Raw genomic sequence first — 141,206 nt, 5'->3', positions numbered from 1 at the left:
GAGGTTGTGATTTGGCAAAGGTCACACAAAGGTCACACACCTGGTGGGTGTGAACTCAGAGCTGCCTGCCTCTTCTGCTGTGCTCCTTGCTTTCTGACTGTCCTGGGCTCTGAGGTTGGGGGTCGAAGATTGATGTACAGCCTTGGAACAGTCTAGGAAGCTCTGCCTGGAATGCTGGGTAAGCTCTGAGATGTCATGTCTTGTGGTCGTAGCCCTTGCTCACAATTGTTCATGGCTGTTCGAAGTCTACAGCTAAAGAGTGCTGCCTTTGAGAAGCCGAGCCCTTGTTTTTGCTAGGATTTCTCCTTACCTACAAATTTGTTTGTTTCATTTTGATTTTATAGAAAGTCCTCTAAAAGCTAGTAAATACTGAGCTACATTAATGAATGTGCAAATATAAAAAAGGATACAGTTTGTTAATTTAGTGACTGTGAGGTGCGTTCTTAGAAAGATCACAGAGCCAACACCTTGTGCCTCTGTTCTTCCATCTGAAGGTCCGAAATGAATTTTACAAGGACACGCAAGGTGTGATACTGGTGTATGATGTTGGGCAGAAAGACTCGTTTGACGCCCTGGATTCATGGCTGGCAGAAATGAAGCAGGAACTTGGGCCTCACGGGAACATGGACAATATTGTCTTTGTTGTATGTGCCAACAAGGTAACTTCTTTTAATTGGTTTGCTAACGCGGCTGTGAGTTTGAGGACACAAAAAAGAAAGAGCTGGGTGTGTGACTTAGCCTGAAATCCCAGGACTCAGGAGCTGAAAGACTATGAGCTTGAGGCCACCTGAGCTGTGTGGCGTTTCCAGGCCAGAATGGGTAGTTTAGTTAGACCCTGTCTTCAGTCTTTAGACATAGGCATGTATACATGCACGCATATACACGCACATTCGCACCATGCTCATGGACATACATGCAATGGGGGAGGTGCTATTTTTTAACACATAATCAGTAGCTTTAGCCCTGTGTAGTGGCACACGTCCTCAATCTCCAGCACTAGGGAGGCACAGTCAGGCAGCTCTTTGTGAGTTCAAGGCCAGCCTGCTCTACAGGGCAAGTTCCCGGATAGCCAGGGCTACATAGTAAGACCCTGTCTCAAAGAAACAACAATAAAAATATCAGTAACCTTTGAAAACATGTGTCTGAGACAAAACCCACAAAACCTGCTCTAACTGGATGTTTATTCATATTTTTCCCTTGGTGTCAAGCTTGAGGAAGCAGTCTGGGATTATACAGGAAAGGCCAATATTCATAGTTTGACCTGGTGGGAGGAGTTGTTCATGGCAGACAGCAGACGGTGGCCCCTTGGGTAGGACAGATATTGATGCAACTTTCACAGAAGTACATAGCAGCTGCCTTCCCATGGGAGGAAGTGGGAAGCATAGTCTGAATTAGACAGAAAACCCGGTCACTGGGTTTTTGTTGTTTGGTCTTATTTAGCCTGGTAATTTTGTATGTAACTCTGAGGCTCAGTGATAAAGACCTCACTGCGCCTGACGTAGTGGGACAAAGGTGGACCTTCCCTCCGCCCCTCCTGACTTTCTGTTTCAGGTGGACTGCGCCAAACACCGCTGCATTGACGAAAGTGAGGGGCGTCTTTGGGCCGAAAGCAAAGGGTTCCTGTACTTTGAAACATCAGCACAAACCGGAGAGGGAATCAATGAGATGTTCCAGGTAACCAGGCATCCTGCCCCAGGGTTTGTGTCCAAGCCAGCCATGCCAACTGATAGTTAAGATTCTGAGAAGCAAAACAGTAATGAGACAAAGAAGGGGGTCTGTGGAGAGAGAATAGAGGGAGAGGGAGAAGAAGGAGAGGGAGGAGGGGGGGAAGAGAGAGAAGGAGAAGAAGGAGGGGGAAGAGAGAGAGGGAGATAAGGAGAGAGAGGGAGAGAGAATATGATTGATCTGTTTGCTTTTGTAGGTCAGACCTGGCTCATCATCATAGTCCCCTAGTGTCTTAGTTACTGTTCTCACTGCTGTGAGAAAATACCTGACCAAAGCAACTTAAGGAAGGCAAGGGGTTTATTTTAGATCCTGGGTCAAGGGTACAGGCCACTGTGGCAGGGAAGTTAAGGTGACAGGAGGTTGAAGCATCTGCTCTCATCGCATCCACACTCAGGAAGCAGAGGAGGGTGGCTGCTGGCTGGAGCTGTGCTCGCTTGCTTCTTGTTCGGCCCAGCACTCCATCCCGTGGATGGTGCTGTCATATTTAGGGTGAGTCTTCCTCACCCAATCTAAAAAGTTCTCACAGACATTCTACAGTGGTTCTAAATCCCATCAAGTACACACGCAAAAGCACCATCACACCTGGGGAAACTCTTCAACATGCAAATGTCTGCCTCAGACCTCATGTTGCTGTGGAGCCTAGGGATATTTTACTTGTATTTTGTTTGACGCAGGGCCTCACTATGTAGCCTTGGCTGTCCAAGAACTCATTAGGTAGACCAGGTTGTCCTCAAACTCAGAGAGCTTTGCCTGCCTCTGTCTTCTGAGTACTGGGCCCAAAGGCGTGTGGCACCACACCCAGCTAGAGACTAGGCGTGTGTGTCTTGATGAAACACTCCAATGTTGTGCTTCTTCACTGAGATGAAGATTTCTCTTCAGAAGCATCATTGGATGTGGTGTTACATTCCTATGAAGCCTTGCTGTGACAAAACTTCCTTGTCATACACAGGCTATCTAACCCTATGCTCACAGAGGACACAGTTAGCCTAGAGAATAGACCATCGTTCCAGAATCCAGCTGGTCACACATAAAAATCCAAAAGGTAGTAGAAGGATGTGCTCACATGGCAGCCTGAGTAGATGCTCATTCCTTGTGTGTATGTGTGTGTGCGTGTGTGTGTAGGTGTGCATTCAGGAGTGTAAAGGCAAATGTCAAGTGTCTTTCTTGCTCTCCAGCATCTGAGCTGAGGTCTTTGTGTCTGGTAGCCAGAGATCTGCCAGAATCTGCTTGTCTCATTGGCCACAGCTCCTGGTTCCCTAGCCCCAGATGTCACTTTTTAGAGCCATCCATTTTGAATAATATTTAGGTAAGGAGACGACTTAAAACAGTAATAAAGTCAGAGTTTGAGTATCGAGCCATCTGAAAGTGGTGGTATGAATCAACTATTTTTCTCTTTGTGACTATGGCTGTCATTTGTCTAGCCTTTCAGATAGTGTAGCTATCCAGCACAGAGTCTGTCTTAATGGTTGGGTGGGGTTGTAGTGATTCTTTCTCTGCACTTCTTTCTCACAAGAGGCCGCTCCTCCTGGAAGACAGGTGCCGTCCTTCGCTGGCCCCGCGGCCTTGCTATGTGTCCTCCTCACTGGAGCACATTGCTCTGCATGTTCTCCGTATCTGTGGTGCACAGCCCCCTGAACATTGACAGTTCTGGCTGTTCACACATCTCTTATTTGAGACGGGTGCCAGTGTGTGCTGGGTATTTTTGATTGACGTATGAGAGCATCTCGGGAGTTTGTGTAGTAAGTGTGAGAGACTACACTTTTCTTTTCTAATTCAGTACTTACTTTGTGATCATTGATACATACATACAGTGCTTCACTATGCAAATCAGGATAGTAGCCATCTCCAGAGAGTCTCTATTCTCTCCTGGCCTCTGTTGTGTCTCATAAAGTGGGAGCCATGTTCATTCTCTAATTTCTCTGTCCATATTGCACCTTTTTCCAGTTTTGGCTGCTTTTGGGAGTCAGTCTTTGTCTTTGGTTTGCAGCAAGCTATGCTGAGGTGCCCCTCTCTCTACATGTATCTTACCTGGCACTTGTTCATTTTCTGAGATTGTCTGGTGCCCAGGGAAGCCAGAAGAGGGTTTTAGATCCTTTGGAGCTAGAGTCCCAGGTTATGTGGGTTCAGGGAATCAAACTGAAGTCCTTTGCAAGGGCAGCACATGCACTTAACTACTCCAGCCCAACATTTAAAAAAATAAAAAATTAAACAGTATTTTTCATCAAATACGGGAAGTCTTGCTGTGTTGTTTCTCTTTAGTTTTGTGTGTGTGTGTGTGTGTGTGTGTGTGTGTGTGTGCGCGCGCGCGCGTGTGTGCACATGCACACACATGGAAGCCAGAGGACAGTCATTCCTCAGGTGCTGTCTCCTTGTTTTTTTGAAATAGTTTGTTGCTGGCCTGGGGCCCATCAATTCACGTAGGCTGGCTGGCCAGTGAGCTCCTAGTCACCAGCCATCTCTGCCTCCCTAGTGCTGAGTTGCGAGGACACACTACCGTGCCCAGCATCTTTAAAAGGGAACAAACTGAGGACCTCCTGCTTGTTCAACAAGTCCTACAACTAAGCCATCTCCCCAGCCCACTGAAAAATAAATTTATTTATTTATTATTGTATGTGTGAGTGTTCGCTTTCTGTCTGTGCACCATGTGTTTATCTGATGCCCTCAGAGGCCCTAGGGTGTTGAATACCCCGGAGCTGGGATTTCAGAGTGTTGTTAGCTACCATGTGGGTGCTGGGAACTGAACCCAGGTCCACTCAAGAGCAATGAGTGCTTTTTAAGATATATTTTCTTTTAATTTTTTTTAGTGTATTTTTCTTTATCTTCTATCAGTATTTCTTAGCTGCTTTGAAATCTATTAAGTCCAGCATGGGTTCAGTTACTACTGACTACTGACTGCTTTCCCCTGACATTGGTCATGTTTTCTTGTTTCTTTATGTGGTAGTCATGTTTTGATTGGGTACCACATCCGTAGAGGGTACATTGTAGAGACCCTGCAAGTTTCTGTCTTTCTCAGAAGAATATCACTCCTTGTCGCAGGAGACAGATTGCAATGAACTCATGTAAGCTTGCATTTTTGCTTTAATGTCAGGGATCTGAAGGAGACCCAGAGTGTTTCCTAACCTTCTAATTTGGCAGAATTCATTTTCCAAATTCTGTCTCTTGCCAATCGTGTTGGTTCTTGGCTTTGACTTTAGTTAGGATACATAAAACTCCTCAGGTACAGCCTTTCTGTGGTGCCTCAGGGGGATTTGGGGAGTTTTGATTAGGTGTTCTGGGAAGGCCTAGCTCAGGTGTCTTGGGCTAGCTCTTGCCTAGAAAACATGGATTGTATTCTCAGTTCCTGTCTGGTAAGCCTCAGGTGGCCTCAATTTTCATAGGCATAGCCTAGTTTTTAGTTACAAATCCACGAGGGACCCTACCCCCCCCCCCCCCCCGGAATGGGCCCAGGTCTGGCCAGCTCCTTTCTGCCCAGTGCCTTGCTCTGCTGCCTCAGACCTCTGGTCTCTGCCTCTGCCTCCTTCTCTTAGTGGGTCTGTGCCTGCATGATGCAGTTATGGCCTCCAGGAAGGGAGTTAGTGCCTCACCTCTCAGTGCTTTGCTGTCATCCACTGCCTGAAAGTAGCTGCCTTGTGCACCTGTTCAGTGTGGCAGTTGACAGGTCTGGTCTAGTACCCATTATTCTGCATCAGGTGGAACTCAGACATGAGATTTACAGTCTTTGACCTTGCTCCTAGTGTGCAGAGAACAGCTGTTCTTCTGTAACCGTGTGTTATAATAACTACCTGTGCCCGTATATCTTTATATTTCTACTTCAAGTTAGTTGCAGGCTAACCAGAAAATGTTACTGATACATACCCTAGCTACATTTGTGAACTGTGAGCTCTTCTTGGTGCTTTTCTCCTTCTGGCTGGTTCTTGGTGGGAATGATGCATAAATGAGTCTTTTTTCTTGATAGACTGACATGGAGAGCACAGTGACTCTGTTGTGTAGGTAGGCCAAAGCTGTGCTTTCCTGGCGATTCATTTTGATTCCCCCCCTGCCTACTAGACACTTTGCGCCAGGAAGAATGTAGCTTTATCTAACAAAGGGTACTTTTAAGGTCAGCTACACGGGAACCAGCACTGCCCTGGTCTCCCTCTGGTGGCTTTTCCCTTGATGTTCTTTCTTTCCAGATGCCAAGGCTTTTTGTTAGCCTCCTAGCTGGTTTGCAGTTACTGGAAATGAGAAAGAGGAGCTTAAGGGAAAGATCTTTAGAAGATTTATTTTATTTTTAATTGTGTGTATGTGTTTTTGTATGTGATGTGAGGAGGCCAGAGGTATGATGCATAGGTGGAACCCCCTGGAGCTGGAATTGTAGGCAGTTATAAGTCAGCTAGCTTAGATGCTGGGTACCAAACTCTGGTTCTCTAGAATAGTAGTGCACACGATTAACTACTGAGCGATGGAAATGTTTTATTTTCTCAGAGGAGAGAATGAGATGAGAGCTGTACCCAAGCTGTACGAATAAGAGGAATGGGCTGAGCCTAGGGTGTTTCTTTCTCTGTTCTAGCTATCTCTAGGCCTAGGCCTGAAAGCCTCTCATCTCTGTACAATCTAATCTTCTGTAAACTCAAACCTTGAAGGCTTCAGCTCCAGCCTCCCTCTGATAACCTAGGCCTAGAATACTTGATCCTCTGAGACTTACTGTTGAATAAACTCATCTTCTCTAGTTTTTTTCTGAGCTCTGGCTGGTTCAACTCAGCTGTTCTGGCCCAGACTTCTCTCTAATATGATTGATTCAAACTGGCTTCTGACTGAATTGCTCTGCTTGGCCTCAGACTAACTCTGGCAATATCTAATATCTAACCTTCTGGCTCCCTCTCAGTCTTTGGCTTAATCTCTCTGCAGCCTGTGTTGTAAAACTGCCACACACACTACTACCATTCCTCTTGCCTCTACTCTGCCTTTCTCTTCCTGCACCTCTTAAGTCACCTCTCCTTACTGCTGTTCTGGTAAGAGTTGGGGGTGTCCTATCTCTGACTCATTCTGTCAGATCTTCCTCTGATTCGTCACTTTGCCTGCCTCTTAATTAGACATCACTTTCAAACATTGCAGCTTCCTTCTATAAACTAATCTTACTTTCATTGTTTGGGATTAAAGGTATGTATTAAGGGCGTTTCTTTATTCCAGCCAGATCACATAGACCTAGAATGTCTTTAGATGTGGTCTCTTGCCAGAGAAACCATGTTGCTGGATTAAAATTCTCCTACAATGAGCCAGTTCTCCAACCGCAAAGACACATTTATAAAAGGAAATAATAGGTGCTACTGAAGAATCTGAAAAGAGGAAGATATTTTAAGAGAAACCAACGGAAAAGGAGATATATCAATTAAGAGTAGTTATAGGAGCCGGGCGCGGTGGTGCACATAAAAACAAAACAAAATAAGGCAAAACAAAAAAGAGCAGTTATAGGCACTGGGTGGTGGTAGCACACACCTTTAAATCCAGCACGTAGGAGGCAGAGGGGGGCAGATCTCTTGAGTTCGAGGTCAGCCTGGTCTACAGAGTGAGTTCCAGGACAGCCAGGGCTACACAGAGAAACCCTGGCTGTAAAAAAAAAAAAAAAAAAAAAAAAAAAAAAGTAGTTACAGGCACTCGGGATGTATAGTACTTACTTAGCAAGTGGAGAGGTGAGGAAGGAGAGAGAGGGGAGAGAAGGAGTAGATGAGAGAAGAGAGGAGGTGGAGGGGAGATGAGAGTTACCCTCTACTTGTAATTATAGAAATGTGTGCTGGAAAGATGGCTCAGAGGTTAAGAGCACACACTCCAGAGTTGCATGTGCTAAATGGCACACCTGTCATCCTAGCACTAAGAGACAGAGCAGGAGGATCATGAGTTCAGTCTCACCCTCTGCTGTGTAGCTAGTTAGGGCCAGCCGAGGCTATGTGAGACCCTGTCTCAAAAACCAAAACAATTTAGTATTGTTTGTAATGGCTAAAAGACTTAAAACAACTGTCCAGTCCAGGAATGGGGGATGAAATAAATTGTGGTATAATCACGTAATAGGATACTGAAGTCATTAGAAGCCTAAATAGCTGGGATGACAGGCATGCACCACCAGGCCTGGGCAAGAGGTATTATGTGGGAAACTACAAGCTGCTAAGCATTGTGTTGCATCTGAGATCTTTTCTGTAAATGTTTATGTATTTGTATGTGAAATTTGCTGGTAGCAGATGTTTCTGTAAGGATACTAAAATATGATAATGTGGCTATATCAGGGAAAAAGACTCAGGGTAGAGAAAGTTTTTATATTTTACTATTTGAGTTTTTCTAACAGTGTTTATCTGTTACCAACCTCAAATGTGCTTCTCTGAGAGTAGGATTATGAATCATTTTACTTTTTTTTCTTTTTCATTTTTTTAATACAGGGTTTCTCTGTGTAGCCTGGTTGTCCTGTAATCGATTTGTAGAGCAGGCTGGCCTCAAACTCACAGAGACCTGCCTGCCTCTGCTTCCCTGAGTGCTGGGATTCCAGGTCATTTTCCTTTTTTGAAATTAATTAATAAATTTTAAGTTAGCTTATACTTTCCGATTTTGAAAATATGTAGTTAGGGGGTTGGGATTTAACTCAGTAGTAGAGCACTTGCTGAGCAAGTGCAAGACCCTGGGCTCTTACCTCAGCACCAGGGAAATGGATATAAATATGGTTTGATCCTGTGAGGAAAAAAAAAATCCTCCAATTGAAGAGCATTTACTTCATGTGTGACTCTCAAGAGTTACTGAAGTGTGTGAGAGAAACTCAGAATCCCTTCTCTGGGCTGTGTTTTCTTCTTGCAGACTTTTTACATGTCCGTAGTTGACTTGTGTGAAAATGGCGGGAAACGTCCTACTACAAATAACAGTGCTAGTTTCACCAAAGAACAAGCAGACACCATTCGCAGAATCCGAAATAGTAAGGACAGCTGGGACATGCTGGGAGTCAGACCTGGGGCCTCAAGGTAAGCAGCTTGAGGATGCATGGTTCTGGAGGAGCTGGGGGTCTGCTGCCAAAAGTGCTGGGAAATCTTTCTTCTAATTGGCTAGGAACTAGAGGATGTGTGCAAATAAGTATCATAAGGTCTCTATCTCACTAACTTACCACAGAGAAATGAAACAGAAGGTACATTGCCTGCTGAGCTAGCTGTTTCGTGTTTCTTCTTGATGAAATGGCTTACTCCACCTCCAGCTATGTTGAGCAAGAATCTGACACAACTTAAGAAAACTTTGCAAAAAATTATTCTTTTTTTTTTTTTTTAATTATTCTTAAATCATAGAGTTTTAGAAGAAAGAGTTTTCACCCTGCGCCCATTTTACTGGGGAGACTGGTGGTTAGTGAAATGAGTGACCACTGAGGCCTCAGGAGCAGCAGTTTCTCTTGACCCAGAGCACGGTCTGCCCAAAAGCCTTTCTTATAAACCCTGCTTGTTCTTCCCTGTGGTTGGGTCATGTCTGTTACCTGTTTTATTCAAAAGATGTATTTAGGAAGAGCTGGGCATGGCGGTGCACATCTGTAATTCCAGTACTCAGGAATCTGAAGGAGAGTACAAACCCGAAGCCAGCCTTTGTTGGGAGAATATTTTGTGTCTGCATGGAAACATCACCTGTCATTTTCTGATGGCCTTCAAGAAATAGGAGGTGGGCAGGCAGAAAGAATTCTGGGATAGAGCCAGGCAAGGAAAAGTCAACTGGCAAGATGTGAGGAGGATGGATGCATGGTACCTGAGCAGAGGTAACCAGCCACATGGCAAAAAGTAGATTAGAATAAATGGGTTATTTTAAGTTATGAGCTAGTCAGAGAAGAGCCTAGCTATATGTCTTAGGTATTGTATATAATATTTTGAGTCTCATGAGTCATTATTCTGGGAGCTTGGAGACGGAAGGAAAAATCCTTTCAAAAATTGGCACCCAGTACACAGGCTGATTATATAATCATGTGGCTGGTTAACTGTGCTTAGGTTCCATGTGTCCATCCTCCTCACATCTTTCTGGCTGAATTTCCCACACCTGGCTCTCTCCCAGAATCCTTTCTGCCTGCCAGATGTCCCACCTTCTATTTCCTACCTCGGCTGTAGGTCATTAGCTTTATTGGCAGGTGATGATTCCACATAGACACAAAAGATCCCTTCTACAAAGAAAAATAAAGAAATAAAGAGGGCTGAAGCATTTAGTTCAGTGGTAGAGAACTTACACAGATAGCTCTGGGTTCAGTTGCCAACACAGAAGAAAAAGAATATATTCTTTATTGTGCAAAAATTACTCAATACTGAGCATGGTAATGTAATTGCTAATGCTACATAGCTCATGTGTGATTGGTTATGAAGGTTTCGTTTTGTTTATTTTTGTTGTTGGTAGTGTTTTTTTTGGGGGGTGGTTCTTTTCTCTCTGCCTCTCTTTATCTGCCTGGGTTGGAAATCACTGTGTAGACAATGCTGGTCTCTAGCTTACAATGATGATCCCCCTGCCTCTGCCTCCCAAATGATTCTCATTTTAATCAAAGCTATCCTCTCCATGCTTCTCCCATCCTCCTTTGGCACCTTGACTGCCACAGTGGAAACACTTGACCTTCAAATTGCCAGGCCAGCAGAAACTGTCTTTTCCTTCTTAGCCTCATGGCATGTCTTCACATACAAAGCAAAGAGGAGAGAAGTAGGAAGGTTGTGTAGGACCACATGGGCACACCATGTGTAGAGAATGCTTACACTTGTGAAGACACTCAGTTGGGTTCGTATATGTATAGCATTAAGTGTATTGGTGTCCTTTAATTTACCTTTGAGTCCTCTGTAGTCTCATTGTGAATCTTACATGTTATTTGCAAGTAGTATTCACTTCAGTTTTAAGTAATCATTTCTTTACCTCCTTACTAATATATTTTAAGTGGTGTGTATTGAAGAAAAAGAAAATTTTGGCTCTTTGTTGACTCTGGTTAACTAAAATCTACCAGAGTGTCCAGGGCCCCTGTGATTTCTGTTTCCTTAACTCATACAAACACAAGCTTATCTTTTTATAAGCTATCTATCTTTTTATAAGCTGTCTATCAAATGACATTGAGCACATTTGGGACAATTTCTTGAATATTAGAGTGTTAAGTTCTAGAAAATTCTGGTCCTCGTTTCGGGCCAAAATGTACTTGCACTTCTTGAACTTTAAAGAAATCTTACTGTCTCTAGGTAGCATTGGCACACATCTGCCCCAGTCTTGTTGCTCTAGACCGTTCCCCTGAGACAGTCTTTCCTACGCCTATAAATCTTGAAAGGCACTCAGTACAGAGGCCTGGCAAAACGCTGAACCCGCCCAGACGTGCCCCAGCCCCAGGTAGTGACTCCCCTGGCCCTGTCCCAGACTCCATCTTGGAGAAGGAAGGGATCCTTTTATTGCCTCAAGGACACAAGGTCTTTGGATAAGTACAGACTCTAGCTAATCAAATTTCTTCCAAGAAGGGGAATGCCTCTTGATAACTAACAATAAGATTACACTTGTAAGGGCGGAGGACAATGACTCAGTGGATAAAGAGCTTACTACAAACCGGAGGACCTGAGTTTGGACAACTAGCACCCACATAGAAGCCAGGCAGGGCAGTGTGTGTCTGTAATTCTTGTTTTGGGAGGACAGAGACAGTTGAATCCTAGAGCTCATTGGCCAGCCACTCTAGCCAAAGCAGCCATGTGGAGACTTAACAGACCATGTCTTAAAACATACGGTGTAAAGCGATAGAGGAAGGCCCCTGACATTGTCCTCTGGCCTCCATATGTGCACACATATACACACAGGCTTACACCACCCATGCATACCAGATAAAAGATTACATATTTCATAGGTACAAAATAACATGCAGAGTTAGAACAGGAAAATTGAGAAGGACTCAGCAGCAGCAGGAGGAGCTCTGACATGCCTGCCTAAGACACAGGGAGCTCTGCTGTGGCCAGACTGAGGTCACTCTGCAGGTGTTCTGCCCTCTCTAAACAGCAAAGAGCAAGCATTTACTTAACTGGGAACACGGTATGAGAAGTCTTCCCAATAAGAACACAACAGTGAAGGCACCTGACACAGCACCATGCCATGTTGACGGGCTCACAGGGATCCTGGTGACACAAGGAAGCTTGGGCAGTAAAACCATGCGGTGGGGACAGAGCCTGACACCTGAGGGTCAAGCAAAGTGGGGATGATGAAGGAGCCTGTGGTCTCTGGGCCTTCTCCAGCCCGGCCCCGGTCCTCTGTACCATGGTGTCATCTCGGCGTCTCCTCATCTTCTCTGGCTGGGTGCTGAGTGCACCGCTGCTCCCACCAACTTTCATTTTATGTTACATAAGCTCTCTTCCCTGTTGTCCTCGCAGATGCTGCCGTCTGAACCTTCGCTCTCAGGCCTCTGGGTTGCTGTGTTAATCTCCCACCTGCCTCTCAACTTTGAGAAGCAGCTTTCTCTGTGCCCATTGGCGCAAAATGCCTACTATTGTTACTGTCAATCAACTCCAGAGTATTTCCTTGTTTTGCTTTCAAGGCAATAACATCTGCTTCAGGTCTCTGCCAGTTCCCTCCCTGCTGCTCTGAATCCCTACCCCATGCAAACCACAAGTCACTGTTGTTCCCAAAGCTTCTCCCAAGGCTTTCCCCTGGTGCCCAGGCTGTCACTCCTTCCGTTAGCAAAGGCTTGCCCCTAAGTATCCAGAGCTGCCTGGCTGCAGCTGATCCTTCCTGACTGTCTCCTAGACTCACTTGCACTGTATCTTCCTTCTTGTATACGACCTATTGTTTATTTTTTTTCTAGTCCTTTAGGCCTACCTTTGAGAAAAAGAAGTGATTACATGGGAGATGTGTGCTAGATAGCTGGGATGCAGGATTTGGGGCCAGCTCTGTAACTGACAGCTCTGCTGCTCTTTTCAGGGAGGAGGTCAATAAGGCCTACCGGAAGCTGGCTGTGTTGCTTCACCCGGACAAGTGCGTAGCGCCTGGCAGCGAAGATGCCTTCAAAGCAGTTGTGAATGCCCGGACAGCCCTCCTGAAAAACATCAAGTAGGAGGCAGAGGAAAGACAGGCAGGCTTAGCTGCAAACACTCCCATTGAGGTGAAATAACCAACATGGGTTTTCCTTCACAGATGTTCACTGTTCGTTCCCTCATGTGCTGTCATTTGTAAGTTAATAATATGGGTGCCTGTAGCCATGTTGTGGGCGTTTTTCAGCAAGATAGCCTACTTTTGTGTGAGACAGCCCTGCATCTCTTATGCACTTCATTTCTTATTGCCAGACAACTTGATGTTTGAAATTGTAGCGTCGCTTAGGCATTCGCTTGTCCAAGTCCATGAAGCTTCTAGAGAGGGAGGCTGGCAGGACGCTTGGAGTCACTTGACTTCCTCCCAACAACCCACTCATCCATCCATCTGCCCATCATCAGAGGGGAATGAAAACAGGAACAAGAATGACAGAAACAAGCAGACAGCACCCAGCTTTAGGAGCTTAGCATCCTGCCAAGCAGTTTCTTGGTTAATATTTTAACCATCAGCCTGGAGTTAGTAGCCAGGCATGGTGTCATGTGCCTATAATCCAGCACTCAGGAGGATGAGGCAGGATTTTGAGTTTGAGGCCAGTCTGGATTACATGGCAAGACTGTCTCAAACTAAAATAAGCACTCCTGTAGCAGAATGGTGAGGTAGGTTATTCACTCCATTCCTTCTCCAACCACCAGGGGGAGAGATAAGCCAGTGCTAAGGGAGAAACGTAGCGGCAAGCCACACCGGCTAGGGAGCCTGACGCTCATCCTGGATCCTAGGTCTCTGCTCTACCCTAGAAATAGTTGCTAGTAGCAAGCAGAAAGGAGCACAGTGCCCCAGGAATGAGGAACCAGAGACCAGGACAGAAGCCCGTAGAGGCTGTAGATTACTTGGGAGCATGATCTCAGTCACACCCACATAGACAGAAAGGCCAGCTGAGCTCCAGCCTGTTGGGCACCAGGAAGGGCCCTGTGTAAGCCTTGTCCCTGTCCTCACTCCTCACCACAGGTGGTGGGAGGGGCAGGCAGGTACTCTTCCACAAGCAGGTCTCCTCCTCCTGCACCAGGGTTAATCTGTTTCTCTTCTCCCACATCTGCCATTACCTTTCTTGAATCCCTGGCATTACCCTAGGCTTAGCTGACTTGAAATAAGTATGATCCATTTGGGCACAGTGGGACATCATAGACCTGTGTAGGGCAGATTCTTTACAGTTTCTGCATGGACTCCAAATTTCTGAAGAGTATTTTTAATCTGCAAGTATGGAAACTTACTTTGCATAGAAAAGCACCTTCCTGCTGTTGTCTCTGCCTGGTACACGTGGCTAGATGGAGCTGATGGGGCACCAGGACTGCATTTCTTTCAGCGCTTACGGGAGCAGGCTGATGCTTGCTTCCTGTCATTTCTCCTAACTTTGTTACTCATTTAGCTGGAGCTGTGTTAACTGGAGCTTGAAGGATATAAAAGACTGACTTTTAAACACCTATCCCATTATTGTTGCCAGATAATATCTCTTACCTGAGAAGACAAGCTCTTGTCTTATAATCCAAGTCACTGCAGTCTTTGGGATTTTTTCCCCTTCACCTTAGTAACCTCACTTTGTATGGCTGTGCTCCACTGCACTAAGCTTAAAAGTGTTGTTCCTAATGATCTCAGATCTATATAGAAACGATAAAGAGATCTGGCATATGGCACTGTGGTTTCTTCTGGCCCTCGAACTAGCTTCTGAGGTGATTTGAACGCCATGTCAAAGTTTTTGTGGGCCTCAATTCTGCCTGAGGCTGACCAAATGCCGAACACACGCTGTTATCCAGCTGCTCTTGGAGCAGAAGGTGGGTCATGAGGATGAGGGATTGTGTGTGGTGCTGTCATGGAGTGGGGCCCATTCTTCACCTCATTCAGCAGCATGGGCAGAGGAACAGAGCAGGGCACTTTAGTGTTCTTATCAGATCCCTTAGAGCGACTTGCTGAAATGTAGCCTGGGCTTGATTCTCAGATCTTGAGATTCTGTTTCAGACATCGTAATTATTACCATTTTGGGTGGCTGTGCACTATTTTTTTATGTGATAGTAATAAAATGAAAAGGCTAAGCTTCGAGATCCCAGGATTTTTCTGACTTCCATAATCCATCAGCAGAGCATTAAGAAACAACAAAGCATGCCTAGACATGAAAAGTCTTTTGAAGTCTTGCTTCAATCTGTTACTAACCTCTGCATTCATTTACATTCTTGGTGCAGGTGTGTGCTTTGTCCTTTATCCTTTTAAAAACTCTTTGCACAGTTAAGATCTCAGGCTATCAGCAGGAGTCGCCACTCAGTCATTTCAGTGAAAAATTTTTATGAAGGACCTTGTTTCCCAAAAAAGGGATAAAGCTTTTGAACAGCTGTCATTAAAGAAAAGCCATGTCTTCTTCATCTGAGTCATCGACAATTGTCACTTCTTCACCTTGCTGGAACTCCCTGGCGGCGTTTCAGAGTTCCTCTTCCAGCCTTCTCAAGCACTTTCGAGCACCCCGTTCCCCTCGTCTGTGTCCTCCTTTCTGCCTCCCTGAGAGCTGCTGCTCTCCGCGTCATCACCTCCTCCAAAGCACTGCCACTTTATCTCTCCATTACTGTGTCCTTGGTGTTACCAGCCTGTTAAGAGTCCTGTACATCATTCTTTAAGCTTGTATTTACCTCAGGAAACTTATTCTAGTATGTTCTCACATATTGAAATCTCAAGTGATAAATGCTTCTTTATACCTGCAAAATAGTACCTAATTCTGTCTTAGTTGAGTGAGCCATAGGTCAGGTGGCTAGATGATTGAAAGCTCACCAGAGCAAAACAAGGAGCACCTGCCAGCACTGAGTCAGGGACGAGTGGCTGTTCCACCCAGAGTGGCAGCTGTTAGCAGGAGGACGGCAGGATTGCCGGCTGACGCTAGGAAGCAAGGAGGAGCATATTGCATATTGACAGTGCTGCCTTCCAGGTCAGCTCAGTAAGTTCTGGAATGGCACTTCCCTCACACTGCAGCCTGTGGAGCTAAGTCCACACCATTTAAAAAAGAAAAAAAAAGTTTTGAAGATGAATTTAGTTGCAAAATCAAGCTAAGCAATTTCCACAGCAGGTATCAGAAGCAAGGAACTATTGACCCTTCTCGTCCTGGTGCTGGGCACAGTTGCAGACACTGCCCGGGCCCTGCCCCTTGGACACTGGTTGCTCCGTTAACTGTCTCTGGAGAGGGTGCACGTGTCACTTGTCGTGTGGGCAGGCAGTGGCGCTGGGCAGTCTGGTAAAGGCCCTTCGTGGTAGTGGACCGTTGAGCAGTTTGGGTTAGCTCCCTGCACTGATTGTTCCCTGCACATTTTTTTCCCTTGACTGTGAATGCTCTTACAAGGTAATTTACATATTTGCTTTCTGTTGAAATAACTGAAAGTGTTAAATCTACCAGTTGTTTATGTCTTGTATACAGAGTGTCATATGTATTTAAGTTGTGTATTTTTATAGAGTAAAATCAAATAGCAAACACTGGTCTGCTGGCTGCACTCATTTGCTGACACCTGATCTTTGGTGTAAAACTAGACTAAACAGAATCAGTTCCTCATCAGCTGTGACCTTCATTCAGCAAGATACATCGCTTACCATAATCCCAGCACCCGGGAGGCTGAGGCAGGGAGATCATTAGTTTGAAGCCAACCTAGGTCACAAAGAGAGACCCTGCCTCAGAAAACACGAGCCAGCTGTAGTGGCTCATGCCCATAGTCTACTGCAGCACCCGGGAAAGAGGACCATGACATTCCTGGTCTGCATAGTGGTTACAGGCTAGCCAGGCTATTGAGTGAGTCCCTGCCTCAAAAACCAAAGCAAAGAAGGAACTCTTCTTAGTTAAGACTAATGGGGAAAATACAGAAAATTGTATTTGTTGGTCCATTAGGCCAGTCTGACTCTATTAAGTGTGGCTTTGTAGTTCACGCATAACTGTGTTAACTCATTCTGAAATAGTGCAGACAGTGTAGCTCAGTGGGAGAGCGTGTGCTTAGTGCAGACAATGCTCTGAGTTTGATGCCCAATACCCTCCCCCACAAAAAAAAATAGTGCTGACTGACTGACTAATGTAGTTAATTCCACTTACTAAACCCTTAAGCCAAAGGATGCTTGCATCACCGTGGAGTGTGAGTCTTGTAGGACCAATCCACAAGACGCAGCCTCAGAAGGCTCAAACCAGAATTTTACTTTTCATTCTCATGCAGACCTGGCCTGCCTAGCACCCCGAGACCCCAGAGAATGCCCTGCCTCACTTTCAGAACTGCATATCTTGCAGACATGTTCCGAGTGCCTCAGTTCTCCAGGACCCATCTGTCCTCCCCGAGACAGGGATGTAACGCCAGCTCAGCTCTTTGTGTGTGTGCACGCGTATGTGTGTGTTTTTATGGCATGTGGTGCACGTGTGTATGGGTACATGTATGTTGGGGCTAGTGGTCATTGCAGGCATCTCCCTTTATAACTTCCTTCCTTCCGTCCTTGCTTTTTTTTTTTTTCATTTATTTGTTTATTTGGAGGCTTCTCACAGAACCTGGAGTTCACTGATTAGGTTGCACTGGCTGGCCAGCAAGCTCTAGGGATTGCTCCCCCCCTCCCCCCGCCGGGCCAGGACTAAGATTACAGGCATATACTACCATTCCTGACCTTTTTAAAAAATGTGTGTGCTGGGGATTGAACTGGTCTTTTATGGCAAACACTTTACCAACTGAGCCATCTCCTCAGCTCTGCTTCCTGACAGATGAGATAACTGACTCAGAGGTTGATTTTCCCAAGGTCACGCAGAAAGCCATTCAACCCGAAGGCTGCTCAGTTTTTAGAATTCACACTCTAGCTGGGCGGTGTTACACTTTAAACCCTGCACTCAGGAGGCAGAGGCAGGTGGATCTCTATGAATTCAAGGCCAGCCTGGGCTACAGAGTGATTTCCAGGGCAGCCAGGGCTACACAGAGATATCCTGTCTTAAAAATACAAAAGCCAAAAGAAAACAACGACAAAAACAAAGAAACCCCCCCCAAAACCTACACTCTAATCTACACCTACAGACTCAATTTACAAGGTTATATTCTGGTTCTCAAATATACCTGAAGCTGGCTGGGGCATTGGCTCATTTGTAAAGTGTTTGGCGTACAGGCATGCAAGCTGTTGAGGACCCGGGTGTAGTTTGAATAAGAATGGCATGGACTCATATTTGAATACTTGGTTATCAGGGAGTGGCACTACTTGAGAGGGATTAGGAGGTGTGGCTTGCTGGAGGAAGTGTGTCACAATGGGGGTGGACTTTTAGGTTTCAAAAGCTCTAGCCAGGCCCAGTATCTCCCGCTGCCGGCTGCTTATGGACCAAGATGTGGCTCTTCGCTCCTCCTCCAGCACTATGTTTGCCTGCGTGCCGCCATGCCTCCTGCTTTTAGACAATGGACTAGGCCTCTGAAACTGTAAGCCAGCCCCCATTAAATGCTTTCCTTTATAAGAGTTGCCATGGTCATGGTGTCTCTTCACAGCAATAGAACAGTGACTAAGACACCATGTAAAGGCCGGATGCAGTAGCACAAGCATTTAATCCAAGTACTCCTAAAGTGAGGCAGGAGGTGGAGACGAGAGGACCTCAGAAGTTCGTGGGTCAGCTAGTGTGACGTGGCCGCAGACAGGCCCTGCCTCAGCACTGTAGATGGAGGCTGTCACCTGGGGTTGTCACCTGACCCGCACGTGTGCAGCGTGGGTGTGTACACGCCCACACTCACACAACAGGAATGTGCATACATCCAAAACACTCCCAACTCACGGACCACAGCCCCCATCAGGACGGGGCTCTCCGTGACCATAGCTCAGCTGTGGGTCATACTCCCAGCTGCCTCCTGACCTCGTGAGAGGAGCAGGCAGCATGGCTTCCAGCCTTGGATAGGTTCAAAGTCTAAAATTTGATGAAGTGAGGTTTCTATTGAATGTGAGGGTTGGGGTGGCGAGCGACAGCAAACCCTTATAAGCTGAGGACTCTGTGTTTTCTGACTCATCAATAAGTAACACAAGCTGTTTATCCAGGTGACTTTACTGTAGAAAGAGCCTGTATTTAAAAACAAAACAAAAGGCATTGAGACCAACAGTTTGTTTTGTTTTTGTTTTTACTGACAATAGTCTAAGTCCAGATCCTTCATGGATGCAGAACAATGAAATAAACTGGTACCAAACAAGTCTCTTCGGCTTCCACATCATGTGCCTATCACCAAAACCAGTTGTGTAGGAACAACCTTATTCACAAGCCTCCAGGCTTTTGGAGACAGGAGAGCTAGTCTCAACTCACCTCCACTCCCAGAGCAGTGTTTAGGGGTACTTACAGATTGAGGTAAGGGACCAAACTATTACCATGGTAACCCTGGGCTGGAGGGGCTACTTATAGCTAACAGAGTGCAGGTGACAAGAGTAGGTGGCATAGTTAAGTCTGGAGAAGCAGGTGACTCAGCAGAGGAAGTCTTGAGAGGTTAGTTAGGCGCCGGAAGTAAGCAGGGCCATTATAAACGTTTCCTCTCAGCTCAAAGACGTGTGTGGATGTGTGTGGTGAACCCAGCTACAGGGAGTCCATGCGATGATTGTGCTTCTGTTTGTAAATGGAATTTTGAACACGGCCTCCAGTGCTTCCCAGGATGCCTTGAGAGTCACATTCTGGCAGAGGGTCGAGTTCTCTAAAAACAAGCAAGTGATAGAGAGCAAATGGCCTCAAAGACGTTGCTCCTTGGTGATTTTCACATCCCCAGTGTATTCTTTTGTCACAACTGGAACCTAAGCAGCCATAAAAGGGTGGTTTCTCTCCCCCCCCCCCCCCCCAAAACCAGGCCTGGCACTTTGTGTTAGACATGAATGCACTCCGTAAGGAAGGCGTGGCACATGGTTGCCAACCTAAACCTTCAGGAGCGTGATTTAGGGGGTAGGTGGGTTTTGCTTTGCCCTCTATTTGTCTATTCTGTTTGCATTTTCCCTGGGAATGTGGACTCTCTAATCTTCTAAAAAGGCATGAGAAACCAAAAACTAAACAGAACACCAGTTTGGGGTTTTTTAAAGGCTGTCTGTGGGACCTGTGGCCTGCAGAGCCTCCAGGCTGTAATTCAATCTTGCATCTTGAGGAAACTTCAGACTAACGAGGAAGAAGCATTTAGCCACTTAGATTTTTTTTTTTTGAAAAGCCAACAGCAATCAGTGCTCTGTGTCTGGAATTTCAAATCCACTCAATGCAATTAGAATCCACAAACTCAGATAACACAGAAGCAGGAAAGAGAGAAGCAGGTTTGACACTCTTCTCTCCCACTAATTAACAGTGGTTCTGGGCAGGCTGCAGGGAGCTCTCCCTCCTTTACTGACAAGGCTGTCCAGGTCCATAACACTGGAAGTCTTTGTAAAGCTGGGTCTGGTGCTCCAGGCTGATAATCACCCTATTCCAGAGGCAAAGTCAGAGGATCTCAAGTTCAAGGCCTTGCTTGGACAATTTAGTGAGATACGTATTAAAAAAAAAAAATTATGTGGCACAAGACTTTAATCCCAGCACTCAGGAAGCAGAGGCAGGAAGATCTCTGTGAGTGTGAGGCCAGCCTGGTCTATAGAGCAAGTTCCAGGACAGGCAGAATCAAATAGAGTGAGACCCTGTCTCGAAAAACCTTTAAAAAAATTATAATAGAAAAGAAAAATTATTTTGATAAAATAGTGAACTAGACTTCTCTGATATTGTCGATCCCTGTTCTTTATCTTCCTTAAATAAAAGCCCTAAAATCCTCACATGTAATAAAAGCCCTAAAATCCTAACTGTGATTACATCTGGTTTCCTAGGGGCACATGATGAATAGGCACTGAACTTCCAGCAGACTGAGATGTCCGAACCGGGTTCCTGTAAATCAGGAGCTGTCCCCCAGGACGGCAGAGTGAAAATTGCTAAGTTCAGCTTGTTGCTCTGGCCCTGACCACGATGGGTGAAGAAGACTAAGATACAGTCAGGACAAGATGCCCCTGCCTATCCTTCACTCTTTGCCCTTACCCAGGCATACAAGAGTTGTGACTGGTGCTGACCTTCGGACCTGGAGAAGCTTCTTTTGTCCCTTGTTCCCTGCCCTAGACCCTCTGTAGCTCTCTAGCTGTCTGTTAGGTCCAGGCCAACTGACCCCTTCTCTTTAAGGTCATATCAGATCAAGTTCATGCCAGGCTTTCTTTAGAATGGCACCTCCCATGGTCTGTCAGGAAGCCCACATATGTGGTCTGCCCGGCCCTAGGAGTCACTGCATACCATCAAGTCTGAGTGAGTGGGAAGGCAGCCTTTGAGACAGGGTCTCTCACCGACCCTGGAGCTCACTGTTGGGACTGGCTGGTCATCAAACCCCAGGGTTTCTCCTGTCTCCATCTTTTCAGCATTGGGATTGTAGGCGTATCCCACCACCCCGCCTGGCTTTTTCCATGCTTCTGTGGGTCTGAACTCTAGCTTACACAGTATCTAGAGGAACAGGAGAGAGAGACAGAGTGTGTGTGTGTATCAGTGGCTTATGAGCTGTGGTCAGCATTTCTTCCCACTGCCTTCCAACAGACTGCTTCACCCTTGTTCCTCCAGGGGAGCAGTGGCTTGCAGTCTGCCATCCCCAGAGTACTGCATGGGACATGGCCTTTTTCACTCTTGCACATTAGGAAAGTGGCTTCATTTACTTCTCCATAAGCACCTTCTGTTAGGAAGTATTGTGAAGTTGAAGTTCTAGTGTTCCCGGCGCACCTACCGCACACCAGGAGCTTTCTAAGAAACAAAACAGCTTTTTATCAGGCTGGAGATTCAGCTCAGTCAGAGGGACTCTGGGGTTCCAGCCTCAGCATGGGGGAGGGGTTGGAATGACAGTCAATATTAATCCCAGCATGAAACCGAGCCGGGAGAAAGGAGAGGGGGAGGAAGAAGGGTGCTGGTGCTGTGGTGGAGTGCCCTCGGACAGAAAGCAGCTCTGGGGAGAAGGAGTTTACCGTAACCCCACTTCCAGAGGGGCGTAGTCGTGGTGCCGAAGGAGCGTGAGGCTGGTGGCTCCCATTTCACCAGCACACAGAAACCAGAGAGAGAACAGGAGGGGTGGCCAGGCCAAAAAAGCTCAGAGCCCACCCCCAGTGACGCACTTCCTCCAGCCAGGCTCCACCTCCCCACAGGTTCCGGAACCTTTTCCAAAAGCACTGCCAGCTGGGAGCCAAGTGTTCAAATCCTTAAACATGTCGTCGGGGTTGGGGGAGTGAGGCATGTGCTGGTGGCGGTGGTGGTAGGTTGTCCCTAAGTTATGGAAAGACAGGGGGCCTGGCCTTTGTTAGGTAAATCTCCCAGGCACTATAGTGACCTCATGACGCTCCTCCATACATATGACCATGAAGGACCTCAGAGTATGCCCCCATTTGGATTAGGGTCTATACCAGATGAGGTTAGGAACCTGTGGGTTGCAGCCTCTGGAGGGGCTGTCAGATGACCCTGTCACACACATATCAGGGAGCCTGCACATCAGGTATTTACATTACAATTCATAGCAGTAGCGAAATTACAGTTAGGAAGTAGCAGTGAAAATATTATTTTGGTTGGGGGGGTCACCACAACCTGAGGAACTGTATTAAAGGGTCACAGCTTTAGAACATTGAGAACCACTGTACAGATGTCATCCAGGTAGGGAATCTTGACATGAGACCATCCTCGAGGAAGCTAGGTCTTAAATCCAACAAAAAAGTTCAGAAGAGAAGGAGTCCAGGTAAGAGAGCCCCAGAAAAAAAGAAGCCTGGGTAAGAAGAGCAGCAGGGCTTGAAGCTTTCTATGCTTTGAACCCCAATTTTTTTTCTGAGTATTAGTAACGATACTCAAAAAGTTTCCCATTTTACAGCATTTCAACGTGCTGCCGTAGTCTGTCATGGTGACCTAACACACAAGCCCTGGAGCTTTTGGAAGGATGTCACCTGGCCAGAGCCTGCAGCTGGCATCCAGGTCTGGGCATCTCCACAGCATCTTACCGTCAGAGCCTGGAGGAGCCCTCCATTCTCTGGCCTTGATCTGTACATTTCATCTTCCCTTAGTGTTCCTTGGGTAACATGCTTGTTGTTCATGGCCTTGAGCGTCCATGGCCATCCAACAAAGCCACCTCCCTCCCTCCTACTTGGCAAGTCAGTGTAATGATTATTGTTGTTGTTGTTATTCAAGGTAGGATTTCTCTGTGTAGCCCAGGCTGTCCTGTAACTCACTCTGTAGACCAGGCTGTTTTAAACTCAGATCTGCCTGCCTCCGCCTCTTGGATGCAGGGATTAAAGGCGTGTGCCGCCATTGCCCAGCAACTTCGGTGATTTTTACACCTAGCTTACCGATGACGTCGGGACAACTCCTCCCTGTGAAACTTGATAGATTTTGCTTTCCTGCCTGGGCACCTACTTCCTTCTTAGCAGGGCCAGGGCTTCCCTGGTCCAGGAACTTCTTGGCAGAGCATCATCTCATCTGTTTTCCTTGTGACCAAAGTGAGGAAGGAGTGGGTACTGGACGATTGCCTGAGCAGCCCTGCTGCTGAGCTGTGAGATGCTCTGGGGTCCCAATCCAAGAGGAAAGAAGTCACAGAGTACAACTGACTTTGTAAAATGGAGCCCGAGCGGGATGAAATAAATGGGTGGGCACCCTTAGCGATCCAATGCCATGATCATCATCCGGTCAGACTGTGGTATCATGTTCTCCGAGAAGTTTGCTGCAGCCATAAGGTCTCCTAAGGGAGATGGCTGCATCCTGGAGTCCTGCCCAGCCTTTGAGGAGTGCCACGCTGTCTGTCTGTCAGCAGCTCTGTCAGGAACCCTTCCTCCACTTCCTTGCTAGAAGCATCTCTGCTGCACAGTCCAGGAGCCAATCATGAGTGGGGGAAGCTACCCGTGTTGGTACCAGTTTTGTTGTGAGGAGTTTGGAAGTGAGTATCTGGCCCTACCCCTGAAGAAGACTGTGAGTGGATTCTCCCAGGCAGCTCCCCAAGAACTCTGCTCCTGGAAGGAAGGCACAGGAAGAGAGTGTTTCTCCTCTCCTGCTAAATAAAGTCCTATCTTTGTATAACACTGATGTTTCAGCAGCCGCCTTACACCCAGGAAGAGCATAAGCATGAGTTGCTAAAGGCAGTTGTCTGACGGTGGCAGGGTAGAAAATGCAGAGTGCTTGTTTTTTTTTTTTTTTTTTTTTTTTAGTTATTTCTAACTTTTAAATTTTATTATTTTGTCTGCTTGTGTGACGTGTGTGTATGAGTGTACAGGTGTACGTGCAGGTGTGTGTGCGCAGGTGTGCATATGTAGGTCAGATCAGAGGACAAGTTTTGGGAGTCGGTTCTCTCCTTCCATCTTGGGGTTTAGGGATGAAGCCCAGGGTATCAGGTGTTCACGACAAGTGCCTTTACCTGCTGAGCCTTCTTAGGCGCCTGCACGTAAATTTTAAAGATGTTTTGTGGTGTGGCTCAGCAGTAGAGCACATGCAAGGGTTGAGTAATACTACTTTTTTTTTTAAAAAAAAAAAAAAGGGAAAAAAAAGCTACAGGAATAGCTACTCCCCTAGCTTGTCTTACAGGTCACATTTTCTTCTCTACTGTATAAACCACTCACAATTCATAGTGTGTTCATGTCTTCCTTCCTCCATCCCTTACTAAGTCCTTTTTCTGTGCCAGTTACTCTGCTGCATTCTAAGGAAGGAAGGAAGGAGAGAGAGAGAGAGGCATGAGTATGAATTTCTAGCCAGCACAGCATTGGATTTCTCCTTCATAGCATTCTCTCTGAAGTTATTCAGATGTGATTATTTTCAGTTTCAAGGCATATTTGAATTTAGACATGGCTTGTAAAAAATGTAACATTTTCCTCTCAGAGTTCCTTAATGGGAAACTGTGAGTCAGCTGCGTAGCTGTGAGGGAGGCTTTTCTATGAAGAAAGACATGCTCTGAGGGGCTCCTGGAACCCTGTTCTCTACCTGTGCAAGGGATGAACAGGGGGGACAGACCTGTGTCTGCTCAGGGACGGGACGGGGTGGCCCTCTTAACCTCTGAAGATTGGAGCCGATGGTTTCTGCTGCAGAAAACGAGGTTGGGAAGGAGCAGGCAGGGGCTGCCCAGCCAGTGGAAAGACTGACTGAACTTAACAGCTGCTAAAATTAGCAGAGGTTCCCTCTGCCGGCAGCTCCGACACAGGTGGGTAGTGTGGGGGCCAGCGTGGGGGCTGGGAATGAATGGAGGCATCTCGGGGATTGGGGAGCCCTGCACTGGGTGCTGGATCCCCAGCCTGGCTGTGAGCCAGGGCACCCCGCTCTCCACTGGCAGGAGTTGGCTGCCTGTAGAGCTCACAGCATCCGACAGGAGCTGGTGTGAGACAAGATTCCACAGTCTACTCTGAGCTCACCACACGGGGCTGAAACTGAATGGGGATGGGGAAAAAGGAATGCACTTAAAAGCTCTGTCTCTGTTTCCCTTTGTCTCTTTCTCTCTGTCTCTCTCTGATCTGGCTTTGAAACACTAAGCACATATTTCACGGACTCTTAACACTTTTCTGAAGCAGGCTGGCCATGCTGGCCATCCCCTCATGACATAGCGGGACGGGGAGGGAGGGGAGGTGACAGGAGAGGGAGCATGTTGGCCTTCCACTCAGCCCCATGCAGCACACTGGCCTTCTCTCTGCAAAAGCTCAACAAAACCCTGATACATCTCGCATGAGTGTCAGCCCACCCATTGCATGCTGGCTGAAGCCTGAGAACTCTGAGGAAGGAATCCTAGGCCACATTAGCCGTCTCTGGACTCCTTGCTTCCTCTCCTTGTTTCTTCCATGGCCAAAGATCCTGCATCTCTAGTGAGTCCTCTGACGGAATGTAGTGAGCAGGTCAAGTCATTTGCTCAAACAAGTAGGAGTCTTATTTGACCCTGAGGTATCTTGAAAAGTGCCCGGGTCCAGTGTAATCACCTAGAATCTTTGGTCTGCCTGTTTTTTAAGGCCAGGTCTAGTGTAGTGTAGTCCAGGTTGGCCTTCATCTAGATAAATATATAAAGCTGAGGTTGGCCTTGAACTTCTGTTTCTCCTGCTTCTATCCTCAACCCCCAAAGTACTGGTTGACATTACAGGCATGTGACAACAAACTCAGAGTTATATGGGTCCTTTGAACCAGAGACCTCCTTCTGCCATGTCTGGGGGACCGGATTCCTGAAGGCATGTGAGGATTCCGGGGAGCCAGAGAAGGCCAGGGCGTCCCTCTAGCCTCCAGAAGATGGCCCTGCCACCACCTCAGCACTGGCTCAGGTAGGTCTGTTTGGGCACTGACCTCCAGGAGTGAGAGTCCCAGTTCAGGTCCCAGGCCAGTCATGTGTTGAGGCAGCTATAGAAAATGAATTCACTCTGCTCCACACCGGGGAGTTGCAGTCATTTTCCACCCTGGAGAAACCCCCAGTGATGGAGACAGACACGAGGACTCTTCCCGGAAATAGGGGCTCCTCAGGGCCCACACCGACTGGGGACCAGAGAGACACTGAGCAGGTGAGCTCCGGTGTGTCTTTAGAAGAAGTAGGGCATTTGTTTGTTTGTTTGTTTGTTTTTATCAGAAAGGGGGAAAAGGAAACCTCTGCCAAGGGAAAAGTACATGCAAAGACACAGGACACAGAGTAGCAGGAGTGTGATGTGTCTCTACCTGCGAGGACAGTGAGAGTGGAGCCAGGGAATAAGGAGAGGGCTGTGTTGGTGTGTGCGTGTGTGTGTGTCTATGTACTTGCACGCACGCGCGTGCGTGTGTCTCCGTCCGTCCGTTTGCCCTTGCATGTCCCTGCAGTGACTATGAGGTGGACATCCCCAGGCTTTCTGCAGAGAGCAGGCTTTCTTTCCTCAAGGTGTGGATTCTAGTTTCCAGAGGCTCCTACCTGCCTCTCTTCTTGGAATCTTGTGCCTTAGAAATGGACATGAAGGGAATGGGGAATTGATTCAGTTAGTAAAACAACCCACCCCAGGAACCTGGATTCAGAGCCACAGAACCCACAGGGAAGCCAGGCACGGCAGCACACCCCTGCAACAGCCCTGCTCTCCGTGTGTCTCTATGTGTATGCCTGGCCAGAAAGATGTGTATCTGGTTCAGTGAGCGATCCTGTCTCAGAAAATAAAGATGGAGGGGGAGACCCCCTGCTGTTGACCTCTGACCTCTACATGCATACACACACACTGTCTTAGGGTTACTGTTGTTATGAAGAAACACCACAACCAAGGCTTATAAGAAAAAGTGTTCAATTGGAGGCTCGCTTACATCTTCAGAAGGTTAGTCTGTGACCATCATGGTGGGAGGCATGGTGACAGGCAGGCATGGGGCTGGAGCAGTAGCTGAAGCTTATATCATCATCAGCTGGCAGCCGGCAGCAGGCAAAGAGAAGAGCAAGGCTGGGTCTGGTATGAACTTTTGAAGCCTCAAGGCCAACCTCCTAGTAACACACCTCCATCAAGACCACACTTCCTAATCATTCTTAAACACTCCACCAACTGGGAACCAAATATTCAAATGTATGCATCTAAAGGAGCCATTCTTATTTAAACCACTAAACCACACACACACAAATATACCTCACACAGAATTTTAAAGAAATGGACATATGTTTGTGCCTTAGATCTTACAATTAATCCTTGATAGTTTCAGAATAAAAATAGTGATTTAAGGCTGGAGAGATGGCTCAGCCATTAAGATCACTTGCTGCTCTTGCAGAGGACACAGGTTTGGTTCCAAACAACCACAAAGCAACTCACAACCATCTGTACTCCATTCCGGAGGATCTGATTCCATCTTCTGGTCTCCTCAGGCGCTAGACAAACACATGGTGCACAGATATGCATACAGACAAACATTGATACACACAAACTGAAAGTCAGTACATCTTTTATAAAAAGTAATTTGATTACTTAGCAGCTGAACGATTCAACTTCCCTCCAAGATAAAAACAAAAAGAAAACTACTTCCATTATAAGTAATACCTAGGGGGAAAAAAATCATACAAACTTTGTGGGTTTTTTCTTCTTCCAGCATGCACCGGAATAGCCTCCGGGTGTTTGAGACTGAATTGAAAAAGAGGACTGACACAGTTTGCATGTGAATGTGCATGTGTGTGATGTGTATTTGAGGTCAGAGGCTGCCATCCAGTGCCTTCCTCCGTTGCTCTCCATTTTAGTTGTTGAGACAGGGTCTCTCGCTGAATGTGGAACTCCTCGAAAGGCTGGACTGTTTGGCCAACAAGCCAAACAGGATCCACCTGTCTTCACTGTCCTCTCGGTGTTCATTGTGGGCAGGTGCTGCCATGGCTTTTACGTGGGAGCTGGGCATCCAAGCTTGCCTCCTCAGGCTTGCACACCCAGCTATCTTCCCGCCCCTTAATTTAGAAATTATTCTGTGTCTAGGTATGTGTCCGTGTGAATACACCTATGTGTGTGTGAGTGCGTGCCTGCAGACCTGCATGCACGTAGGCGTGGCTAGTTAACTGCCAGGCTCCGGGGATCCACTTGCTCCTGCCCCCCATCTCACCATTACTGGGATTGCAAGTTCTCACGTGCTTGGCTTTTTATTCGGGTTCTGGAGATCCGGACGTGGGTCCCCATGCTTCTGAGGCAGGCTTTACCAGCCTAGTCCCTGAAAGATTTTTTTTTTTTTTTTTTTGACAATGCATTGTTGAGAATCTATCAGGGCTGTCAACCATGTGTAAAAGAATCAAGATCTTGTTCCTGGGCTTGGAGTCTTGGATCAGGGTGATAGCCATTACAATTCTAACAGACTCCAGCATGTGTTAAAATACAGGTGTGAAAAATGTGCAATTGGATCCTGCCTGGGTTCCCTGTGGCTGTCACAACAAGTTAGCACAAACATGGTGGCATTAGGCTGGAATATTTACCTCACATCTCTGGCGGCTAGCAATCTGAACTGTGGGTACCAGCGGAACTGTTGCTATCTAGGGGTCTTGAGTGAGCTTGTTTTCTCTGCCAGTGAAAGAATTAAAAGGCAGGGAAATTCTTGAGGACAACAGATAGCAGCAGAGAAATCGTGGCCACCGCGAACAGGAGCAGACAGAACCAGCAGTTGAGGACAGACAGACATTGGGGGTGAGGAAACACATACTCTAGAGGGTTCCCAGGGAAGAGACCCTCTGTAAAGCAGAGGAGGGCACTTGGGAAGCTGGAAGAACCAGTCTCTTCTCAAGGGCTGGGGATTTTTAAAGCTTCTGAGGTTTAAAACCAACCCTAATTTAGGGTTGGACTGTTTGAAAAGAGATGGGTGGTTGCTTGGCCCACAGCTATTGTGCAAGGTGTCCTGACCCCAAGGCCTGGCTTGCTGAGCCAGTCCATCAGCAGGGGGCCTGCCGGTGGGACAAAACCCGCTTATGACACCTTTGTTTTATCTCAGGTCAGTAGGGTGTGGAAGAAGTTGGCCATCTAGAAGTCCACTACCTTTATTACCTAGCTCTGGCCCCTCTCCCTATCTGTCTGACTACCAGGGAAACTGTCTAACACCTAGTTCCTTGGGACCTGCTAGAGGCTTAAGAGGAAAAAGCCTACTTGTCTCCTCCAGGGTCTGGTGGCTCCTAGAGTCCCTGGCTTGTAGCCATATCCCTCCAATGTCTCATTTCCCCCCCTCCTTTTTAAGGACATCCTTCACTACTTTGGAGCTCTCCCCGGTGATCCAGGGAGATCTTATTTTCAGTTTCTTAATTACATTTGCAAAGACCCTTTCCCCAAAGTAGTTCGGCCACAGGTTCCTGGGGTTTGGATGCGGACATTTTTGGGGTGGGTACCATTCAAACCATCACAGATTTCAAAGTAAAGTGACTAAGGGAGGACAGTGGCAAAGTGAAGGTGATGTGATTGTTCTGTACGACCCCTATAACGACTGGGGAGAAAGCTCGGTCAAAGAGCTCCTTAACTCAACCCCAGAAACCACATTAAAAACAAAAACAAAAAGACCTGGCAGAGTGGCAAGCATCTGTGATCACAGCATCAGGGAGGTGGAGACAGGAGGGCTCCTAGGGCCAGGGCGCCAGGCAGCCTAGTCTCCCTGGTGAGCCTCAGGCCGGTGAGAAATCTTACCTCAAAAAACAAGGAGAGGGGCTGGAGAGATGGCTCAGCGGTTAAGAGCACTGGCTGTTCTTCCACAGGTCCTGAGTTCAGTTCTCAGCAATCACATGGTGGCTCATAACCATCTATAATGAGATCTGGTGCCCTCTTCTGGTGTGCAGGCACACATGCAGGCAGAATGCTGTATAAATAATAAATCTTTAAAAACAAAACAAGGAGAGCCTGCTATAATGGCATATAAGTTTGATCCCAGCCCACAGGAGTCAGAGCCAGGCAGATCTCTATGAGTTCAAGGCTAATCTGGTCTATAGTGAGTTCCAACCCCAACCCTGCCAGGGCTACATAAAGAAGCCCTGCCTAAAACAAAACAGCAAGCACAAAAACACAAACCAAAGTGTGTCAGGCACATGCCTGTAATCCTGAGCTCAGGGAGGCAGAGGCAGGCAGATTTCTGTGAGTTTGAGGCCAGCCTGGTTTACATAGAGAGTCCAGGACAGCCAAGGCTACACAAAGAAACACTGTCTCAAAAAACAAAAACAAAAAAAACCCAAAACAACAACAACAACAAAAAAACCTAACAAACAAAAAAAGCAAAACAAAACAAAAAACACATATGGAGGGCTGGAGAGATATCTCAGTGTTTAAGAGCACCGACTGGTCTTCCAGAGGATCTGGGTTCAATGCCCAGCACCCACATAGCAGCTCACAACTGTCTGTAACTCCCGGATCCAATACCCTCATACAGATATGCATGTAGGCGATACATCATTGCACATAAAATAAAAATAAAGAAGTTATTTTAAAAAAAAAAGACAAATATGGAGGTTGGTGTCTCAGGAACAACACATGAACTTGACACTCCATCCTCCATAGACTCATGTACACCTTGCACCCCCACACATGAACATATGTATATGTTCACATACAAAATAAAATAAGTGAAGTAAGAACATAAAAAGATTATCATAGTACCTAATAAGGTAAGTGGGTTAGCTCACTGGAGGGTTAGCTTACTAGATATTTAAATGAGATCTGCCATAACTTGGAAGGATCATCTTTGTAGGGATGTAGACAATGGGGAGGGAAAAGAGAGATGAACTTCTGGGTTAGTTCTTGGTCCCTGAAATGAGGCAGGTTGGGGTGTGTGTGTGTGTTTATGTGTGTGTGTAAAACCACTAGGACATAAGATTATCATTTTTTATATTATGTGTGTATAATATAATATAAATAATACTTAGTATTTATTTTATATTATGGGAGTTTTGTCTGCATGTATGTCTGTCCTCCACCTATGAACCTGGTGTCCATAGAGGCCAGATGGTTGTGGGCAGCCATGTTGGTGCTGGGAATTGAACCTGGGTCCTCTGGAAGAGCAGTCAGTTTTTGTTTTGTTTTGTTTTTAACCACTGAGTTATCTCTCCGTCCTGTATATTTAGATTCTTGTCACTCTCAGGAGATGCTTGGGATAGCTCTTCTTTAGGTCCCTGTCTGAGCTTCCCCAGCACTTAGCTTTGGACCTGGGAGTGGTGACATTCTACCCACAGATGGCCCCGGGATGACCCTTCATCTGCTCCTGGCCAGGGCATTTCCAGCCACTTTTTGCTAGTTTAGTCTCTTCTTCTGCTCTCCCCTACCCCAGAAGCCTGAGGAGGCTTGTTAGCATGCAGTTCTATGGAGCCTCTTCCCGAGGGCCCTGGCTTGAACACTTTAGAAACGGTGACATTCCCACAGAGGCCTTGGGATGACTAAGCACTCACAGCAGTGCTTCTGGGCCTGTTTCTCCCTCTCTCTGAACTTCACCTCCCTGGTCCCCAGTTGGGCTGCAGCGGGATGCTGTTCGGAGTCTCTTTTGGCTCCCGCACCAGGCGGTCTCCAGCCTTCCTGGCTGTCAGGGAGAAGCCAGGTCTGAGACCTCGGTTACTCAGGGGCGTGCTAACCAGCCAGGGAAGCTTTGCTGTAGCCCCTTCTCTGCTGTGGGGTCTGGAGCAAGTTACCTCAGGTCTCAGAATGGGCTTCCTTATCTGTAAAGCAGGGGCCTCAGCAGTGCCACCCGACTTGAGGGGGAGAACACATCAAATGGGTGCCCAGAAGGCTCAAGCCACTGGTGACTGGACCGGCGAGAGCGCTGACAGCCAGGCAGGAGCTGCTCGGCGGGAAGGCTGAGCCTGAGTGTGGCAGGAGACTTGCTCCTCTCCCCAATCCGGGCCAACCGAGGAAGATGAGCTGTTTGCCCTTCACCAGCCCAGGAGTGTCACGGCTGCGCTTTCCCAGCTCCATTCGCCTCCAGCCTCTGTGGGCCTGGAACAAGCCAGGGTGGGATGAGGACCAGGAGAGAGTGCCAGGAAGATGGCAGCACACATGTGGCTCCTCACACACGTGCTCACACTCAGGCTTCTCACACACGCTCTGCCGCACTCTCTCACACAGTCTGGGTCATACATTCTTAGATGTTCACAGATATGCCCTCCCACACTTGCAGGTACAGGTGCTCATACATACTTCAACGTATGCTCTCTCACACAGACACACACACACTGACTCCCAGTGCTTTCTCACACCTATGGTCTTACATACGCTGACTCACACATGTGTGCTCATCATGTCTGCTCAGATATGTTCTCTCAAACTCTCACATGCCTACAGGTCCTCACATACATTCTCTCACACTTAGTCATATATGGACTCATATACACTGTCCTGCACATGCTCACACATGCTCATAGACACTTTTATTCGTACATGAAAACACACACTCCCTTTTCTCTCCTTCTTCCACATTCATGCACCCACGTGTGTCCATACTCGCCAAGAGTCAACACAGAAACGGAAGTAACAAGACACAGAGGGGGGCAGGGTGATAAGGAAGTGAGAACATCCCGAAGGGGATGCGAGAGACGGCGGTAGAATCAAGAGGACGCTGGCTAATGGTAGCCTAGCCCAGCCTTGCACTGGGGACCAGAGCTTCTCATCTAGCGGTGGGGTGGGCAGGCTTCCACTGACATGTCCTGTGTAGGTTTGCCGGCCATTTTGCACCCCCTCCCCAATACCCCATCATCATTTTGCTATGTTGTCCAGGCTAGCCTCAGTCTCCTGGGCTCAAGCTCTCCTTGGCCTCCATGAGCGGAGGGCATAAGCTACCAAGCATGGCTTGCCAACCACCTCGTTTCACATTTTCCCTGCTACAGCGATGGAGTCTGGGGATCAGCGCTCTGGCTGTGCTGGCTGCTTTTACGCCAGCTTGATACGAACTAGAGTCACTTTGGAAGGGGGCACCTCAGCGGAGGGAATGCCCCCAGAAGACTGGCCTGGGATTCATTTTCTTGGTTGATTACCGAGGTGGATAAGCCCAGCTCCCTGTAGGTGGTACCAGCCCTGGCAAGCGGCCACAGACAGTATATGATGGCAAGCCAGTAAGCATGGTCCCTCCATGGCCTCCGCATCAGCTGCCGCCTCCAGGTTCCTGCCCTGTTTGAGTTCGTGTCCTGACTTCCCTCAGCAATAGAGTAGGCTAAAACACCCCACCGCCTCCATCACTTTTGGTCTTGGTCTATTATCACAGCAACGGAAACCCTAACTAAGACAGACTTTTCACCACAGGAACACTGAGGCCTGGGAGGCAGAGAAGGAGCCCCACGACCCCCAGATAGCCTGAGAGCTAGTGCTTCTTTCCTTTAGGTAACAGGACCCAAATCTCAGAGCTGCTGGCAGCTAAGCAGGGGTGCGAACTCAGCAGAGCACACTCTAGTGTCAGGCCCACTTCTTCCCTACCCACTGCCCTGCTCCTGTCCTCCCAGCATATATATACACACTTGCCAGACACCTGCATTGGGCTCTTTTGGTTCCTGCCTGGGCACCACTGCTCAGCCTCTCACACAAGCATGGGAGAACTACGAAGGCAACTCACCCCCACCACATACATACCCAAATGCATGCACGAGTGCACACACACACCACACCCTATAGGGTAGGGCAGTGGATGGAGGCGCACCCTCTAATGATGTCTGAGGTATCACCAGCAGCATGGAGTCCCTCACTTTTCCCTGTCCCACAAACCCTAGAAGTTACTGTTTCCTAGTGCCCCCAACTCCTTCCCCCGCTGAAATGATTCCTCTAATTAAACCACCGGGCACGCTCTGGCTCTGCGCTGCGTTCAGGGCCCTCCTGGTGCCTGGTCCCAGGGGGACTCATGATCTTCTCCCCTCCCTCCGCCTCCTGCCCATGGGGCCCCAGTGTTCTGCTCTGGCCTATTGTTTGCTGCATTCAGGAGCCACCGTGTCCCCTGGGGGTGCAGGGCAAACTACTCTTGTTTATCCAATAACAATTAATTCTCAGCAATCATGGCAGACTTGAACCGGGCAAACAAGATGGGAGGCTTTCAGCAAAGACTACCCCATAAACCTTCAGCAAGGTCTACCCCATAGGGCTGGGGTTGGCATGGTGTAAGGGTCGGGACTCCCTCCTGGCTTCAGTCCATAACCATAGTTCTGGTTTTCCTCAAGGATAGGTGCGAGGGACAAGTCACCCAGGCATTTTAAAGTCAGATTTACAGCATTTGAATTTAAGCATGTTGCCCAGGTCTTACCGTCACAATGGACTGCTGAAAACACCACCCCAGAAGCCCACTCTTGTCACTTGGCTTGTTTGGTAGTGGGGATAGAACCCATGGCCCCACACATGCCTTGTTTAGGCAAGTGCTCTACTACGGGGCTATCCTGTAGCCTTGAGGGCAGTTATTATTTTATTGAGACAGCATCTCAAGTTGTCCGTGCTGGCCTAGAACTTGATTCATAGCTGAGGACAACTTTGGGCTTCTGATCCCTCTGCCTCTTGAGTGCTAGGACTACAGGCGTGTGCCACCCTATCTGGTGGCACATTTCCCAGCAATGCTGGGAATCAGACTTAGAAGTTCATACATGCCGGGCAAGCACTCTGTCCACTGAATTATACCGCCAGACCCAAGAGTGGTTAGTCTTAAATGTCCTTTGACCTGAGTGCGTATAGCGCCAGCGAAGGAGGCAGGCTGACTTCCGCAAGGGGCAGCTGGCTCCTTTATAAAGTACTGTCTCTTTTTCGGAGTCATGCATTCCTTCTGCTCGAGTATCTGTGAGTTCCAGGGACCCCGGGAGGCATTGTGACTTAGATGGGTGAGTCCCTGACTTCCTTCATGGGTGGGCTGGGGCGGCGAGGAGCTCCTCTGAGATGAGGTATTCACTCCATGCCTCCTCTAACTGCCAGGGAGGCCTCAGCTGACCTAATACCATCTTCCAGCATCCAAGAGCAGGCTTGGGCTGTGCTGCAGTCTTTCCTGTTGTCGGGCATCAGAGAGGTGGCCCCAGACACCTAAAATGTGTGCCTTTCAGGCCCAGTCAAGTCATCCCCTCCCAATCCATCCAATTGCCCAGCTGTGATGTCACCAGCACCTGTGAGCTGTGTGTATCTGAGGGTCCGCCTTGTTGGTAGATGCGGTGCCTGGCAGAGCTGGCAGCAGCCAGAGGATGAGGCCAGCTCTCGTGATTTTCTTCATGTCTACCCAGCTCTTGGAGCACATCAGGTAAACAGGTTCCTGTAGCAGGGAGGACTATAAAAGGACAACGAAGGGGCAGCAAGGCTGAGGTCAGGAGTACCGCTAGGATGGTGCCCTCACCCTTCACAAGACTGGGTGAAAGGGTTGGAAAGATAGCTCAATGGGTAAGAGCACTGGCTGCTCGTACAGATGACCCAGCACCCACATGGTGGCTTACATCTGTCCCCAGCTCCAGTCCCCAGGAATCCAATGCCGCCTTCTGGTTTCTTTGAACACCAGGCATGCACAGAGTGAACAAACAGGAGCAAAAACATTCATATACAGAAAATATAAATAGATCTTTAAGCAAAACAGGGTGGGGAGTGGGCTTGGGATATAGGTAGTTTTGGAAGGCCTCTGGAGGAACCTCAGGACAGGCCCAGGCATGTGGCATGGCCTTGCCACATGAAGGACCAGGATGAAGGACTTATGAACCCCAGGACTGAGGGAACTCAAGAGGTATGATGTGAGTGTACTTGTATCAGAATGAACAGAATGTAAAGTGTGGTAGCACACACCTTTAATCCCAGCGCTTAGAAGGCAAAGGCAGGCAGATCTCTGAGTTCCAGGATAGCTAGGGCTGCATAGAAAAATTATCTAGAAAAAAAACCACAAACAAAATAAATAAGTAAACAAACAAATCCTAACATGATATTTATAGGCCTTTAATTTTTTTTTTTTATTTAAAATTTTTTAAGGGCATGAGTGGTTCTTGTCTGCATGTATGTATGTGAAGTGTGTGGTGTGTGCCTAGTGTCCATGGAGGCCAGAAGAGGGCACCAGATCACACAGAACTGGAGTTACTGAAGGTTGTAGGGCAGCATGTGGGTGCTGGGGACTGAACCCCAGCCTTCCACAAGAACAGTTCACTTAACCACTAGGATACCTCTCCAGCCCCTAGCCTTTTTATTTTTTAAGACATATTTTTATTTTATGTGTACGGGTATTTGGCCTGCCTGTGTGTAAGCACACTTCTGGAGTGTCTGGTGCCGGCAGAGGCCAGGAGAGGAGGCCAGATCCCCTAGAACTAAAATTACAGGCCATGAAGCACTCACTGTGGGTGCTGGGAACCAAGCCGGGGTCCTCTGGAAGAACAGCAAGTGCTCTTAACCACCGTAGGTCCAGGGGACTGAACCTAGGATCTTGTTGGGGGACACTCAGTATGTCCTCCACCACTGAGCCCCACCCCCACAATTCAGGCACATCCCATCTCCATGGTTTTTCTTTTCTGAGACAAGGAAGGTCTCACACAGCCCAGGCTTCAGACTTGACAGGCAGGGATGGGTGATCTTTTGATCCTGCGGGGATCAGAGGCTTTTAATACTTCTGGTCTGTGGTGCTGGGGATTCAATCCCGTGGATGGAATCCCTGGTGCATGCTGGTCAGGAACTCTATCAGCAGATTCATAGCCCGGCAGCTTTTTCCTTCTTTCTCGTCCTCCTCCTATTCTTCTTCTATTTTTATTTTATTTTTCTCAACGCATAACTTTGTTAAAGGTAAAGACCATGCCTTTTACTATCACGTAACAAGTTAAAGGAAATTTCTGGACCGAAAACAACTTAAAATGATGGGGCCATTGCTTTATTTAGATGACCCTTCTATTTTTTTTAAATTTACTTAATTATATATACAAAGTTCTGCCTGTATGTACACTTGAATGCCAGAAGGGGGCACCAAATTTCATTATAGATGGTTGTGAGCCACCATGTGGTTGCTGGGAATTGAACTCTGGAAGAACAAGCAGCGCTCTTAACCTCTGAGCCATCTCTCCAGCCCTATTTGAAGTTATACCCAGCCTTTCTACTCAAAGCCCTGGGAGTGTTAGCTGAGGGGGAGGGGGTGCACGTGGGAGGGAGGGGCGGGGACGAAGACGACCTTTTCAGACAATATGAGGGACTCCCATACACACACAGCAATGGCAGATCAAGTCTCTGATGGACGTATACCCTCGGTATTGCGACTGTGTGCCTGAAGTTCTAAACAGGCATGCACTTAGGCATGACAAGGCATCCCTAGCCAGCTCCCCCTACCCCACCCCCGCGGCTATTTTTTTTCCCTCATCTTCAGCTGCCCTCCAAAACTGATCCCTTAATGGTGAGGGCTGTCCTCGGCCCCCTCGGCACATTTTCTTCCAAAACAACACCCTTCACGCCTAACAAGGTGTTTTGTCAAATTCAAGGAAAATTTAGGGGCTTAGGAGACTGAAAGAGTCAAGAGGGGCATTTGCGTCTTTTAGGAAGAATTCAAACACGTCTCCATCGGTAGGATGTGCCCCGGAGATCTTCGTGACACAAGGCCTCTTCCAGCAACACGTGCGAGCTACTCCAGTCCTCTTTTGTCACCAGGCTAGGCTGAGTGTCCCCTCGAGGAGAGAGCAAGCCCCGCGTTTGACGTCTGGGCTGCAAGGGTGGGCGGAGACACCGGGACGTGGCGCGCCCACTCGGGGAGCGTCCCCCAAACCTCAGCCCGGGCCTCTCCTGTCCCCGGCAAGAAGCCAGGGCAGAAGAAGGGCGGCGAGGTGCCCCGAGCACGCCTCACCTGCAGGGAGGGCACGGCCAGGGCTTTGATCCTCCGTCACACGGCCTGCCCGGGGCAAGGCGTGGGTTCTCTTCGATCCTTTCCGTCCGCCACCCACCGGGCGTTTCCACGCAGCCGTCGCCCGGGGCTGGGAAGCGGCGGACACCGGGGACAGCGAAGAGCCCCTCCACCTCGCGCCTAGGAGGCGGCGACAAGGCGGGGAGGGGCCGCCCGTCCCCCGGGGCCTGCGGCGCGCGTGGCTCGGTGTGCAGAGCGCGGCGCACGGACCCTGCTGGCTCGCCCTGCGTGCGGGGAGGATGCTGGCAGGCTGCCCCGGCCTGGGCCCGCCATCCGCAGCGTGCGCCGCCGCGGTTCCCTGCGCCCGCGGAGGCTGAGCCGCAGCCCCGCGCCTCTCCCGGCCCGAGCCGGGGCCTGACGGCGAGGGGACCAGCGCTCCGGCTCCGGGCGGACCAGCGGGCGCGGTGGCGCGGCGGGAAGCAGCCTGCGGCTCGCTGAAGCCCTCCTGGCCCGGCCCCGCAGCTCCGGTCCGGAGCGCGCGGCTCCCGAGTTCCCGCACAGGTCAGCGCCTGAGCCGGGATCCAGGGCTGGGCTTCCACGAGGCTCCAGAGCCCCAGGTTGGGAAGGGGCTGGATTCTCCCAGGGATGGGTGGGGAGAAGGAAGTAAACAGAAGGAAGATGAGGGAATCCCCAGGACCGCCCCGGCTCCTCCAGGCACGTTTTATTTTCAGCTTGGAGGGATTGGGCCTGGAGGGAATTTAGGTGAGGAAGTCCGGGAGAGAGCGGGGGATGTGAGGGATGGAGAGGTGGCTAGGCCCTTCCAGAAACGAGAGGCAGGAAAGCGGGTGTCTGGGTTGGACGGGGCTGAGGGTGTGTGGGCGTGCTTGGGAGGCTGTGGGGTTGGAGGCTTGTGTGGCGAGGATCTGTGAGGGGTAGGGTGGGTGGCGAGGAAGGAGGCGCTTCTACTTAACCATGTCCTTTTAAGTTGCAGATGATCGGTCCCACCTGTGTCCTGGGAACCCCCTCAGCATTCCCGCCCCGGGTGGACGCCCTTCATCCACAACCAAGAAGGGCCTCCCTGCCTTCCCTAGGTCTTGGGAAGCCCTGCTGAGTGGCTTGACCCGGACTCCTCCCTTCCTCGTCCGAAACAGCCACCAGCCAAGATGCCGAGGAACCAGGGCTTCTCGGATCCCGAGTATTCGGCAGAGTACTCAGCGGAGTACTCGGTCAGCCTGCCCTCTGACCCCGACCGCGGGGTCGGCCGGACCCATGAAATCTCTGTGCGGAACTCGGGGCCCTGCCTGTGCCTGCCTCGCTTCATGCGGCTGACCTTCGTGCCTGAGTCCTTGGAGAACCTCTACCAGACCTACTTCAAAAGGCAGCGCCACGAGACCCTGCTGGTGCTGGTGGTCTTTGCGGCCCTCTTCGACTGCTACGTGGTCGTCATGTGCGCCGTGGTCTTCTCCAGCGACAAGCTGGCGCCCCTCATGGTGGCTGGCGTCGGCCTGGTGGTGGACATCATCCTGTTCGCGCTCTGCAAAAAGGGGCTGCTCCCGGACCGAGTGAGCCGTAGGGTGGTCCCCTACCTGCTGTGGCTGCTCATCTCAGCCCAGATCTTCTCCTACCTGGGCCTGAATTTCTCACGAGCCCACGCAGCCAGCGACACGGTGGGTTGGCAGGCCTTCTTTGTCTTCTCCTTCTTCATAACGCTGCCCCTCAGCCTCAGCCCCATCGTGATCATCTCTGTGGTCTCCTGTGTTGTGCACACGCTCGTCCTGGGGGTCACTGTGGCCCAGCAGCAGCAAGAGGAGCTGCAAGGGATGCAGCTGCTGAGGGAGGTGAGTCCCACCTTCTTCCCCATCCTTCCTGTGCCCTCCCTTCCGCTCGCATCTCTCTCAGGTGGGATTGCTCTCAACGCCTGGAGCCTAATGTGTCCTGAGCGGCCTTGGGGCCCCAGTTGCTAGTGCAGGAAGGACCACCTGTCTCTCATCCCCTCAGGGGTGTGTACTCCCATGACATCTGGTGCTTATCCTAGAGAAAGTATGCAGGACATTGGCCCTCAGGGCTATTCGGCCACCTGTTCCTAGTGGAGTGGGTGACAGCACCTTGGAGTCCCGGTGTGAAGACAGGAACAAGGACAGCCTGCCATTCTGTCAGTGACCCAGGTCTAAAGACTTCTTGAGGCAGATTCTGGTCACTTTGGTTCCCTCCAGATGGGCTTTGATTTGTGTGAGTTCGGTGTTCTCTCGCAAGCGGGGATTCTGTCTGCCCTGCGTGAGGAAACGGCTGTTACTGAGATCCCAGGGAACCGGTGTGAAAGCTCGTTAGGGTATGTGAGGAGCTGTAAGGAGGGGAGCCGTGACTATCAGACACCTTGCTTCTGCCTCAGAATGTCAGCAGCAGATAAGTGATGCCAGGGAGGGTGGTCTCCCCATAGGAGGCAGGGTGTGGCGTGAAGCCTGGTGCTGGGGGCCTAGTGGGCTGATTCTGCCAGAAGGGATGGGAGGTTCAGGGTCAGCTTTACTAATCTGTGTTCCCACCAAGTGCTAAGAGAGACAGCCGGGCACCCAGAGACTGCAGGAGACGGATGGGCTGTGATTCTGGCCCGAGTTTACCTGGTGATACCATGGAGGGGGCCCCAGAGATGGGAGTCAATGAATTCTGTACCTTCCACTTTTTCACATGATGACCTGAGAGGGCGGGAAGTGACTGGTTACAGCCATCATGTACCTTCCAATCTGCTTCCTTCCCCCACTCCCCATACCTCACCGCTTCAGTCTTACCAAAGCCTTTGTCATTGCTTGGGGTTGGAGGCATAGCCTACAGCGGCCCCAGGGGTACGTCTGGTGGCCGGTGAGAGAACTTTGTGGGGCCATTCCATTGTCTCCCAGTTGTTTAGAGGAAAACATGGCTTCTGCTGGGTTTTTAACTTTATTTCTAGGTCTCAGTCCAATGTTCTTTCTGTATTCCCATTCTGGGTCAGTTAGGAACCTATTTCAGAGTTTGTTTGTTTGTTTGTTTGTTTTTTAAGTTATTCCTTATCTTGAGGCAGGGTCTCATGTAGTCCAAAGTGGCCTTGCTGTAGCCGAGGACGACTCTGAACACCGGGTTCCTCTTGCCTCTACCTGCCATGTGACAGGGTCACAGATGTGGGCGACCATGCTAAGTTAAATTAGTTTTCTGCATGGCTCAGCGCTAGACTAGAGCCTGTGGGGGTTTTTTCGAGACTGGGTTTCTCTGTATAGCCCTGGCTGTCCTGGGGACTCATTCTGTAGACCAGGCTGGCCTAGAACTCACAGAGATCACCTGCTCCTGCCCCCCTGGTGCTGGGATTAAAGGTGTATGCCACCACCACCCAGCTTTTTTTTTTTTTTTTTTTTTTTTTTTTTTTGTCTTCCTGATGCTGGTATTGAACACCTGTCATTGCTGTCATGGTTTCCTGGGTTGGTAGCTTCAGCTTATGACCCTGCTTGTGGATGGCTCTGTTGCGGGGGAGGATGTCCATAGTCATTGCTGTTGGGATTGGTCAGGATAGGTAGGTCTGGCAGCATTTGGGGCTTGGAGACATATTCTGAATCATTACCTTCCAATAAACGAGGACTTCTTCCTTTTTCCTCTTGGCCAGGGCCCCCAGCCTTGAGTACATTTCCCCAATGAGTTGTTTAGTGAGGAACTAATCAGAAACAAATCAGAGCAGAGAGCACAGGGCCTCTCCCCCACCCCCGCTTCTGACCACACCTGGAACTGCTTGTTGGCAGGAGACATTTGGGGTACAGAAAGCATCTTCTAGTGAAATTGAGCAATCCTGCCCAGAATGCTGAGATGGGGCACAGCGAGTGAGTGTGTGTGTGTGTGTGACGACAGAGATTCTAGGTTTAGGGAGAGCAGACTTGAGTGACTGGAGATAGTGTGTCTCCAGGGGGTCAGCAAACCAGTGACCAGATTACAGGAGGAGCTGTTTCCTGGGTGTGGTCCAGGAAGGTTTTCCTGCAGGTTCTTTGGTGGAGGGACCTGATTCCTACTTCAGCTCTGTGTGAGGGGGGTGGGGTGGGGCTGGTGTGGTGTTAGCCTATAAATGTGACCAGCCGGGTGTGGGGGGGGGCAGGAGAGACAGGGTATATGAAGTCCATTTAGAAGGAAGCTGCTGCCAGCCGATGGAAACTGGCCAGCATTGAGCCGTGTCTGGGATATTCCACTCTTCTGCCAGATTCTCTACTTACGCCTTCTGATTTGGTCTAGGATCATTTGGAGGGTGTTAGCACAGGTGAGGACCTAGGAGAGCAGATAGTCTGGAGGCCCTCAGGTCATAGGATAAGCAGCTGTTGCTCATTGGCAGCAAAAGTGAGGAGAGAGCCCAGGTGTGCTGCGTCACCGACCAGGACCCCACCATGGCAGTGGGGGCATATTGTCTCCTTATCCTGAGAGCAGGATCCTGGCTTCTCTTCCTTGTCTCTTGGGGACAAGTCCTCTCTCTACCCGTTTGTGGTCGTCATCCATATCTCAGTAGAAGGCAGAGCTTGTAGCGAGTCATCTCCTTCTTTGGGCCTTGACTTAGCTACTCTGAGGCCCCCCGCTCTGAGGTTTGTGTTGGTATTGCAGGCCTGTGTCAGTCTGGGCCTCATCTTTTCCAGTCAGCAAGAAACTTAACCTGGAGGCTCCTGGAGGAAAAGGCTCTAGACAAGGTATAGCCTACAGGGCAAGTCCCTGGAGATCAGTTTTGAACTCAGGATTACTGGTCTTAAAAGAGACCAGGAATGCAAAAAAATAAAATAAAATAAAAAAATAAAGAGCCCCAACTGGAAACTGGAAGAAAGGTAAAAATAGTAACTCCAAGAATAAAAATATTAGAGACTGGGAGTATAACTTAGAGGTAGAGCGTTTGCCTAGCATGCTTGGGGCTCTCTGAATTGGATCCCCAGCCCCCAATAAAATAACATGTACATATATATTTATAAAATAAAATGTACGATAATAAGAATTTTCATGTTCCCAGGAGAATGACCTTGGCATGAAATTGTGCCTGGATCTTGGGATAGAAGGAGGAAAGGAGGCCCAAGGTTAAGTCGGGAGCCTGAGATAGAAAGCTGGAGACCAGCTTTTACAGTACATGTTCCAGAAACTTCTGAGTCACTTGTTTGGGGCCAAAATGACTTTTCTTTCTTTTTTTTTTTTTTTTTTTTTTTTTTTGGGTGTGTGTGTGATTTGTTTATTTTTATTTTACATATTTTGGTATTTTGCCTGCAAGTATGTCTGATCTCCTGGAGTTTCAGACAGCTTTGAGCTGACATGTAGGTGCTGGGAATTGAACCCTGGTCCTCTGGAAGAGCTTAACCATTGAGCCATCTCTCCATATCCGAAATGTGACTTTTCAAAAGGTGCCTAGTTTCCGAGGCCCACTCAGCAAAGTCTTCCTTCACTTACAGCCTTTCTACAGTGCCTCTCTGGGTCCTGTGGGGACCAAGGCCCACAGCGTTGCTGTGGGGACAGGTACCTAGGCCCATCTCCCCTGGGTGTGGAGAAGTGCGTCATTCTTTCACCCTAGTGCTTGCCTGTGGGATAGGAGCTCCCTTGGGAATGAGGGCAGGGGAGTGAGGGCCAGGTGTTCACGTCCTCTGTCAGGCAAACTCCCAAGAATTTCCTCAGACCCCACCTGGGCCCAATTTTCTTCTTTAATTCTTGCCCATGGCTTCCTCCTTCTCTCTCTTCCCCTTGCTTGTTGGCTCTGCCCAGGTCTCTCTCCTGGGTCATGGAGATGGCTCAGTTTCACACAGGACACCTGCGGCTCTGGCTTCGTCTTGTGGTTTTGGTTAAGACTGTAAGTAGCATGAGGCAAGCATTTCCCATGCTGGAGTCTACCAAGGTGCCCACACAGCCATGTCTGTACTTGGCTCTGGTGGGAAGGCCTGAAGGTCGACCTGGGATTTGTGGCAACCTCACATCTTGTCCTTGGCTCTTCTCAAGGGGCCAGCCAATGGGGTTCCAGTGAGGCGCCCATGTGCAGGTAGGCGGGTGGCACCGGGGTGATGTCGGGCTTTGTAGATCAGGTAATGAGAGGATCTTACAGAGGGAAGAGTAGAGCCTTGCAGCCTTTGGGTCTGGGACAAAGAGGCCAGCTAGGGGGTTCTCAGGCTGTGGTTGGGAAGGTCTAGACCTGGGGCAGACTGGGGAGGAGGACGAATCAGGAGGAGCTGCCAGCTCCCTCATCCGGGTTCTGACATCTCTGCCTCTTATAGCACAGCCTGCCCTAATACCCATGGGATGAGGTGAGGAAGCCAAACAGGCAGAACGTGGAGCAGCAGCTGATGGTTGGGAATGAAGGGAGTGAGACAGGGTGGAGGGTGGAAGACGTAGCCAAGGCGGTGATGAGCACGCCTCTGCTTCAGAGGGCCTTGCTCATACAGGCTTATGTGAGCCTCTGCTATGTGTCCGAGGTGAATGAGGGCCCGGCAATCTCTGACAAATAGTTTGTAGACTGACTTCACAGCCGGAAGGCTATTTGGGAGCCAAATGTGTATTGTACACACTGTCCTCTTGCACGCTGGAGGTGACTAGCCCCATCTCACAGATGAGCACACTGAGGCTTAACAAGGTCAGGGGAGGCAGGGAGGGCTAGATTGCTGGAGAGTCACCTGTAAGTGGCATGGAGGGGGTTTGAACCAGGCACCCGGGCCTCCTGCCTGCTGCTTTGATCACCCAAATGCCCTTGTCAAAGAGATGGGAGGCCCTGGAATGTGTCCCCCCTGGGAAGTGCAGGGAGGGGAGAAGCCTGAAACAGAAAGTTCTTTGTGAAGCTGTGGCCAGGTGTATGTGAGAAATGGAGAAGAGTGAGGGCAGCGAGGCCTAGGAGGGTCGGGAGGAGGGCAGTGGACTCAGGCCTGTGCACTTTAGCAAAGAGGAAGCCAGATGTGGGAAGAGGTGCTGGAGACAGACTCGGGAGGAGGCCTACTCCACCTGGGTTTTTGCTTCTGGGCCCAGGGTCCGCCACTGTCCCAGAGTGAGGGAGTGTCTGCTCCCCCCATTTTGAGCAGCATGCTGAGAAGATGAAAGAAAGCCATAGAGCCATGGAACCCAACCGCACTGGCCTGGTTGGAGGATAATGAATTATTGACCACACACATGGTTTGTAGAAACCCCTCCCTCAGTCCCTTGTCCCTGCTCACGTTTCTCTGTGGTCTTTTCCGATACGCATCTCTGTGTAAACAGAGCTTCCCTAGTGTGGCATGATGGTTCCCAGGCAGTTTAGGGAACTTCCCCCACATTATTTTCAATAAAATAATGTGCTTAGCATTTTGTGCTTAGCATTGGGGTTCCCGTGTTTGTGGGGTCTTTGTTTGTTTGTTTGTTTGTTTTTTAAGATCAGCATTTTGTAGACAGCAGGGTTTTTCTGGAAGGGAACCTGAAGCTCAGGGCTGGGCCAGCGGTGAGAACCGAAGCTGCTCTATATGAACACATCTGTGCACACAGCGGCAGGCACACACACATCCATACCCTCTGTCCCGGGCTTGGTAAATTCTCCGTGAGAATCACTAGGGTTCGACGCTTCTTGTTCTTCAGTCTCCCATCCAAGCACTGAACCAGGCCTGACCCTGCTTAGCTTCCACGATTAGATGAGTTTGGCTGTTCAAGGGGGTACAGCCACAGACTTTCCAGTTTGTGTATAACAACAGGTCACACTCAGGTGGTCCGGCCTAGGATAATCGTCCACTCATTCCCTACCCGTCCCCTCACCAGACCAGGCACAGTTGGGACACATGTGCCCCGACAGCGCTCAGGGTGAGACCCTGCCTGTGTGTGCAGGGTGACCAGCTGGTCACGATGACCCAGCTCCTGCTTGGTGCAGCGAGTGAGTATCCTCCACTGGTCTCAGTGCAGAGCTATCAGGACACCCACACCCTTCAGGCCTTGGCCACTGAGGTCCGTAACAGTGACCCTACTCCCCAGGCTCTCATTCCCTTCACTGTAATAGAAAGACATTCTTCAAGAAATAAACATGTTTGGACTAACGTTTCACTTTGAGCTTTCTAAGAATTCACTACAGTGGAATGCCCACTTCTGCACAGCCTGCCTGAAGACAGGGCTGCATGTTAGTGTGTCTCAGCCGCCCGTTGTCGCCCAGCACTTCCAAGAGCTTTGGGGCATCGGTGAACAATAGTTTGCTGTTTCTTGAAGTCCCCTGGGCTGGCTCTGTTCTGATGGCAGTTTTTCTGATGGGCCTGGCACTGTGTGGGGTCACTTCCTTTGGCTGCCGGGCCTGTTTCATTCAGTAGCCTGTGCCTGGCTGATGGTTCTCCTGGCAGGTTCTCAGGATGCTGTGCTTTGTTACTGGAGCCTCGATAGCACTGAGACTTCGGGGCGGGGGGGGGGGGGGGGGGGCGCCCCCCCCCCCCCCCTCCCATCTCCCAAGATTCTCCATGAGGTCCTCTGTGTAGCTGCTCAGTTTTTTTTTGAACAGTTTAAGAAGCCGTTTTAAGGTCTGGCATCTGAGTGTTTTGTTGCCCAAATGTGATTGGTTCCCCTGGAGGCTAGAAGAGAGCCTCAGACCCCCTGGAGCCGGTGTTGTGGTTGTGACCAGCAAGGAGTCGTCTGCAAAAGTAACAAGTGCTCTTAACCACTGAGCTGCCTCCCCAGCCCCCAAGGTCTCTTTAACTCTTAGAGTACTGACATATACTCCTTTGCCACTTGCTGCTAAATATCTTCCCTGGCCCAACTGAGGAGCAGCAACCAAGGAGGGATTTTAGGAGCCTGGGAAATGAGCCGTTCCCGTGTCCACCGGCCTAGCTTTAATCTGGTCCTGGGGCACAAATGATTTGCATAAGATCTCCCAGAAGATCTGCTGAGCAGAGTTGGAGTAGCGGCCATCTCTCCTCCCTTGTTCCTCCAGTGCAGGGAGAAATCTCCACTCCTTTTACCGCTTAACAAATGTTTCACTAGAGCAGCAAACGTTCAGGGTGGAGTGAACTCAAGGCCTGTGCTCTGTGGGACAGATCCTATCTGCAGGAGAATGAATATGAATTTAGTCTTGCCCATGCTGGGAGGTCTTAGACCACCGAGCTGCAGCCTCAGCCTGTGTTTGTTTGTTTTCCCTGAGACAGGGTCTCACTATGTAGCCCTGGCTGTACTGGAACTCTCTCTGTAGACCAGGCTGTCCTCAAACTTAGAGATCCACCTGCTTTTGCCTCCCAAGTGCTGGGATTCCTGGCATGTACCACCATCCTTGGTGCTGGTGCTTCCTCCACGGGAGGCAAACCCTTTACCAGCCAAGCTACATCCCCAGCTAAGCGGGGCCTTTATTCTGATGATGGTGGAATTATACTGGCGGAATTCAAGGAGGTGATGGACAGGACCGGGTCTGCATGTATATGGAGGGTTCAAGCAAGTTCACGGCAGCACAGGAGCCTGCTGCAGTAACGCCAAGTTGGAAGCAGGGAGGGATGGAGAAGATGAACTTTGTGTGGCGTGCCTGTGGGACATCCGCTCAGGTCTATCCACCATCTGTGTAACCATCTTGTGGCCTCAAGATCTGGAGCTTAGAAGAAGCCTTCAGACAATCACCAAACTTTTAAGGGGGCCTAAAAGAGTGGGAAGGGTGAGGGGCCGCTCAGGGAGAGGGTAGAATCGGGGGAGACCACCTTAAGACCCGGTACGGGGGAAGCAGCCATTGTGTGGAGTCCTCAGTGACCAATTATCCGTAAACCATTTCTGTGCCTCCTAGGGGCGGGGCTGTATGGCACAGATGGCCTGTGACAGCCGTTTCTGTCTGATGGCATCCTGTACCCCTGAAAAAGGACAGGGGTGACACTTGGCTGCCTGGTGAAGGCAGGGTCCCTGTGCACCCGTGTAGGAGGTGATCTACACCTTAAAGCTACAGAGCATTGTGTGCATGCCTGCTTCTCCTTCCTCCTCCTCTCCCCCCAGCCCCACACCTTTGGCCTCCAACTCATCAACCGCCTGCCTCACTTGAGAGCTGAGACTACAGGCTTGTGTCACTATGCCTGGCTAAATTATTACTCTATTCCATTTAGTTATGGCAGCCACCCCTCACCTTTGATCTATAAATGAATCAGGCCAAGTTTTTCTCCCCCTCTGGAAGAATTATTAAAAGTTTTTCGAGCTATAAACTTCTGTGTAATGTAGCAGAATATGACAGCAGGGCCTGTGTTTGCTCATTAATTTTATCATTCCTATCTTTTTCCTTATGATTGTCATTTATATAGTCCAGCTGTAGGCTTGTTTCTTCTCTCTCCTCCTGGTCGTTTTCTCTCTGGATGCCTTTTCCTCCCTTGGATCATGTTTTCAGCTTCTCCTCCTTCTCCTTCTTCTCCTCCTTCTTCTAGTGGTTCCTAAGGAAGGCACTTTAATTGGAAATGGCTCTCTCCTGTCTCAGCACTGCCCTGTTGACAGAGAGGTAAAGGCCGCCTTTGAGAAAGAGTCACCTTCACCCCACCCTTTCACTTCTGTTGGATTTCTGTGTTTGTTCAGATGCCGCTTCAGGATCGCTTCTCTACATAGTTCAGTGCCAGCTGAGTCAGACGGCGCAGCAGCTGTGGCAGCCACCACTGGCAGCTTCGTGGCTGGCTCCAGGTGGGCCCCTGGCTTGTCCTGGAGGCCTGACTCTTTTACCCAAGAGAGCCATGCCAAGTTCTTAAGTGACTAGCAAATTGGCTTGGTAACTGTTTTAGTCTGTTTTTCATTCTTATAACAAAACATCAAGATCTGGTAATTTATAAAGAACAGAGGCATTAATAGCTCATGACTCTAGAAACTGGGATGTTTAAGAACATATTGTCTGGTCAACTTATGGTGAGGACCTTGTGTGGCTTTAACTACTGCCAGAAAGCCAAGCACTGGGGCTGGAGAGATGGCTCAAAGGTTAAGAGCACTGGCTGCTATTCCAAAGGTTCTGAGTTCAATTCCCAGCAACTACATGATGGCTCATAACCATCTATAATGAGATTTGGTGCTCTTTTCTAGCATGCAGGTGTACATGCAGGTAGAACACCATATACATAATAAATAATTAAGTCTTTAACAAACAAACAACAACAGAAAAGCCAGGCACTGGGGAGGAAAAATAATAACCTGAGTTTATCATGAGAGAACCAATACTACAAGAAAGACATTGATTTCTTAAGGGCCTAGACACCCCTTAAAGACCATACTATCCTAGTTAGGTTTCTACCGCTGTTGTAAACACCAAGATTAAAGGCAATCTGGGGAGGAAAGTGTTTATTTTGCCTTGCAGATTACAGTTTATCATTGGAGAATTCAGAGCAGGAACCTAGAGACAGGAAAAGGCCATAGGGGAAGAAGGCTGCTTACTAGCTTGAGTCCATGGCTCCCTCAGCTCAGCTGGTTTTCTTATACAAGCCAGGACGCCTGCTCAGTGGTGGCACTACCCACTGGCACACTGGTATTTCCCTATCAGACTTGCCTAATGGAGACATTTTCTTTTTCTTTCTTTCTTTTTTTTTTTCTTTCTCTCTTTCTTTCTTCTTTCTTTGTGTAGCCTTGGCTGTCCTGGACTCACTTTGTAGACGAGGCTGGCCTTAAATTTACAGAGATCCAGCTGCCTCGAGTGCTGGGATTACAGGTATGTGCCACTGCGCCTGGCTTGATTGGAGGCATTTTCTCAGTTGAAGTTTTCTCTTTCCATATGACCCTGGTTTGTATCAGGTTGACAACCAAACAACCCCCCCGGCCACACACACACACACACACACACACACACACACACACACACACACACATAACAACAACAACAAAACCCCAGCCAGCACACCCACCACTTTTCTCCAACAAAATATGTGGAATCAGGGATCAGCATGAATTTTGGAGGAATAAAACTATATTCAAACTATAGCAGCTGTCAACCTGCTCATGGTAGGGGAACCCTCGGTGAAGGCAGTAGGGTAGAGGCAGGTTCCAATAATACTTCTCTGTGTGTCCCTGGATGCTCTGCCAGCCGTTCTCAACCCCCAGCTGTGGTACTGAATCCTCGGTCCATGTTTAATAAATACCCACATGTCCTTTTTCTAGACATCTTGTCTGTTCGGTTTTATTTGAGACCAGGTCTCTTGTAGCCCATGTTGGCCTTGAAGTTGCCATGCAGCCAGTGGATGACCTTGACTTCATGATCTCCCTTCCTCCACTTCCTGAGCGCTGAGATTACAGGTGTACAACAGCATACCTGGCTCCGAATGGCCTTCAAATCCGGATCCCAGCATCCACGTAACAGGCTAGGAGCTGTCTTGAGCGTGGCTCTGTAGGCCGGGGAAGACAGGATGGCTGGCAGCTTGCTGGTTTCCAGCCTAGGTCGAGGTTCAGTTAGAGACCCCCACATCAAGGGAATGAGGTGGCCTGGGATCAAGCAGGACAGCTGGTGCCCTGACCTCAGTGTGCACAGGTGTGTGTACCTGCACACACACACAGAAGCATTGGCCCACACAAAAGTAGAAACAAAGCAAAAGAAGAGCAACAACATAATTCCCTCAGGATGGGCATCTTCACAGTTATTGAACGTTTCAAAGTAGTAATTCAGAACAATCAAATGCTAGCTGGAGTGATTGTGGCTTTGTTTGCTAGGCGTGGCTTCTGAGGATCGCCTCTTAACAGTCAAGGGAAGCCTGTAGTACTCAGTGCAGGCATCGGGCGCAGGAGGTAAAAGACAATGGAGGCAGCTACCATTGTTTTTAATATTTGGACTTATTTTTTTGCTGTTATTATTTTACAGTTTATTCACTTTGTATCCCAGTTGTAGCCCCCTCCCCTGTCTCCTTCCAGGCCTACCCTCCCTCTTGACCCTAGCCTATCAGGTCCCATCAGGACTGCCTGGATCCTCTTCCTTTGTGGGCTGGCTAGGTCGCCCCACCAGGGAGAAGTGATCAAGGAGCAGGCAACCGAGTTTATGTCAGAGACTGTCTCTTCTCCGCTTACTAGAGAACCCACATGGAGGACTGAGCTGCCTATGGGCTACATCTGAGCAGGGGGTCTATGTCCTCTCTATGCATGGTCTTTGGTTGATGCATCAGTCTCTATAGACCCTCCAGGACCCAGCTTTTTTGGTTTTGTTGCTCTCCTTGTGGGGATCATGTCCTCTCCAGGTCCTATCTCCCTGTTCTTCCACAAAACTCTCTATGCTCCATTTTTTTTTTTTTTCCTAGAGAAAGGAGGCTCTTTCCAAACTATCCAGGAGGACAAAGGACAGTGTACTTCTGATGCAGGGGCCCCACTTTCTTTTCACTTTATTTTAGAGCAGGGGGCTAGGAGGAGACTAGGGAAGGCCTCAGGTATGACATGGAGGAAGGCCAAGAGAGCCCTTCTGTTAGGTGAGCTCTCTTGGCTCCTTGATGTATAATAAAAGCAGCCTGGCTGCAGATGGAGAGCACCGTTGGGCATGTAGGCTGGGGACACTCCCATGGGTTCTCAGGGGCCTTGCTTTGTTTCCCTGTGCTCAGTCGTCCTGTCTTACCCCTGGGAATTGTGATATACAGTCCCTGAAGCTTATCGTTGGGCAGCGGTGAAGAGCGAATCCTGGGGCTCACTGTTCAACTTGGTCTCCTCTGCGCGGCCTCTGACATATCTTGTTGTCTTTGCTTCTGTGTTTCTTGGGACTCGCTGGCCGTCCTCACAGCCCACATCTCCGAAGATGCTAAACTCCGGAATAACGCTCCCTCTGTAGACCAGGCTGGACTCGAACTCAGAGATTCACCTGCCTCTGCCTCTCAGATGCTGGGATCAAAGGTGTGCGCCACCATGCCCAGCTGGGAATCACACTCACATAAGTCTTTAAAGCTGTAGGCCTCCCTACAGCGTGTCCCTTAGTCCTCCAGTCTCCTCTGTGAGGTGCTTGTCCCTGTTCATGGTATTTTATAGCCAAGAAAGTGGAGGTGGACAGAGGCAGGGAACACTGTCCCCAGGCTCACTGGGCAGTGGGTGTGGTAGGTCTGGTCTCAAGACCAAGTTTTCTAGGTTCAGATGCAACCCAAAAGGCTTCTTCCCTAAGGGTGCACAAGTTGATGACTGTGAAAGCTTGAATTACGGTAGCAGTGACTGCATAGCTGCGTGTCAGAGCACGTGGTATCATATTTAAGAAAGAAGACGAACACGGGTGGTGTGGATGGTGTCGTGTGGCCTGATGAGAGCTGTGGTGTCTTTGTGGAACCTGGGTGGGGGAGTTGACTGAGGAGGGTGTGGTGGGACTCTTGTGGCCACGGCAGAGTTCTGTATGTGTTTTTGATTGGGAATAAAGATACACAGCATCCCACGGCTGTCGACACCCATCAAAGTGGGTGCATAAAATGGCTGCAGTCTAAGGCTCAGTGAAGGGCATGAAAAGGCAGTAAAATCCAAGGGGCACACACATACACACACACATACATATACATACACACATACACATATACGTGTGGAGGCCAGAGTTACCATCAAGATGCCTTCAATCACTTTCTGTGTTAGGGTTGGATAAGGTCTCTCACAGAACCCAGAACTTGTCGATTCGGCTAGAGTATCTGGCCAGTGAGCCACTGGGACACTCTTGGTTTCTTGATGTATAAAAAACAAAAAACAAAAACAAAACAAAACAAAACAAAAAAAAACCCCAACATGTTCTGGCCACATTCGTCTCCAGCAAGCCCTGTCTCTGCAGTGCTGGATTACAAGCCTGTAAGCCATCTTCTTCCAGCCCCGGTATGCTGTGTGTGAATACTTTGATGGGTGCTGACAGCTCTGGGATGCTATGCGACTCTACTCCCAATCAAAAGCATACAGAGAACTCCGCCATCACCACACATGTCCTACTGTGCCCCCTGCACCTCTGCGTTCTGGCCGTGTGTGCTGGGAATCTGGATTTAGGTCCTCGCTGTAACACTTACCTCGCTGAGTGAGCTATAGCAGGAAGGTAGTCTATTTTGTAAGCTACTTCAACTCATTGCGTGCGTGGAAAGACGTCGCACAGGGTGACATTTTCTATTCGTGTTATCATATGTGACTCAACAGGTGTCAGGTTTGGGGACATTTTGGGCTTCAGATTTTTGGATTAGGGAAACTCAGCCCTGTGCTATGGCTGGTTTTCTTCATGCGAAGATCCTGGCACCCTTTGCATCTAGCATGTGTTGCCTGCAATTTCAAATTCCCATAAAACTAAGTCATGTAGGGCTGGAGAACTGACTCGGTCATTCGAAAGAACAATGTTTCTTTCCCACTGGGTGCTGAGTTCCGTTCCCAGCACCCAGTGTGACAGCTTTCACCAGCCTGGCACTGTCCCAGGAGACCTGGCACCCTCCTCTGGCCTCTCGTGGCACCAGGCACACACGTGGCACTCAGCAGGTGAAACACGCGCACACACAAAATGATAAACCTAAAAACATTGAAAGAATTAATTCAGTTGGAAATAATCAGTACAGAAGCCTCCTAGATATTTGTGATACTCTTTTTTAATTTTTGATCAGTTTTCAGTTGTTTTTTGTTGTTGACCACCAGTTTACTAGCATTCTCTTTCAGCTGCTCGCTTTGGACATTTCCAACACCCTTTTCTCAGAAACAACAACCGCTTGGTGTATTTCGTCCGTTTAGCTTCTATTTTACTGTAAGAATATAATGCCCTGAACAGTTTGCATATACAGACTTGCTACTAAATCCTAAGTGATTCTTAGGAAGCCCTTGAAGAGCTGGAGCGGAAGCGAATGCCTGCGTTCTAGAGAGGCGCCTACAAACTTACGTGTGAAGTCAGGAAGTCGTACGGGGGTGATCTTGACCCGTCTGGTGTATTGGTCCTTTAGACTTGGCAGTGGCCTGGGTTCCTGCCTGTTTTTACTGAACCTTCTCTTCCCATTTAGCTCCCATTCCTGCCCTGGATCAGCCTCAGGAGGTATCAGGTGCCGGCCTCTTGTTTTATATCCAATGTTGAATTCAGGCGTCTTGCTTTGCCCTGGTTTCCTCGCTAACCCAGCCCACCTTAGATGTTACAGTTTCGGAGCTTTACACCTTCCTGGGCCCCTGTGGACTCCAGACCTGGGAACCCCTGTTGTTTGGCTTGCAGTTCCCACTTGCTCTCAGTTTGTCCTACCTGTGACAGGATGTAGTTACTTAGAAGCATCAATTCTAGAGTGCGAGATCTAAGATGGGGGATGCTTGCTGCTCCTGGCTGGCGGGCTTTACTGGAGGAATGATAATCTGTGGAGAAGCTCTGTGATGGTGGCTGTCTTCTGCCTACTGTGTTGTGCTGCATGAGGTGGAGACACTGAGAGACCTCCCAGAGACAGAGACCCCCAAGGCTGCCTGCTGACAGTCCAGGGCCATGTCCCTTTGCAGTCTATGTGCCTCTTATGCCTCCTCCATTCCTGTTGCTTCTCTGTCCCCATCTTCCTGTGGGGACAGCAAAGGTCGGCATAATTGGTGCCCGACATATCCCCTTTCCAGATCCCCACTTCTGTTAGAGAGCTGCCGTGGCTGATGTTAAATTTAGAATGTGTAATTTCATTTGTATGTCTTGTGACGGACATTGATTTTTCTATTTGCTTAAGGATCTTTTTCTTCCGTCAAACTCATGTGCTGCTGGAGCCAGGCTTGCACAAGCCTTCTCGCTGCTGGAAACCTAGAGCCGAGTCTCTGCCTGCAAGGGAAGAAGGCCTGCCTCCTATTATGACTTCCTTAAAGTTTAAAGCTGGGGGTGCAGCTCAGTTAGAAGAGCGCTTGCCTAGCATGCACAAGGTCGTGAGTTCAGTCCCCAGCACCACATAAATCGGATGTGGTAGTGCATGCCTGCAATCCCAGCACACAGGGAGTGGAGGCCAAAAGTTCAGGGTTACCCTCAGCTATATGGTGAGTTGGAGTGCAACCTGGACTGTTTATTATTATCATCTGGATGCTGGCTTGGTTCAGTGAACTCACTCCCTAAATGACTGGTTAAATAGAAAATTGTTAGGCTGACCTACATGAACCTGTCTATAGCCAATCACTTTCAGTTTGTCAAACGTGCAGACTTATTTTATGTGGTTCAGTCTGGTATAGAGAAAACTTGGAAATCCTGGAGAATACTATACCATATTATAGATATTTTATATACCTGTGATATTATCCTTCAAGGTTAGCTACTGTTAGCATTGGGCCCATTACTAATGGGAATACGAATTTTCTTTTAAATTGTGCACATACTTGTGGTAAGAAGCTAATTCAAGGGAGGGTGGGTGGGACTGGGAGGAGACGAGGCGGGGGCTGCAGCAGGGGTGCAGAGTGAATAAATTGTAATAAATTAAAAAGTTTTAAAAAAGAATTCTGCAAGATAAAAAAGCTGATTTAACTTAGGCACAGGTATAAAGGATAAAAATGAAATTCTTCCTTCCCTCCCAGCTCTCTGGAGAAAGGACACTGGCCTGCTGCGACCTCAGTGTCCCCAGGGAAGTGACACAATTTGTTGTACTAAGTGAACAAGAGCAAAGTTTACTCCGTAACCAAAAGCAGGTCCCACCAGGGACTCGGGCTAAGGCCATCCTGTCTTGCACTGGACAGTTTGGCAGTAGCAAGGACTGGGAATCGGGGCTACTGACACTCTCTCTGGCATCAGAAAGTCACTTCTCTTGGTTCTGCTCTCTAGCTCAATGGTGTTGCACAGACCCCTGTTCTCAGGCCGGTCCTCCAGGCAACAGCAGCATAGGCACAAGATCCACTTTGGCAGCTGGAGAGCCCTAGCCCCTCCCATCTCCAAATCCACTCAGACAAAATGCAGTGTAGCCCACTGCAGTGGAAACACATCGTAGAGGTATGAGTTATTGAGTGAGGCTGTCTGGTTCACCAGAAGCCTTTATTCAGTGGCCTTACACAGTCTTTACCACAACCCTCTGAGGCCCGACACTGTCCTCACAGCCCTTGCAGTGACGGAGCTAGCTTTCGAGTCAGATGGTCTAGCCCCAGGTTACTCAGGATGTCCCGTGTTCATCTGCCCTTCACTGTGAAGATGGAGACCCATGCACAGCAAGGTCAAGTGCGGTATCCAGGACCCTGGCACCCACAGAGGCTGAGTGTGAATGCACCTCCCATTTACTGACAAAACAGCTAAGAAACATTAAAAAAAAATGGCCAGGTGTGGTGGCACACACCTTTATAACCAGCCCTCGGGAGGCAGAGGCAGGCAGATCTCTTGAGTTTGAAGCCAGCCTGGTCTACAGAGCGAGTCCAGGACAGCCAAGGCTACACAGAGAAACCCTGTCTTGAAAAACAAAAACAAAAAAATGGACAAAAGTTCTGAGGCCAGTTCTGCTGGAATGCCTTCTCTGAACAATGTCCTTATTCTTTGGACTAGAATTAACTTTTCCTTCCCTAAACTTTGTCTAAAAAATAAAAAACATAGGGGCTGGGGCGATGGCTTAGTGGATAAAGGGTTTGAATCTGCACTCGCATATAAAGCTGGCTATGGCAGTGTGTGATGGTAACCTTAGCATTGTGGGGTGCAGGCAGGAAGGGCCTCTGAGCTCACTGGCCAGGCAGTCTACCTGTAACGGCAGGCTTCGGGTTCGGTGAGAACCTGTCCCCTGTATGCACACGCCTGGCTATGCACACTCAGATGAGTGTGTGCCATGCACATACACGACACATGGGTACGGAACAAAAAAGTGACACAGCCTGATCTAGTTTAGCAAAAACTGATGAAGCTAAAAGAATGGTTGAATCTGTGACTGTATTTGGAGATGTCGGCACTCCTCAGTTACTGGTGGAACACGCTGAAATTAACCTCTGTTTGTTACGCACAGGGAGCACGTGAGCAAACTGAATCGTCAGCTGCGCTGACCCACGGCTCCAGCGCTTGTAGCTAACAACTGCAGCATGCAGGCTTTCCAGAGGCTCTGATATGCTCTCAGGAGAGATGGCTCAGTGGTTAAGAACACTGGCTGCTTTCCCAGAGGACCCGGGTTCAATTCCCAGCACCCACATGGAGGCTCACAACTGTCTGTAACTCCTGTTCCAGGGGATCCAACACTCTCTTCTGGCCTCCGAGAGTATTGCACACACGTGGTACACAGGCAAAACACTCCTGCACATAATAAAAATAAATCTTTTGAAAGACCCATAACACACACATACAAAAAAAACACAGTTATATAAATCATGTCACATGCAAACATGTGGAAGACACAAGTATGTCTGTCCTTCTTGTCACCCATTTGCATATACTATCCTAGATACCACCGTGACGGTGAACTCTGGTCTAGAATTGTGCAAGGTCCAGAACAAACCCCAAATAAACACCCTCATCTGCAGCTAGGCGGGGGTGCACACTGTCCCCAGAGGCCATGCTCTGATCACAGTCAGACTTGTTTAAATTCGGAGAGAAAGTAGGAGAGTTCTCCAAAACATGCACGGCGAAGAGTTTCCTCCTCCTCCTCCCTCAGGGAGCCTCCCTGAACTAGCCAGCCACTCGGTGCTGAAATTGATGGCACCCAAAGAAAGGGAAGATGGGAGAGGTCCTGGATCTTGGCTTGCTTTCCTTCCCCACTCATCAGTGAGCAGAATCTGCGGGGTGTCAGTAGAGTGTGCATGTCAGAGGGAGGCAGAGACGGCCGCACCGTGGAACATCTCCGATGTGTCGCTAAGAAAGAAGTGCGCGTGCATGCGTGTGTATGTGTTTGTGGGGTCTGTGCAGCTGATTGTATCATTTCTGTGGCTCTAAACATGAATTAATGCTAGTACGTATGCATTGAAAACGGGCATTGTGCAATATAAAGACAGATGTTAAGTCTCTGCTAACAGCTAAAAACTGTTTCTTTCTCAGCGTGAGAGTAAGTAGCAGCCCTCCCTGGCATGTTGAAAATCATGGAAGAGAAGACAAAGTTTTAATTTATTTTAATTTTGGTGTGTGAAGTGGTTGTTTTTGTTTTATTTTGCTTTTTTTGAGACAGAGTTTCTCTGTGTAGAGCTGGCTGTCCTGAAACTTGCTCTGTAGATCAGGCTGGCCTCAAATTTGGAGATCCACTGCCCCCCAAGTGCTGGGATTAAGGGTGTATATCACCACCATCCAGCCCCATGTGTGTGTGTTTTAAATAAGCTGAAAAGGTACGTGATTAATGTAAAAGATCCAAATTTATTTTATGTGCTAACAAAATCTATTGGAGAATTTTCTTTAAAAAAAAAATCCATTTAAAGTAACATGCCCAACTATGAAATACTTAAAAGCTATATTTGGCAGAATATAGCTTTTAAGAATTCTATAGCAAAAAGTATAAAATGGCCAGCTGTAGTGGCACAGACCTTTGATCCCAGCGCCGAGGAGGCAGACTCAGGTGGATTTCTGTGCATTCGAAGCCAACCTGGTCCACAAAGGGAGTTCTAGGCAACCAAGGCTATACAGAAAAACCCTGTCTTAAAAAACAAAGCAAAGCAAAACAAACAAACAAACAAACAAACACAGTATAAAATGCTGGTGAAGAGAAGTGATCACAGTAGTGGTCACAGATAAGAGTAGTTCATATTGGCGACACATTAATTTTCAAAGTTGCAGACTGAATTCAATCCAAATCTATTAGATGTATGTGGATACATAGATTACAAAGGACAAAACGTTTCCTAAAGGACTACAGTTCTTCATTTTGAGATTAGTTAATCTCAAATCATATTAATCAAGAGTACAGTATCATCCTGAAAATAAACACATTAAGAACTTTGGAGAAAGTCCAGAAATCACTTCACACATATATGTTCCGTTCATTTTCACTAGAAGTGCATGGTAATTCAATGGGGAAAGAGTTTCTTTAAAAAAAAAAAAGTTAGATTAATCTGTACACACACACCCAACCACACCCACACCCTCATCCAAATAGAAAACGTAGATTGAAGTGAATCCTAGTACAATTAAGATATAACACATCACCAGGAGTGGTGGCACACGCTGTAATCCCAGCACTTGGGAGGCAGAGGCAGGTGCATTTCTGTGAGTTGGAGGCCAGCAAGCGGCGTTCCAGGATAGCCGGGGCTACACAGAGAAACCCTGTCTTGGAAAACTGTAAGACATCTAGAAGAAAACAGGAGATCCTCTGAGACTCTGGCTCCCTCCCTCCCCGTGCTTCATGCCGTGAGGGACCTCAGGGAAGGGGGAAGAGAAGGAGTCTGTGTAGCTCAGAAGCCACTGCTCCTTCCTCAGCATCACGCCACCTCCTTCCTTTTGCAGGCAAGAGGAAGGCCTGCTGAGGGGTGACCTGATGGTTAATTAAGTGCTGCAGGCATCAGGCAGCCACTTCGGGCTGTCGGCCTGGGCATGTGGCTTCAGTAGTTGATGGCCCTGTCATTAGGGGCTTCCTGGTGTAAGGTGGGCGTTGGAGATGGGACAGGAGCAGAGGCAGGAAAGCAGAAATGGGATTGGGAAGCATGGCAGATTCGTCTCAGAAGGATTGCAAGGTGGGGAGGGAGGAAAAGAGGAAAGACATCATAATAATGATGCGAGTGCATGTATGTGTCTGAGTGTGAGTGTGTGGCGCGTGCATGTGAGTGCAAGTGCCCTTGGAAGCCAGAGACCTTGGATCTCCCTGGAGTTGGAGTTGTATATGGTTGTGAACTGCCCAGCATGGATACTGGGAACCAAACTTGGGTCCTCTGCGAGAGCAGTACAGGACTTTAACCACTGAACCCTATCTTAATTTAAAAAACAAAGCAAGACATATGTGTGCCTGGGCCTGTGTGCCATAGCATATGTGTAGCCATCAGAGGACTGACAGAAATCTGTTCTTTCCGCCCACCATGTGGGTTCTAGGAGTCAAACTCAGGTGTTGGGCTTGGTAGCACTGACCACTGAACCATCTCACCAGCATTCTTTTAAAAATTATTAATAATTTATATTATTCTACAACAATAATCCCCATTAAAAGCCACTCAGATATCTAAAACTATACATGTATGTTGACCTATCTTCACATAAGAGGTATTTAGAATTTCCTTAGTTTTTCTCCAATTCTAGAGCTTCTAAAACTACAAAGCAAATTTTGAGTGCGTGATTTTCTTTCTGAGTTTAGATCTGGGTGATTTAAGTAGCCCAGATCTCTCAGTACATAGATGTCTGTCATATCTGCCTGCCTATCTATCTATCTATCTATCTATCTATCTATCTATCTATCTATCTATCTCTATCTTCATTTGAATTTTATTAATTTGCATAATGAAGGGAACGGCAGACTGTCGTAACCCATGAGAGGTCACTGACCTCGTACATGTTTCCTTCCCAGCTTTGGAACTATAGTACCCAGAAATGATAAAACAGCTCCCAGAATTCTAGCATTAATTGCTGGCTGTCATTCTTCATACATGATACTTATATATGAGACAGATTATGTTTTCCTTATTTTGACTTTAAGCAGCCCCACTTCATTCTAATCCTCTGTCAGCTTTGCTTTCTAGTCTCTCCTCTCTCTCTTTCTGTTTTTAGAGACAGGGTTTCTCTGTGTAGCCCTGGCTGTCCTGGACTCACTTTTTAGACCAGGCTGGCCTCCAACTCACAGAGATCCACCTGTTTCTGGCACCGAAGTGCTGAGATTTAAGATGTGGGCCACATGCCTGGCTCAGCTCTGCTTTCTAAAAAAGAAATCCTATGCTGAAATGGGGGACAGTGCTTGGCCTGTCAGTATGGGTAAGGTTTCCCTGGTTTCATAAAGCAGAGCAGAGAGCGACAGGTGGGCTCTGTGCCCAGGCCTTGTCCGAGCATGCTAGCAAGACCTCCATTGCTAGTCTCTTGCATCATGTGGCTGGAGGTAAGGTGTATGCAGTGAAAATGGTGACATAGGTTTTGGCATACCCGATGGACTACAGGTGTAGGCCATGGAGGGAGAAATTTGCTGGGAGCAGTTTAAGGTGATCAGCTCTGAAACCTGGAGGTCCTGGTTGGGGTAGAGGGTAGAGGGTCTCCCCAGTAGGAATAGATTTCTATAGTGGAGTCTCTATTCTGGCAGGGCCTCCGTGTGCTTGCTGGTGATCAGGGGTCCCAGGGAATGGAACTGTGCTATTACAAATAGCACTCACTTTCCTTTATTGTTTCTTCACAGGGGGACTGACTACAGATTCATTCCAGAAAGATTGCAAGGCGGGGAGAGTCCAGGGACGAGGGCAGGAGAAGGGAAAGAGGGGAGGAGGAAAGAAAGGAAGCTGGTCCTGACAGCCTCCCTTTTCTGCACAAGATGGCCCCTGGGGTGTTTCATTTCCCTTGGCCCATTTCATTCCCATGAGTGTGTGGTGAACATGGTTCTGGGTTCAGACCTATGTTCCTCACAGCCATTTCAGTGTGCATGTGTCTCCATATGATAAATGTAGAATCCAGGGAGAGAGTGCTTGCTCAGGGCTGGGGGTGTGGCCCAGAAGGCTCTGGACACAGCAAGCATTTAGCTATATCTGGAGGAAGGGGAGAGCTATGGCCAGCTTGGGGAGCTGCGTGTCTCACATTGGGGTGAGAAGTGTGTTTGCTGAGTGAAAAATGAAGACATGCTTGCTCCTAGCTATGGTCGAAGAGGAAGTTTTAGTGTAGATATGAGGGAAAGAACAGTCAGAGGCATCAGGAAGGGTCTAGACTGAACTTGGCTCATGAGTGGAGGTAGGGGAGAGAGAAAGGAGAAAGGAGAGACAGGACCTAAGAGAGGAGCCATAGACCAAGAGGCTAATAAAGGAACCAGGAGCCAAGACAGGCATAGGCAAAATGGCGGAGATTATATAGGAGAAAAGAGAAGCTAGTGGAAGGGAGGAGAAGCTCAGGGTCTGGAGAGGTTTAAGAAATGGGGGTCGTAGCCCATGGCAGTTCAGTATCCAAGTGGGTACCCTAATAATGGGAACAGGGACTGTGTCTGATATGAACTCAGTGGCTGGCTCTTTGACATGCTCCCCCCGCCCCCAGGAGCAACCTTGCTAGGCCACAGAGGAGGACATTGTAGGCAGTCCTGATGAGACCTGATAAGCTAGGGTCAGATGGAAGGGGAGGAGGACCTCCCCTATCAGTGGACTTAGAGAGGGGCATAGGAGGAGATGAGGAAGGGAGGGTAGGATTAGGAGGGAATGAGGGAGGCTCTACAGCTGGGATACAAAGCAAATAAACTGTAATTAATATAAAAAATTAAAATTTAATTAAAAAGAAAAAAAAAGAAATGGGGTGGGAATGGTGGGTGTGTCAGCCAGGATGACTCTGTAACAGTATCTTGTGAGTAGGGACAGAGGGAACCTAAGACGTTGATATGCTAATTTGGACACCACAGGCATAGGCACAGCCATATGTTCCTTTCGCCAGAGATAATAAGTAGCAACTATCTTCTTAAGTCCATGCGGTGATGCTGGCATTTGTCTAAATGCCAGACTTTGGGAAAAGGAAATTTCTTGAGACCTAATATTTACCTGCTGTTTTATAACTGTGGGGTAGCACGCCCTTCCCTCTTTTCCTCCTGCCCGTGGTGTTTATTCATTGTCTAGTGAGTGGCTGTGTCATTTGTTTGCCTGGCACTGGGTAGCCAGTGAGGACTGTGCAGACGTCCCCTGCCTTAGCGAGCTTATACTGTGAGAGACAGACGTCCATTCAACTAGAAGGCAAACCTTCAGCATTTAAAGATAGTAATACCAGCCTGGGCTTTATGGGGCAGAGTGAAGCCTTCGTGTGTTATGGAGAGACCTGAGAGGATGCCTCCCAGAAACCTTGGTAGAAAAGTCTGAGAGATCTTCAATTATGGATGCTAACATATAGAGATCAAGGGTCCGTCGGGGTGGATCAGCAAGACCAGAGAGAAGCCAGAGAGACCAGTGTTTTCCAAGCCTTATGGGAGGAAAAGGTTTGGGGTAGGTGTTGGCAGGAGGAGTAACAAAGAGACCTGGAGAATATTGACCTGGGAACCCAGATAGTGCGAATGGGCCGCTCACTGCAAGTACGGAGCAGCTCCTGTGAGGCAGCGGCCCACGCTGAACCGCTTCCTGTGGTCAGCCAGGTTTTACCGAGGCTTGTTCCTGCTGGATGCTGTGTTTAGCCAGGTGGGGCAGTCAGGTAGAAGGGTTGGGTCTTCATTCCTCAGATCACAGAAATGGGCCCTCAGGTTGACACTGGGTCAAGACACTGGCCTCAGACACTTGGAGATTCACTTTGGTTTAAAGTACTATTTTCTACCCGTGAGCTTCTGGGTGGCTTTTAAACCATACAATGTCTGGACTTTTGATTTCACTGTTTTGGGGTATTGCCTGGCTCATCGTACCCCCATGGTGCTAAGATGTAGCTAAACTGGGATCTGCTGAGGAAGGGTGAGGTGGGCATATGCAGGTGGCCCTAACTCAAGACAGTGCTGGCTGAAGGATGGAGTATAGGACAGATGGAATGTGTCATGTGACTGAGACTACACATTGAGAAGACTGGTCTGTGACAGAGCAAGGAGAAGATGACTTAACATCTGGATTTAAACCTGGGAACGGAATCACATGCATGAGAAAGTGTGGATCCATGGAATATCTCAGGGACAGCTCTGGATATGTGAAGAAGCAGGGCAGAGAGGAGCTGGTGGTAGGCAGTACCTCAGCTTGAGGTAGGGACCAGCCATGTCACTGTTAGAAAATGACAGCAAAGACTTTAATCCCTGCACTCCAGAGTCAGAAGCAGCAGATCTCTGTAAATCCAAGGCCAGCCTGGTCTACAGAGCAAGTTCCAGGACACCCAGGGCTACAGAGAAACCTTGTCTCAAGTATCCCACCACCACCACAAATAGATAGATAGATAGATAGATAGATAGATAGATAGATAGATAGATAGATAGATAAAATCACTCGAAAATGACAGCTTTGAGCCAGGTGGTGGAGATGCATGTATGCTCAGGAGGCAGAGGCAGGCAGATCTCTGTGAATTTGAGGCCTGCCTGGTCTATAGAGAAGGTTCCAGAACAGCCAGGGCTGTGCAGAGAAAGCCTGTCTTACACAAAACAAAACAAAGCAAAAAACCCAAACAAATAAACAACAAACAGAAAAAAAGAAAAGCAAATGACAGCTAATGAGTGGATATGGGACAGCCTAAAGTATCCATCCCAAGGCTTTTGTTTAGAGTAGCAGGATGGCGGGGTGGCCTTCGCTTTGTTGTAATGTCCTACTCTACCTTGTGCAGAGGTTGTAGGGAGGGCAGTCAGCAGGGAGAGGCAATAATTCAGTTCCTGGGACTCAGCAGGCCTGAGGGGAACCCCTCTTTTTGTTTCCTTGAGTTTTTGAGATGGGCTGTCCCCATGTAGCCTGGCCTCGAACTGGAAATCCTGCTGTCCCTTCCTCTCAAGTGCTCGGGCTACAGGTATGTGCCACCACGCTTGGCTCTGAAACCTCCTGTTCTCAACAACATCCCCTCAGGGTGGTGATATGTTTGCTCCAGAAACTGACCTAGAGCACTTGCCTTGTGTATGTACAAGGCTCTGGAGATGCTCCCCAGGATCACACAAAAGCCGGTGAGGTGGCACATACCTGTGGCCTGTAACATTGATGTTCAGGAGGTAGAGACAGGAGGATTAGGAAGGGGATCCTTGGCTTCATAGTGAGTGTGAAGCCAGGCAAGGTTGGTTGCACGAGAGTCTGGGTCAAAAGGCCAAAGGAAAGAAAAGGAAAAGAAAAATAGGAACTCAGGAGTGAGTCAGAAACAAGAACTGGAAAACATAAGCTCAGATGTCCTCAGGAATACTGGGAGGCTGTGGGGGAGGAGACTGCTGAACCCCAATGGAGGAAGTGGGAATGAATCAAGTCTCAAGGAAGAAAAGAAAGTGTGGTCAGGAGGGTAGATGATGTTGCTCTCTGCGGCTGAGTGGGCAGAATGTGTCACTGCCAAGGACCTGAGTCCCTTTGAACTTCAAGGTGGGCACATTGGATTTCCAGAGTTTTTTCTTTTTTCTGGTCCAAGGATTTAGATACTTCTGGGTCTAGGGTGTCAGGGACCAGCTCCCTTCAAATTTTGACATGCTAAGTTTGTCTGATGATGGTATTTCTGGAGTTTAGACATTTTCTTTTGTCTCTAGACCTCCTTTCTCTTTCTCCTGGTGGTCCAGCAAGCCTCAGGGTGCACCTGTCTTCTCTCTGGCACTAGGATTATAAGTGGCATCACCATGCCTGGCATTTTCACTTGGGTTCTAGGGATTGAACTCAGATCCTTAGGTTTTCTTGCAAAGCACTTTCTCAGCAGATTGTCCCTCCAGCCCCTGGAACAGAGTTTCCAGGTTCCTTCCCTGTCGGTTCTAGAATGTGAGGGGATCTGTGTTATAACTACAGTTGGCATTGTTTAGAGCAACGGTTAGGGCAATGCTTAGGAAGGTTCTCAACCTTCCTAATGCTTCGACCATTTAATACAGTTCCTCACGTTGTGGTGGCCTCCAACCATAAAAGTATTTTGTGGCTACTTCATAGCTGTAATTTTGCTACTGTTATGAAATGTAATATAAATATCTGATGTGCAGGGTACCTGATATGCAACCCAAGCAGTCACAACGTGTAGGCTGAGGATCACCGGCTTAGAAGAACGCTAGACTGTGAGGTAGAAAACCCTGCCATTCAGACCCCTCTCACATATGCTTTGTCTTTCTGCATTTATTTATTTAGTACTGGTCATCAGTTAGAAATCAGATGGGATGTTTTTTTTTTTTTCACCACCCAGAATCCACACATGAAGATTTATTGCACAGATGCCATGTTTTCACCATATGAAAACATACATTTTTGTGTACCTAGCCACAGCGTCTCCTCGGCCTTTTGCTGACTTAGTCTCCTCTCCTCTTGATCACTCTTTCCTGTTTACTGCAGCATCTTTACCCTCCGGAGATTTGAGCCCCCCTGAGGGCTTTCATCTCCAGGACCCTGCATGGGGCTTGCCACCCACTGGAAAAGCTCAATAGGTCTAAATTGACAGCTTTTAAAAGAAAGACCCAAGCCAAACATGATTAAAGCATTTTAAAATAGACTCTGCAAGTGGGATTGGAATTACTTGGCTTGGAGAAAGAGACCAAGGTGACTAAATAAGGAGGTTCTATCAATAAGAAAAAGACAGAAAGTGCTGTGGCCAGCTGTTTTTCTATTTCTTTGCTGAAGAAACAGGAGAAGAGGGCAGCCTTTGATTGGCTTTGTGCTTCTTAGTCATCTGGGATAACAGATCTTTGTGAGAATCTGATAAAAGCAATGGATTTATGCTCTAGAAAACTGCAAAATGGCAGCTTTCTCCTTAATTTTAGGGACTCACTGATTACCCTAAAACTTAGTCCATATTTGAATGACCAGCTCCTGGGTTAATGTGAAGTAGTCAATATCAGTGCTTCATACCTGCAGGCAAGCAAGGAGGTAGGCCAGATGGCCTTTTCTGGTTTTCTCATCTGTACCCCCAGGGCTGGGGTCTTCTTTGTGAATGTAGTTATCAAGCTTGATACTCAGCAAGTATCACTAGTATCACTCTTGGTTCATGAGTAATGATGAACAAATGAATGAATTCTGTTTTTGGGAACAGGGAGACAAGTTGGAGCTGGTCTTGGTCTCGACATAATACCAACAAGTTCTATTCTCTGCAGGGCAAAGAGGAAGCATTCTAGTTCTTGACAATGCTAAACTCACAGAGTTATCTCATGTGGATCCGTACAGGCCGGAAGCTGGGGCAGGTGCGGTTCCCATTAGTGCCACAGAGTCCTGCACTTGTTTATCATAAAGGAGACTGGACAGAGCCCACTGTGGCTGGAGTAAGGGAGCCTCTGGGACCAGCCAGGTCAAAGACGGAAGAGCCTGAAGGTCATGGCCTCCATATTTTGAGTCTCTGGGGGAGTCATCACGTCAGAGCCTCACAGTAGTGAGGCCCCTGGGGAGTTGGGTAGTGCTGCTCTGGCAGCGCAGCGGGCCACAAGGGGCCTTGTGCAAATGTCAGGTTGGATGGCTGCCTCATCTGGAAGTCCTTTTAGTTTTTGAAAAGAGATTAAGTATCTTTCTGTAGAGGCATGCAGAAGATCATAATACAAAATTGCAAAATGGCAGCTTTCTGGAAGTCCATTTGGCAGATACTTGAGGAAGGTAGGCATGCTTGAGCTCTGTGTTGTGTTCCGGATGGCTGTGCTTAAAAGACCCAAGGCATTGTTGGTGCTGCAGTCCTGGGAGTTTGCTTGAGGCCCACATAGTCACATCCCTGTCTACACCTCCTCAGGATGCCTATCCTCAACTCCTGGGGAACTCTAGCTCTCACTCAGTCTGGGGGACCTCCTCATCTTAGCAGAGGAGACTGAAATATATGAAAGAGACCTGGACTCAGGGAGGAAGACCAGGTTCCAGTTTCAATATAGCCAAGACACCCTGGTGTCAGAAAGCCCATCTCTCTGGTTTGGGGTCAGTTCTTCCACCAAACGAGCATGGAAGATTCTGTGCCCTTTCCCTGTGGTGTTGGGACTTGTATGAAAAACAAGATGAGGCAGGTGGAAGCTCATTATATCTATTATTATGTCTATGGAACCACCATCCCTCCTCTAGAAGCAAAGAAAATGCCAGAAGAACGTATTTTATGTTGAGCCCTGTGTGATGTGGTGTTGAATTTACCCCTCTGAAACCTTTTATTTTTATTGTTTGTTTTGAGATAGGGATTCTCTGTGTAGTTCTGGCTGTCCTGGAACTCACTTTGGACACCAGGCTGGCCTTGAACTCAAGTGATCCTCCTGCCTCTGCCTCCCAAGTGATGGGACTAAAGGCATGTGCCACAATGTCCAGCTTGAAACTTTTTAAACTGGTCTTCAGGATCATGATGAGGATGAGGGAGGTGTGAGAGGTATTTATTGCTCCATGTTCTATAGCCTGCTGGTTCAAAGATAAGCTCCATCTCCTTCTAGAGTTCACTGTCTGTCAACTGCCCTTGACAACTTCCCAGTCATTATAGGCACTGGGAAAAAAATCAGATTAACAAACAAAGAACCCCTCCTCAAGGAGCTTGTTTAGGAAACAGACAGATGAGTAAGGGAGAAAGGATGAAAGAAGGGGGAGTTGGTGTAGCCTGTAATCCCAGCCATGGGAGGCAGAGGCAGGGGGAATCTCTGAGTTCGAGGCCAGCCTGGTTTACATAATAAGTTCCAGGACAGCCAGAACTACACAATGAAACCCTGTGTGGACAAAACAAACAAGTGTACAAAGGAAGAAAGGAAGGAAGGTAGGAAGGAAGGGAGGGAGGGAGGGTGGGAGGGAGGAAGGAAGGAAGGAAGGAAGGAAGGAAGGAAGGAAGGAAGGAAGGAAGGAAGAGGGGTGCCTGGGGATAGAAAAATTTCTGTAGAGCCACTTGGTGTGGTGGGAAGGCCTCTAGGGAGAGGAGACATTTGCATAGGGTCCTGCCTGATGGAAGCCCCCATGGCTGTCTCTCTAAGGGTCTGAAGCAGGTTTCCCCTAGACCTGGAAACCCCACTCTGGCACATGGAATAGCCATAGACTCTGGGCATGCCACCCTAAGTTAGAGGAGACTGGGTGCCTGGTGAGTTACCATCACCTTCGCTCCCTCATGTCCTACAGCTACTTAGAGACTTTTTTTTTTTTTCCAAAACATCCAAGGATGTCTTAATGAAGAGAGGCTCCAGGGCTGCCTAACCCCAGCCACAGAGCATCATCGGTCTCCTTGGCGACCCACACTAATACTGGTACCAGAGTGTTCTGGAATCTTCAGGCTGCAGTGAGCTTTTAAATCTAGCTAGCTTAGGCAAGAGGACCAGCAGCCCACCTTCAGGGGGCAGCTTCCATCTTAAAGCCCTCTCAGAGAGGCCGTTTCCCAGGGAGCCGTTAGAAAAGTTCAAGACATCTTGATGCATAGACTTCTAAGAGGAAAGGCTCCCCAAGGGACTTCTCATGCTTGCCTGCTGTAAACACGTTCTTGGCCAGCGTGGGCTGGATGAAGCTCTGCTCTGGGCCTTTCCCACTTGAGAGACTTGTTCATGTATTCATTGTTTTTATTCTGGCTTAATTTTAAAAAAACATTTCTTTGTTGACTTTGTGTGAGTGTGTGTGTATGTGTGTGTTTATGTGTGTGGAGCAAGTGCCTTTACCTACTTTGCCACCTTGCTGGCCTCTTACCTTGCTTGCCTGCCTGCCTTTCTTTCTTTCTTCCTTTCATCCATTCTTTTTTTTTTTTTTTTTTTTAATTTTTGCTTTATTTTCATTCCATATGTGGACAGTTGGGAACAGCCATGTGGGTGCTGGGAATTGAACCTAGCACCTTTAGAAGAGCAGCCAGTGCTCTTACCTGCTAAGCCATCTCATTCTTTCTTCTGCCTTTCTTTCTTCGCTCCAGGATTCCGGGCAGACAAGGAGCTGATCAGGTGGACAGCTGATAAAGTGAGGGGTGCAGGCAGGCTGCTCTAGAGGGAGGCGAGTGAATTCTGAGAAGGAAACTCCCAGACTGCCAAGGCCCCATTTTGAGAAAGCCATTTGTCACAGTGATTCAGTCCGTTTTGGATCCTCGCTGGGTTTCAAGTTTTCCCTGAGGGTTGCCCCCTCCCTAAATCTCAGAGTGCAGTGAGAGGCAGTGCCGACTGAGGTGTTTTAGAGCCGAGCCTGCTTACTCATCGTCATGTCTTTGCTCAAGGCCACACCTGCCTGGCCTTCTCCCACCTGAGGGACAGGGACAAATAATAGTCACCTGTTCTCCTGACCAACAGAGGACTGGCTCACTGTCAGAGCAAAAAGTACTTTTTCCAAGAATGATTTGGGGGACACATCCATCTTCCTTAACAAGACATATTGTACATATGAAAGAGAAAACCTCCATGTTTCACATTTTAGGAGACCACGAATCCTGCTGTGTTTGGAGGCTGTGGAAAATCTGCAGACATATGTCTTTGTTTGGGCTTAAAATGTATGCAGCCTGTAAGCGAGGGTGCAGCAAAGAAACCACCAAGATGGCTGCTGTACGACTTGGGGTAGGGTGCATGGTTACTGTGGATAATAGAACATCCAGAGGCATCCAGAAGAGTTCAGAGCAGAGAGGAAAAAGAAGCAGAGTGAGCATGGCTGCGGATATCATTGTGAGAAACGAGAACAGCAGAGAATAACAAGAGAGGGAATAGTGAGGGTCAGGGGAGAGTCCTGCCGTTATATAAAGGGAAGACAGAACCCAGTGAACTACAACAGCCTGGCAGCTTGCACAGTGGAGGAGTGGGGGAGGTGAGAAAGGCTAGCATGGACTATGAAATGTGTAACAAGTGTGAAAGGGACTGAATGGGTCTAGAAGCCATCCTGGTCTTTGATATGCAACTACAGGCATAAGCCAAGGGAAGTAGCCCTTTCTGGCTGGCAGAAACCCATTTCACACGTTTCTGAGAAATGCTGGCTGTAGGCTTTTAGCAGTCCTTCTCTAGTCCAGCTTGAGCCGAGACCCTCATTTCTGGATATATGCACTGCGTTTTGGAATTTGGGGAACTGGAGTCTCCTTCAGATCTGGCACAGCCCACACTCTAGTGCTTTGTGGGGCTGAGATCTTTGTGACAGTTTTAGTTTGAAACATGCCCTTTCCGAAGAAAGATGAGGTTGTACATGTAAGTAAATGGAGTGTATTAGGGTGGCGTCTGAAACTCAGAGTAAGCTTTGAGTGGGAGGGGATAGTGTGTCTTGACTCGGAAACATAGCGTTTGTTGTGCAAGGGGGCACGGTGAAGAATCTGCGGACGTGACTGCTCCAGGGTATGGCTAAGGCTTTTTATGGGAGAGAGAGAGAGAAGCAGACTGAACATGGCCAGGGCTAGGGAAGTGGGAGAGCCGGAGGATAGAATAGTGGAGGAAGCAAGAGACTGGAGAAGGGAACACATGAGCTGGGGAGGGGGCTCAGCCATTAAAGGCCAAGGTTCACAACCAAAACTACAAGAGAGCAGAATACACGTGCGTGTGTGTGTGTGTGTGTGTGTGGGGGGGGGGGGGGGCAAGGGTGAGAGAGTAAGCAGATAGCCAGAGGCAGAGAATATGGTGAGATGAGTGTGAGCAGAGAATAGTGAGAATAGCTGGGCTGTAAGGCGTAGCTGTGTGTGGGTGGGGGGGGGGGAGTCATGAGCTAGAGAGCGTTTAGGGTAGGACAGGTTGTGTGAAGGGCTAGGGTGCTAGTGTGAACTATGAAATGTGCAACAGGTCTTTGCGATACTGAGGGGCCTGGAGGCCAGCATGGGCTCTGATAGGCAGCCACAGGTATATGTCAGGATCTGCCCCTTCTGTCAGAGCTAAGGGAAATGTCTCCTTTGGGCAGATGGGAAGCAGTTTCACAAGTTCACGAGGAACGCCGGCTTTTATCTCACCACCAGAAAGCTGGGGTCCAATTTGAGCTCGTTTCTGGATATGTAGACTACTTTTTGGAGTTTGGGAAACTGGAGTTTCGTTTGGATTTGGCACATTCTCCTATAAAGTCAGAACAGTGTCCTGTCACCTCAGCAGTGAGTGGAAAAGGGAGGAAGCTGAGGACGTGTGTCCCTGTGCTATGAGTAGATGTACTGTTGACATGATGAGGAAACTGAGGCCCTGCTGCCCTGGTCTCCTCCCTAGGTGCACTTCCTGGGTTCTCTGAGGGACCGTGGGGTGGTGGACTTGGGGCTTTCCTCATTACCCTCAGGGCTCCACCCATGCACACTTGAACCTTCCTTCCCCAAGGCCAGCTTCTGCTTCCCTGGCTCATCCAAGGTTTCCTTGGCTTGGCAGCATAGACCTGCTGGATTCGTGCCATGGATGTGGGGGCTGAGTTGGCTGAACCTCCCAGCACCTATCACTCAGGTCAGAATGCCAGGCTTCTTTCAGGCCCTGCAGCCATTATGCCAGCAAGGGAGGGCACGGGGGGGGGGGGGGGGGGGAGGGACGCGGGGGGGGGGGGGGGGGGGGGGGGGGGGGGGGGGTAGGAACGAACAGCTGGGCTTAGGGAGGTAAAGCAGACCCAAAGGCTGGTCTCCTGCTAGAGTTGTTAGAAATAGGTGAATTCACAGGGGTAGGGGTGGAGTCTCCTGCATGGCATGCACAGGCCCTGCAAACCTACCTCCCCTTCAGAGAGCCTTTTTGGAGCCAATGAGCATCAAACACTGGTTGTAAAAAGGATGAGACAGCTGTGACTGGGTGATCAAGGTTGGAGACAGTGTGACAAGCCTGTCTTGCCACCCACCTCTCTTGTTCTTTGCTCCCTCCTGGACTTGATGGACCAAACCTTCTTCCCCAGTCCCAACTTCAGCAGTGAGGTCAGTGAAGACCAGACAGGGTCGAGGCTAGGGATGAGGACAGATCAAACAGCCTAGCAGTATGTGGACACTGGACGCTACCTCCACATGCAGTGTCTTTCTTACAAGCCTGACCGAGCCTCAACCCTGGGGGCTGCTGTGCAGCACACAAAGGCAGCACAGGACGCCATCTGACCTTGTCAGCCAGCCTGACCAATCTGTGGCTCTGTGAGCTTGGGGGTGGGCAGACTCCGAGGCCATTTGGCTCTGCAGGAGGAGGCCTTTGGGTGGCGGAGATCCTTGGGCACCATGCCTGACAGACTCGAACCCGACAGGATCCGTGTGATTGACGTCAGTTCACTGGACACACTCCAGAGCCTTTCAGATTGATGGTCAGGCTGCTGTCCCACTGAGTCGGGCCCCTCACAGGGAGGGACCTGTCAAGAGAGCAGATGGTTCAGGGATGTTGCTGAAGGCATTGACCCTGGATAGTGACAGCTGGGGCTGCCAAAGCCCAAAGCAACACAGGTGCTTAGATGGTGTGCCAGCCGCCCAGGAGCTTAGGAATCTACCCACCGTGACTTCTGTCTAGCTCAGACATACACTCCACATCCCAAACCATTATTCAGCAAGCCTGTGGCGGAGCTGCCCCTGGACCCAATGCTGCTAGCTACCTGCGCCTCCTCCCCTCACCCCAGGAGCATTCTGTAGGGGATGGGGGTGGTGATCAGCTCTGAGGGCGTGGGGCGTGGCATCGCCAGGAGAGCCCAGAAAATGAATCAGAACCCACCCCCTCATCTAGCCACTGAAGCAGCTATTTATAACCCTAGTGCTGACTTCACCATAATCTTGTCTCACCCCAGACTCCACCATGTATGACCATGAGCCAGTCTTCTCTCCCTGATTCCTAATTTTCTCTCCATCCTGCTTTTCAACTCCAATCTTGTGTGTGTATGTGGGGGAGGGGGGATAGCCACACCTACCTCTGTGGGAGGCAGCTGTCCCCACTTCCCTGAAGGAGCTCAGCAACAGGGCAGGGAGGGAAGGACAGCTCAAGGTGTAGAGAGGTGCTGGAGAGAGCGCTCACTGGGTAAGAACACTGACTACTAAATTCAATCCCCAGCACCCACACGGCACTTCACAACTGTCTGCAACTCCAGCTCTACAGGATCTGATGCCCTCTTCTGGCCTCTCTGGGTACTGCATGCACATGGTACACAGATGCCTGCACATGGTACACAGATGTATGCTGGCAAAACACTCATACGCATAAACTGGAAAAAAATTAATAAACCTAAGAAAGAGAGAGAGAAAAGATATGGAGCTGGTTCCCGAGAAGGAGGTAGAGCTGGACCAGGAAGCAGCTTTGTGTGAGAAAGCTCACTAAGACCAGTGAACTCCTAGACCGTCAGCACACAAGTACCTGGCCCAGCCACTTCAGTATTGACCAAAGCTCAGAGCCATCGAGTGGCTGATAATACCAGGAACCACGTGTGATGGGGACACTCAGCTCCAGATCCAGGGCTCCCTCCAGCAGGGAGCTATTGGGCCTGCAAATCTAGGCAGGATTGGGATCAGGTCTCCTAGGAGAGCCCGCAGAGGGCAGGCCTCCAGAACAGCCTCTTGACAGCCAAGCCTCGCACTGGGGCTGGGCTTACAGGCAGTGGGCTATACTGACAGCAGCACCTGGTAAGCCAGGGTTCCCTGCGTGCTGCTTAAACCGCTGGGTACCCAAGGGATGCTCAACCTCTCGGAGAGGAGATCGGTTGTGGTATGATGCAGGAGAGGAGTAGCCATCTCTTGCCGGGCCTCGGAAGCTTGCATCCAGGCCTTGTGGCCTTCCACCTTCCGGCCCCACAGCCGTGTCTTGATGAGGGTGATTTATGGGGGAGGGCCCACTCAGGAGCCTCTAACGTTGATCACAGAGGTGCCTGGATCCTCAGAGCCAGATAACTTCTGGTTGACCCTGCCCACCCCACCTCCCTGTCCCCGTTTTCCTGAAGATATATAGTCATCAGTCCTAATCTTTTCCTCCTGCTCCTTGGCACCTAGATCCTGGCCAACGTCTTCCTCTACCTGTGTGCCATCATCGTGGGCATCATGTCCTACTACATGGCAGACCGCAAGCACCGCAAGGCCTTCCTGGAGGCCCGCCAGTCACTGGAGGTGAAGATGAACCTGGAGGAGCAGAGCCAGCAGCAGGTGAGACTCAGGGCTGGGGGAGCCTGGGAGAGGTCTTGGACCTGGAGTTTGTGCCAGTGAACAGAGTGTGTAAGGAGCTGATCCTGCTGGTACTGTGGGCTCGTGCAGGCAAGAGTCATGTGGCCCTTGCTACCTCCCAGCTCCTCCCACTACCTCCTCGTTCTAAGTCACTTAGGAAGCAGCAGCAGCAGCTGCCCCATCCCTGGGGCCCCTCCTGTCTACCTTTCTCCATCTGGAGAAGGGCCTGCTTGTCCCTTCTCTCTGTTTACTGGCTGACCTCCAGCCTAATCCACACAGAACAGTCCTCCCGGCTCCCATGTGACTCAGCCTTTTAAATGGGTTTCAGTCTGGATTCATCTCAAACACTTTTTAAAGGTCTCTAGAAATGACACCCACCAATTTCCTGTAGGTTTATCTCTCTTCCTTGAAACTGAAGCCAACTCTCCTCCTTAGGCAACATGTCATTTGGCCCTGGTGGCGGCGGGGTGCTGGTAGGGTTGGGGTACAGGTGCTACAAGCTTTCCAGAAGCTTCTAGGCTTTGCCTTTAGTTTGGGGGGGGGGATTCCTGGGTGAACTCCTGCTCTCAGCCTCATTCATAGTTTCTAGACCAGCAGTTCTCAATTGTGGGCCATGACCCCTTTGAGGCTGCATATCCGCTATTGATATCACGATTCATAACTGTAGCAAAATTGCAGCTACGAAGTAGCAAGGAGATTCATTTTCTGGGCACCACAACCTGAGGAACGGTAGCGAAGGGCCGCGGCATCAGGAAGGTTGAGGACCGCTGCTGTAGACGGTGGTATTTGAAGGCACACATAGTCACTTGGCTGTGTCTCCCAGCTTCCTCTCTCTTGGGGTATGTGTCCTCTGCTTACCAATGAGATCTGGAAGCTTCTAAGTCAGGCCTTGGAGTCATCTTTTTTCAGAAAGCCAGGTTTATAGGGGGAATTTTCCTTGCCTCTGTGGTGACAAAAGGCCATGGCCTGTGATGCTCTTGGGACCCACCACAGCCTATGTGTGTCGATAGAATTTCCTTTATGGCGTTATGGTTGGGGTTTGCTGTGTGCTTAGCCTCTTATGCCATGGTGGCATTCCAGAGTCAACACTGAGCGGGCCTGGGAGTCCTTTCATCCCTCAGAGCCTCACTTTCCTCACCGGCAGAGCACAGGTGCAGCATTTACCTTGAGGGTTCCCGGAGGGTCAGTCAAGAAGCCTGCCTGAGTGGAAGTGCTTTGTAGCCTGTGAAATGGGGAACGGCCATGGCACCGTTAGGTTCCTATCCCCAGGACCACATGCTACCCCTGGCCAGGGTCAGCGCCGAGAGCGTGGGAACTGGCAGCAAGGCCCTTCTGGGTACCCCAGAAATCTGGGACACTGTGGCACAGCCTGCAGGCCTGGCAGCCTGCTGTGAGCGAGCTGATATTCCCTTGTGCCGCCTGCCTGCCTAGCAAGGTGGACCATGTGAGTCACAGGTGAGGCCGACAGGAGGGCCAGGTCCCCGGCCGTTCACTGAGCTCACGTTCAGCCTGGATGCATCCTGACTGTGACCATAGCCTCCTTTTTAAATTTTTTCTTTTACATCTATGGGTGTGTCTGTGCATGGTGAACATCAGTGCCCACAGAGGCCAGAAGAGGGCAGTGGATTCCCTGGAACCGGAGTTACAGAGGGTTCTGAGCCCCCACGTTGGGTGCCTGGTGCCGGTAGTGACTTGGGTCCTCTGCGAAAGTGGCTGGCGCTCGGTGGTGCCATCTCTCCAGCTCTGCTCCTTCAGCTTCCTGGAGTCCCTCTCCATACAGAGCCTGCCTTGAGAGAGAGCTCTAGGGCAGTGGTTCTCAACTGTGGGTTGTGACCTCTTTGGGGGTCGAATGATCCTTTCAGAGTGGTCGAGTATCAGATGTCCTGCCCATCAGATATTTACATTATGGTTCATAACAGCAGAAAAATTGCAGTTAGGAAGTAGCAATGGAAATTATTTTATGGCTTGGGGTTATTTTCCCTTTTTTGTTTTCTTTGATTTACTTTGTGTCCTTGTTGCCTACTAGGTATAGAACCTAGATGAATAAGCTTTGACATATTTTGCTAAAATGTGCTTTTAAACCTTTCTGTTTTTTGAGATGGGGTCTTTCTACATAGCCCTGGCTGTCTTAGAACTCAGCATGCAGAACCAGGCTGGCCTTGAACTCACAGAGATCTGCCTGCCTCTGCCTCCTGAGTGCTGGGATTAAAGGTGTGTGCCACCACACTAGGCCCTGTGCTAGGTTTTCCTGGTTACACTACTTTAGCTTACCCTGTGTTTTCTAAGGGTTTATTTCATGTGTGTGAGTGCCTGCCTGTGTGTATATGCGGCGTGTGAGTGCCTGAGGAGGCCAGAAGGGGATGGCAGATCCCCCAGAACTGGAGTTGCAGGCACTTCTGAGCCAAGGAGGTAGGTGCTGGGAACCAAATGTGGGTCCTCTCCAAGAGCAGCAACTACTCTTAACCACTGAGCCATTTCCCCCCAACCTCTTCCTATATATTGTGTCTTGTTTGTTTTTGCGACAGAGTCTCATGTGGCCCAGGCTGGCTTCACATTCCCTCTGCAGCCAGGAATGCTCTTGAATTTTACCTGTTTCCCAGGTGACGTGACGGAGGACATGCCATCACTCCCAGCCCACGTTCATTATCTTGTATTTCCACTCCCATTTAATTCACAGTGTTTTCTTATTCTCATCAAAATATATCTGATTCACGAGCTGTTTTGCTTCACAATTTCTGAACATCTAGGAATTTGTTTAAAATTATGCTTTTGTTATTTTTTTAGCTTAACTCGGAAAACACTCATGGGTTTTATTTTCATACACCTAATAATAACATGTTTCTGCAAAATGAGTCCAATAGCTCTGAGAAATAAAACAATGGGACAAATATAACTTATGTTTACACCAAATCAGTGGTCCTAAGGAAGACTTTTAAGCAACGCTTTAATTTCACTTAACCGTCTCCCACTCCACCCTTTCCGGCTGTTGTTAAGATGTATTTTAATTCAACACACATTTAAAGACCCCCCAAAATGTTGTTACAATTGCCTTATACCGTTAACATTTATTAGTCACATTGAGTTTATTCTCTAATTTCTCTCTGCTCCTTTGAGCCTGGAGCTGGAGTGTCCGTTAGCGTGCCTGGACAGCGAGCCCCTTGGGAGCGCCTGTCTACACCCTGGGCCTCTCCTCGGAGGCAGTGGTGCTGTCACACCAGGGCCAGGGGTCCAGGGGTCAGGTCCTCACGCTTACACAGCAGGGACTTCACTCACGAGCCCCTATTTTCTGTTTGGTTTTTTTTTTTTCTTAATTAATTTTTTCTTAATTATTATTTTATCTTATGTGTATGGTTATTTTGCCTTCATGTATGTCTTATGTGTGCCTGGTGCCCAGGGAGGCCAGAAAAGGGTGTCATCCCTTGAAACTAGAGTTACGATGGTTGTGAGTGCCATGTGCATGCTGGGAACTGAACCTGGGGTACCCTTACTTAGCCATTGTCTTAGTTAAAAGGCACCACGACAATAGCAAGGAAAAGGTTTAACTGGAACCTGCTGACATTTCAGAGGTTTAGTCCATCGTCATCACGGTGGTGTAAAGGCAGACCTGGAGCTGGAGAAGGAGCTGAGAATTCTACGTCAGGATCCTCAGGAGCAGTTAGTGAACTGGCTGGAGCTTCTGAGACCTCAAAGCCCACCCCCTAGTGATGCGCTTCCTCCAAGGAAACCACCCCTGCTCAAGGCCACACCTCCCAGTAGTGGCACTCTCTACTGGGGCCACCTCTGCAACCGAGCCATCTTCCCAGCCCTATTTTCTAATATTATTGTTGTTTTTTAGTACAGAGTCTCACTGTGTAGCTCAGGCTGGCCTGTAGCTAGGGACGGTCCTGGCCCAGCCCCTTGAACACTGGGATTGGAGGTGTGGGCTCCCATGCCTGGCTTCCCCTCCTTTTCTTGCTGTGCTTCAGGCAGAGTATTTGTGCTGGCCTCATTTTGACTTTCTAATCTTTTCTTCCCCTGCTTTGCCAACCAGTCTCCGTCAGCCCCTCCGCTCACTTATTAAATACATGATTTTGTAGTGTGTCACCTAAAATGCCAGAAACAACAGCATTTATAACTCCTCTAAGGAATGTTACTTATTGACACAGTAAGGTTCAAATTCTTTTGGCTTCTCATTCTGAAGAGAATAATAAGCTGGTAGAATTGCTTCAGATGCTGTTTGTACCCTCTTTTGTAGCATTTTTGGTTTGGGTGCTGTGTCTCTTGCCTGTAGCCATGCTTCTGGCTACTTCATTTGGATTTGTATCTCTACCACCATTTCCACCCCAATCTCTTCTAACTGCCCCCCATACTAGGTAGACGAGAGAGAAAGTTAGAGGGGAAGGAGGGCGTAGACCTCTTTAGACTACATCCTTCAACCAGCGACAGCAAAAGCAGTCAGCAACTAGCAAAAGCAGCAGCAGGAACCAGCAGCAGCTGCCACAGCCCCTCTGGGTTGTTCATATTTATGCCCTCTCAAGAGTCCCCAGAATTCCAAACGTATCAAGCAGCCCCATATCCCACACCTGGGATTGAAACAAAACCATATTCACTTCACATAACTGGGCTTCTAAAGACACCGAGAGTCTCACTACACTGGCCATTTGTCAGTACGGTACAGGTCCATGTCCATTTACCATGCTATGCATTGCATCATCCCAAACAGAAAGGAGCTCTGCTCGCTCAACACTGACTCCTCAACCCCCAGCCTCCGGCAGCGACAGTGAAGCTGCCTGTTTAGGTATCTCGTCAGTAGAGTCGGATAGTAACTGTCCTCTCGTGTCCGGCTTGCCTCATTCATTAGCATAACATCTTCAGGGTTCCTCTCTGTGTGGCACGTACAGAACTTCCTTCGTTCCCGGGCATCGTTACACTGTTTTGACCACAGTCTGTCTACCAGGACCTTTGAGTGCCGTGTCCATTGAGCATTGCCTTGTTTATCCTTCTGTCTGTATAGTAGAGTTGCCGGGGCGTATGATACTGCCGTGTTTAACTTTCTGAGGCATCAGCCTCGTGCATTTTTAATGTTGATAAACACTGCCGAGATGTCTCATACACAGGTTTAAACAGTTTATAGTCCTCTTAGTGATGGATGAAAGTGTACTTAGGCACTTACCCTTCCCTTGTTTTAGCTAGAAAATATTTTTTGCTCGTGGAACCCCTGCCACCCCAGGGACTGTCCTTGCTCTCGAAGTCAGCAGACCCAGGTCCTTGCCCCCCCCCCATGCCACCTCCTCTTGTGATTGACACCAGAGCCCCTACCACAGGGGACCAGCCCCAACATTACCCCCATGCTGATGACCTCTGATCTGAATTAAGTGCTTCCGCCCGCTTTCTTGGGGTGTCAGGGTCTGGCTTCCCCCTGTGTGACATTGAAGATAATGCCTCCCTCTCTTCGGTTTAGCCTTCTGAAAAACTGGGTATATATCTCAATAATTGTCACGGATGGTTTGGGAGGCACATGACGTAAGAAGGTAGAAGTAAGTTTAAAAACTAGGAAGCTCTTTGGTACTCTTAACTGCTAGGTCTTGGCTTCAGCCCCTGGGGACACACCGGCTGGAGGAAGGTGGCAGCTGGCTGAGAGCACGGTTCCAGTCAGGACTGAGGTCACCGCCTCCCTCGGCATCAGGGATGACTGCATACAGGAACGTCAGCAGGGGCGACTTGGGATCTCAGTGCAGGTTTCCACTTGCTGTCTTCTGTCACAGCCTTGGCATGGATGGAAGTGGGATGACAGACGGGGAGACCGGGATAAAGGGATGTGGGATCATTGGTCTTGGATGCAGATGCCCTCCCAAGGAGCCGCTTGAAGTCACTGGCACACTAAATAGTCTGCAGACCCGGGTAGATGTGAAAACATTCTCAGGCCCAGTTCTGAAGGCAGATGAGGTCCTTCCAGAAGGCAGCCCTTGGGCCCATGCCTCACCTTACGGTGTCCACATGCATTAAGTGTTTTCTGAACTGCTTTTGTGGCAGGTGATGGGCCCTGCCACTGAGGGTGCATGATCCCCTCAGCCGCTCTCCCCTTTACATCATTCTGACACTGCAGAAACCCTGCCCAGGCTCCTCTGCTTCCAGTCCCTTTGCTGCTGGCTTTATGGAGGCTTCTTGCTTGGGCTGAAGGTGGGACAGAGAGGTCTGGATCCAGGAAGAGGTGAGATGGCCCAGTGCTTTAACAGTCAGATATTTTCCATCCTCCCTTACCCCCACATTTTCACAAGGAAGGCATGTCTCAGATGGAGGATAGATAGAGACAGAAAGTAGGTAAAAGGGTCAGGGACAAATAGCCCGATAGCCCGACTGGCCCCTGCTTCCCTGCAGAGCAGAGCTGTGTCTAGCCAACTTCAAAGCCTTATTGATGTGGGTTTCTGAGCATGATCCTGGCGTGAAAAGGGATTCAGGCCAGACATCATGGGTAGTCCACCAGCTGGATGGGTAGAGCTACCTCAGGAGACTTGGGGCTTCTCTCTAGCCTCCTCTTGGCTCCAGGCTCCATGGGCATGTCAGTGTGGAGCCAGAGGCCTGGAGGAAAGAACTTTCATTATTGGTTGTGATTCCCAAGTGACCTCACTTTGGGGATTAGTTTGGGACCTTGAGGGTTGTTAAGCAACCCAACCAGCACCTGGCAACAGCGGGCACCCAGAACATCACACCTGTTTGTCAGGTACAAACTTCAGAATCGTGAGGCTGCCCAAGTCACCCTCAGAAGCACTTCCCAAGCAGCGAGGTGCAGGGGGACCGAGGAACACAGGGGATGGAGACGTGAGAGCGGAGGTGGCTTGCACAGGCTTGCCCTTCCTCCGGCCATGCCCTAGCCTTCAGAGGAGAGGGCTGCGGACAGCCCCCACCGTCCAGCATTTAGGAAGCCACCGCCAGGCCCGTGGGAGAGCCTGGGTGCACAGGGTTCTGAGAGAGCCATCCACATCTGTAGCTGGTGTGCCCCTGGAACCAGGGCTTAGGAACACTAGTTCCGTGGTGCCCAGCTGCTGGAACCTGCTGCTCTCCCTGCCTCTCATGCTCCTCCGTGTGAGGCTGCGCTGCTGTTCTCAGCCAGGACTTCACGTGCAGAGTGGGTTTCTCTGTGGGAGCTGTGAACTCGAAGGCACTGTTTCGTGAGCTCCCTGCCTGCATGTCCTTGTGCTCTGACCTCTGCCAGGGCCTGCTTTACTGCTTGCCCTAGGTCCTTCGGCTGTTACGACATGGCACAGGATCACCTTACCCCTGAGCCTTGTTCCCCTGGAGGGCCACGGGGGAGGGGAGAATCAGATTTCTAGTGCCAACCCCAAAGTTGTCCAGGCGACAGTGGGGCGGGGTGACGGACCTGCTTCCTCGGGGATCTGCTCAGTGGAGGAAGAAGGGGTCGGTGTAGGCAGAGAGTAGGGTACCTCCCCTCTCTCTGGCCTTCAGTGTCCCCACTGTTAAAAGTGGGTAGGTCACATGATAGGACCACAGCATTAACCTGGAAATCCACTTCTGGTTTAGCTTCTAAACAGAAACGCTCTTGAATACAGCTGATATTCTTAGCCTTCTTCTTAGCTTTGAAATCACTTGATGTGAGAAAAGCCAGAAGGTGTCTTCCCTGTGTTGTGCGTTAAATACCCAGTCTCTCAGTTGCTTCCAGTCCCCACCGTTTGGACTTGTCCTCATGCCAGTCTTTCAGAACTTAGCAAGGCACGCCGCCGCCTCGGGCAGTTCAGGTGAGGGGGCTCCTGGTGACAGCAGGAGGACTTTGCTATGCTGTGGTGTCTCCGAGCAGCATGATGAGGTGATCACCGCTGAGTCCCCCAACTCCCCAGAGCCCTCCCGATCCCGAAGACCACAGAGTACCTTCCGAGCCTCGGCTGGTTCACCACCATTGCTGGCAGCATATTCTTCCTCAGCAGCTGGGCCTCTGTGGTCTGCGGCCGGTGCTGGGAGCATCCCTGAAGCTGTGGCTAGCGATAGAGGTGCTTTATTAAGTGTCTCCTTAATATTTAAGAAGTGTCTACATCCTCCACAGCAACCTGAGCTTTTGACTGCCTTGCAAAGGCTCTGTGATATATATATAAATATATATATATATATATATATATATATATATTTTTTTTTTTTTTTTTGAGACAGTCTTACTCTGTGGCCCAGTCTGGCCTTGAACTCACGGCACTCCTGCCTAAGCTTTCCAACTACTGGCATTACAGGTGTGAATGAGCCAGCAGGCCGGCTTCAGAGTGAGACTTACATTCCCATTCTAGCCGAACCACTTGGCCCTTGGTCCTGAGTGGTTACTTAGGCACTCTGAGCGTCAGCTCGTCTGTGGGGTGGGAACAGATAGGATGGTTAGGGAGTTTCTGAGAGAGGCTGGAGAGATGACGCAGTGGTCAAGAGCACATACCGCCATTGCAGATGACCTGATCATGTTCCCAATACTCATGTCAGAGAGCCCACAGCTGCCTATAACTCCCCCTCCAAAGGGGATCCAGTGCCCTCTTCTGGTCTCTGCAGGCTCCTGCATGAACATACGTATACCCACAGACAGACACACACACACTCACAAAATTAAAATTAAATTTAATTTTTAAAAAAGTTAGTAAGAGTACATTCAGATCACAGGTGCCCAGGGCCGCCTTCCCAGAGGACATAGACCTGAGCCAAATAGATTCTAGTGAGGGTGGCTGGCAGAAAATACATGGATGTGTGCTACAAGGCAGGGAGAGGAACTCACCAGGAACCGTGACTAGAGGGAGGGTGGTATTTAATATCTTGGGCCAGGGAACACCTTCTCAAGGTAGCTTGAAGTGAAGGCCTGAAAGTGGTGGGCATCACGCCACGCAGGAGGAGGCAGCATGGGAAAGGGCCTGGGGTGTGTCCCCAGGACAGGAGGAACACAGTAACAGGCAGAGGGTCCTGTGAGCCACGCCCGGAACCTGCAGTCCTGGGGAGAGCCTTGAGTTTGTGCTGCAGGGAACTGGGGTTAGCCATCCCAGGGTCTCAGAATTCCAACAGGTAAGCGTGGCCAAGGCAGCAGGGAGGTCAGTGAAGCGTGGTGGCCCAGATCAGGATGGTGACGGCAGAAGGGCTGCATGCAAGGAGGATTCTAGACGCACCCTAAAGACAGAACCAGCTGGCTTTAGAGCTAGGCAGAGCAGAGAGTGAGGAACTGAGGACAGACAGGTTGTTGCTGGGGTGGTAGGCCGTGCTTAAGTGAGTTGAGCTCATTCTGTGAATTAACCACACAGCTGAAGGGTTTGAGGGCCGAGACTCACATGTGCAGACCTTTGCATGGGCTCTGCCGGGCTAAGAGGGTAAACCAGGGCCCCCCAGGGTGCCAGCGGGCTTAGTGAAAGCTGCTTATCATGCAGCAAGCCTCCGACTGCTTCCTCCAGGATCTTATGATGGACAGCTTTCCCCTTAGAGGACTGCCTCCAGCCTTCTCTGTGGCCCACAGTCATTGGGGCTTAGCAGAAGTCAGCCAGTCGGGCACAGCCACTGCCTTGCCATTCCATGCAGGAGTCCCGTTGTGCTCTGGCCTGCCTGGTGTGGAACACGGTGTGATGTTTCTAAAGTAACAAAGGGGGCATGAAGTATAAAGAATGAAGATGGGGATGGGGTCATGCCCGGGGGTAAACATGGTCCTGTGACTTGGTTAGATACTAAGAAAGAAGAGGTCAGAATGCCAAATAAAGTGTGCGCATAACGTGAGGTAAGCCAAGGGGTCTGGGGAAGGTGGGAGGGAGGAGAGACTCGGGGGTCACGAGGGAAACACTCAGTAGTGTTTGGACTCGAGCTTAAGACACGTGATTTTTAGGGCTGGGGAGATGGCTCGGCGTGTTCTTCGAGAAGCCCCGGGTTCCATTCCCAGTGCCTATCATGTGTGACTACACTTCCAATACGATGCCCTCTGCTGGCCGTCACGGGCAGCGCACACATGGGGTGCACGTTCGTACATGCCGGCAACACACTCAGCCGTATGACACATTAAAAACGAACATGATTCGTTACGAGCTTTTCAAGACCAGGGAGGGAGCTGGTGAACGGGTGTTGGCAGAAGGTAGGTCGGGCAGTGTGGCAGTGTGGTGTGTGGGTGTGGGCATGTGTTTGCTCCGTGTGTGCGCAGTGCGTATGGGTTCTCATGTGCTTGCGTGCACCGATGTGTATACATGTTCGACTCTGTATTTGCGCACCTACGCATGTGTTTGTGCATCCATGCATGTGAGTGTGTGTAAGTGTGTGTATTTATGTACGTTTGAACATGTATGTGTGTTTATGTGTCTATGCGTGGTTATCTGTTATTTCGGGGCTTTCACAGACCCTCCAGTGATTCATAGAAGGGACTGGGACTCCTGTACGGTTTAAAGCTTTCGGCCTTTTTGCTAGGACAGTCCCTCAGCCAGCTTCTAGCTTAACCCGGCTTCCCAGCCTGGGTCCCAGCCTCGCTGCTCCTGTTCTGTCCTCTCCCGTTTACGTATGCACATGTGAGTGCATGCTTGGGTGCGTGCGTGCGTGTGTGTGTGTGTGTGTGTGTGTGTGTGTGTGTGTGTGTGGTGTGTTAGGGAACTGTGCTGTGATGGATAGGCTTCATTGGAAGGACATTCTTTGTTCTCAGTGTGGAAGAGACGGGTGTCAGAGCAGCCAGAACGTGACTCGGGGACAAAGCTGGAGGGGGTGGCTGTAGAGGAGAGCGGGAGCACGTTCGGAAGGCACGCTGCTGAGGGTAACGCTTTCTTGAGGTGGCACAGGGAGGGACTGACGCCACGATCATCCTGTCCGGGTGGAATTGTGTCTACGTCACTTGTGGGGGCCACCCTCCCCAGCATGGTGTTGAGCTGTCCTTTCTGGGTCAGTGACAGGTGACGTGAGCTGCCGGCTCTCCCCAGCCGTGCACAGCTGCGACGGTTAGCCCAGGGCCCGGGCTCTACCTAGTTTCCACAGTGTTCTGAAGCCTTCTGTCTAGCACAGGCGCCACTGGTCACAGGTAGCTGTTTCAACTGTAGTTCATTTCAGCCAGAAGTCAATCCCTCAGGTTGGATTTTAAAAAGAATCAGGGTCTCATGTGGCCTTGGCTGACCTCAACGTTGCCACATCTGGGTGACATGTTGCTGAGGACTGACACCAGAGCTCTACGAGTGGTCGGCATGACTTGATCAGCTGAGCCATGTCCTCAGCCCTCCTACTCAGTTTTACTGGCCAGTACCGGCGTGCTCAAAAACTGCACACGGCTACTCTAGGCTACCATGGTGGCCAGCACAGATTCAGAGCATTTCCGTGACCCGGGAAGTTGTGTGAGAGCTGGCCTAGAGGGTGACAGCGTGCCCCTTGGGCCATGTCTCGTCCTTGATGGCTCATTAACTCACCAAACCTCTGAGGAACATCCACTCTGTGCCAGATTGGCTTGGTGAAGATGTAGGTATGGCACACGTGGCCATCTTTGGACCCAGCGGGCTGTCTCCTGAGATGGCCATCATCTTGGGCTGCGTAGTTTCTTTGTCTCTAGAGAGACCACTTGGGAGTTCAAGCCAGTGACCTTGAGTCCCGAGCGGTCAGCACAGAAAGAAGTAAAGTGTCCCTGCCCTGAGACACAGGTCCATCCTGACCCCAGCGCTGACCTTCCTGCGCTTGCAAGGATGACCAGTGACTGTTGATTGTGACTCGGGAGGTTGTGTTAGAGCTGGCCTAGGGGGAGACAGCATGCCCCTTGGGCCACGTCTCTTCCTTGGGACTACATCATTCGGAGAGGACAATAGCTTCCAGGTTTTCCACATGGGTCCTCTTCTTGGGAGGAGCTGAGCTGTTTGGACTCCGAACCAACCTCACTTCCTGCCTTCCATAGCCTCCTCTGCCCAGAGGGTCAGACTAGAATGGGCACTTGGAGGGATTCAGGGTCCTTTTAGCTCCCATGTGGCCTTGAAGTGGTAAGAATTTGGGCGTTTGGGTAAATTGGAGACAGGACTGGGATATATATGCTGGGTAGCTGCAGGCTTGCTTACAGGGACGTGGGTGGGGGGGTAGGTGTGCAGGCTCACAGCATATATGTAGGCTGCGTGGGCGTGAGCATGGTCGTACCCATCACCTCATAGGCACTGGGCACTCAACATACATGTCACCAGGGTCTACGCGCGCGCACACACACACACACACACACACACACACACACACACACTCACACACACACACACACTCACACACCCACACACCTTTGCTATCTTCTCTGTCTCTCCTCTCTTGCAAGGCTGTCGTAGATACCTATCCTCTCAGCAGCAGAGTGCACTCATGCAAATCCCTCCTGGCTTCCTTGCTGTAATTAACTCCTGAACGCCTGTCAGAGTGTCAACTCTAACCACTCAGGGCCCCTGGGACAGTGCTGGCCTCCTTCCCGCGCCTCCGTCCTGAGCCAGCACTCTGAGTCACCGCTGACAGGACCTGCCTGGTTCCTGAGCTTGGTGGAGGCCATACTGACAGGCATCGCCTCTGCAGAGCCTGGCACTACTGTTGGCAGAAGTAACCCCAGCTTGCGTGGGGAGGCAAGGATCCTGTCTCAGCTATGGTGGCCTTTTCTCTGAGGTTCAGGCCTTGCCTCCTCCAGACCTGCCAGCCATGTACGGTGTGTTTGCACACCGCCTAGAACAAGCCTGAGGTGCTCCTCCGCCTGTTCTGAGGGCTTTTTTTTGTTCTACCCTGAAGGCATCCCAGACTTCAAATCTTTCTTTCTGCAGATGTTGGTCTTTTTCCCAGGCAGGGTCAGGCCCCTGACTTTTGTCCCCACCCATAACCATTGCGGCAAAGCTGAGGAGAAACTTGAAAGCAAATGGCCTGCTGTCTCCTTGTTGCTGAGCAGTCTCAGCTCCCCAGGCCTCCCTCGAAGCGTTTGCTTAGTCCCCCTCCTCGGGCCAGGCTTCTACTTCCAGCTTGACAGTCACATGTCCTTCTCACCAGGCTTCAGGAAAGGGAGCTCACCCCTTTCCAAGCCAGCACATTCTTTGCACTGCGACAAGAAAGGCCTTCCACTCTCCAAAAGCATTTGCTTCGTGATTAGCCTTGTTTGAGGCCCCTGAAGCGACACTGCCTCTCCTCCACGCAGCTCCTCTGCTCAGGCTTGGGCTCCGTGATCCCTGCAAAGGCCTCTCCTTCCCCGGCCTGGGCAGAAGCCCAGCTCAAGCTCCCTCACTTCCTGCTCACTTCCTGCTGGAAGCCTAAGTGTGCCTATTCTTTCTTCCTGCAGTAGGAGGTGTGTGGGCCGGGAACCAGCTGAAGGAGCAGGTCTGGGCACAAGGGATGTGTTTCAGTGGCCACTCTGTGCTGTGGAGTCATTCACCATCTACCAGCACAGCAGATTCAGAGGGTTCCCCTCCAAGATGGCTGCACTGCGCCTCTTCTGTTCTGTTCCTCCACGGTTTGTTTGGGGACTCAACTGTGTATTATAACTTTTTATGCTCTCGGAGTAATACCCTGTCCATTTCACCAGCTCACTCTGGAGTAAAAGCTGTATTAATCACAGTCCTGGTGACATAACTAACTCTTGTGTGACTTTTGAAAAGTTTTCCCTCTGAAAGGTTTTAGACTTAGAACAGTGGAAAGAGCCTGAGAGGGCCCCCACTGTATAAGTGAAAGGCTACACCCAGAAGTGCTTGCCCACGGTGAGAGGCCTTGGCAGCCTAACCCCTGATCAGGGAACCTTGAACCCTTGAATCATGACACCAACTCCCCACCCCCACTCCTCACCCCCACCTGCTAGCCCACCTGCCTGCTTTCCTTCCTGAGATCACGTCTTATATAACCCAGAGTGACCTCAAACTTGCTATGTAGCTAAGACTGGCCTCGTACTCCTGATCTTGCCTCTACCTTCCTAGTGCTGGGATTACAAGCTTTTATGATAAGGTGTGTGTGTGTGTGTGTGTGTGTGTGTGTGTGTTCATGTATGTGCACATTTGAGTGTATTCTCTCATATGGAGGCCAGAGGAAAGCCTTAGGTGTCATCCGTAGGAATGGAATGCTGTCCACCTTTTTTGATACAGGGTCTCTTGGTTAGCTGAAGCTGACCGGTTAGGTTGTATTGGCTAGTAAGCCCAGGGCTGCTCCTGTGCCCACCTCTGCCGTGGGAGGATCGAAAGCGTGTGCCACCACAGCTAGCACCTTTATGTAGCTACAGGCATTGAACTCGGCACTTGATTGACTGATCCATCCCCCCAGCCCCCAAAAAGATCATTCTGATTTTGGAAATGCTTTATCTGTTTAGCAAAGGTGTCTTAGTCTTCACTGTCGCCACATCTTCCTTCTCGGCCTCCAGTAGACATGCCTTCTGCTGGTTCACACCATCAGATAAAAAGCAGCTTCAGGTTAAGGAAGTCACATCTCCTCGGTCCACTCCCCGGAAAAATTCCCCACTGGCCAGCGGAAGGTGAAAGTCTAAGAGTGAAAATACCGAGAGACACTTCATGGCCCCGAGGCATGAGAAGGCCATCCTAGGAAATGTGGCTGCTCAGCACCCACAGGTACTTCCTGGGGGGAGGCAACAGAAGGGACCCCAAGTCTGAAGCTCGTCACAAAAACGTGTGTGACGGTTACGTATTCCATCACAGCGCTGGTGTGTATCCATTGCATAGATCCAATACACAAATCTGTGTACAAAACCACTATCTGTAAATAATGACGTTCAGTGGTTGTAACTCATAGTGTCAGAACTCAAATAACGGAGCTTAATGAAATGAGGTGGTCATTTTTGATCTGGGTTTGAAGATCATGCTATGAAATCGTTGTGAAGATGAAAAGATCCATGGAAAAGAGAGCACACCAACAGTGAATTGCAGAGCTTCCCTTCTTCCTGTTGAGTTCCTGACACACACAGTCCACGATTGCAGAGACACCGTGTCAGTTTTTATCAGCTTGACACAAACCTAGACGGCCCTGGGAAGAGGGGCTGCCAGCTGAGGAATTGCTCCCAACCGTGGTCTGTGGACGTGTTTGTGGGGCCTTTCCCCCCACCCCCCGTGAGTTCAAGGCCAGCCTGGTCTACAAAGCTAGTGCAGGACAGCCAAGGTTACACAGAGTAACCCTGTCTTGAAAAACCAAACCAAACCAAAACCCCTCACAGAGATCTGCCTGCCTCTGCCCCGCCCCCAAATGCTGGGTTCAAAGGCGTGCAGCACCATGCCCAGCTGCGGGACACTTTCTTGCATGCTGATTGATAATAGGAGGTTCCAGCCCACTCAGGGTGGTGCCGCTTCTGGGCACAGGGGCTCAGGCTGTATAAGTAATATAGCCGAGCAATCCAGGGGAAGCAAGCCTCTTGAGAATGAGATCCCCACATATCACACAAGTCAATTGGTGACCTTCCTTTAGAGCCACAGCCCTTTTCTTGGTATCTTTAAGGCTGATACTTATCTATGGCCTTCTGCCTTTAGACCCATATCATTCTTCAACATCGTTATAGAAATGCATAATACAAAAGTTTAAAATAGAAAGAAAAGGACAAATAACATCCTTGACCATGCCATCCCAGAAGAAACCAGTGGCCTCCACAGTAAGGGCCTTCTGAGGCTCTTGTGTGTTGGTCTCTAGGGCCACTCTCTTCTTGCTCTCCTCCTTTAGTCATCCTGTTGGCAGCTGTGGGTCCAGACCCAGCCAGGAGGAGGCAGTGTTTAAAAGGGGTGTCAGGATGTGGCAGGGACATATGACTCTTTCTTGGGATCCTCAGGGGGCCCAAAGGGGTTCTGATGTGTCCCAGAGCCCTGAGGTAAGTCAGAGAGGGACAGGTGGTCTGACTGAGTGGAGTCAGGCAGCCGGGGTTGGAAGGTTAGCTCAGTGCTGTGAACCTTCCTATTCCTGAGTTCTGTGTACATGCCTTCAACACTGGCCAAGCTGCCCTGACTCTGGGCCTTCCTCAGGTAGCACCCTGTATGCACATAAATTGTCAGGGTAAGCTGGTGGAGGGCTCAGGAGAGTCGGGGAGGTTGAGACTTGAATGGAAGGACCCTTGTTTGTATCCTTTCACCATCCCACCTGCTCGAGAAAGCCTGTGAGTGCAACCTGACCGAGGGCCAGGAAAGCGTTCTGTGACACTGCTATCCGAGGGAACTCAGCCTGTCACTCCAATGCCACCCTGAAAGCCTAGAGGAAGACCAGGCCACACCTCGGTGAGGCTCCAACACCCCCAGCCAGGCTTTGCAGTGGCTTAGGGCAGCTGGGATACACTGAGCACTTCCTGCGGGCCAGGCCTTGTTCTGAGTGCTCCGTGCTAATGAGCCACTTAGTCCAGTACCTAGGAAACAAGGCCCAGGGGACTTTTGGTGACTTGTCTGATATCACACTGGGAATACGGAGGCATGCCTTCACCCTGCCCGCTCCTACCCCTGTGGATTTCCACTGACGGCAACGTACATATATCGTACTTGAGATAGACTGGGAACCTTGAGTTGGCCTGTCCAAACCTCTGCTCCAGTTCCCACTGCTGCCTGCGTCCACCTCCTTCAGAATTCCCAGCTTCTGCCACTCAGGACTCCAGCAGCTTTCTTCGGGCTACACTGGTCGCTAACAGGGCCCAGGCTCCAATTTTTTTGAAAACCCCTCAGAGATTCATCCTTTCCCCAAGCTCTTCTCCACAGTGTCGATTCTCTTGCTTTTTTAGGTGATGAAAACAGGAGTAAGTTAGCTTCGGGGACAGGTCCCCAGGTCCCACCAGACACCACCCTCCGCCATCATATTTTGCATCAGACTTCCTCTGACTCCACCCCACTGGCAGGGGTTTGGAGGTGCCAAGTGCTGGGGTCACCTGAGTCTTACTAGCTCTGCTGGGCTGCAGGGCCCTGGGGATTCCGCTGGAGCTAGGGCATGGCACACTGGGGTTATTTTGGCTTCTCGTTCCTGCACTGTAATGATGCCATCTTGAGGATCTTAACACTGGTAAAGGCTGCTGCAGAAAAGGAAAAATAGAGAAACTGCTGTAAGCACGCAGGCTAGAGCCAGGCACCAGCCATCCTTGAACTAGGTGATTTGGGCTGTGGCTGGTCTCCCGCTCCGGCCTGGTCACCAGTGTCTGCTCTGTCACTGAGGAACCTGCTGCAGTCCCCTGACTATTGCTCTGCCCATAGCTTTATCACATCTCCACCCTCTTCCCATGGTCCTCTTGCACTTTGACCTTCACAGTTTCCATCCTGTAAAACCTTCACCAGCCACCGCTGTGCCTTTCTCCCCTCAGGGATGAAGAGGGTGGTGTTTTGCATTCCTCTAATCCCCCCACCACCCCGTTATGATACTGTCTACCTTCTCCTCGCCTTTCCCTTCCACCCAGTCTGACTCATGTCTTGCCCTGGTTTCCAGAGCTTCTGGTGTGGCCTCTCCTAAGCACCGCCTGCGGGGTGTCTCCTCGTGGAGGCCTTTCGGGGCTCCTCAGCCTAGGCACGTGTACACCCACGCTCCCGACTTTCCCTCACATCTGGTTTTCCTCCATGGTTCTGTATTTTGAGCACTGGCGCCATCCCTCAGATGTTCAAACCGCATCCCGCCCTCCACCCTCCACCCTCTCTCGGAAAGAGTTAGAGTGCAAATATTTCTGGCTTTGCCAGCCATATGGTCTTTGTCATAACTGCTCAGCTCTTGTTGGGGTGTGAAAACAGTCAGAAACAATGTGTAAACAAGCAGGCCTGGCCAGGTGCCCATAAAACTTCATGAAAGCCCACAGCAAGCACATTTGGCCCACCGGCCAGTGTGTTCGACTCTCAAGCCCTGGAGGACTTCCCTTGTGCGTCCACTTTGCACATGTGGCTCCCTCTCTCGGAGAGGCTCATCTCTGTCTCACTCCTGTGAAGACCCCTGGGTACCCCCACCTCACGCCGTTGGTTTTGACTTCTTCCCCATGCGGTACTCTGCTACTTTGGCGGTCACCGCTGCCTCCATTCTCAGCATGGTGGGCCCAAAGTGTTACCCTGCACTGCAGTCCCGACCTGTGTCCTCAGGAGCCCCGCGGCTCAGGTACAATTCTTGCTGGCTTGTCGTGTCATGGGTCTTCAGTCCTGCTGAGTCTGAGTTGGTGGCTGCGGCGGGCGACGTGTAGAGGCCTCAGCAGTGAGGGACTGAGGCAGTGTGTCCTGTGGGGGACACGCAGATGGTCACACTTCTCACAGAAAGAGGGGTGCTGAGCTAGACTTCCTCTGTGGCATTTCCTATGCCTGTCATAACGCTGAGCCTCATGGGAGTGAGAAACCGCCCAGCCTGGTCCTTAGTTGCTGCCGTATGGGTGGGTGCTGGCAGCTCTGTGCGAGGCTGTGTGCTTCCTGGATGACACCTCTCACCAGGGCTGGGGGGTTTCTTTCCGGAAGTGTCCGAACTTGGCGCCGTCAGGAGAGGTGCAGGCCATTTCCCCTCCAGCCCCGTGCTTCTCCCCGCAGGAGAACCTTATGCTTTCCATCCTGCCGAAGCATGTGGCTGACGAGATGTTGAAGGACATGAAGAAGGATGAGAGTCAGAAGGACCAGCAGCAGTTTAACACCATGTACATGTACCGGCATGAGAACGTCAGGTGCGATGGCGTGAAGGCCCCGGCGCCCGGCGGGTTGGCCAGGGGGCCTCGGGGCTCCACGGGATCCACTGAGTACTACGGAGCCTGGCTTACCATGTGTGCCTTGACTCCCCTGAACTCTGCCCTGTGGAAGGAGCCATAGCAGCAGAGGGCAGAGTGAAAATGGGCTCTAGCTTGACTGGTCTAACCTTTCATTGAAAAAATACCACCCTGTAAAGGGCTCCTGGGTGGCTACCGAGCCACTTGAGGCCAGCTCTGAGGGTAGAACCAGGACCCCTGATTCTAGAAAGATCATCAGCCTGGGGCAGGAGGGGGTGGGGGAAGGACGGGGGGGGGGGAAGGGCAGGAGGGGGCAGGGTTGCTGGTCACCAGGCAGGACTTTGCCGAGGAGAAGCTTTAGAACCCAAGTGTGCCAGGGTCCTTTTTCTTTTTTGAGACAGGGTTTCTCTGTGTAGCCTTGGCTGTCCTGGACTCCCTCTGTAGACCAGGCTGGCCTTGAACTCACAGAGCTCAGCTTGCCTCTCCCACCCCAGGCATGTGCCACTGCGTCCAGCTGCCTGCCAGTGTCTTACTGCTCTAGGGTTGAGTCAGCCCTCTCCCTGCTGGCAGGGGCGGGTGGTGGGGAGCACTGTCTGGAGTCTTACGGCTGATGGGCCCCTCCTTTTGCAGCATCCTGTTTGCAGATATTGTGGGCTTCACCCAGCTGTCCTCCGCCTGCAGCGCCCAGGAGCTCGTGAAGCTACTCAATGAGCTCTTTGCCCGCTTTGACAAGCTGGCAGCGGTAAGTAGCCAGGGTGCCCACCCTCCCGCCGCCGTGGGCTTCGACCCTCAGCCCTGTCCCTGGCTCCCAGGCTCTCCCTAGCTGGCCTTCCTCCACCTGCCTCCCAGCCTCGGGGCCAGGGGCACAGGCCATGTCCTGCCCTTTCAGAAATACCACCAGCTGAGGATCAAGATTCTCGGGGACTGTTACTACTGCATCTGCGGCCTGCCTGACTACCGAGAGGACCACGCCGTGTGCTCCATCCTTATGGGGCTCGCCATGGTGGAGGCCATCTCGTAAGTGGGTGCCCCTGGGAGGGTGGGGCGGCCAGATGGCCAGCACCATGGAAGATCTCCTTGAGCTGTGGAATAGGCTCAGTCCTGGTGCTGATATCCAGACATGGCTTCCCTCTCTCACAGCTGTGGGAAACAGCAAGGCTCCTCAGCTGCTGGGACATGTTTCCCACCCTTTGGTTCTGGCATTTTCTTTTCTTTTTTTCTACTGGAAGGTGGAGTTGGGAAATTCATCCTCTGGTGGACTTCTCCCATCTTTTCTCTTTTCATTTTGCTGTTAGGGTATCCCTCCCTAGACAGATCAGTTTGTCCTCCGGGTTGCAGTTAAGGGACTCTGAGGTCACATGCTATGGGGGAGGGGCGGTGGCAGGTGCTTTGGGAACCTAGCCTAACCCAGGCCCTGCTCCCACCTGAAGGGTGGTGAACTCCCTTCCTCGAGCTCCTGCACCATCTCACTGCTCCACCTGGGCCTGGAGAGCCCTGGAGAGGCAGTCCTTGGGTAGACTCCACCTGTGGTAGCTTGGGGAACCATGGAGCCCCAGGTAGGAAAGGAGGCTTCCAGGAGGCTTCTCCCCGTCAGGGTCAGAGCCTGGGACACCCACAAATGGCGTCTCTGGGCAGCTGTGAATGCTCACTGGCTTCCTGCCTGTAGCCCCTCTCGTGTCCCCTGCCTTCTTCTTCCACTGTCAATAGATTAGGATTAAAAAATTCATCTCCCTCCTAACCCAGCTGGCAAATAGAAACTTGAGGGCACAACTGCTCCAAGGTATGTTTGAGGGGAAGGTTTATATTGTAGGTGTGGGGGAAGAGTCCAGGGCAGGGAGAGAAAGCAGAACAAGGTCAGCAGACTGGATTTAGCTGTGGCGGGTTGGAGTGAAGAGCAAGAAAGGAAGACAAGAGAGAGGGGGGGCAGGCAAGAGAGCGCATGGCCAAAACAGCAAGGTTCCCGGAAGCTAGGGGAAGGGGCTCCCAGGAGCTGGAGAAGTTTAGGATGGGGGTGGGGTGAGAAGAGCCCCAGCCTCTGTAACAGATACTCCACGTGCTGACAGAGCATGGCAGCCAGCATGCACTTTGGTATGCTAATAGGAACCACGGTTAGCCATTCACTCCGAGTTTCTTTTGGACCTGACAGCAAATTTCTGAAGTTTGTGTTTGTCGCTCCTGGAGTTTCTCTGGCAAGGAGCTGGCTGCAGTTTTCGTTCACCTCTGCGTCTGCAGCGGTAGAGCGCACACATCAGACACTCACTCAGTGAACTGTTAACCGCGTGAATGAAGAAGGGACAGGGGAGAAAAACAGGAGAGCCCTGTGGACCGTCACTGTGTCCCCTGTGCCTGTCATTACTGGCTCTGGGCTCCACTACCCCAGTGCAGGCCGCTTAGCTCAGGCAGAAAGCCAGAGGGGATGTGCCTCACCCAGCACCACCTCTCTGTGCCTGGCAGGTATGTGAGGGAGAAGACCAAGACTGGAGTGGACATGCGCGTGGGCGTGCACACGGGCACTGTGCTGGGCGGTGTCCTAGGCCAGAAGCGCTGGCAGTATGATGTGTGGTCTACCGACGTCACTGTGGCAAACAAGATGGAGGCTGGTGGCGTCCCAGGGTGAGTGCTCCTGCCGAGGAGGGGGGGACCATTCTCATACACTCCTAGGGCTGTGACAAGGGGTCCCCCAATCCCTTCCCTTCAGGTGCAGTGTTCCTACCTTCTGTTCCCGTGTTGTAGTTTTATTCCTGTTCCTTTGTTAAAACACTCTGCCCAAGCTGGGCTTGGTGGAGCACGCCTTTAATCCCAGCACTCAGGGAGGCAGAGGCAGGTGGATCTCTGTGTGTTTGAGGCCAGCCTGGTCTACAAGGTGAGTCCAGGACAGCCAAGGCTACACAGAAAGCCTGACTCAAAGAAAAGAAAAAAGAAAACACTCTACTCAAAAACAACCTTCAGAAGAAAGGATTTATTTGCCAGATTATACTTTTCGGTTTATCATTAAGGGAAGTCAGAGTAGGAGCTGAGGCAGAAGCCGTGGAAGTTGACTAGCTCAGTCTCTTCCCCACTCTCAGCCAGTTTTCTCGTATAGCTCAGAGCCACCTGCCTAGAACAGTGCTGCCCACAGTGAGCTTGATCCCTCTGCATCAACCATCGGTCAAGATAATTTCCTTCAGACGTGGCCATGGGTCAGTTTAATCTGGGCAGCTCCTCACTTGAAATTCCCTATCCCTGGATGACTCTAGGTTGTATGAAGTTGACAGAATGAAAAATAGAAAGAAAGCTAGACAGATCTAACCAGCACACCTGGTTGTGGCTGGGAGACTACCCTCAGGGGCCTGTGTCTGGGCAGGCTGCAGGAGGGCCTGGCCCACCTTCCTGCCTTTGGGGCCTCCTCATCAGAGGCTGCTCCTGTTCTCTCCTCAGTGACTATATGGCCTTTATTCCTCTTGGCAGCAGAGAGGCAAGGTGGAGAGAATCTAATTCTTGAATTTAGAGCTCAGAGCTGGTATTGAAATTTGGTATCTCAACAGCCCAAAAGAGAAATTATACTCCTGTTCTAAGAATTCAACAGCCTCTGCGGCCAGAGCTCGGACCAGTGGGTGCCATGCTGCCCACACAGTTAGCAGAGCCTGCTTCATTGGTCCCTGCTGTACCCAGCATCAGTCAGTGCTCTGTGGGCCACTGTCTGTCTCCGGGGCAGGCGAGGGCTGCCTCTGGAGAAGGCTCGGGGTCTCTCCCTCTCCTGCAGGCGTGTGCACATCTCCCAGAGCACCATGGACTGCCTGAAAGGGGAGTTTGATGTAGAGCCTGGTGACGGGGGCAGTCGCTGTGACTACCTAGATGAGAAGGGCATCGAAACCTACCTCATCATTGCCTCCAAGCCAGAGGTGAAGAAAACAGCGCAAAATGGCCTCAACGGCTCGGTGAGTCCTCTGTCTAATTCTAAGAGTACAGAGGAGGAAGGACAGGGATTTAGGCCAGGTGAGGTGGCGCACACCTGTGATCCCTCCACTCAGGGAGGCAGAGGCAGGCGGATCTCTGTGAGTTTGAGGCCAGCCTAGTCTATCAAGCAAGTCCAGGATAGCCAAGGCTACACAGAGAAACCCTGTTTCCAAAAGCAAACAAACAAAAAAGGGAGGGGGTGAGTGGGTGGCGGAGGGATTTAGAAAAGAGCAATTAGCCAGGGGTGGTAGTATGTACCTGCAGTCCCAGCACACAGGAGGCTGAGGTAGGGGTTCAGAGACAGGTTGCACTACATAGCAGGTTCAAGACCAGCCTGGGTTATAGAAGTGGTTATAGAAAGGCTGGCTGGTGGTTGGCCATAACCAGAGGTAGAGCCGCTTAAAAAATGCATGAGTCCCAGGCCGGTAAGTCTGGCAGTAGCTTCTTCCAGGAACCAGTTCTGGGTGACAGCAGTCATGTGTGGCAAGATGGCATTAAGATGGCTGTAGTAGTCCCAAAACAGCATCCAGAAGGAGAGGGGCAGAAGTGGCTGAAACTACAGTAGTGGCATTGCTATCAAGGGAGAGAGACGTGGTGATGGGGCTGGCCATAGGAAGAGGAGAGCCAGGGCCAAGTAAGGTTTTCCAGCAGAAATGAGGAAGGAACAGGACAGAAAGAGCAGCGTTGTCCTGGGGGCCTGCCCTGGGCCTGGTCCCTGCATGGCGGTGCCACAGTCTCCCTTCTGCCTACCCTGCTCTGGCAGTGCTGGCTCTCGGCTGTCACTCACATCCTCCAGGCACAGCTACTGCCAGCCGTTCGGTTTTCCTGTACTTCTCCTTCCTTTTTTGATGTTCCTTCCTGTCTCTTCTGAAATGGCATCGTTGTAGTGACACCCTCCCCGGTGACCCCTTTTATGACTCCCCAGCAACCCCTACCCTACTCTTTCTCACTCCCTTCCACCTTCTTATGACTGCTTCTTTCTCTTACCTATTTTGCTATTGTCTCCCTTCCTCATGAGAATATGGGTTCCGAAAAGTCAGATCTCAACAGATACTTACTAATTGGACAAGCAAGCTGTTCACCTTTTACAGTGTTTGACTCACTCCCAGGTTTGTAGGGGTAATTCAGGCCTGCCATGGGCCCCACCCAAAAGACACCTCAGAGCACTCTCACTGAGTTACGGTCTTAGAAATAGGAGTTGGAACAATTGGGTCTTCTCTCTGTTTAGAAAACTACTCCTGGTAGCAATGAAAATGACAGGAATTTTTTTTTTTAAATGAATGTTGTAGAGGACAAACTGAGTGGTGAAATTTCTGGGTCAGCAGGACTTCTGTCAGTGTAGGAGGAAGTTTCTGGAACAGTGATGGGAAAGCCACAGGCCGGAGTAGGGAGTAGGCCATGTTTCATGGTCCCCATGAGCTCCTTTTTTTCTGTGGCAGGCTCTGCCAAATGGAGCGCCGGTGTCCTCCAAACCCAGCTCCCCCGCCCTCATTGAGACCAAGGAGCCCAATGGGAGTGCTAATGCCAGCAGCTCCACCTCAGAGGAGGCTGAAGAGCAGGAGGCCCAGGTGGGTGTGACGCCAGGGCAGGGATAGGGAACAGTGGTTGCTGTGATGGGAGCCCATGCTGGGGGCAGGGTGTGGGCCACTAGTTCAGGCTCTGTTCTTTCCATCGATGTGAATACAGTTAGGTGGGAGAAGGGAGGATGATGTCCCAGAAGGCACTCCCCCGGAAGCATCGTCTGGCTGGAGTAGCCGTCTTGCAGATTCAGGATGTGGGAGAATTCTGCAGGGTGGGAGCCTGTGTGGGAATGAGGGTGTGTGCGTACACACTCCCTTCTGAGTAGGTCGCACTTCATGGGGTCTGTGCACCGAAAGCCTGGAAAGAAGGGCTGGCATGTTGCCCCAAAGGATGAGGAAGCCACCCAGAATCCCCCATTATTACGAAACCTGTCAACCATGCCCATACAGGAGACCTCTGCCTTAACGGTCCGATGGCTGGAAGCTGGTGGCCTCACTGCCGCTGTCTCTGTGGAGACGGGTTGATCCCAAGGTTTTAGATGCTGTAGAAGGTAGACAGAGATTCCTAGAAGCTGGCTTTTCCTTGAGCATCCCTCTGGCTGCTTCTCTTTAGGATAATTTTATTGGGGCTGGAGGGATGGCTCAGCAGTTTCAGAGCATTGGCTGCCCTTCCAGAGGAACCAGGTTCAGTTCTCAGCAGCCACATGGCAGCCCACACCTGTAACTCCAGCTTCGGTGCTTCTGACACCCTTATACTGACACACGTGCAGGTAGAACACCAATGAACATAAAATAAAAATAAAGAAAAAAAAATATATATATATATAAATGAATATGAATATAGATGCTATTTTTACAAGAAGTAGACTTATAAACTTTATGTAGCTTTTACACTTTATATATCTTGGCCTTGACATGGCTTAAGAAGCCCAGTCTTCATGCTTAGCCGTTAGTGGGTATCACTCATATCTGGCTTTCGCTCCGGCTTCAAATGCATTCCAGACTCACACAGCTCGGGTAGGTCTGCGCAGTCACCCCTTAAGGCTGACGGCTGTGCGATCGAGAGCCAGGCTGCTGTAGAGCTTCTGTTAGGGGCCCGAGGAGACAACGGCAGGTGGAACCCGGGAAAGGATTTGGTCCTCGGTCCTGGGACCTCTGCTCCCCAACTCTTCGTTAGTCTTTCCCACACCCTCCCCCGCCTGTCCCATCCCTGCCACTGACTGTGCTTCCTGGTTCACAGGCTGACAACCCCTCGTTCCCCAACCCCCGCCGCAGGCTGCGCCTCCAGGACCTGGCCGACCGCGTGGTGGATGCCTCTGAGGACGAGCACGAATTGAACCAGCTGCTCAACGAGGCCCTGCTGGAGCGGGAGTCCGCCCAGGTGTAAGTGGGTGCAGCTGCCACCCCTCACTGGCCCTTACTCCGTGCATGCCACAGTCATCTGAAACAGGGTCCCATCCCAGCGAGCACGGCAGGTGTGGCGTGTGGGTCACAGGGCTTGTCTCCATGGCAGGGTAAAGAAGAGAAACACGTTCCTCCTAACCATGCGGTTCATGGACCCAGAGATGGAAACGCGCTACTCCGTGGAGAAGGAGAAGCAGAGTGGGGCTGCCTTCAGCTGCTCCTGCGTGGTTCTGTTCTGCACGGCCATGGTGGAGATCCTTATTGACCCCTGGTGAGGAGGTCCAGGGTGGGGCTGACAGGCCAGGCGAGGGAGCAGGGTGCCGGGTGGCAGCAATTTAAGAGAAGAGCCCCTCTGGCTTTGTTTCTGTTCCTTGTCTCTTTCCCTGACCACCCCCCCCCATTCCATAGCAATGTCAAACCCCACCCCTACTGGCTCTCAGCAGTGCCAGGAAAACTGATGACAGGCCCATCTAAGAGGATGGAGGACATTGCTTGTTGGCGTACTTTAAAAAAACTCTTTTATTTACGTTTCTTATATCTTTTTCTCCCTATTCCACCTCAATCCCTTCCAACACCCCAACACCAGGTAGGAGAGAGAAAGGGTTAATGGGAGAGGGGGCGCAGTTCTCTTAGCTGCTTCCTGCCAGTCAGGGTTGTTGGGTTCCTTGGAGCCAGTCCAATCCCTGTTTCAGGACATCTCCAACTTCTTGTCTCACAACAGCAACCAGGAGCAGCAAGGAGTAAGTAGGAAGAGCCTTATTCTTTCTCTAAGCTCCACACTCTCTGGTCTCTGGCATTTAGTCTCTCAGATTTAAACCATCTGCTGCTGGCAAAGAGCTCCTCTCAGAGCCTACAGGAAGCTGTGGACCATCTGAATCAATCCCACATACCACACCTGAGATCAAAACAAAAACGTGTTCATATCCACAACAATTGCTAGATGGCTACTGGAGAGGTCATAGGGACAGGTGGGGGAGGGGAGGATATTACCTCAACTTTAGTCCCAGAGTCGCACTGACTCTCCTTTCTTGGCTCATCTTCATAAAAGTAGGTTTTAGGCTCTAGACACAAACTGACGTCAGTGGCGGCTCCTCTGGGGTAAGACAGTGTATTTCAGAATCAGCTCAGCTGTGGAAGCCCTTACTTGAAGGTTCACTATGACCTTCTCGGCCCCAGGGGACAGGCAAGCGTCTCCCCTCTGCACAGAGTCCTCCGCATGGAGCTCTTCTTGGCTTAGTTGGGGGAGCTGCCAAAACCCTTGGGCCTCGGCTGCCACCTGAGGTTCTGTAGGCAGGACATTGGCAGGTCCCTGAAGGCACCCTGAGCCCCGGTTTTGCTCATCTGCCAAGTGAGGATAGCTGTCCTGCCCAGCTCTCAAGACAGTGGTGAGATTAGAGCCATTCAGTTGACAGGTGCTGTACTGTCCCTGAAGCATTTCTTGGGTGTGTGTGTGTGGGGGATGGGTGGTGGTAGTGGTGGGAACAGGCGTGAACATTTAAACACGAGAGTATGTGCCCAGCAGCGATAGGTGTGGGTAAAGTGAGGAAGGGACATGGGATCTGGCAGAGAGTTGGGTTTGTAGGCTTTCGTAGGTCATAGCTGATCAAGATGGTATGTTAGCGGCCCTGAAGGGCTGGGGAGTGAGCCTCGCACTGTCTGTGGATATTTGTCTCCGGGAGACACAGAGGCAGCTGTGGGCCAAGCCTCTCACGGCATAGTGAGGGACAGTGATGGGAGTGAGGCTGGAGAGCTGGGCTCAGCCCATACTCTTGGCTGCAGAGGCTTGCGGAAAGATACAAGTTTGGCACAGATTTGAGAAGGGGACCCGATGGTTAGTGTGCAAGAGGGACCTGAGACCAGGCTAAGAGATGACAGTGACTGAGATAAGTCAGCGGAGACTCAGACCAGGTGAAGTTTGAGAAGGTGAGGACCAGGCGCTGGATGAGAAATTTCCTTGGAAATTCCTGGATTCTGGAGACAGATGGCCGGAGTCTCTGGCAGAGTTTTTGTGGGGTATGAAGGGGCAAAGGCAAGGACATCTCCAGGGCTTTTTAAAATTTGAGCAATGGGCAGGAGGCAGTCATAATAACCCAGGTAGGGAATATAGGAAGGGCATTAGAGCAGCAGAGATCTGGAGTTTGAGTTGCCTGTGTGGCACTGCCCATGAGGCAGCTGAGTTACATAGTTGGGCTCAGGGAGAGGCGGGCTGCCGGTTCAACCCTGAGAGCTACCCTCACAGAGCATGCTTGGGAGCATGAGCCTCGCTGAGATCACGAAGGGAGAGTGAGTGGGAAGAGAAGCCAGTTAAGGCCTGTGTGTGTCAATGAAATCACAAGGACCCAAAGATCCCCCAAACCAAGTGAGAAAATGAAAGAGGTGGTCCCGAGCTGGATACTGAATTGGCAACATGAGTTTCTGGGGTGCTTGGCAAGAGTGTTCTCCATGGAGGAGTGAATGGAGATGGATATAAGAGAAGGATCTGGACAGAGAGAGAGTTCCCAGGAGAAGAAATGGACGTGGAAAGAGCTCATTCAGTGGGAAAGTCCAGGCAGAGGTCACTGGCAGCCCTCAGCACTGCTTCTGTGTTCTCTTCTTTACTGTTTTCAGCCCAGCTACAGCATAACGCTCATTCCTAAGGATCCCTTCCCAGGCTACTACTGGGCTATTTCCAGGGTGTCTCTGACCCTCCTCACCTCTGGAGAAGTCCCAGTGGGCGGTTAGCTGTGCAAGGGTGGCATTCCCAGGCCCTGCCCTCTGCTGGCATTCCTCTCTACCAGGGCCTCTCATCTTGTTCTGCTAAGGCAGCCACAGCAGCTCCCTGGTCAGAGAAAAGCTGCCAGGCAGTCTTGTGCTCAGCTGGTCCCTGCACTCCCCATTCACTTTTGCTCTTCCACAGGCTGATGACAAACTACGTGACCTTCGTGGTTGGGGAGGTCCTGCTCTTGATCCTGACCATCTGCTCGATGGCTGCCATCTTTCCCAGGGTAAGAGGCACTCTTCAGTTGAGCTCAGAACCCTCCGGTCTCTAGAGTGACACTGTAAATGATGGAGGTGGGTTTCTGGTCAGATCCTGACAGACTTGTCTGTGGGGGTTATGACTTCATCCACCCATCTCCCCCCGCCCCTTCATCCATTCTGTAGCATGAGCAAGTGGAGTAAGGCAATGAAGGGGAAACCCAACTCTAGCATGTGGGTCGGCGTCAACTGTGTGAAAGACGTTAAAGGCCAGATTGAGTGTTCTGCAGACAGTCATGTGCCAGGCAGGCGTTGATCAGAGTAACGGGGAGAGCAGTGTTTTAGGAAAAGCGGTCTAACAGGCTGCTTACCTGGTGACCCTGGAAGTTAGGTGTGCTAACCCAGAAAAGGGAGAGGGAGGCGGCCAGGCAGACGGCTGGCTGAACGCTGCTCCCTGCCCTGGCCTCGCCTCTGGTGCTGCCCACATGCGCTAGCTGCCTACCCAGGAGCTGTGACCTCGAAGCCTAGGGCTGCACACATACCTCAAGGATTTGCACAGTTCCGCTCTCTCCCTGTCAGTTTTGGGGAGCCCACAGGCAAAGCCTGGCCTTTTAGGCTTCTGGGACTAGAGCCTGGGGACAATCAGTCACGAGCAATCTCATCTTCAGGACACACTGATGGAGGCTCAAGCCCTTGAAACCCTGTTTCTTCTAGGCGTTTCCTAAGAAGCTCGTAGCCTTCTCGTCTTGGATTGACCGGACCCGCTGGGCCAGGAATACCTGGGCCATGTTGGCCATCTTCATTCTGGTTATGGCCAACGTTGTGGACATGGTGAGCTTTTGCTTCCTTGTTGAAGGGGCCCTAAGCCCAGGGGAGAGGGCTGTATGCTGCCAGGTTGCCAGTCTATGCCTGTCAGCATACATTTCAGGTGGATGATGCCAAACATCCCAGCCAGGTGGAGAGGGTCTTCCTGTGGGTACTCAGAAATCTTCCCAAGACTGGCTCAGTTCTTTGTAGCCCCATCCACCCCACATCCAGTGGGCCTAGTCCTCGGATATCTGTAGTTTCACATGGAGAAATTAAAGCCTGGGAAGGTTTGTTCATTTGTTTTAGGTCACATGCTAACAGTCAAAAATTGAAGCAGTTTTAGAGGCTGGGAGAGAGTTCAATTGATAAATTGCCTGGGGCCTGAGTTTCATCCCCAGAATGCACGTGAGAAAAGCCAGGCATGGTGGTGTGTGCTCACGGTCTTGGTGATGGGAGATGAAGACAATGGGATCTCTGGGGCTCCCTGGCTAGCCAGTTTATTTTTTGAGTTGTACTGGGCCAGTGGGAGACCCCATCTCAAAACACACACACACACACACACACACACACACACACACACACACACAAAAGAACAAAACAAACAAACAAAACAAAAAAAGGTAAATGGGTAAATGGCATTGGAGGGTGGAGGATTGACACAGGAGACTGTTCTAGCTTACAGAAGCACAGGCATCTTATGTCCACTAGGACAAGTGGGCACACGCACATACACATACACACACACACACCCTGAGATGTGTTCCTCCATCACAAGGCTTAAGGTATACGCTATGAGCATTCATGGGTTGTGTTCCCTGAAGGATAGCCAGTGTTGGGGTTCCACTGGGCTGAGGAGGGGGCCTGTTTCATCTGGTACTCCTCTTACACCTCTAGAGGTGGCTGAGCAGGAACACAGCTCCACAGAGCCCAGGTGGCTCTGGGGAGACAGGGCCAGCTTCTGTTCTCCTCGAATGCTTTGTGAGGGAAAGGGGGCAGGAAGTGTCAGCGGTCGTTAGGATTGCTCTGAGTATAGTGCGCGCACCCTCAGAAGCCCTTCTCTTAAGAATGCAGCTTGAGCCCAGGACAAGTGCTAGAAATGAAGGGCTGGACGGCTGCAGCCTGGCACCTACCTGGAGGAGGAGTCAGCGCTCGAGTGCAGGCAGCGTGTGGGCTGCAGGGTGTCCACCGCGCCGGGTGAAGCCCGGTCCCTCTCATCAGGAGACAGATGGAGTTGACAGGCAGGTCTGAGGACCCGTGGAAGGGCGCACAGGGAGCCTGTACATCCAGGCAGCACGTGCCAGTCCTTACCCAGAGCCAGGTGAGCTGCAGGTTACTCGGCTTAGTTGGCTGAGGGGCACATTTGCTGTCAGCTGTGGAGAGTAGTGTATGGAGCCGACGAGCAGACTCTAGAAGGCAGGGGGGCCGTGGTGGCAGAAGAGCTGTGGCCAGAGAGATTCTGGCTGGCCGCGCAGCCTCCCTTGCAGCAGGTGTGCCGTGGCGGGCACGCTGGACCAGGAGCCTGGAGCTCCTCCTGGGTCTCCATCTTCAGACATCTGTAGAGCAGGTGCAGTGCTTACCAGTTCACAGGGAGTTTTTCTGGACATCAGAGGAGATCATGATAAGGCTCTTCGCAGCAGTCACCAATGTGAAGGTTTACTCTCTGCTAGACTTCCCGGCACTCTGAGGGCACCGTGGCGGGGGCCAGCCGAATGATCACTGCCATCGAAGAGCCCTCTGACCTTTCACCCCCCACCCCCTGTTCCGGCCCTCAGCTCAGCTGTCTTCAGTACTACATGGGACCTTACAATGTGACATCTGGGATGGAGCTGGACGGCGGCTGTATGGAGAACCCCAAGTACTACAGCTACGTTGCTGTGCTGTCCCTCATCGCCACCATCATGCTGGTGCAGGTCAGCCACATGGTGAAGCTCACACTCATGCTGCTCGTCACCAGCGCGGTGACGGCCATCAACCTGTACGCCTGGAGTCCCATCTTTGATGAATACGACCACAAGCGCTTTCAGGGACAGGAGTAAGATGAGGCCTGATGGGGGGTGCATGGTCCCCTTCCTCTCACACCCCACCCCGTCCTCGTTTCAAGGTTCTGGGCCTGTGCTGAGGTGGCTTTCTACCTCAGGTTCATCAGAGGAATGGGTAATAGGACTCAGGGCTTCTTACAGACATGCAGGGGTTGTCGGGAGCGGTCCTTTCCGTCTCAGTGACAAGATTTGGGACGCCTCGGTGTTTGGCCTGGCACATCCAGGTGTGGCCTGAACGTGCTATTATCTGCTCACAGCTCTCCTGTGGTGGCCTTAGAGAAGATGCAGGCACTCCCCACCCCTGGGCTCAATGGCACCGACAGGTAGGTGACTGTATTTCCCGCTGCCTGCATTCACAGCCCTTCCCATAGACAGAAGGGGAACACAACTGCAGGTCCACAGAGAGAGGAGTTGTGTATTTCTCTGGGATTGCTGGCCAGAAGCCATGTCCAGTCTGGACCTGGCCATCTGGGTCTCTCTTGCACAGAAGTGTGGACACAGAGCTGTGTGTGTGGAGGGCAGGGCACAGAGGCTAGAGCTGAGGAAGACCACCAAATGGCAGCTGCATTTAATGGGCTGGCAGGATAAACCGAGGCAGGAAAATGAGGAAAGAGGGCTAAGTTGGAATGAAGACTGGTTTTCTATCTGTGGCAGGGGGCACTCCCCCCTGGAATCCAGTGCAGATCAGCTTTCCCGGGCTGTCTTCCCTTCTGAGAACATCAATGTTCTCTAAGATGCACCCGAAAGTGTTAGACTTTTATGGTTCAGTAAGTAGAGCAGACCCTGAGGCCAGCAGACAGGGCCGATGGAGGATGAGGAGACGTGAATGTGTCCATCATAAAACAAGTCTAAATGGCTAGAGAGCAGTGGTGTACACCTTTAATCCCAGCTTTTGGGAGGCACAGGCCTCCAGATCTTTGTGAGTTCAAGGCCAGCGTATATCTACAGAGTGAGTTTCAGAGCAGAGGAACAAACTCTTACACGGACACCAACAAAAGGCATTTAGATAAGGAGAACAAAACAAACACAAATTCAAGCCTCAACCAACCATCACTATACCCTTACCAATTTGGCAAAAATTTCAAGCTCTGTTATTAAGCTCAATGTTAACTCCTACGCTCTTGGTACTCGAGTATACATTGTTATAACCATTTAGAAAAAAGCTTGGATTGGCGGAGCATAGACCTATGGGGTCGGAGATGTAGCTCAGCTGGTAGAATGCATGGGGTTCCCAGCACAGCATAAGCTGGGAGTGGTGGTGTGCACCCGTAATCTTAAACGGAGGCAGGAGGTCAGAGTTCAAGGCCAGCCTGGGATGAACAGAAACACCTAAAACCCATGGCCCAGAAAAATCCTCTTCTATATACATCCTCGGAAAGTTCAGACAGATAATGTAAGAATGCGCCCACTAATGTCATTCATAATACAAAGCCCAGTGACATCAGTGGTTAATAGGTAAAATTGTCTCTTCCTGTAGCAGGGTCACATACAGTAATGGAAGGTACCTGTAAGTCCACACAGAACTGTGGCCAAAGTTAGAAAGACACAGCGAGATTGTAGCTGGTCCCATTGCGAGGGAGCCTCTTTCCTTCCTTGAAAGTCTACCCAGCAGCGGCTACATCTTGGATGGGATATGTCGGGTGCAGCACAATCAATACGGACCTAGGGAGCAGCCTAATGGGAATGGCCTGGAGCCAGGGAAGCCGGGGCTGCTGCTGCTTCCAAGTCCAGTAGCCTAATCATGTGCCGGGGGAAGCTTCCGAGGCCCACAGTGATAGCCAGAGGCGCAGCCCTGCCGTGAAGGGCGGCAAAGGCACTGGCCGTGTGTTCCTGTCTGTCCAGCAGGTTGCCCCTGGTGCCTTCCAAGTACTCAATGACCCTGATGGTGTTTGTCATGATGCTGAGCTTTTACTATTTCTCGCGCCACGTGAGTGCCACACACCCTCTTCTCCCATGTTCAGGGCCTTCCAGCAAGCTATCCTAGAGCTCAGAAGTCCAGGCACCTACGAAGAGCAGCTCCTTCCCCTGACATGGGGCAGGCTCTGCTGTGTTCCGGTTCCTCCCTCCTCCCGCATGGGCCATGTTCCCTAGGCAGCTCCCAGCCTCCGCGCTCATCCTGGTGTGGGGTTAACTGATGCACTCACTCACTAGCCTCAGAGTCAGAAGAGAAAGGGAGAAGCCCTGCTGAAGGCTTTGTTCAGTAGAGATGAATTATCCGTACAAGGACAGTTAGCTTGGATGCCCCCCAGTGGTCTGCCAGGAAAGCACAGCCTCCCCAAACCACTTCATAAATGGAGCTGCTGGAGATGAGGATGCTTGCTTCCCGCAGAGCCCTCTTTGCCCCTCCCCCAGATCTGCAACCAAGTTGGATCTCCACTGTGTCAAGAGGCCCAGGTCCCCACTGTGGCTGTGGGTTGCCGCTGTGACTAGGTGACTCCTCTCAGCTCTTTGATCGTTCAGCCATCTCCTTCCAGTGTCACCATAAACAATATTCAACCCCCCTGCTGTGCATCGTTGCACTGGACGGCCAGCTTTCGAGCACAGGCCTCACCCAGCCTGTGTCTGCAGGTGGAAAAGCTGGCCCGGACACTGTTTTTGTGGAAGATTGAGGTCCATGACCAGAAAGAACGCGTCTATGAGATGCGACGGTGGAACGAGGCCTTGGTCACCAACATGCTGCCTGAGCATGTTGCCCGCCATTTCCTGGGGTCCAAGAAGAGAGATGAGGTAAGGGGGTGTCCTGTGGGGCCTGTCCTTTCTGTAGAGCAGCCCCCATTGCTCAAGGTCCCTTTGTAAGCGGACCTGACCAGAAACAGTAACAGGAGGCTTTCTCAGGATCTCTTCCACAGGGCACCGCTCAGGGGCTGCACCTCTAGGACCCCATTTCAGACCAGTGAGACCTTTCCAAACCAAGGTGGTCGACCACTTCACTGACCTTTTCTGGAGAGGGTCCTCATAGCTGAGTATCCTAGTGAGGTTTCTTTACTGGGACGAAACACCATGACTTCAGCATCTTGGGGAGGAAAGTGTTTATTTCATCTTACATTTCCGGGCAAACAGCCCATCATCGCCAAGGGAAGGCAGGGCAGGACCAGAGGAGAGGCCATGGATGGCTGTTCCTATCTTTCTCAGCCTGCTTGCTTAGTGTTGGAACGAGCTGTTTTCTAATCACTCAAAGTTGGGTCAGAAAGCTGAGTGCACACGTCATGTGTGAGGACAACAGATCAGCTGTACCTCACGTTGGTACACCGTCCCACCGGGCAGCCATCCCTTGAGCGCTTGGGTCCTGCCTTTATTTGTATGTGTGAAGGCAATAAACATCTGTGCACGTGTTCACATGGCGATGGACACTGGCTGCTTTCCTCTTCTGCGTGGCCCCTCTGTATGGTGTCTGGTTAGTCCGACTAGGCAGCCGGCCTCTGCCTCCTGTGCACTGACCTCTGGCCTTCATGACTGTGTAAGCGCTTTACCCCAGCCCGGCCCGGCCTCTTTTTAGGAGCTGTACAGCCAGTCTTATGACGAGATTGGAGTCATGTTTGCCTCCCTGCCCAACTTCGCCGACTTCTACACTGAGGAGAGCATCAATAACGGTGGCATCGAGTGTCTGCGCTTCCTCAATGAGATCATCTCTGATTTTGACTCTGTGAGTGTTCTGTCAGAGCTACCCTCCTTTCCTATCTCATCCCAAGACATTAGACACCCGTCTAAGGAGCAAGTTAAGCCAGGCTGACTATTTCTCATATGGGTCATTTGTAGTCACTGGACTCCTGCAGCCATCCAGAACTGATGAGTCTGAGGGCTGAGGCAGGACCCTGGGACAGCATTGGCAGGTTCAGGGGATTAAGGACTGTCTTCCCTTCTACCTCAAGCTCCTAGTCAACACTCACTGGACACTTTTCCTTAGGAGCTCCACCACCTAAGGAGACTAGCTATTAACGTGGCTGAGGACTATATGGCAAGGTAGCATGGAGCGAATAAAGCCATTACAAGAAAGTGTCTCGTAGTTGCACTGTTGATACTTGTAAAAAGGCAAATTTCATGGTGAACTCACTCATCCTCCCTTGATTCTGTCCTCAGCTCCTGGACAATCCCAAATTCCGGGTCATCACCAAGATCAAAACCATTGGCAGCACCTACATGGCAGCCTCAGGAGTCACCCCAGACGTCAACACCAATGGCTTTACAAGCTCCAGCAAGGTAATACAGCGGCTAGAGCTGCAGCTCCGCCTACAGGACTGATAGGCAGCCTCATGGGAAATGAGAACCAGATGAAGTTAATGAGCATTCTTGTGCCAAGGGTTCATTCCCACAATGCCACCAGCAGCCCCAACGGGCCATGCTCCCCAAGCTGTCATGGGCTGGCTGGTTCTGACGGTGCCATCCCTGTTCCACACAGGAGGAGAAGTCAGACAAGGAGCGCTGGCAGCACTTGGCTGACCTGGCGGACTTCGCTTTAGCCATGAAGGACACGCTCACCAACATCAACAACCAGTCATTCAACAACTTCATGCTGCGCATAGGTAAAGTCACCACCATGGGGAAGCGCGGCAGACCAGCCTGAAAAGGCAAAAGCAGACTGGTAGGGGAGGCTAATTTATAGGGGTTTCCAGTATTAGGAAGGTTACAGAGAAGCTGGCCACCACAGCCCTGCGTGGCCTATTAGCCTAACAGCCAGCTGTGAAGGAAGCTTAACAAGGAGCGTGGGCGTTCCTGCCAGGAGCCTTGTGGTGGGGTCGGGTGGTCATCCGTGAAAGAGGAATCGGCAGCTTCTGAGAAGCTAATGCAGCCTTGGCTCGTGGACCCACTGCTCTTTCTCTACCCTAGGCATGAACAAAGGAGGGGTTCTGGCCGGAGTCATTGGAGCCCGGAAACCACACTATGACATCTGGGGCAACACGGTCAATGTGGCCAGCAGGATGGAATCCACAGGGGTCATGGGCAACATCCAGGTACGTTCAGAACTAGGACTGCGCATGCGCCTGAGTGGATGCAGGGGGTGCAACAGAAGCCCGTGCACTTTGCCATACGTGACTGCCCCCTTGCCTGGCAGCGCAGCACGGCCAAGCGTACGTGTATCGAGGCCTCTAGAGCCTTCACACCAAGGCTCAGGTGAAAAGAGCCTGCCGTCTGGCAGTTGACCACCGAAGGGACTTACTCTGCGTCAGGGCCGTGACTTGGGAGCCTGCCGCTTGAGTGTCCTGTGGCTGGCTGCGCTGCTCACCCACGTGGGCTTGGGGCGTAGCCCTGCACAGCCTGCACACTGCAGCAGCAGCAGCGCTATCTGGACCCGGCGGCCCTAACCACCGAAACCCCCTCCACCCACTGTCTCGGCCGCCTCCTCTCTAACCTGGTCTCTGTTCTCCACCTGCAGGTGGTGGAAGAAACGCAGGTCATCCTTCGAGAGTATGGCTTCCGCTTTGTGAGGCGAGGCCCCATCTTTGTGAAAGGCAAAGGGGAGCTTCTGACCTTTTTCTTGAAGGGGCGGGACAGGCCAGCTGCCTTCCCCAATGGCTCCTCTGTTACACTGCCCCACCAAGTGGTGGACAACTCCTGAACGGCCTCTGGCTCCGCAGTGGTCAGCATCGGAAGGAAATGTTTTTGGAGGCGAAGAAAGGCTTTGGGAAAGGGCAAACGACCAAGGCCTGGTGTTCCCAAATTGTTGAAGTGCACATTCCCATAGACTTTTAGGTTTCAGATTTCCTCCAGCCTTCCTGTGTGGATGTGAGCTCCGAGGGCAGCTCTTCCTACTCCTCAGTGTGCCTGCAGCTTCCCCGGAGTAGGGGTCATAGGCATAGTACTGGGACAGCCTTTCCGGAGTTCCGACGCAGCCCTTCCTCCCTAGAGAGGCCATGGCCACTGTGAGCAGGATGGCAGTGGCAGGGGAGTGAGGCTGCGGGGCTGGGCACAGGAGCGGGGCTCAGTGCCGGGAAGGCTCCCCGCCTGGCTGGGATCGCTGGCTGCCCCTCCCGTCCAGTTAGGTCAGTGGCCCTTGCCCCGATGTTCCTGATAATCTTGAAAGGTTCTTCTGGAACCCCTGTGTCACCTTAGTCACGAGAGCAGAAAGTGCAATATTTCCTTTCACCTGGTAGGGGGAAGGGGGGTTATTTCTGAAAGAAAAATATATAAACAGATCTTCTACATTTATATTTTTAACCTGTTTAAAAAACAACTTTCCAATATTGCCTTGTCTTCTGAGCTCTTGCTACAGTCGCCTTTGCTACTGCTTCAACAGAGAATTGCAGGTGTTGATAAAGAACAGGACTGTTTATTAAAAGCTTTACTCAACTTGATGGGACTGTTGTGGCAATTCTGTTACTGCGACCAGGGCTTTGCTGCCACAGACCTCTCCTCCCCCACATGAACCTTTACTCCAAATGCCGGGCCTGTGGAATAAAGGTGTTACTTGGGACTAGGAGAGGAAGGATGGGAATTGTAACAGGGGAACTTGAGCAGCAGACAGGTCTAAGCTAAGTGCAAGCTGCACTGCACAGGCCCGTGGTTAGAGGGGAAGGTCTGTTAAAAGTGTCCAGGAAATGGGGAAGACAGCCACAGCCATGCCTGGAGACATGACAGGGAAGGGTCCACCAATCTGTGTGCAGATTTCCAGCAATTCTTTCTCAAAGTGACTTCATGCACTCAGCTCGCCACCAAAAAATACCTTAGGAAACAAAGTACACAAAACCCCTCATTATAAAAATTACTTTCATCCGCCAAACAGTGGCCTAGAACATGCTGCTCCAAACCAAAGACTAAACACTTCCCCTTCTTAACCCTGTCATAGTTATGGCTCCCACAAAAGCTGGAGATGCTCACAAAATGTCATCCATTACCCCCAGGTTAGCTGATTTTCAGCAGGAGTATATGCATACGATCAAATCAACACTGTTACTTAGAGGCGGAAGAGACAATCTGGAGCATGGTACCAAGCGATCAGGCAGTCACACAGAACTGTCCAAACTGCCCAGTGTCTAAAGACATGGACTCAACAAGGTCCCTTTCATTCCCATGAAGTGGGTGTCTGTTCTCACGGTGGTGTCCAGGCAAGCGCTAGCTCTCCACAGCTTTCGTTGTTGGGTCCTGGACCGCAGGTGGCATGAATGTATTCACTTCAGATGTGTCCCAAAGAGAAAGTTTTTCAGAAGACCAGGCTTAAATCCAGCTTTTCAACTTCTTTGGAAAATGAAGCAAACACCTGGTGCAGGGGCTTGGTACGGAAGAGCATTTCATGGGATGCTTTGCACTCTTCCCAATGGGTGGATGATGCTTCCAGCCCTAAGGGAGAGAGTCGGTCAAGCTCAACCCAAACAGGGAAATCAGAACCCAGAGCACTGCCTCTCCTTTATTTTTTTTGTCTGAAGCTCTAGAGAGGTTTACCCCTAGTAGAACAATGTAATTCTGAGTAGAGAAACAAACAAACTAACAAAAGGCTAGAGCAATCTAAAACCCGTGGGTGTGAAACTTGGGGCACTGTTAGAATACTGACTCTTTTTTCAAATCACTGTCCATGTCAGATTATTATGGTACCTCTAGGCAAGTGAAAACAACTCTCCTGGCCAGCCATGAAAAACTGCCACCAGAAGATAACCCAGAGGGCTAAGTGTATGCTAACTTCACCACAGACAACCCCAGAACTGTCTTAGTTGTCTGTCCTGGGGGTGGTAGGGCACACACTCAGGAAAACGAACTGTAAGCTGAAAGAATTCTGGGAAAGGCAAGGAGAGGGGAGAACTAAGAATGATGCTTAACATTTACAAAGGAGAAACTGGTAGCAGAGAACTGTGTTTGTGTCCTGGTAAATGTCTAGTGTGTGAGCAGAGGCGCCCTCAGTGGTCTACTTGGTGTGACGCCACGTGCTTCCTTCTACCTGCTCTAACCAGAGCTGCGGTGTCTTCACGGAGGCGTCCTTCCTCGTACCTGGCCGTGTCACAGTGACATCCGTGGGAAGAGTTGCTGTGAGGTCCTCATACAGCAACCTGGCACTAAAGGAGAAGGTCTGGCATCTCTGTTCCACTGTGTAGGTAAACGACAGCAGGTTGCACAGGGCGTTTCTCTGCAGAGGTTCCGTGAGGAAGGCGTGGAAGTCACTCTAGCAGGGTTAGGATGGAGAGGGCGTGGTTACTGCTCCAGAGGCACCATGTGATACAGGGCAACCTCTCCAGCCTGATAACATACAAAACTGTCTCACAGAGACAAAAGGCCATCAAGAGTCTGGCAGAAAGCACTGCCCAGTGAACGATCAGGGAGCAAGAGAGAGAAATACCATTTCTGCCAAGAGTTTCACTGAGGTTATCTTATGTGCAAAGACATTTTGTTTCTAACTCATGCTGGACAGAGGTGGAACTGCTCAGCTACAGAGGCACTAACTTTCTCTGTATTTATCCCCTGCCTAGGTTTCCACCCTAAGCAGGCAGGCCGAAGTTCAGGAGGAGATCTACACAGTCCTCCATGGTACTGGACACCTGCACTTAGTTTCAGCACAGCACTGAGCATAAAACATCAGAGGTCAAAATCTGAGCTGAATTAAAAGGTTGAAGATCACCATCAGGACTGTGATCCTGTAGCGAGGGCCTGTCCTCTAACATCACCATGAGGTTTGAAGGCTATGAGGTAAGGAGAGGGAAATCACTTGTAGGTAACAAACAAGTATCAGAAAGTGAGTGGACAAGACGGGGGTGGTGGCACATGCTGTAATCACCACTGACGCTAAGGCAGGAATACTCCTGAGGCTGACTTGGACTTCATAGCAGGTTCCAGGCCAGCCTGGGCTACAGAGTGAACCCCTATTTCAAACCAACCAACCAGAGTAAAAGAAAGTAACGGACTGACTTCTTCTGGCTCAGCGTTAGGAAACATAAGGACTGTGGCTGTAGCTTAATAGTGGAGTGCTTTCCCAGCATGCACAGGGCCCTAGATGCCATCTCCAACCTTGCAAAAAACAAAACTAATAAAAATCAGCTATGTTGGCACACACTTGTAATCCCAGCATGTAGGGGGCAGAGACAGGTAACTGGCCCAAGCTTAAGACCAGCATGGCCCACATATCCAGCTAGGATTAAAGAACTCTGTCTCAAAAGTAAACGAGCTTTCTTCTTTAAGGAAGCATTTTCCTTTGTCTTCCTTGAAGACTCCCTTTGAAGCCTGTCATGGGCAATAAAATCAGACACAAAAATCCCTCCCAGATTTGTACCTCAAGTTGATCTGCCTGGTACTTCCTCCCCGAGTAGGCATTTAGATACTCGCAGAGACTGAACAGGAAGCGCTGGATATCAGTCTGTAGGTATGCTGCGGTTATCTTTTCTAGAGGGATGAAGGCTGGGATGGAATGGTGATGAATCCGGAGTGGTTTCTCTATGGCAAGGTCCAGGAAGTAGGACTCCAGCAGGTTCCCCTCGAAGGCCGTGCCAATGCAAACACACACTCCGCGGCTCGTCAGCTTCCCGCTGAGACCTGGGCAAACAGTGAGACAACACCGCTCAGGTGTCAGACAAAGGTCGTGGGTGCCTGGGCGCTCCAGCAGCCTGCGTGAGGTTTGGTACACAGGCACACACTGCAGGAGCGCTGTTCAAACGAATAACATCCCACATTCCTCCTGGCTGGTTCACATGAGCCCGAGCTGTCAAGTCATGAACAAATGAGAAGATACCCTAGATATCAAGATATTGAGGGAAAATTTAGAAAATTCTATTTTATGTATTCTTTTTAATCTCTAAGTTCTAGTTTATGAGAGTCCCCAGTTCTTCCCACAGTCCTTTGCAGCACAGATAAAGAACAAAGTCGTATTTATAATGAAACAGATTTGAAGTTCAAACTGTAGCCACTACCGTAACTAAAAGCGAAGTTCTGGCAGAGGGTCTAGTAAATGATCATGAAAAGAGATGGTTCCTGCCAGCCAGGAGCCACCAATCTTTTACTGTTTAAAGAAGAGGATCGACAAGCAGATAGACCTATAAACCAGCACTCCAACTTGTGTATGTGGGGCGGAATGTGCAAGTTCTCAGGACCTAAATCTAAGCAGTAATAACGCAGCTCGTCAACTAACTCAGAACCAACCAGATCAGAACAGAAAGTCCTACCTGTGAAACGATATGCCTGCAGAATGCCTTTCACGTTTTCCCACTGCCTTTCCAGAACTTCCTGCTCACTGATCTCCACTGTTCTGTTTTGGTCTTCGCTGGCAGAAGATGCTTTAACCTGCAAGATATGCAGCAAATCTGACTGGTTACAACAGGGGTACCATAAAGCCTCTGCCCTCACCTGATTGCGTAACAGGAAAGACGGTTTCTTTTTCATGTAAGGCACCAGAAACTGGTGCTTCCGTGACCGCAGCCATATGGTTGGTCCTGTGATGTAGGGCAGAGGGAGATGATGTAGGTCATGATGGGAGGGATCGGGAGCAGAAGCTGCTGGCCAATGAAGCAGGACTTTCATGGTAATGGAGAAGACTGCAGGAGAGCAAGAAAAGGCAAGGACAAAGTCCGGGACGGCACAAGGCTGAGGAAAGGCAGAGCTGGAGAAGCTGCCCTGGGCCAGACTGTAGGGTTCCAGGAGCCAGGACTCCAAGAGTCACACTTGCAGAGACAGCCTAGCAGCTATGAGCCTACCTTGTCCTCAGAGGGTAAGAGCAAGCTGGATGAATTACCCAAATGAAAAAAGAAAATGACCTGAAGGTATAGAGGAAGAAAACAACAAAAAACAAAACAACAAAATACCCCCACCTTCTCGAAGAAGCTGCCCTTCCTAAAGCTCCCTCGAATTAATGGACTCAATTCCCCAACAAAAAGACACAGGCTAACAGAATGGATGCAAAAACAGGATCCATCCTTCTGCTGCACACAAGAAGCACACCTTCACATCAAAGATAGATATTTCTTTAGAGTAAAGGGTTGGAAAAAGAGCTTCCAGGCAAATGGGCACAAGAAGCAAGCTGGAGTAGCTATTCTAATACTTACAAAATAGACTTCCAACCAAAATTAATCAAAAGGGATGGGGAAGAACAGTTCATATTCAAAGAAAAAACCCATTCAAAGAAAAAACCCACCAAGATGACGCCTCAATTCTTAATATCTATGCCCCAAACACAAGAGCACGTACATTTGTAAAAGAAACATTACTAAAGTTTAAATCACACATTTGTAGTGGGAGATTTCATTACCCCATTCTCACCAATGGATAAGTCATCCAGACAAAAACTAAAGAGAAATAATGGAGCTAACAGATATCTACAGAACATTTCACCCAAACACAAAAGAATATACCTTCTTCTCAGATAAGCATCTTCAACAAATGGTGCTGGTCTAACTGGGTGCCAGCATGTAGAAAAATGCAAATAGATCCATATCTATCACCTTGCACAAAACTCAAGTCCAAGTGGATCAAAGACCTCAACATAAAACCAGATACACTAAATCTGATAGAAAGGAAGGTGGGAAAGAGCCTTGAATGCACTGGCACAGGAGACAACTTCCTGAGCAGAGCACCAACAGCTCAGGCAATTATTAAATGGGACCTGATGAAATGGAAAAGCTTCTGTAAGGCAAAGGACACAGTCAATAGCACAATATGGCAGCCTACTGAATGGGAAAAGATCTTCACCAACCTCCATCCAACAGAGGGCTAATATCCAAAATATATAAAGAATTCAAGAAACTTGACATCAACAAACAAAAAAATTCAATTAAAAAAATGGGCTACAGATATAAACAGAATTCTCAACAGAGGAATCTCAAATGGCCAAGAAAAACAAATGCAAATGCAAATCAAAGTGACTTTGAGATTCTATCTTACACCTGTCGGAATGGCTAAGATAAAAAACACAAGAGACAGCTCATGTTGGCAAGGATGTAGAGCAAGGAGAACCCTTCTCCATTGCTGGTAGAAGTGCAAACTCTGACAGCCATTTTAAAATCAATATGGTGGCATCTCAGAAAACTGGAAACTGATCTACCTCAAGATCCAGCTATTTTACTCCTGGGTACATTACCCAAAGGACACTCCAACCTACCACAGGGAACACTTGCTCAACTATGTTCATAGCAGCTATAAGTAATAGCTAGAAAGTGGAAACAACCTAGATGGTCCTCGACTGAAGAATGGATAAAGACAATGTGGTACTTTTACACAATGGAGTATTTAATACTCAGTTGTTAAAAAAAATAATAACATGAAATTTGTAGGCAAATGGATGGAACTAGAAAAAAACCATCCCAAGTTAGGTAACAGACCCAAAAAGACAAACATGGTTACGTACTCACTTATAAGTATATATTAGCTATAAAGTAAAGGATAACCATGCTATAATCCAGACACAGAGAGGGTAAATAACAAGGAGGGCTCACAGCAGAGGGGAGGGGAGATATGCATAGATCTTCCTGGGAAGGGAAAACAGAATAGATTTCTTGGGTGAATGGTGGAAGAGTGGGGATGGGAACAGGAGGGATCAGGTTATGGGAGTAGGTGGGTGGAGGGAAAGAATACTGGGAGAGACAACTGGAATTGGGGTACATTTCAAGGGCGAGGCAGAAACAGTGCAGTGCAAACTCCCAGAAATCTATGAGGGTGACCCAAGACAGCCAGTAGTGGGGATACAAAGCCTGCACAGACATCTTTTGTAACCAGCAAGGCTTCCAGTGGAGGGGTGTGACACCAACTCAGCCACAAAACCTTTGACCTACGATTTGTCCTGCCTGCAAGCTGTGCTAGGGTAAAGGTGGCACAGAATTTGTGAGAGTGGTCAATGACTAGCCCAACTTGAGACCCATGCCACGAGATGGAGTCCATGTCTCAGACACCAGAGCATACCATAATCGTCAGAGAGACTTCATCCAGCAACTGATGGGAGCAGATGCAGAGACCCATAGCCAAACATGAGCTGGAGCTCCGGGAAGCAGGGAGGAAGGACTAGAAGGGCCAGAAGGGTCAAGGATACCATAAGAACACAGCCCACAGAATCAAGCAACCAGGGCTCACAGAGACTAAAGCAGCTACCATGGAGCCTTCACGACGTCTGAGCTAGGTCCTCTGCACGGACCTTGTGGTTGCATAGCTTGGTGTTCTGGTGGGACCCCTTACAGTGGGAGTGGGGGCTGTCTCTGACTACTCTTTTGTCTGTTCGGGGGATACTTTCCCTTCCAATGGGTTGCTTCGTCCAGCCCTGACGTGAGGGCAGGTGCCTAGTCTAAGTGTAACTTGATACGTCCATGTTTGGTTGATATCCCTGGGGACCTGTTCTTCTCTGAAGAGAAATGGAGGAGGGGAGGAGGGAGATGTATGTGAGGGAACTGAGACGAGAGGAGGAACTGAGGGGGAGATATAATATATGACAGAAAAAGAGAAAAAAAAAAGGTGACTAAATGAAATGGGTATTTTAAAAATATTCATTAATACAAGCATAAACACAAAAAAGATTAGAAAATCAGTATAGCTATTTTACAGAAAACACAAACATATAGTATTTATGGGAATCCAGAAATATACTAAGGAATGCCAACTACACAATACTTGAAATAATAAAAGTCACATTTTTCAATAAAAGAAAAACCTCAAGTATTAATTTAAGCATCACCAAGGCAAGTAAAGAACACCATACTTGACCACATAATGGTATCAAACTGTCAAACAGCACAGAGAACATAAAATCACTGGAAAGAGAGAGAGAGAGAGAGAGAAAACAAATTTAAGAAAGAATATCACCTAGTAAGACTAATCATGAAAATATAGGCCTAGAGATAACAGATGGCATCCTTAAAGTAGGACCAAAAATGATGTCCAATCTAATCTTTAGATTCCAAATATGGTGGAAGAAGGTATTTCTTTTTCTTTTCTTTTTGAGATAGGGTCTCTCTATTATGTAGGCTGTCCTGGAACTTACTATGTAGACCGGGCTGGCCTCAAACTCAGAGATCCACTGCCTCTGCTAGGATTAAAGGCGTGTGCCATACCTCGCCTTCAAGTACATACCTACACAATAGAGCACTCAATTAGAGGAACATCTAAAGGACGATATGAACACTTCAGGGGTTACCAAACTACAGCTTGTATCAAGAGCGCCCAGGCTGGTCCTGAATTCCTTCTTCCTTAACATCCCATTTGTTGGCATCACAAGGCCTGTGTCACCATGATTAACAGGGTGCTTTTCTGAAGGTTTAACCAGCTCACACCATGCCCATTTTACACAGCTTCATCCAAACAAAGCAGAGCTATGTAGCTGCCACAGACAGCCTGGCCTAAAACACCTGGCCCTCAAAACACAAGCTCAGCTGTGTTTTGACAGACCAATGGGAGTCAAATGTATCCAAAAGTGACCAACTACCATACAGTGACACAAGCCATCTTTTCAAGATGTTCTGTTTGGAAAGCGTACTGGAAGGCAGTATGGGTAAGCATGACAACACACACAAAAATCTACTCTAGAAAGACGATCTCTCAAAGATGTAACAAAGTATAAAATAGCACAGAATAGCACCTTTACTGTGCTAGATGAAGATTTATGAAACAGGAATACAAAACTAAGTTTCAAAGCTGATCTCCATTTACAGAAATGGAAGGCAAGCCATAGTCTATCTAAAGGAAAGAAGCCAAACCCAAAGTATGTAAATTAAAAAAAAAAAAAAAATCCTTAACTGATGACATTTATTTCAAAGGCCTGGGAAAAAATACTTGGATTTCTCAGGAATTAACACAAAGTACTGAAGGGAGATTGATTCTAGGACGCATATACTGCAAGAACAAAAACGCATACTGCAAGAAGAAACGGTTTACTGTGCTAAATGCTGACCAAAATGCTGTGGTTACCCAAGTCTGTAGATGCTCAAGTACCTTGTCTTAAAAGGCCAGAGTATCTGCATATAACCTCCACTTCTCATACACTTTAACTTATCTAGCAACACTTAATATTGTATAAATACTGTGCAAAATTATAAAAACCGCTTATACTTTGTTGTTTAGAGAATGACAAGAAAAAAGTCAAATACAAATGAAGTCCATAATAAGAACTATTATAGTCCTACCATAATGACAAAACTTAAAACTGACAATGCCAAGTATTGGTAAAGTCGCAAAATAACAGAAATGGCTCAATAGGGAATGCTGGGAACATAAATGTGCACAGACATGTCGTCAGAATTAAGATACAGGCTCCATGGCCCAAGCTAAGGCTTGTACCTAACAGAAAAGTGTCATGTTTTCACACGAAACAAGAACGACAGGAACATCACAGTACCATCTTCAAAATGAACCCAAAGTGAAATAACCCATAAGCCCACACGGGGTCAACAGGGGAGCAGGTGAATTGTAACAGTCATAAAATAGAACTCCTGTGTAGTGATAACGGCAGGGCTAAGTTGCAGACTGTGCCTCTCAGCAAGGTAAGCCAGACAGAAGGGTTTATATTCCACAGCTGTGTGAAGTCAAGCCACCTGTGGGAACACTCAGAGGCTGGGACAGCAGGCAGAGTGGCTGCGGGCTCTGGGTCAGCCTGGGTCAAAGGGAACTCAAGCCTGGCTAAGTAGCAAGATTCAAACCAGGGAAAAACCATGCTCGGTTACAAAAACTGGGTCAAGGATTACGCTTCAGGCAAAAGGACAACTCTGGGATACTGGTAATAGCCTATGTTTTCCATCTCTGGTAGAAACCTGCCTGTACCCCTTAAGACGACCATTAGCTTCCCATATGTGATGGGACGCCATCACATATGTTTTACTTCAGTAAAAAGCAAATAAGTAAAGAGGTAAGTATCTACCACATATATTGATATATATGTTGGCAGAGGAGGCATTAAGCACAAAGACAACAGAAAGAAACATTTGACAGATCAGCTGACTGGACTTCAGCAACAGTGGAAAGCAGAAAGAAGGGATGGCCAATGTTCGCTGTGATATTTTGATATTTGGTGACAGGAGGTTGGCACCAAAGGTAAAATTGTAAACGATCAGATCTGCTGAGGCTGAGGTCCCAGGCTCAGGTCATGAGAGAAGGCCGAGGAGACTATCCCAGAGAACTCGCCTGCCTCCTCAACGCCTGACCATGAGTAAGTTGATAATCTCAGCTACATCTCCACAGGTCTGATGGTTGAAGAATCAAAGACCTTGAAATCTGCTCAGTAGGATCCCAAGTAAAACACGTGATCCAGGATTCCAGGATTCCAAGATTCCCAGACCGCAGCTGGCCACCCCGCCCCGGGGGCGCCACTCACTCCTCTACTCACTCTGGCTCGCCACTGCTTCACCTCAGCCCTCAGCTTATCTCGCTGTTGACGGAGTTCCTGAATCTTGGCTCTGAGAGAACTTTCCTTTTCAGGAACAATTGGCTCTTCAGATTTTCTATGGGATCTGTTCATTTGAGCTTCTAGTCTTTGCAGGTAAGCTAAAACACCTGAAGAAAGTAAAAAAATAAATTAAAATTAAAAAATTCACAGGGTTAACTGGAAAAAAAGCATACTGCAAGAAGAAACGGTTTGCTGTGCTAAATGCTGACCAAAAGCAGCAACTCGGAGGAAAGGGCCTATGTTGTCTTACAGGTTGCAGTCTGTTGTGAAGAGGAGTCAGGGCAGAAGCTTAAGGCAGGAACTGAAGCAGATGGAGGAGTGCTGCTTGCTGGCTTGCTCAGTTTGCCTTTTTTTAAAATTTTATTTATTTATTTATTACAATTTATTCACTTTGTATCCCAGCTGTAGGTCCCTCTTTTGTCCCCTCCCAATCTCACCCTCCCTCTCTCTTCTCCTACCATGCCCCTCCCCCAGTCCACTGATAGGGGAGGTTCTCCTCCCCTTCCATCTGACCCTAGCCCATCAGATCTCAAGACTGGCTGCATTGTCTTGCTCTTTGGCCTGGTAAGACTGCTCCCCATCTCAGGGGAGGTGATCAAAGAGCCAGCCACCGAGTTCATGTCAGAGACAGCCCCTGCTCCCCTTACTAGGGAACCCACTTGGAGATTGAGCTATCATGGGCTACATCTGAGCAAGGGGTCTAGGTTATGGTCTCCTTGTGGAGCTCCTGTTCCGTCCAGGAATCTTTGAATCTCCTCCTTCTTTCATAAGATTCCCTGCACTCCACCCAAAATTTGGCTATGAGTCTCAGCATCTGCTATGATACCCTGCTGGGTAGTCTTTCAGAGGCCCTCTGTGGCAGGCTCCTGTCCTGTTCCTGTTTTCTCCTGCTTATAATGTCTATCCCATTTGCTTTCTGGGTGAGGATTGAGCAACTTCCCTAGGGTCCTCCTTCTTGTTTAGCTTCTCTAGGACTATAGATTTTAATATGTTTATGCTGTATTATAAGTGGACTAATATCCACTTATACATGAGTATATACCATGTGTGTCTTTCTGCTTCTGGGTCACCTCACTCAGGATGATCTTTTCTAGTTCCCACCATCTGCCTGCAAATTTTATGATTTTCTTGTTTGTAATTGCTGAGTAGTATTGCAATTGTGTAAATGTACTTCAATTTCTGTATCTAGATGTACAGATGTTGAGGGACATCTGGGTTGTTTTCACATTCTGGCTACTACAGAGCAACAGTAATAAAAACTGCATGGTACTGGCACAGAAACAGAATGGTGGATCAATGGAATCAAATAAAAGACCCAGAAATAAACTTATATACTTACAGATACTTATTTTTTACAAAGAAGCCAAAAACATACAATGGAAAAAAAAATAGCATCTTCAGCAAATGGCGCTGGTCTAACTGTTTGTCTACATGTTTAAAAATGTGAATAGATCCATATTTATCACCCTGCATAAAAGTAAAGTCCAAGTGGATCAAAGACCTCAATATAAAACCAGATACAATGAACCTGTTAGAAGAAAAAGTGGGGAACAGCCTAGAACTCATTGGCACAAGAGACAACTTCCTGAACAGAACACCAACAGCACAGGCTCTAAGATCAACAATCAATAAATGGGACCTCATGAAACTGAACAGCTTCTGTAAAGCAAAGGATGCTGTCAACAGAACAAAATGACAGCCTCCAGACTGGGAAAGGATCTTCACCAACCCTATATCTGAAAGAGGCTAATTTCCAGAATATGTAAAGAACTCAAGAAGTTAAACACCAACAAACCAAGTAATCCAATTAAAAAATGGGGTACAGAGCTAAACAGAGAATTCTCTGCAGAGGAATATCAAATGGCAGAGAAACACTTAAGGAAATGCTCAGTGTCCTTAGTCATCAGGGAAATGCAAATCAAAAAGACCCTGAGATTTCACCTTACACCCATCAGAATGGCTAAGATCAAAAACTCAAGTGACAACACATGCTGGAGAGGATGTGGAGAAAGGGGAACCCTCCTCCACTGCTGGTGGGAATGTAAACTTGCACAACCACTCCGGAAATCAATCTGGTGCTTTTTCAGACAATTAGGAATGGCGCTTCCTCAAGACCCCCAGACCCAACCACTCCTGAGTATATATCCAAAATATGCTCAAGTCCACAACAAGGACATTTGCTCAACCATGTTTGTAGCAGCTTTATTGTAATCGCCAGTTTGCTCTCTTATACACCCCAGGACCACCTATCCAGCAGTGGCAGGGACCCAGGGCAAGAATTGAAGGAGACGACGGAGGAACATGCTTACCACCTAGCTTCTGCTCAGCTGGCTTTCATAATCAACCCAGAATGCCTGCCCCGGGGGTGGCAGAAACTGAAGTAGAGAACACAGAGGACCAGGATTGTTTTCTGCATATGGTCAGCTAGTTTTCATATGCAATCCCCCTCCCCTATCAGTTAGCAATCAAGAAAATGCCCCACAGAAATTGCTCACAGACCAATCTGATGAAGTAATCCTTCAAGAATTGAGGTTCCCTCTTCACAGTTATATGAAGCTGACAACCAAAAACAGTCGTCACAATAGCTGTCTCATTTATCTAGGATCTGGCAGCCAGATAAATTATTAAATAAATAAATTCAGGGCAAATATCTTTATTTATTAAGACAGGGTCTCTCCCTACTCTGTAGACCAGACTGGCCTTGAACTCAGAGATTCACCTGCCTCTTCCCAGAGTGCTGGGATTAAAGATGTGCACCATCAAACCTGACTCTGCCATAAATTTATAACACCAGAGGCTCAAACAACCGAACCAGAAGCCATCAACCTCTCTGCTGAACACTGGATTAAAGGCGCTCCCTAATAAGCACACTCGCTGATCACCAGAGAGCTGGAAACTCTGGTTTGCTTGCTTTGTAAGCAGCAGCACCTCATCTAAGCCTACTTAGCACAAAAGCACATCTCTAGCGTGGAAAAGGAGGCTTCTCAATACTTTGCCACAACTCGGATGACATCTTCCCACAGGGAAGCCTGATGCGTCTAACAAGAAGGGCCGTGGGTAACTAGGCTCCTTAAGCGGATCTAGTCTTTACTTTGCAGGGTTCATCAGAACATACACACACAACAAGCTGTTCTTCACTTGTCTTGGGACAGCCCAGCCTTGGCTCATTCACCTACCTAGTCAAGGCTAGGCACCGATGACTAGTATATATCTCGTTTTTTAAAGACTTGCACAGACCAAGAGAGGCCCACAATATGCAGCACCACTGTATTTCACTCGCTTCTCATGCAGCCACTCACAGACTCCTGACGTCTCTGATTTCCTCGGGAGCCTTATCACAGCAGTTATCACTTCTCTCTGCTGTAATCAGCTCCTCTCCGTGCTCACACACGGAGCAGTCGTAATTACCAAGCAGAGAGAGCCAACTGGGCACTAGCTAAATGTTTCAGTCTTTTGGCTGGAAGAGATGAAAAGGGAACTGTACAGTAACTGACCTGTCTAGGTATTCTGCTGATTTTTAAAAACCTTTCACTTGTCACTTTTTGGGGCGGCTGTGGTGGCTCACAGAGAGGTGAGGTGGAGGATCAGTGTCAGTTTCTGACCCACCTTGTGATTCTCAGTAATTGAGTTCTCGAGTATGGATCACACTTGACTGCAGTACACTTTTAACAACAAAGTCATCAACCTTTTCGTGTTTTTAGTAACAATTTCAACCCACATGTTGCTTATTACATCACATTAAGTTTTTGAAAAAGAAGGTGGGAGGGAGGAAGAAAGTGAGGCAGAAACCGGAACGTGTGCAAGCCGCAATACCTATAAAGACCGCGCCCCGAATCAAATCCTTATCTGATCAACAAAGTTACTGACCTACAGTGGCCCTTTCTCTGTTAGGAAGTCTGGAAAGAGATCTTACTGTGATACAGGCCAACCCTTTCACTACCTCCTTTGCTCGCTTCGCCTTGACACAAAGTATTCGCAGACTCCATCTCCTCTTCAGGTTCTCAAGAGCTTTTCCCTACGAAGCTGGCCGGACAGAGCAGGTTTAACATGGACCCGAACGTTCCTAACTGTACACACACAAAAAAACAAAACAAAACAAAACATGCAATCATCAATCTATTGCCGTTATTGCCTGGCGGTCCCGAGATAAGCAAAGTGTCCTCGCTGTCCTCCCTTGCCTTGTACTGGTCAGCCTTGTCCACTCATACCTCATCGCCGTGGCTACTGAGGTCCAGCTGGGCTTCCCCGAACATCAAAGAAGCTGTACCGTCTACCGGCTGAGTCTTCCGTTCTCATCTAAGCTTCCTCACTCAGGACCCAGTTGAAGAATTCCCGCCGAGTGAGTCTTCAAAAACAAACTCTACCAATCCCAGCATGCTTTGCGCTTCCGCCGTACAAAAACATGTCGGCGCCCAAAGCTCCACCCTAATCCCAGAATGCATCGCACAGTAGGTGCGGCCATTCTGATGGTCAGGAATATGGCAGGCTCTGGGGCGGAGCCGCAGGTCCTTGTACAGTACTTAGTGTTACGAAAGGATCTGTCACAGGCTCCTTTTTCCTGGCCCACGGGCGCATTGGTAGCACAGGCTTGTCACGCTGCCACCGCAGCCTTGCACCTTCATCGAGACCATCCGCACACAGCAGCTTATCTCCAGGAGCTGGGGCGCATGCGCAAGGTCGTTCTCGAGGTGAGACCTGTGGGAGGGTATTAGGAGGGACGCTAAGGGATGAGACCGGAAGTAGGTATGCTCCCAGTCCTTAACTTCCAGGAGTACGTGCAGCGTGATTGTCGGAGCGATCTTTAAGGACTTCGGGGAAAGATTTGCGGCTGGCATAGACCCCGCGATCACAGGCGTCTCAGAACTGTTGGGTTCACCAGAAACTGGTTATTCCAGTGTCGCTCAGATCCCGGGGAGGGCGGAGCTGGGGAGGCGCGGCCCTACCTTTCTACCAGAGCACCAAAGCTGTGCCTGAAATTACCTCTGCCTTAATTAACACAGGAACAGATAGACGCCGTTTATTTAGAAGGAGAAAGTGAGCTGGGGAAAGGCATACATTTTTTCAGGACCTCTGAGCCTCTTTTCTCATGCCCCTGTCATTTATATAGCACCTGCTTCTCTAGAGAGACCAGTGTACAGGAAAACACTGTCAATGGGGTGAGAATGGACGAACAATGGCCCAAAGGGACCCTTGTGACAGTCTATATGTTTCCAGCTACTTTCAGCTTTCTGTGGGGTGCTTTCCCATCCAGGTGATTCACATGCCTGTTGGATTAACTTAAATTTTAAATATCTACCCAAACAAATTATGTATGCGTATGTGTTTATATATGTCTGTGTGTCGTGATTGCCGGTTTCCTTGGAGGACGGAAGAGGGTGTGCGGTCTTCTGGAGATATAGTTACAGGCAGTGTGAGCAACCCAGTGTGGGTACTGGGAATCAAACTCTGGTCCTCTGGAAGAGCAGTATTCCCTGGAGACTGAGCCATCTCTTCAGCCTCTGGACTAACTCTTAAGGATTAGGACAGCAATATATTCTTTAACAAAAAGTCTCTTGCTAGATCTTTCTGAAATTTCAAAGCTTGTTTCCAGCCAGATTAGGCCTCAGGTTTGACCAGAAAGCACACAATAGAGGTCTACAAATACAGGACACCAAAGCTACACAGAGAAACTCTGTCTCGGGGGGGGGGGGGGGAAATTAAGGGTTGGTGAGATGGTTTGTTAGGTAAAGGCACACGTCACCAAATCTGTCACCCTGAGTTCTATCCCTGGATTACTTGATGGGAGGAGAGACCCAAATCTTGCAAGTTTCCCTCAGTGTGCATGCATAATACAATATTCTCGTTTGCTTTTTATTGCTGTGCTAAACACCAAAACCAAAAGCAACTGGGAAGGAAAGGGTTTTGTTACATCTATAGGTTGCATCTGTCACCTAGGGAAGCCAAAGCAGGAACTCGTAAGACAGGAGCTTGAAGCAGAAACCGCAGAGGAGCACTGTTTACTGGCTTCCCTGACTTTCTCAGGTATCTTACATGTACAGATACCTTACGTGTAAGGCCCACTTGCCCGGGGATGGAACTGCCCACAGTGGACTGAGCCCTTCTACGTCAGACAGTTGAAAGATGTGTCCTTCCGGCAACGCTAGGCTTGCGCCTGAAAGAATGAAAGGGAGAAGAAAAGTACATGTAATTTTTGAAATCCTTCCCAGTGGTCAGTTGAGTCAGAGATGGCCGAAGGATGAGGGTGAGCTTCAGTAGGCACCAGTCATAAGGAAACTGGAAACTATACAGCAGAATTCAAGAGAGAAAAGAAAATTGCATTTATTAACAGACTATTTTGTCTCCTCCTCTGCCTCTTCTGTAAGATCCTAAAGAGAGGGGACAGAACTGTTGCTATACAGTTCTTTGAGGGAGCCACAGCTTTAGTTTCAGAGCCCCCACCATCCTTTTGTGACCCTAAATGGCCCATTCAGTCTGTGTTGTATGTTCTGCAACTCGTAGGCTGCTGATGAGACCACTTTGAAGACACTGGCTGAGACCCTGCAGGAGAAGAACATTGACCACATGCTGTGGCTTGAGCAACCAGAGAATATTGCCACCTGCATTGCCCTCAGACCATACCCCAAGGAAGAAGTGAGTCAGTATTTGAAGAAATTCCGTTTGTTCAAGTGACTGCTGTTCTGGTAGAATTGAATGGTAGCTGGGTCCAGGTGCCAAATGGCCTCCAACTTGAAGCGCTGTGGACTCCTTTCAATGTTGACATACTCTTTCCTTCTAGTTATGATGGTTTCTTAAGAGCCAGCATAAATTCAAATTAAAGCCATCATTAAGAAATACTTCCTGTTATCATCTTATTATTATAATATTACCACCAAGTTCAAGTGAGGGAAGTTGATAAGCAACAATATTATTTGTGGGTCATTGCTCAAACAAAAGGTATTTTTTGTTAGGAATAATGGATTTCTTTTAGTCAAGTTTAAAATGCTGTCTTTGAGTTCTTTACCTATTCTATCGCCTTCCTGCTTCCCATTTCCCTTCCTCTTCTATCACTGTCCTCCAGTCTCTAGTGCTGTAATAGAATGCTCATATTCTTCCTCTTTCCTGCCACTTAACTTCACTTAAACACCATCATCTTCACAAAGTCTTAACAGCCAAATTTTTTTCCCTTCTCTAAACATCTGTACATGACAATACACTGTCCAAAATATTTCTGTAAACATTTGCATGTGATAACAGAAATTGACAGAACATTTTTAAAGCAAAGTTTATGTGGAGTAATTTGTTCAGTAGATACCTCTTACATGAAAGATGAAGGCCGGGAGTGGTGGCTCATGCCTGTAATCCCTGCACTTGGGAGGTTGAGGCAGGGGGATCGTCTTGAGTTCATAGCCAGTCAGTTCAGTGCTATTGAACAAGACCCTGTCTTAAAAAACAAAACAGAACAAACAACCCTGAAAATATTACGATGAGTGAATTGGTCAACTCCCTGTCCCTATACTAAGAGTTCATTTGCTTTGGCTCATTGCTTTGCCCTGCCTTCCACTAGGGCCTCTCCAGCAAGTGTGCTCACGTGTGGATCCCTGGGGCATATTCACCTGAGTGGGTGGACAGCTCCAGGAGGAGCAGGTAGGGTGCTGAGGGCGGCGCCGGGCCAGGAAGGCGAGTGAAGCTCAGGGTAAGAGAGCACCGAGCAGCTCGGGGTTCAGCGAACAGCTCACAAGGCTTTCGCAGTTGGAACACTGCAGACTCAGCAGTGTGAAGAGCATATGGGGGAAAATCAGATTACAGTTTATTGAGACAAGAAGGGGAGGAGAGTGCTGGAGACTACTTTAGGAAACACAGAAGGAAGAAGAGAAGGTAGTAATTGAAGGGAAGATGAAAAGGTCAGTTCTAGGTCCCATATGGTCAACATTTAAATGTTTGAACAAGATAATGGGTAAGGACAAACAGTGGCTCACAACCACCCAGAGGCTCTAACACCGCCTTCTCCATGGGCACAGCACACACATGGTACACAGACATATTTGCAGGCAAAACACCTATATACATAAGATGAATTAAAAAGCTTTTAATTTAATTAATGTATTTATTTTATGTGTATAGGTATTGTATGCACCAGGTCTTGTACCCACAGAGGCCAGAGGGGGGCTTTTGATCCCCTGGAATTACAGGTGGTTGTGAGCCACCATGTGGGTGCTAGGAATCAAACCCAGGTCCTCTGGAAGAACAGCTGGTGCTCTTAACTGCTGAGCCATCTTTCCAGTCCCAAGGTGTGTGTGTGGTGGTGGTGGAGATTACAGAAGACAGTGTATATGGAGGAAGGTAAGGCAAAGAGAGATTAAAGTTACTAAATGAACTGATTTTTAAAAAATGTCCAGCCGAGTGGTTATGCACACCTTTAATCCCAGAACTTGGGAGGCAGAGGCAGGCAGATCTCTGTGAGTTCAAGGCCAGCCTGGTCTACAGAGCTAGTTCCGGAACAGCAAGGCTACACAGAGAAACCCCTTCTTGAAAAACAGAAAACAACACCAAACAAAAAATGTCCAGAGAAAATGAGAAGCGATGGAACACTGTTTTACAGTGTAACACAATCTGACTTGTATCAAACTGCCTAAATCAAGACCTGGCTCTTACACTTCCAGGCTCTTGAATTTGGGCAAGCCACTCTGCTTCCTTAAGCCAGTTCCCTCACGGGCAAAATAGATGGCCTGTAGCGTGCCAGGGCCCTTGATGCTGGGGCATGGGCACAGGATGCTATGAGACGTAACTCCCAAGAGCTGCCCTCAAAGAACTCTGCTACTGAGCCCATTGTCTTGAGCCCAGCTTCCTGTTTAGAAGTGATCCCACCCAGCGCTCAGGCACTCCCTGAATGCTTTCCAAGTAGAATGCAGGTTCCTGTGATACTGTGGCTTAAAGTACTTGGATTCTGAATCTTTTAGTATAATGTGATGGAGCCAGAGATGGATGAAGATCTGTGTAGACATGGGAGATGATCACTCAGGTAAATGTCAAAAGTACAGGGAGAGTGTAAACTTCTCCTCAACTTGGGGAAAAGGCAAGGAAGCACCCGAATACAAGGGAGAAGCAGCAAGATCGGTTTGGACCAGCGAAATCAGCATCGCTGGGCATTGTCAGAAACGCCGGTTCTAAAGACCCACTGGTGAGAACCTGGGGAGAAGCAGCTGATTCTCTGAAGGCCCTTTGCTGAAGAGCTGACTAATGAAGGTGTGTGGTTTGGAATCAACTTATTGTTATGTAACAGGCTTTTCCTAGGGAGATGCAATGTACAGTCTGTTCACCTCAGATAGGAAGCATACCACAGACCAAAATACAGATACCACTGGAGACCAAACCTGGAGACCAATTAGCTGTACTGGGGTTATTGACAGCAATATGAGCAATGGGTTACTTACAGGAAGAGAGATGATGACAGCTTTAAAAATCTGGAAATTTGAGCACACTGCCCAGCTGGCAGGCAGTCCAAAAGGTTGGAGGGTACCCTTTCCAGGTAGCTCAGTTGGCCGAGGCTCCTTCCAGGCAGCTTGGCTGTTCTCTGCTACTTTCAAACGGCTTGGATTGTTTACTTTTGGGAGGGAGGGGCCTAGTGGATCTGGTTGGTTTTGGAGACTTCCTGAAGTTATTTTGAGTAGCTTATTTTCTTTCTAAAGAAGCTTCTCTACAAAGGAATATTTCAATCTCAGGGTAAAACTGCTACACAACACCTTTTCTTGGAACTGAAGTCATAGGTTAGTTGGCAGAGTGCTTGCTAGAATGTACCAAGGTTTGGGTTTGATTCCCAACACCATTAAACCTGACATGGTGGTGTAATGCCACTATTACAGAACAGCACTCAGGAGGTAAGAGGCGGGATCAGAAGAAATTGGAGGTCATCTTGGCTACATACTAAGTTCATGGCCAGCCTGGGCCACAGTCTCAACAAAACAAAGCAACAACAACCAAAACCCAACAAACACCACCAAACCTATTCTGCATCCTTAGAACATGCTCTCTGGAAAGAGCCAATATGGAGGGCAGAGACCCGGCTCCAACTTCGCCCTGTGTCTGCCATATATATGCACAAAGTAATAAAAAAGACATGTCCAACACAGGAGATCCACGAGAAGGCTCCTCTGCCCTGATAAGCATCTTAGGCTCTGTTTGCAAAGTGCTTCACATGGCCTATCCTGGCAGGTCTGTGACGCAGGCAGTCTTGCCCCCAGCATTTACAGAAGAATTTGACTTGCACAAGACCAAAGCCTGTGGCAGGAGCTGCAATTGAAAACCACCTTTTTTTTTTTTAGTTCTATTTTTGTACTTTCTCATTACCTTTTACTAATTGGTCTCCTGTCTAGATACCACTTAGAGGTGCTTTAGGAAGGGACTGTAAGTTGGTCAAGCACGGGAATGCTGCAGCTGCCTGTGAAACTGGTAATTCGCATTCTGGACTATGACTCAGGGTCATATGAATTAGCACCCAGAGCTCAGTTATCAACAGATGAGCCACATGAGCTGACAGAATGGGGTTTCTGAACTTGCAAAGTGAGGATCAAAGCTTAGGTTACACCTCCTTGTGGCACTGGGAGTGAAGAGGGCGCCTCTAGTGGGTAATGTGAGAAATAACTTATGTTTAATCCCTGTACAAAGTCCTCATAGACTGGCTTTCGGGACATCATCTTCCTGCTTCCTGGGCCTTGGCGTAGGGAAAGGGCGCTGTTGTTGTCCCTGGTAGGGAGGTGTTAGTGCAGCAAAACAACTCTGATTGCTTCACAGGTTTCAGCCGTATCCTGAGGTCAAGCTCAGCACAGTCCCAGCCTCTTTTCTAAGAACCGCACCGGTGGGCTGGTGAAGTGGCCGAAGGTAGAATTTAGGCACAGGGTGAGTGCAGTGTCAAAAAAACAAACAAAAAACACTCAGGTTCTGAACCTAGGTTCTTGGGAGGTGAGACAAATGCAAACCAAGAAAATAGGCAGCCTCTGGTGGACATGTGATAGAGAGAACAAATCCCCTGCCTTCAAACTATCAAGCTTTGATAGAATGGTTCCCTGCAACCAGGAAAGCCAAACCAGAGAACCAGAGTAACCATCACCAACTAGACTATCCCTCCAGGGCCATGAGAAGAGTGAAGTGGAGCATCAGGCTGGTGTTGGGTTAATTACACTCATCTGCAAGGGGAGCTGCCAAGTGTGGGCAAAGCCACCAACCTGTTGATCTGAGTTCACTTGGATGCTTGATGGGGATCTCAGATGTATGACAGGAAGTGAAGCAATTATGTTTCTCTTGCCTGACTCTGTGTAGGGCCATTCCATCCTTCCAGTTGCTCAGGCCCAATACCTAGGAGCCACTTTTATTCTCTTTTACATACCCTGAATCTGATATTCCAGTAGATAACTTTGCCTTTGCCTAAGGACCATACCCAGAATCTGATCACTATCGGTTCAGTTTATCATCTCCTGCTGCTACAGCCCCTCCCAACAGGCCTCTTTGCTTCTGCATTTGCTTTCTTTGCAGATGTTTTCAACATAAAAGTTCCTAGAAACTGGCTTCGTTAAGGTTTCTACTGCCATGATAAAACAGCATGACCAAAGCAACTTGTGGATAGAGGTTTTATTTCATCCTACAGTTCCACATCAAAGTCCATCGTGGAAGGAAGTCAGGGCAGGAACCTGGAGGCAGGAGCTGGTGCAGAGGCCATGGAGGGGAGGTGCTTACTGGCTTGCTCCCCATAGCTTGCTCAGCCTGCTTCCTTATACCACTCAGCTCCACCTGCCCAATCATCAATCAAAGCAATACCCCACAGATTTGCCTACAGGCTAAATACAGAGCCATTTTCTCAATTAAAATTCCTTCTGCCTAGATAGGTCTAGGTTTGTGCCAAGCTGATAAAAATCAACCAGCTCAATACCCAGCTCAATAGCCCATTGTTCCCTGATATAAGTCCCAAAGCTAAGGAACCTTCTGGACCCATTAGCCTCCTGTTCTCTTGCTCCTCCAGCACGCCAGGACTTTGTACCTCTGGTTCTTCTCCATAATGCTGTCCTCACTGTCTCATCTCCTCTAGCTTGTCACTCAAATGTCGTCTCTCCTGAAGGCCTGTTCTGATTTTCCATTTTAGAAGGCCGCCAATTCTTTCCGGTACTCCTACCTTCCATCCCTGACTTAAAGTTTCCCTCCAGCACTTGCCATCTGATGCATGTATTTTGCTAGTTTGTCTGACAGGCTCCCTGACAGGCAGGGATTTTTCCCAATGCCCAAGTTGTAGAGGCAAATAGTAGGTATTCAGTTAATATCTCCTGTCACTGTTACACAATCATTTATTGTAAAGTGTGAGCATAGTGTGTGTGTGTGCGCGCGCCACCTGCACAGTAGGGGACAGCTTTGTGGGGTCAGTTTCCCCCATCTGCTTTGACACAGCTTTGGGGGATTAAACTCATGTTATCAGGCCTGTGTGACAAATGTTTTTACCTGCTGACTATTAAATTATTTAAAAAAATTCATTACCTAAAATAGGTATTGCAGTTCCTATAAGGCATATCCTTATAGAATTCCAACTTCTTTGAGGTAGAACTTGAGAGAAAAAAGTGACTGTATACTTTCACTTAGGTTGCAGTGGTTCTCAGCCTTCCTAACGCTGTGACCCTTGAATACAGTCCCTCCTGTTGTGGTGAGCAACCATAAAGTTATTTCACTGCTACTTCAGAACTGTCATTTTGCTACTGCTGTGAAGCACAATGTAAACATGGTCATTCGATAGATCACTTAGGGTGGATCATAAGATCACTTAAGACAGATCACCAAGCCAGGCGCCACGGCGCACGCCTGCAGTCCCAGCACTCAGGGAGGCAGAGGCAGGGGGATCTCTGTGAGTTCAAGGCCAGCCTGCTCTACAAAGCGAGTCCAGGACAGCCAAGGCTACACAGAGAAACCCTGTCTCGAAAAAAAAAAATCATCCAGGATCATAAGATCACAGACAAGAACTATCTCTTTACATCATTGCTTCTACTTCTATATATGCTTGGGGATTTCTTTAATAAAGGGCTTTCAAGGAAAGAAGGAAAGGTAGGACGACAATTTGAAGCCCAAGCAGAGAGCTACAGGAGTCTTTAAATAGAGCATGTTCAATAGAGAATATTCTCCACAGCTTGATTTCGACTTTAAATTCTAGATTCCTGAGTAGTTATTTAAAATGTAATCACTGACATCAGAAGAGTGCTCAGGTGATTTAAATGTGCTTGTGTTTATACAAGCTTACAGGTTAAAATGGAAAATGAGCAGGCAGTGCAGAGCAGGTCATTTGTTTGACTGTTGTTTTAGAACTGACAAGGCAGAGCTAAAAAAGGGCTGGGCTGTTCTGAGAAAAGAAATCCCAGGTAAGACACCTGACATCTGAGATCTCCCTGTTCCATGACTTGATCCATCTGCCCCACATTCCGTGTGGGAGGCTTTCAGAGGCACCGGCTTTGAGGGCGAGCCAAAGAAACTTCAGAGCCATGTCGTTACTGTTTAACCTTTCGGAGGTCCATAACTGCAGATCAGAAAGAGATAGGACCCACCTTCTGCTCATTTGGGAAAGAAGCCTGGAAGTGTTTCAATGGATCTTCAGCCTGGTTCAGTTCCTGAACTTGGAGACTTTCAAAGCGCAGGGAAAAGGGAAAAACAGAAACAGAACCACGCTGTGCAAGTTGTGCACACGTTTCCAACATTCTAGAAATGCAATGACCCTGACTCCAGGGGACAGCTCAGTGCCACCTTGTCCCTTAGCAGTTGAAACACTGTCTACTGTTCTAGTCGGCATTTAGGGGGCCGCTATGGAGAAGATTCTGAGAAGGGAAAAGGAAGCACCCCTCTTCTGAAAGAGACAACGATTTAGTGGAGAAAGATTCTGGAAAAGGGCCCTGGATGACAAGGACCAGAAAGAAGAAATCATTACAGACAAGGCAGAAATGAACGCGGGAACACAGTTAAGAATGAGGATCAGCAGTCGCCCTACTGTGGTGGCTCTCTGGAGGCTAAGGTAGGATGGTTTCAAGTTCAAGGCCAGCCAGGTCTATGTAGTGAGACCCTGCCTTGACAACAAAGAGACCAGAGTAGCGTGTGAGTGGAGCACGTGTTCTCTAGAGAGCAGAGGTCGCCACACTCAGAAGGTAGGCTGCTTTGAGATTTGCTCTAGGCTTCTGAAGGCGGTTTGGGAAGGCTCTGATGATAGCCTGAAACAGCATACAAGAGACAGAAGGCGGTTATTAAAGAGAAACAGTTTCACCTTGGCATGTGAATAATAGGGCTAGAAAGGAGAAGCAAGGCTGCAAGACATTAAAATCACAACTTGTTGCGATCTGGCGAGCAGAGGAAGCTCTTGGATGACCAGCAGTGACTGCTCAGCTAGTTCAGATAAATGACACTGGACTATATGGCAGGGAAGTAAATCACCTCATTTGAGACTTACTTTTGAGGTGGTAGGGACACGGACTCTATGTGCCAATGCTTATCAGCCTGAATTTAGGGCAGGGTCTGGCAAAATGTCCTGACTTATCGTGTCCTCAAGACAAGTGCATTGTAAACATTGCCTTCATATAAACTAAATAAAAAACATGTATATTGAACACTAGTACTGTTTTATTTTAAAAATTAAAAAAAAAAAAAACCTTCAAAAGTCTCTATGGAACTGAAGTTCTAGAAAGTAATTTTGAATTTATTAGGATTCCCGGTGTGGGGGCGACAGAACCAGGTGAGCATTAAATGGTTAAGCGTGCTTGCTGCTCTTTTCAGAGGACCAGAGTTCCATTCCTAGCACACACACTGGGTGGCTCACAACCACGTGACTCCGGCTCCAGGGAATCTGGTGCCATCTAATGCCCTCTGCTGGCCTTCATGTGAACACACATGCAAGCATGCAGGAGTAAACAGCACAGAGATGGAACCACGCAGATCTCTGTGAGCTAGAGGGCAGCCTGCTCTACATAAGGAAGCGAAACCCCATCTAAAACAGCCTTTACGCCAGTGTCTGATAGGCTCCCCTTCAGTGGTGGCTCTGTGTAGCGCAACGTGGGGTTCACGTCGAAGCCCAACAACTGACTTCTGAGGCCAGAATTTCAGAGCCCCTTCACCACAAATGGGGGTTTCAATTTCAGCCTCTGTGAATGGGCCTACTCTACTCTACACTGCAGTATGAGGGCGGGGGGGGGGGGCCTGAAAGAACAAACACGTGTGGAAAGTGCTGACAGGGTTGCTGCTGTTAGTGCCAGACTGAACTTCCTGGCAGGGTGGAAAAGAGCAGTAAATTGTACGACGGGGATTCTCAACCTGTGGGTCCCGGCCATTTCACACGGTCGAATATATCCTGTATATCTGATCCTTACATTACAATTAATAACAGGAGCAAGATTAAAGTTATGAGGGGGCAACCGATGTTATGGTTGGAGTGGGGGAGTCACCACAACACGAGGAACTGTATTAAAGGGCCGCGGGAAGCTTGAGCACCATTGGTTTATGGGGTATGGAGCCTCTGCCGTGGGAAACTCAGCTCAGGCAGCTGAGGGAAACGGGCAGCTCAGGCTCTGGTGCTGTCTATTCCTGTCACGCATCAGCTCATAAAAACCAGCAGCTATTTTTATGGCCTAGGATATTTTTCTTTGTTCTAAATCTTAGGACCTCTGGATGCTGGGGTGCAAGGAGTATCTGATGAGAAGGCAGTTGCTCTTTCCCACATTTTAATCTTTTGGTCACTGCTTGCTCTGGATACTTGTGTTTCCTGTGTGTAGAGTTCTGAAACGAGCACACATGATCTCAGCAGGGCCAAATCTGCAGCCTGTGGGAAGGCTTCAGCATCGAAAGCATCGAGAGTCCAGGAGAGAGTGCGAGCAACTGTTGCCCACGAAACCTCCTGCTTTAGAATCAGTCTCGACAATCACTGCTTCATGGAAAGGATCTGGATGGTCACACACACTGCTGGGAACCTACCCAGGCTCTCACACCTGCTAGGTTAGTTACCTGTCTCTAGCCCGCACCTTCAAAAAAAAATCTTTAAGCTAAAGCGTTGACACTGATCCAGAGAGTATATCCTTCATTTCCTGCTTAGATATGCAGAGACATACTACACTGGGACACCCTGGTAACTACAAGCCAAAGTGCTCCCGTTAACTAGAGGACCCAGAGGACAAGTTCTCAGTCTCCAGAAAAGGGCTTGGGTTCTCTCCTCTCCACTTTTGACCTCTTGCCCTTCATTTCAAGGCTGTATTTAGAGTACTTCACAAAAGAAAGCTGGGCTTAAAGTTCACACATGAGATTAAAGTTTGTAGACTCTTAACAGTCTTAAATCATCTAGTCCAGGACAGTAAACCTGAGTCTGCCATTAAAAGACGTGGCTAGAGAGGTGCTTCAGAGGTTAAAGCATTTGTTACTTTTGCAAAGATCCCAGGTTCTGTTCCCAGCACCCCCATGGTGGCTCACGGTGGTTCTGTAACTCCAGCTCCAGGGGATCCGATGCCTTCTTCTGACTTCTGCTGGCATCAGGCACTCATGCAGCACACACACACACATGCAGGCAAAACCCTCACTCACACACAACATTTTAAAGCTGGATTTCAGGTCCCCACACCGAGAAACACTTATTTGTATCATAGCTCGGTAGAGCCTGGTTTCCTGTTTACCGTTCTCTCAGAGGTCTGCAGCGCGTGAGGCAACAATCCCAAGAGCCCTTTAGAAATCGTGAGAGCACACATTCAGTTTCTCTGAGTGCCTTTAATATTGTCACCAGCTACAGATGGGTGGATAGAAGGAACAGAAGGCTTCTGGTTGGGTGGGGCTACTTATGGGAGAGACCTTAGCTGGCAGCTGCTATGATTTCCAAACAAGGCCCCCAAGCCTAGCACATGTTCCTACTGGAGTCAGCCCCTTTAGCCACTTTCCAGCCCGCTAGCTGACAGAACTCTGTGGGCTGGTCTATGAGTGCGCCACACACTGGCTCCCGGCTCAGAAGCCAGCGGTCTATGCCCTTCCCCACCTCCGCCTTCAGATCTGTCCTCCATCCACTCTCCATGGCTGTACTCCAAGCACCTCACCTCCAGTGGCATCTCCTGTGCAAGGAGGACCTCTGACTTCCAGGCATGGTCTCACTCTGGAACTGTCCTCTGTACCACTCCCCACAGTCCTGCTCGTAACGTAACTGCTTTTCATGCCCCTCAGGTGAAGGGAATGCAAGAGAACACGGGCAGGGTCCATTTCTGTTTCCATGCTTTCTTACTTCTGGAGCTTTGGATAAGGAATACAATGTGTTGATAGAAAGGAGAGATTTTAGGTTTTCAATATTCGTAATGGTTATTAGCAATGAAAATAAAATACAGAAAGAAAACTAACATTGCTGGCAGAACAGGCTCAACCTCCCAGAAAAAGAACATATGGGATCAATCAAATCAGTTAAAATTAGAGACAGGGGGATGGTCATGGGCCATTCAGTATATTCAAGAGCAGGCGCTCTTCTGGCAAGACACTTAATGTCAGCATAGGATCAGCACTGTGTAAGCAGACAACTGTACTTTCTTTTGCTCGGTCGGCCCAGGTGGCGCTTCTAGGAACTTCTTTATGAATGAATCTTCCCTAGACAAAACCACAACGAAGGTAGTTTTCGCATTCCAACATCTCAGTTTTCTCATTGTTTCCATTTGCTGTTCTCTCTCCATTGGTACTTAGGATAACTTTATGTCAGTGGGAGGCCTCATCTAAAAGAAGTATCATTCTTCTCTTATCCCAACTATATGTAAAATGTTTTATTTCACCTCAAAATATGATTCTAAACAGAAGATTCCAAGTCTGTAGTTATGTGTGGGTATGCATGTGAGAAATAGGCCCTACCCCTAACCTCTGGAATTGGCTCTACTTAGGGTCTAAGTTTTTTTTTTTAATTTATTTTTAAATCAATTACAATTTATTCACTTTGTATCTCAGATGTGGCCTCCTCTCTCAGCCCCTCCCAATCCTACTGTCCCTTCCTCTATCTTCTCTCATGCCCCTCCCCAAGTCCACTGATAACGGCCGTCCTCCTCCCCTTCTCTCTGACCCTAGCCTATCAGGTCTCATCAGGACTGTCTGCATCATCTTCCTCTGTGGCTTGGTAAGGCTGCTCCCCCCCCCCCAAGAAGCTCCCCCCTCAAAAAGCCAGCCACTGAGTTCATGTCAGAGAGAGTCCCTGTTCCCCTTTCTAGAGAACCCTCTTGGACACTGAGCTGCCACAGGCTACATCTGTGCAGGGGTTCTAGGTTATCTCCATGCATGTCCATGGTTGGAGTATAAGTCTCAGAAAAGACTCCTGGGCCCAGATTTTTTGTAGGGTCTAAGTTTAAACAAAATTATTATTAGGGTGTGTGTGTGTGGCAGACAGAGAGGACAACTTTCAGGACTCAGGAGTCCTCTCCTTCTACTATGGATTCTAACAGCAGAACTTAAGCTGTTAGGCTTACAAATGCTGAGCCATCTCACTGGCTAGGGCCTAACCTTTATGAAATGCACTATCACACTGAAATAGCGTCCTTAAGTAAAAGTCCACACCTGTATCATTGAGAGAGCCATGCTATTTCTTGGTTCTTTTGTGTTGCCTGGATAGTATCCTAGCCCAGAGACAACAGAAGTTTCCTCATCAGACAAATGGCCCAGTTAAGTTAGCATTTCCTCAAGGGCCCCAATCACAGTTTGACTTTGATCTTATCAAAATTCATAGGACCATTTAAGGACTGTTGGCTATTGGGATCCTTTCTTTTTATTAACTGTTAGTATTTGAAGTCATCCCGGATTTGGCAATTTTTTCCAGTCATTCCCCACCCTGCCCTCTGTACATAAATGAAGAGGCAACTCATGAGGTTGTTAAACAAATTCTATTCAGTAGCTGGAAAAGTCAATTTCCTGTGGAATGACAGGAATTACATAGAAGCAAGCAATTTTATTTTCCTCAAATGTAGCAATAATTTTAATCTGTACATACATAAAACAAACAGTGCAATTATAAAACCTTGAAGGTGACATGCATACTTTAAGGTGCAGTGGGGATGGGGAGGACGTTAGCATCTCCAATTTTCCTTCCTGCTTTTCTTCTCTAGGTCCTTATGCAAAAGCACAGAGCCAGGAAACTTCATCTGGAATGCTGAAGTTAAAGGTGAACTTCCTGAAGTCTGCATGATTATTATCACAAACAAAATGGAAACGACCTCCTAAAGCAGTTTGGTAGGAACTAGAGTAATATGGCTGGATTTTCAAGCTGGAAATGAATGAGATCAGGGATGCACTTTCTGAAAAACTAAAAAAAGATAATGTTTGTAACTGAAGGTCCTATTCCTGTTTCATAGTTGCTACCACATAAGCCCTTCCACCGTTTTCAAAACTCTGTAGTTTCTGAATAGATGCTGTTCAATGGAGTTATTTGAAATTAGGGGCGGTGAGATGCAGAAGGAAGGACCTGGGGAAATGGCTTCTTCCTTGAAGTCTTGAGTCCATGCTCCTCATCTG

The 141,206-nt window shown here is 49.2% G+C and overlaps 5 protein-coding genes across 15 annotated transcripts in view; 3 read left to right on the top strand and 2 right to left on the bottom strand.

Moving 5' to 3' along the window:
• The window catches only part of Dnajc27 (DnaJ heat shock protein family (Hsp40) member C27), a 29,314-nt gene extending 13,086 nt beyond the window's left edge, over positions 1-16,228 (top strand). The window contains exons 4-7 of the mRNA XM_055626235.1: positions 495-659; positions 1,552-1,674; positions 8,542-8,702; positions 12,622-16,228. Of these exons, the coding sequence (XP_055482210.1) occupies positions 495-659; positions 1,552-1,674; positions 8,542-8,702; positions 12,622-12,754 (582 nt within the window). The 3' untranslated portion in view covers positions 12,755-16,228. The remainder of the gene's footprint in view (positions 1-494; positions 660-1,551; positions 1,675-8,541; positions 8,703-12,621) is intronic.
• A 22,144-nt stretch (positions 16,229-38,372) lies between these two features.
• Adcy3 (adenylate cyclase 3) lies at positions 38,373-111,513 on the top strand. 5 transcript variants are annotated; one of them, XM_055626216.1, is made up of 22 exons: positions 38,373-38,455; positions 38,880-39,732; positions 74,070-74,219; positions 92,630-92,760; positions 93,430-93,541; positions 93,689-93,816; positions 95,254-95,412; positions 96,542-96,716; positions 98,175-98,303; positions 99,496-99,638; positions 99,769-99,930; positions 102,556-102,643; positions 103,329-103,445; positions 105,194-105,453; positions 105,718-105,783; positions 107,306-107,387; positions 108,029-108,187; positions 108,957-109,103; positions 109,538-109,657; positions 109,857-109,980; positions 110,285-110,409; positions 110,832-111,513. In XM_055626216.1, the coding sequence occupies exons 2-22, from the start codon at positions 39,058-39,060 to the stop codon at positions 111,012-111,014; spliced, it is 3,435 nt and encodes a 1,144-aa protein (XP_055482191.1). In that variant the 5' UTR covers positions 38,373-38,455; positions 38,880-39,057; the 3' UTR covers positions 111,015-111,513. The 5 variants fall into 5 exon arrangements, with proteins under 5 accessions (XP_055482191.1, XP_055482177.1, XP_055482183.1 ...); XM_055626202.1 differs by having other exon boundaries at positions 107,303-107,387; XM_055626208.1 differs by having other exon boundaries at positions 38,373-38,511; positions 38,886-39,732; positions 107,303-107,387.
• Positions 111,514-111,638: 125 nt separating this feature from the next.
• Positions 111,639-126,079, bottom strand: Cenpo (centromere protein O). Its single transcript, XM_055626225.1, has 7 exons — positions 125,930-126,079; positions 125,662-125,788; positions 121,662-121,828; positions 115,534-115,651; positions 114,648-114,907; positions 113,375-113,546; positions 111,639-112,732 (listed from the first exon to the last, which is right to left on the bottom strand). The coding sequence occupies exons 2-7, from the start codon at positions 125,705-125,707 to the stop codon at positions 112,596-112,598; spliced, it is 900 nt and encodes a 299-aa protein (XP_055482200.1). The 5' UTR covers positions 125,708-125,788; positions 125,930-126,079; the 3' UTR covers positions 111,639-112,595.
• Positions 126,080-126,157: 78 nt separating this feature from the next.
• Positions 126,158-128,554, top strand: Ptrhd1 (peptidyl-tRNA hydrolase domain containing 1). The gene is made up of 2 exons (XM_055622946.1): positions 126,158-126,409; positions 128,220-128,554. Exons 1-2 carry the CDS (start codon positions 126,158-126,160, stop codon positions 128,388-128,390), a joined length of 423 nt encoding a protein of 140 aa, XP_055478921.1. The 3' UTR covers positions 128,391-128,554.
• A 12,005-nt stretch (positions 128,555-140,559) lies between these two features.
• The window catches only part of Ncoa1 (nuclear receptor coactivator 1), a 228,032-nt gene continuing 227,385 nt past the window's right edge, over positions 140,560-141,206 (bottom strand). For all 7 annotated transcript variants that reach the window (XM_055626162.1, XM_055626146.1, XM_055626187.1 and 4 more), the window contains one exon: positions 140,560-141,206. This exon is cut by the window's right edge. The gene's annotated coding sequence lies outside the window, so the exon portion shown is untranslated.

Source organism: Psammomys obesus, unplaced genomic scaffold, assembly GCF_907164565.1.
Source record: "Psammomys obesus unplaced genomic scaffold, mPsaObe1.curated_primary_1811, whole genome shotgun sequence".
NCBI lineage: Eukaryota > Metazoa > Chordata > Mammalia > Rodentia > Muridae > Psammomys > Psammomys obesus.
The sequence above is the reverse complement of the archived record's forward strand: the minus strand, read 5'-3'. Positions and strand labels throughout refer to the sequence as shown.

Coding starts and splice junctions, on each gene's coding strand:
- Adcy3 (XM_055626202.1), top strand. CDS start 39,058: ATGCCGAGGAACCAGGGCTTCTCGGATCCCGAGTATTCGGCAGAGTAC. Junction 96,717..98,174: donor AAAATGGCCTCAACGGCTCG/GTGAGTCCTCTG, acceptor TTTCTGTGGCAG/GCTCTGCCAAATGGAGCGCC. Junction 110,410..110,831: donor GGGTCATGGGCAACATCCAG/GTACGTTCAGAA, acceptor CTCCACCTGCAG/GTGGTGGAAGAAACGCAGGT.
- Cenpo (XM_055626225.1), bottom strand. CDS start 125,707: ATGGAGTCTGCGAATACTTTGTGTCAAGGCGAAGCGAGCAAAGGAG. Junction 121,829..125,661: donor AGGCGAAGCGAGCAAAGGAG/GTAGTGAAAGGG, acceptor TACTTTCTTCAG/GTGTTTTAGCTTACCTGCAA. Junction 113,547..114,647: donor ACCAGGCAGATCAACTTGAG/GTACAAATCTGG, acceptor TAACCCTGCTAG/AGTGACTTCCACGCCTTCCT.
- Ptrhd1 (XM_055622946.1), top strand. CDS start 126,158: ATGCATCGCACAGTAGGTGCGGCCATTCTGATGGTCAGGAATATGGCA. Junction 126,410..128,219: donor TGCGCAAGGTCGTTCTCGAG/GTGAGACCTGTG, acceptor TGCAACTCGTAG/GCTGCTGATGAGACCACTTT.